General features: G+C 46.1%; 8 protein-coding genes across 12 annotated transcripts; 2 read left to right on the top strand and 6 right to left on the bottom strand.

The window, feature by feature from the left end:
- Positions 1-6,404: 6,404 nt before the first annotated feature.
- Spsb2 (splA/ryanodine receptor domain and SOCS box containing 2) lies at positions 6,405-21,213 on the top strand. Of its 2 annotated transcripts, none has more exons than XM_047550648.1 (3): positions 6,405-6,484; positions 19,230-19,977; positions 20,886-21,213. In XM_047550648.1, exons 2-3 carry the CDS (start codon positions 19,314-19,316, stop codon positions 21,011-21,013), a joined length of 792 nt encoding a protein of 263 aa, XP_047406604.1. In that variant the 5' UTR covers positions 6,405-6,484; positions 19,230-19,313; the 3' UTR covers positions 21,014-21,213. The 2 variants fall into 2 exon arrangements, with proteins under 2 accessions (XP_047406604.1, XP_047406602.1); XM_047550646.1 differs by lacking the exon at positions 6,405-6,484 and adding an exon at positions 18,803-18,942.
- Positions 21,214-21,309: 96 nt separating this feature from the next.
- Positions 21,310-24,558, bottom strand: Tpi1 (triosephosphate isomerase 1). Its single transcript, XM_047550649.1, has 7 exons — positions 24,318-24,558; positions 23,030-23,153; positions 22,834-22,918; positions 22,628-22,760; positions 22,297-22,382; positions 21,998-22,085; positions 21,310-21,877 (listed from the first exon to the last, which is right to left on the bottom strand). Exons 1-7 carry the CDS (start codon positions 24,541-24,543, stop codon positions 21,759-21,761), a joined length of 861 nt encoding a protein of 286 aa, XP_047406605.1. The 5' UTR covers positions 24,544-24,558; the 3' UTR covers positions 21,310-21,758.
- A 788-nt stretch (positions 24,559-25,346) lies between these two features.
- On the bottom strand, positions 25,347-39,229 carry Usp5 (ubiquitin specific peptidase 5). Its single transcript, XM_047548298.1, is given in 22 exon segments — positions 25,347-25,993; positions 26,762-26,795; positions 26,798-26,845; positions 27,138-27,153; positions 27,155-27,292; positions 27,506-27,651; positions 27,735-27,878; positions 28,371-28,562; positions 29,496-29,584; positions 30,187-30,361; positions 30,451-30,604; positions 31,338-31,463; positions 31,586-31,673; positions 32,333-32,404; positions 33,139-33,332; positions 34,123-34,217; positions 34,663-34,847; positions 35,103-35,248; positions 35,400-35,533; positions 35,714-35,780; positions 36,167-36,292; positions 38,967-39,229. Coding segments are annotated over 22 exon segments (2,574 nt in total). The 5' UTR covers positions 39,078-39,229; the 3' UTR covers positions 25,347-25,899.
- A 738-nt stretch (positions 39,230-39,967) lies between these two features.
- On the top strand, positions 39,968-42,148 carry Cdca3 (cell division cycle associated 3). Its single transcript, XM_047548301.1, is given in 8 exon segments — positions 39,968-40,042; positions 40,243-40,411; positions 40,635-40,764; positions 41,192-41,410; positions 41,548-41,592; positions 41,595-41,650; position 41,699; positions 41,783-42,148. Coding segments are annotated over 7 exon segments (726 nt in total). The 5' UTR covers positions 39,968-40,042; positions 40,243-40,291; the 3' UTR covers positions 41,938-42,148.
- A 1,025-nt stretch (positions 42,149-43,173) lies between these two features.
- On the bottom strand, positions 43,174-50,417 carry Gnb3 (G protein subunit beta 3). Its single transcript, XM_053743375.1, is given in 15 exon segments — positions 43,174-43,757; positions 44,624-44,782; positions 44,785-44,838; positions 46,530-46,580; positions 46,583-46,619; positions 46,621-46,688; positions 46,691-46,731; positions 46,827-46,893; positions 46,979-47,141; positions 47,269-47,332; positions 47,411-47,517; positions 48,649-48,687; positions 48,934-49,020; positions 49,272-49,494; positions 50,292-50,417. Coding segments are annotated over 13 exon segments (1,014 nt in total). The 5' UTR covers positions 48,991-49,020; positions 49,272-49,494; positions 50,292-50,417; the 3' UTR covers positions 43,174-43,650.
- Positions 50,418-50,816: 399 nt separating this feature from the next.
- P3h3 (prolyl 3-hydroxylase 3) lies at positions 50,817-62,891 on the bottom strand. Its single transcript, XM_047548299.1, is given in 16 exon segments — positions 50,817-50,984; positions 51,142-51,174; positions 51,177-51,284; positions 53,317-53,392; positions 53,501-53,618; positions 53,860-54,010; positions 54,266-54,367; positions 57,091-57,215; positions 57,337-57,404; positions 57,523-57,575; positions 59,034-59,123; positions 59,607-59,743; positions 60,239-60,370; positions 60,461-60,662; positions 61,020-61,172; positions 62,135-62,891. Coding segments are annotated over 16 exon segments (2,208 nt in total). The 5' UTR covers positions 62,630-62,891; the 3' UTR covers positions 50,817-50,819.
- On the bottom strand, positions 61,040-69,497 carry Gpr162 (G protein-coupled receptor 162). The gene is made up of 6 exons (XM_047548300.1): positions 69,408-69,497; positions 66,582-67,876; positions 65,446-65,635; positions 64,763-64,920; positions 63,274-64,204; positions 61,040-61,172 (listed from the first exon to the last, which is right to left on the bottom strand). Exons 2-5 carry the CDS (start codon positions 67,446-67,448, stop codon positions 63,653-63,655), a joined length of 1,767 nt encoding a protein of 588 aa, XP_047404256.1. The 5' UTR covers positions 67,449-67,876; positions 69,408-69,497; the 3' UTR covers positions 61,040-61,172; positions 63,274-63,652.
- Positions 69,498-70,453: 956 nt separating this feature from the next.
- Cd4 (CD4 molecule) lies at positions 70,454-103,672 on the bottom strand. 4 transcript variants are annotated; one of them, XM_047549941.1, is made up of 10 exons: positions 103,548-103,672; positions 97,108-97,205; positions 96,838-97,002; positions 76,935-77,093; positions 76,254-76,487; positions 74,855-75,190; positions 73,662-73,862; positions 72,992-73,116; positions 72,616-72,765; positions 70,454-71,992 (listed from the first exon to the last, which is right to left on the bottom strand). In XM_047549941.1, the coding sequence occupies exons 2-9, from the start codon at positions 97,190-97,192 to the stop codon at positions 72,655-72,657; spliced, it is 1,416 nt and encodes a 471-aa protein (XP_047405897.1). In that variant the 5' UTR covers positions 97,193-97,205; positions 103,548-103,672; the 3' UTR covers positions 70,454-71,992; positions 72,616-72,654. The 4 variants fall into 4 exon arrangements, with proteins under 4 accessions (XP_047405897.1, XP_047405898.1, XP_047405899.1 ...); XM_047549942.1 differs by having other exon boundaries at positions 70,454-71,989; XM_047549943.1 differs by having other exon boundaries at positions 72,616-72,683.
- Positions 103,673-104,046: the final 374 nt, after the last annotated feature.

The following is a 104,046-nucleotide window of genomic DNA, read 5'->3' as shown; positions in this document are numbered from 1 at the left end:
CAGCTATAAACATTCATGTACAAGTTTTTATGTGGCCATATGTTTCCATTTCTCTTGGTTATATATCCAGGAGTAGAATTGCTAGAGCATATGGTAATCCTGTATTTAGCCTTTGGAAGAGCTGCCAAACTGTTCCAACGTGTCTGTACCATTTACATTTCCACCAGTAGTGTTGGAGGGTTCCCATTTCTCCAGGTTCTCTCCAATAGTTATCTATTTGATAATAGCCATCCCAGTGGATGTATAGTAGTAGCTCACTGTGGTTTTGATTTGCATTTTTCTAATGGCTAAAGATGTTGTGTATATTTTTATGTTCTTGTTGCCCATTTGAATATCTTTTTTGGAAAACTTTCTATTTGTTTGTTTGTTTGTTTGTTTATAAATGTATTTATTTATTTGTGTGTTACTGTGGGTTTAGCCCAGGGGCACTTAACCACTGAGCCACATCCCTAGCCCTTTTTATTTTTATTTTGAGACAGGGTCTCCCTAAATTGCTTAGGTCCTCACTAGATAACTGAGGTTGGCTTTGAACTTGGGATCCTCCTTTCTCAGTCTCCCAAGCCACTGGGATTACAGGTGTGCATGTGCCACCTTTCCCAGCCTAACAGAAGTTTTATTCTATTTGGTCAGCACTGTGCCAACTGAAAAAACATTTCTCTACTACCATAAGTCAATGATGTACATATTTTTAAAAATTTTATTTATTTTATTTTTACAGACTGCATTTTGATTAATTGTACAGAAATGGGTATAACTTTTTTTTTTTTTTTTTTTTTTTTTGGTGCTGGGGACCGAACCCAGGGCCCTGTGCTTGTAAGGCAAGCACTTTACCAACTGAGCTATATCCCCAGCCCCATAACTTTTTGTTTTGATGTACATATTAATGAAAGTCATTAGGTTCCAGAAAACCCTTCCCTCTCTTACTTGCTGTCTGAAATGTGATAACTGGAGTTCCAGCAGCAATATGGGATCATGAGATAAACCAGAGAAATTAAGCCACAAGTTAAGATGCCAGAACAAAAATGGAGAGTGACCTGAGTTATGGAAGGTAATATGAAGATGTCATACCAATTCTGAACTGCCAGTCTCCAAACTTATCTTTTGTGAAAAAGGAAAAAAAAAAATCATTAAGCCACTGGATTTTGGGGAATCTCTGTTGTAGCCAAATGCAATTCTTAGGTGATTATAGGATTTGTAACATTATCCCTAAAATTAGAAGCTTATAACAACTTTTTTTTTAGCTGGTACAGTGGTGCCCCACTCCTATAATCCCAGTGGCTTGGGAGGCTGAGGCAGGAGGATGGAAATTCAAAGCTAGCCTCAGCAACTTAGTGAGGCCCTAAGGAACTTATTGAAACCATGTCTCAAAATAAAATATAAAAAGGACTGGGGATGTTGGCTCAGTAGTTAAGCACCCCTGGTGGTTCAATCCCCAGTATTGAAACCTTTAGTTAAACCTTTGTTATCTCCGTTTCTGTGGGTCAGGAATCCAAGAGTGGCTATACTGGGTTGCAGTCAAACTGTCAGCTGGTGCTGCAATTATCTGAAAGCTTGACTGGGGCTGGAGGATTTGCTTCCAAGATGCATGGCACACTCATATGATTGTTGGCAAGACAGCTCCTTGCCATCTGGGTTTTTCCAAAGGGACTGGGTGTCCTCATAACATGGCAGCTGTCTTCCTCCAAAGCAAGTGATCCAAGAGAAAGAGACCAAGATGGAAGGCACTCTGCTTTTTATGACTCCAAAATCAAATACCATCTCTTCTACTTTATTCTTTTGTTGTTGTTGTTTTCTTCTTGTTTGATTTTTGGTACTGGGAATTGAACCTAGGGGCACTTTGCCATTAAGCTACATCCCCATCCCATTTTACTTTTTTTTTTTTTTTAAGTTTCAATGGACTTTATTTTATTTATTTATATGTGCTGCTGAGAATCAAACCCAGTGCCTCACATATACTAGGCAAGTGCTCTACCAGGGAGCCACAACTTCAGCCCCCAGTTTTACTTTTGAGACAGAATCTTACTAAGTCGCTGAGTCTAGCCTCCAATTTGTGATACTCCTGCCTCAGCCTCAGAAACTGCTGGGATTAAAGTGTGTACCCAGCTTCAGATACCACGTTTTCAAATTTATTCACTAGGAATGTCACTTTTTTGAAATGTGGGTATTTTGGCTGCCAGGGAACTTGAGTTTGGCCCTCTGTAGGGTCTCAGTCACATGCTCCTTGTTCTACAGCTTGGTCCTGATGGATATGATGACTTGGCTAGTGTGAGCCCTATGTCCTGCAGCTTCCCACTAGCACCCCACATACATGTCTGTGCTTCCTACATTGGGAATAGTATGAGTTCAGAGACTCAATGAAAAGTATTTCAATACACCTCTTTTTGTAAATCATAGATACTCAGAAGAATTTCTTTCTTTCTTTTCTTTTTTGATACTGGGGATTGAACCCAGGGGTGTTTACAGTCCCAGTCCTTTTTATTTCCCTAATTGGTTATGATGTTGAACATTTTTTCATATATTTGTTGGCCATTTGCATTTCTTCTTTTGAGAAGTGTCTGTTTAATTAATTTGTCCACCCCCTCTTTTTTTCTGAGACAGATTCTCCCTAAATTGCCCAGGCTGACCTAGAACTGGCAATACTCCTGCCTCAGCCTCTCAAGCAGCTGGGATTACAGGTATGGACCACCACATTAGAACTATTAGCTGTGATCTTTATTGTGCTTACATATTGGAAACACTGTATCACAATATGCTATCACACATCTTCAAAATCCCATATTCAAATCAAAACTACACTGAGATTTCATCCCACAGAAGTCAGAATGGCAGTCATAAAGAATACAAATAATAAATGAGGGAGAGGCTGTGTATGAAAAAGAATACTTTAACACTGCTGGTGGGACTATAAATTAGTACAACCACTATGGAAATCAGTATGAAGTTTCCTCAAAAGGGTAGATATGGCTCTTGCCTCACAAGCACGAGGCCCTGGGTTCAATCTCCAGCACCAAGAAAAAAAAAAAAAAAAAAAAAAGTGTAGATATAGAACTGTTAGGGGATAGACAGATGACAATGATGGGAACACGAGGTTAAGAGAATGATTCTACAAAATGGGCTCACTGTACTGACCCTCCACATGCTTTTTCCCAAGAAGCAATTTACCTGAAGCCCTGCCTGGGCTAAGTGGACAGGATATGTCACATTCCTCAGCAAACTACCTGTTATCTGTAGGCTTGAGAGAGATAATGTCAGTGAGAAGAATCCAAGTTACCCTGAAGGGGGAGATTTTGAGACCCTTTGATAGATCAGATCCTAAAACTCAGAGAGATAAGGATAATTCCTTCTAATCATAAAATCTGTAAGAATGTATGGTTAAGAATCCAATTAAAACTGGTCAGCATGGGCCAAGGTGACCTAAATCTGCCATGGCAGTGGGGACTGGAAAGTCTGATATCATCTTGTTGTCAACCAGAAGTCAAGAGTTGGATGTGGACAGGACTCTGGAAATTTCTCTGGGCTCTCCAATAAAACTGGAGTGCAGGAGAGGCATAGCATTCTCTGAGAGGATTCACTCTCTCCCTTGAGAGTGTCCCCTTTCCCTTTTACTATCCCTTCAATAAACTCATTCCTGTTACTCTGAGCCTGAGAGACATGTCTGAAATCTTCCTGAATTGATTGCAAGAATGGGAATTTGAAGGGTGGGTTTTGTACTGCCTCAGTTTCCCAGAAGGCCCCAAATCTATAACAGAACCACCATATGACCCAGCTATACCACTCCTTGGTATTTGTTCCCCAAAATTATAAAGTCATCATACTACAGTGATACATGCATACCCATGTTCACAGAAGCACAATTCACAATAGCCAAACTATGGAACCAGCCTAAGTGTCCATCAGTGGATAAATGGCTAAAGAAAATATGGAATATACACAGTGGAGTTTTATTCAGCCATAAAGAAAAATGAAATAATGTCATTTGTAGGATAATGGATGGAACTAGAGACCATTATGTTAAGTGAAATAAGTCAGACTCAGAAGGTTAAGTGTCATATGTTTTCTCTCTTAAGTGGAAGCTAGAAAGGAAAAAGGAAAAGAAAGATGGTCACAGATCTCATAAAAATCAAAGGGAGATCAGTAGAGGAAAGGACTAAGGGGTGGGAGGTGTGGGGGAAGTGTTGGGGAATGATATTGGCCAAATTACATTGTTATATTATTTGCATGTACTAATATGTTGTTACATATTCAAATCCCATTAGTATGCACAACTATAATGCTTGGGGACAGTTGAACATGGTGGTGAATGCCTGTAATCCCAGTGGCTCAGGAGGCTGAGGCAAGAGGATTGTGAGTTCAAAGCCAGCCTTAGCAACACTGAAGTGCTAGGCAACTCAGTGAGATCCAGTCCCTAAATAAAATATAAGATAGGACTGGGGATGTGACTCAGTGGTTGAGTGCCCCAGGGTTCAATCCCCAATACTGCAAAAAAGCAAACAAATGCAGGGTTTGATAACACACACCTATAATCCCAACTACTCTGGAGGCTGAGGCAAGAATATCACAAGTTTAAAGTCAGTCTGGGTAATTTAGTGAGATCCTGTCCCAATATTGAAAACAAGAAAACAAACAAAAAACCAAAAAACAACAATAACAACAACAACAACAAAAAAAAAAAAAAAAAAAAAAAAAAGAAGAAGAAGAAGAAGAAGAAGAAGAAGAAAGAAAGAAAAAAAGAAAAGAAAAGAAAAAGATTGGGATATGGTTCAATGGTAAAGCACCCCTGAATTGTTCAATTACAGGGGGAGAAAAAAAGCTAAGCATGGTGGTGCTTGCTTATAATCCCGGCTACTTGGGAAGGAGGCTGAGGGAGGAAGATCATAAATTCAAGGCCAGGCTGGGCAATTTAGTAAGACCCTGTCTCAAAAAATAAAATAAAATAAAAAGCAGGAGTTAGGGATGTGGCTATGTGATAGAGGACAACCTGGATTCAATCCCAAGAAAGAGAAAGAGGAAATAGACACCAGTGGCATGAGTGCACAGAGGAAAAGACCATGTGAGGACACAGCAAGGAGGTAGCCATCTGTAAGCAGAGAAAAGCAAACTTGCTGATACCTTGCTTGTACATCTTACCATCACAGCTATGAGAAAATAAAATGCTTGTAGACATCTTACCATCACAACTGTGAGAAAATAAACTTCTGTTGTTTAAGTCACTGATTCTGTAGTATTTTTAAAGTGTTTCTTTAAAACCCCCCTGTTCCTCCTGATGGGCAGAAACATAGCCTCTGGGACAGGAGTCCCCTTTGCTAGTAAAGCAATAAAATTTCTTTTTTCCTTTTTCTCAAAACCATGTCCTCGTTATTGGATTGGTATGGGAACAAGGACCAAGCTTTCGGTAGCACCAAGACCACTTTACCACTGAGCTACATCCCCGGGCCTTTTTATTATTTTATTTTATGTTTTAGTGGCTCTCTACTGCTGAGACACAATCCCACTTTAAACTTTTTTTTTTTTTTTTTTTTTCCTAATTTGAGACAGGGTCTCAAGTTACTGAGACTGAACTGGAACTTTGTGTGTGTGTGTTGCTGGGGACTGAACCCAGGGCCTTGTGCTTGACAGGCAAACACACTATGAACTGAGCTATATTCCCAACCCTGAACTGGAACTTTTGATCATACTGATACCGCCGTTTACCGGTGATGAGTTCTGCTTCTTCTAATGTTGAAGATTAAGCACTAGAGAAGCACGCCAAGGCAAGCATATTAAGCAGGTTTATTTAAAGGGAATAATACAGACTTCTCCCGGCAGGGAGAAGGGGGCCATGGCTGATGTTCTAAAGTCCCAAGAAGTGAGCGCACCCTACATCTTTTATAGGTTAAAGTCTCTTTTGTTCTCCAGTTCTCTCCGCCTTATCTCTCCCTTCCTGTCTACATGACTAGGCCCGGTTTTTGCATTAAGTGAGAAGCCATGGGCAGGGGGAGGGCCAAGGTGATTCAGGCAGATAAGGGCCCAGGGGGCATTAATTAGCAGCTCCTTGCTTGCAGTCCTTGATAAAGGCAGGTAAATTTGGTAATCAATGGGCTCCGGAGATCTTTGACATTCCATTCTTCCAGGGGCAGTCTCCAACTTCCAAAGGCAGATGGCTTCATGGCTTCATTTCCTCGAATTGACCCGATTCCCTATTTCTACACTAACTACCTGTCCTTAATTCTGGCTTCAATACTATTTCAACCTCCTGTGTCGCTGGAATTACAGCTGTGAACCACTAACAGTGTGCCCATAATTTGTCTTTATAAATTAATTTGTGACCATCAAGTTTGTTCTCTTCTTGGTGTTGTCAGGTTGGCTGTGATGAATTATTCTAACATCTTTTTTTGGTTTGCTTTTGGTCTCAGAAATGCTAAGCATTATCCTCTACCAGTGAGCTACAACCCCAGCAAACTCCAATATATTGAGTTTCATTCTGCATCCTACTACCTGGGACACGGTAAGTATTCAATAAATACTTCCTGAAAGAATAATATTAACTATGCTTTTTTTGAAGCAATCATGGAAACTTCCCCTGAATTTGAACTTGTTTTTATCAATAAAATACTCTATTTCCTCCCTCTGCTTTGAGCTTCACTGATGAGGAGTGAATGAATGATGAGCCTGGAAGATATTCTCAGTTATTCACTAGAAGGAAAGTGAGGCCCTAAAGGATGTCAGAAATGGAAGGAAAACTACAAAGAATTGATTCGGTATTTTTAATTTTTGTGGTGCTGGGAAATTGAACCCAGGGCTTCGTGTCTACTAGGCAAGTGCTCTACTACTGAGCCACACCCCCAGCTCCAGAATTTTTTTTACCTAAGCCAGACAGGTACTGTGTTGTATCCCTGTAATCCCAGCAACTCAGGAGGCTGAGGCAGGTGGATCAAAATTTTCAGGCAGCCCAGCAATTTAGCCAGACCCTGTCTCAAAGTAAAAATTGATCTAGATCCCTGCTTTGGCCAATTTTCTTCTGGGTTCTTCCTAGCAAATTTGAAAAACAAAATCCACAGATAATAATGGAAAGGAAGAGTTGCGAGTACATGGCACACAAATGACGGAGGTGGGAAAAGCAAGCTCTTCTTTATTCAGTATTCCGAGGGGGAGTCAATTGGTTGAACCCCTGGTTTGGCTTATTTTCAGGGCAGAAAATGGCCATGGCCTGAAACAAGGGGTCTGGGTTATATAGGCTTCATTTAGGTTGGGACAGGAGGGTAGTTCTTGGGGTTCATAGTATTGAGGTCGGCTGATCAATTAGGGTGACACAGGAGTGTGAACAGGGAATTCCCTGGGGCTTTTTGTATTGAGGTCAGCTGACCCATTAGGGTGAAGGGGTCAGGTACCAGACAGGTGTTCCTTTTGTGTTCCTTCACTCTGGAAGGCCTGGGATTTTAAATGACAAAAGCTTCAATTTTACCCCTATGAGGCGGATGGGGAAGAACTACAGATAGGGAAAATGTCCTTGAACTTATTCTCTGTATCCTTCAATAGTAAAGGGTATAGGATTTAAGTGAGAAGAGACAGAACTCCTGCTAAACAAGACTATCAATGGTCAGTCTAGTTCAAAGGCAGGAATCACACCTGGAGGCTACCCAGTAGAAATATTAAGGAGCACTATCAAGGCCTATTTCAAATGTGAAAGGCCATGAGGGTTACCTGTGGGAATGCCTCCAGCCACTCCTTTGTCCCAGAAGTGGAAAAATGTGAAGGTGGGGTTGAACCCAGATGGAAGTTGGTGGGAAGAATTAAAACTCAAAGGCGAGATAGCCTTGGAACTGTTTTCTGTGTTTGTTTACATAAACTTTGATCAATGACTCTGGTGCTCTTTTCAAGGCCTGTTATAGATTTTATAAGGCCTGTTATACATAGATTTTGCAGCCATGCTCTATCCAGAACCATATATAAACTCCTAAGTTAGCACACCAAAGTGAGTTTTTCTGCAATTTTCTGCCCCCTCCCCCATGGTTCGTTTACTCATCCTTTCTGTGAATGTTCATGGATTTTATTCTTCAAAAATAGTGAAACAGGGTCTAGGGATATAGCTCAGTTGGTAGAGTGCTTGCCTTGCATGCACTAAGCTCTGGGTTCAATACCGAGCACCAAAATAAATAATAGTGAGACAAGAACCCAGAAGGAAATTGGCAAAATGAGAAATTCAGTCTCAAAATTCCAGTTGCACAGTCGTGGGCTGGGGGTGGTGAGGATAGCCGAAAAAACAATTTTGGTGTGCTAGCTTATATGGTTTACATGACCATTGAGCAAAATCTGCGTTAAACAGACATTGAAAAAGTATAGGCTGTGTCCTGTAGCCTGACTTCCAATCCTTCCTGTAAATCCCTCTTCCACCTTCCATTTTCTGGAAGTTTTCCCTTCTGTGAAATCTCAAGGTCTTTTACATTTGAAATAGGCCCTGACGGTGCCCTTAATGTTTCTACAAGTTAGCCTCTAGGTGTGGTTTCTGCATTTGAACAAGACCTCAAACTGGGGTTGGGATTGTAGCTCAGTGGTAGAGTGATTGCCTATCATGTGTAAGGCAATGGGTTCTCTTTTCAGCACCACATAAAAATAAAGGTATTGTGTCCACCTACAAAAAACAAAAACAAACAAAAAACCCTCAGTTGGAGCCCATCACTTGATTGCTGACGATTGACTATTCTTATTCAGTAGGTGTGCCCCTTATACTGCAGATCATAGCAACATGGGCATCTCCTTATGACCTTATGATCCTTATGATCGCCTTCCTGGGAAAAGTGACTCCCTGTGTAAGATTCCTAGACATACAAGGGGAAGAAATAGGAAGAAGCAAGGAAAAAAAAAATTTTTTTTTTTTTTTGATGACAGAATAAGAGACCTTTAAAACGTAAAGAAACTCGGGGAAGTGGGTAAGCCTTAGTTATAAGATTTTCACTGGTACTCCATACCTTCTGGATCCTGGGCTAAAACTGCCCCTCAGCCTCATGCCCTGGTTTCTGCCTGGGGCCTCTGTTCGCCGGGGTAGGGAGTACAATGGAGACTGAGGAGCGAAAGGCTGCAGAGTGGAGAGCGGTACGAGAAGACCGAGCAGCGCCTACCGCCGCTGTAAGGCCGGCTAGGCACCCAGGCCGCAGAATGGCCAGCTGCTCTGGCTCACGTGACCCTTAGGCGCAGGTCCGGAGCTGTGCGGCGGTTACGTAACTAGCACTGGAGGTGGGGGGCGGGGCGGCGCCCAGGAACCCCGGGTTCCTAAATCCGATCAGTCGTCATTTCCTTTCCATCAAGGCTTTTTTTGGTACTGGGGATTGAACACCAGGGGCAACTAAAACCACCGAGCCACATCCCTAGCCCTATTTTTGTATTTAGAGACAGGGCTTCACTGAGGCTGGCTTTAAATTAGACAGGGTCTCACTGAGGCTGGCTTTAAATTTAGTCTTCCTGCCTCAGCTCTAGCTGCTGGGATTACAGGTGTGCGGTTTGAATCTTTTTTGCGGTACTGGGGATCGAACTCAGGGCCTTGTACTTGCGAGGCAAGCACTCTACCAGCTGAGCTATCCCAGCGATTTGAATCTTGACGCTACCATTTGACCAGCTCTCTGGTCTTGGACAAGGTGTTTAACTTCCCTAGATCTCAGGTAGGAGTCTGTAGAAACTGGGATAAGGTTTTTTTTTTTGTTGTTGTTGTTGTTGTTTTGTTTTGCGGTGCTGGGGATTAGAACCCAGGGCCTTGTGCCTGCAAGGCAAGCACTCTAACAACTGAGCTATATCCCCAGCCCCGGGATAAGTTTTTGATAGAATGAAAGGTAATATGATGTAATTTCACCATAGATGCCTTTAAGGTGCACTCAATACTAGCTTAAATAGGCAGAGCAATCCCCGCGCGGTAGAGCAGGTCTGTGATCCGGGGACTTGGGGTTCTAAATCAAGGAGGCTCTCAATTTCAAGAACAGCCTCAGCAATTTAGCAGAATCTTGTCTCAAAATAAAAAGGGCTGGCAGTGTAGCTCAGAGGTAAGGAGTCTCTGAGTTCTATTCCATCCATGAAAGTGTAAGACAGGAAACTGAAATGTGTCTCTGGGCCCCAGTGCCTAGCCTCTCAGTGCGTATGAGAGGCTAGCTGTGATTCTAGTGCTTTGCCATACCTCCCTTTTGTATAACATGACCCATCTGAAAGCAGTCCAAGCACTTCATTTGGCACCAAGCGAGAAAACAGCAATCCCTTTCCAAACTGGAAGAAAACCCATCTTACTAACCAAAGGGTGATATGTCTGTCACCAGCCTGGCATATAAATACAGCTTCAGTAAATCCACATGTGGACTGAGGATGTGGATCAGTGGTAGACTGCCTGGTATGCTTGAGGCTCTGGGTTGGATCCCCAGCACCACAGAAGAAAAGAAGAAAAAAGTCCATATGTGTAATCATGATTCCAGAAATTGGTGTTACCAGGTCATTAAAACAGATCCAAAGTCAAAAGAAATGAAAACTGAACCTAGGAAGAATTTAAGCAGGCTTCTGCCTGAGTCAGAAGGAAGACAGCACTATCCCAGAGTGTCAGACTGACTTCAGTGAAGAACAAAAGTTTATAGTTTTTATGACATCCACAAGGTATGCAGGAACTGAGTCTCTGATGCCATTACGGTGTGGCAGTGGGATTTTAGTTGAGCTTGTGCTCTTCATCATGGTTCTTCATGAGTGGCATGTCTCTTTACTATCTCAAGTCTCCCCTTAGGGGTGTACATTGTACTATGCTAATTATGTAAAAGTAACTGTGGGTTATTTCCATGACTGTTCTGTGCATGTTTTGCCCCTTGCCATCTGAAATTTACCCCTTACCATCTGTGAAAATCTATGATACTATTTTCAGAATGTTGTAGATTATGGTCCTGTCTCAGTGACCCTGTCTTCATGATTTTGCTTTGTCTGAGTCTTCTTTTTGGCCACATAATCTCAGAAGATTGACCTGTTTTCTTAACCTCCCATCTCCTGGCATGATCCTTTTTCCCTTGAAGACTGGCTCACTTTTTAACTCCTAATTTTCTGTCATGGCTGTTAACCCCATAAGACAATACACTATCTTGGCTGTCTCGTTTTCCCTGAGAGGGTTTATTCCTAAATCCTGGAAGGTTCTTTTTTTCATGGGGGTACCTGGCTGTCTTAATCAAGTTCTCCCACTGCTACAGTAACAATAAAGTATAAATGATTACCCTTTTTCAGGGTACTAGGGATTGAACTTGGGGGCACTAAATCACTGAGCCACATCCCCAGCCCTGTTTTGTATTTTATTTAGAGACAGGGTCTCACTGAGTTGTTAGCACCTTGATTTTGCCCAGGCTGGCTTTGAACTCTCCATCCTCTTGCCTCAGCCTCCCAAGTTGCTGTGTTACCATGACTGGTAATGATGACCCTTTAATGAAGACTGAAAGTCCACTAAGTACTGGAAGATATGAATCAGAAATGTGTGCCTAACCATTCCAATAAGTGGCAAAAACAGGGAGGTGGGGAATGTTCAAACTGTTACCAGCTTAGCAGGTTCCTTAGCTTATACAGGACAGAAATCAAACCAGTTAACAAACAGAGTAGAATCATTCATTGCATTGAGTAACATATCAATGTGGCTACCCAGTAGAAGAGTAGTCAAGAATTCAAGGGGTGAACATCATATATAGATTTTCTGTGCTATAAATTAACATATTTGTAAGTTATAGGGTAAACTCTCATTGTACCTGTGCCAGTTTACACACAGTCAAAATATTTGCACATGGTTCAAAATGTGTCTAAAATCGTGTTAATTTTCCCTCCTAGGCATATCTCCCCCCCGCCCTGCCCCCAGTACTAGAGATTGAACCGGAGGGCACTCTACCACTGAGTTACATCCCCATCCCTTTTGAGACAAGAATCTCCCTAAATCAAGTCGCCCAGTCTGGCCTCGAACTTACTATCTTCCTACTTTATCCTCCAGAAAAACTAAGATTACAGGTGCCACCATACTAGCTCCTGGGCATATCTTTGTGTGTCTGTGTGCGCGCACGTGGTACAGGGGATTGAACCCAGGGCCTTGTACATGTGAGACAAGCACTTTTCCAACTAACCTATTTCCCTAGCCCCTGGACATATCTTTTAATATAGACCCTGCATTTATTTTTATTTTTCAGTTGTAGGTGGTCACAATACCTTTATTTTATTTTTATGCAGTGCTAAGAATGAAACCCAGTGCCTCACACATGCTGGGCAAGCACTCTACCACTGAACCATAACCCCAGCCCTGGACCCTGCATTTAAATGAGGATCTAGGTTACTTCTGGTCAAGATCTGCTTGTATAGATTTTGTGTTGAACAATGGATGTATTTGGAGAGGATTTTTTACCATTTATCTTAAACATAAAATGTGTAGTGTTTTTTTTGGTTTTTGTTTTAATTGTTTCCAATTGCCAGGAAACATGCCTGTAATCCTAGGGATTCGGGAGGCTGAGACAGGAGGATTGCAAGTTCAAGGCCAACTGTAGCAACCTAGGTAGGCCCTTAGTGAAGTCTTAGCCAAAACCAAAGTAAAACAGAAAGGGCTGGAGATGTGGCTCAGTGGTTAAGCACCCCTGGGTTCGATCCCCACTACAAAATAAAAATTTGTTTCCAATTTAACAACTTAAACTTTAACCTTATTTTCCTTTGCCTGCCATTTTATCTTTTATTTATTATTATTATTATTATTATTATTTGATACTGGGGATTGAACCCAAGGATACTCTATCACTGAGTTATATCCCCAGCCCTTATCATTGTTAACTTTGAGATGGAGTTTCACTAAATTGGCAAACTTGCGCCTCTCCTGCCTTAGCCTCCCTAGTTGCTGGGATTACAGGTGTGCACTATCATGCCCAGCTCCTACCATTTATCTTAAGCATGGAACATGTAGTACCTTCCTATTGACTATCAGCAAGTTTTAGCCCTATACTCCTGCCTCAAAACCTTCTGACAGAGAAGATAGTCTTTGGTTGGAAGGATTTCAAAACTAGCTGAAGATGGTGTAAGAGTTGTATAAACCACTTCAACCTCAAAAGCCGTTGGTGAGGCTGTCTGTGGAGTAAGAGGCAGCAAAATCTACTCAGCATTATTAGGATGATTGACAAACAAAAGGGCAGTCTTCCAGAATACAGTGAGGCTAATATCTGCCAGGGGAAAATGCTCAACTGGATTTCTGTTTCCAAACTAGAAACAAAAGAGCTGGAATGTAGCTCAGTGGTAGAGTGCTTGCCTAGCATGCATGAGGCCCTGGTTCCATCTCCAGCACCACATAAAAAGAAAACAAACAAACAAACAAGAAATCTCAAACAAGCCCCTGGTTGGAAAACAACTAATAACCTTGTGAACATTTTCCTTTCCCACTCCCAGATTCAGTGGCATTATAGTTCTACAGGGCTACAAATCCTGGTGCCTTTAAATCGAACAACAGCAGCTGGGTGTTGTGGCATAGACTTGTTCTAGCCTCAGCAACTTACCCAGACCCCGTCTCTAAAAAAATAAAAAAAGGGCTGGGGATGTGGCTCAGTACCCCGGAAAAAATACAAACAAACAAAAACAGCCCCAAAAAATAAAAAATAAAAAGGGTCGGGGGTGTAACTGTTGCCTAGAGCTCTTGCCTAGCCATGTGCCCTGGGTTCTATCCTAGTACCAGGGGAAAAAATTGCATGCCCAGGTCTACCAAAAGACTTGTACATCATATACATAGTAACTTTTTTTTTTTTTTTTTTTTTTAATTGAGAGGATGGAACTTTGGCATCATCCAAAGTGTTTTTATTTCTTCTTCCCAATCCTGCTGCACTGGGGATTCAAACTCCAGGCCTGGCGCATGCTAGGCAAGCACCCATTGAGATGAGCTATATAGTCAGCACAGTAGCTTTCTTTACAATGGCTAAAAACTGGAAACAAATGTCTATCAACAGTAGAACACATAATGTAATAATGTATGATGTAAATAATTAGGTACTATTTCATGCAACAACATAGATGACACAGATAGGAAGAATAAATCAGACACAAAAAATGCATTATTATATTGTAGTACTGTGTGCACGTAGTACGGTTTTATTGATATGAAATTGAAGAATGGGCAAAGCCGATCTATGATGATAGAGGCCAAGTAGGAGTTACCCTTGGGGGTTTAGTATCAGGGAAGAGCAAGAAGAAATGTTCTGGGTCCTGGAAAGATCCCTGATATTGATCTTTTTGGTGATGATCATGCAAGTATATGCACATGTAAAAATTTGTTAGGCAGGGCTGGAGAGGTGTACCTTAGTTGTAGAGCTCTTGCCTAGCATGTGTGAAGCCCTGGGTTCAGTTCCCACTGCCAAAAAAGAATTATTTGGAAATTTAAGTTAAGACTGTTTATTTCAGCTGGGTATGGTGGCACACACCTATAATCCCAGCATTTTAGGAGAATGAGGCTGGAGAATTGTGAGTTCAAAGTCAGCCTTACCAATTTAGTGAGGCCCTAAGTGACTCAGTGAGATCCTGTCTCTAAATAAAATATTAAAATGTGTTGGGGATATGATTCAGTGGTTAAGTGCCCCTGAGGTCAATCCCAAATTGAAAAAAAAAAAAAAAAAAAAAAAAAAAAAAAAGACTGCGTATTTCATTTTTGTTGCAAGTCAAAAAAGTAAAAAGTTAAAAGTACTTGTAGCATTATGGAATATTTGAACTATATCAACAAATACTTGAGCAGCTCAAAATCCAGTGGCAACATGTGGTCAACATTTTAAAACAGTAGCAGCAGGTAAGCAAGTGTGGTTAACTTCTCAAGCTGAACTACAGCCAGCTGTGGCTTAGGCTCCCTATCTGTCCCCAAGCTTTTATTCATAGGCTATCCATACTCATGATGTCTTTATTGTTATTGCTACACACTGGCAAGAATATCCAGGTTGGGTGAATGACAAATATTCAGATTCACATCTTTCTTTTTAGTATGCTTTCTTTTTTCCCTTTAATTTAAAATGGTGTAAGTGCTGGGGGTATAACTGGTTTTTTTTTTTTTTTTTTTTTTTTTTTTTTTTTTTTTTTAACATTTATTCACATTTATTTTTGCTTTTAGCGCAGTGGTGCACGCCTGTAATCCCAGAGACTCAAGAGGTCCAGGCAGGGAATTACAAGTTAGAGACCAGCCTTAACAATTTAGTGAGGTCCTAAGCAACTTAGAGAAGAGCGGATCCAAGAAGGCAGACTAGAGGGAGGCTGAGTACCTTGTCACTCTGTAACTCAGGTTTCAAGCAGAGGATATCTGTTTCTCTGTGAGGCAGTCTTTGCTGCTTATCTATCCCCTGCTGTTTACCCCATTTGTCCACTGCGATCACCTGCAGTCTGCCAGCATATTGACTACTTTTTGAGTGGAGATTGCTCACCGACTGGCGCCTATCATCTGCCATTTGCCCATTTGCCTGCCTCTTGCCTGCCCATCGCCTGCCTTTCACCTACTTATCACCCACCACCTGAGGTCCACCTGCTGATCATCTACCGGTAGCATGCAGACCGACCGCAGACGTTAGCAGATCGCCAGCTGCCTGCTAAGCAACTTATAGAGACCTTGTCTCAAAATAAGATAGGGCTAGGGATGAGGCTTAGTTGGGTAAAGTGCCTCTGGGTTAAATTCCCAGTAAACCCTGCCCCCACCCCAAATAATTTATTCTGTACACCATACTACCATATATTGATTTGTTGTTGTTGTTTGTACTGGGGATTGAACCCAGGGACACTTACTACTGAGCAACATCCCCAGTCCTTTTTACTTTTTATTTTGAGACAGGGTCTCACTAAGTTGCTTAGAGCCTTGATAAGTTTTAAGGCTGGACTTGAACTGGAGATACTCCTGCCTCAGCCTCCTGAGTTGCTGGAGTCACAGGCGTGTGCCACTGTACCTGGTCCTATATTGATTTTTACACAAAACAAACATGCTGTATCTAAGAAGTTGAATAAGAAAGGTTTTCTTTTTAGGAATTTGACTATATGTCATAATTGTTACCTTATCCTTTTTATTCTATCTTCCCCAAATGTGAAATCTGTAGCACAACTTTTTTTTTTTTTTTTTTTTTTTTTTTGCGGTGCTGGGGATTGAACTCAGGTCCTTAGTGCTTGCGAGGGGAGCACTCTACCAACTGAGCTATCTCCCCAGCCCAGCACAACTCTTTTTTAAAAATATTTTTTTAGTTGTTAATGGGCCTTTATTTTATTTATTTATATGTGGTGCTTAGAATCTAACCCAATGCCTCACACATGCTAGGCAAGTGCTCTACCATTGAGATACAACCCTAATCTTGTAGCACAATTCTTTACATCCAGAAAGTGATAGTCCAGACACTTTACCCTGGAGTCCCATCTCATACTCCCAATATGTGTTCTCTCACCAAGGTTGTCAATAACCTTGATAAAATACTTTAAGTTTAGTAATCAAACTGAATTTTCTTTTAGTGTAGTGGCATCTCTCTGTAATCCCAGCAACTCAGAAGTCTGAAGCAGGAGGATCACTAGTTTGAGGCTAACCTGAGCAACTTAACAAAACCGTATCTCAAAATAAAAATTAAAAAGGGCTGGGGATGGAGTTTAGTGGATTCTAGAGTGCCCCTGGATTCAATTCCCAGTACCAAAAATTAAGCATAGTAGACCCTGATCTCCCCATCTTCTTCTGCTCATCTCCTACAATGACTTTCCATTACTGGCCTGTCCTACAGGATAACATTTACATTCCTTAACTCAACCTACCAGGCTTTTGTGACCTGGCACCCACTTTCCTAGTCTTGCTGTCATGTTTCCTTCCTTGCAGCAACAACCCTGAAGATTTTCTACTTCTCCTAACCCACCTGCTGCTGTTCCCTTTTTCGTGTCTACCTCTGTGGGCTACCTTTCTACATACAGCTCTAACTCAATCTACACACTGCACAGTCACCTCTCAGGTCAATGACTAGTCATCCTTTTAAGTCATCCCAGTTATCTGTTCCTCTAAGGACACTTTCCTAATTGCTTGACCCCTGCTTGGGAGTCGTACACTTTTTACTCCTATTTTCTTTATGTCTCCATAACTACTTCACTCACTACATGATAACTGTTTCATAAATAGTTGGTTTTTTGTTTTGTTTTTGTTTTGGTACTGGGAATTGAACTCAGGGGGCACTCAACCTCTGAGCCACATCCCCAGCCTTTTTTGTATTTTATTTAGAGACAGCGTCTCACTGAGTTGCTTAAGGCTTCACTAAATTGCTGAGGCTGGCTTTGAACTTGCAATCCTCCTGTCTCAACCTCCCTAGCTGCTGGGATTACAGGAATGCACCACTGCACCTGGCTCATAAATAGTTTTGTAGTCTCTTGGAAGATTCTGTGCTTAATCTCCAGTGCTTAACACAAATCATTAAATTTGACCAGAAACTATTCTAAGTGCTTTGTCTATATATATACTCATTGCATCCTCACTCTATCTATGCAGTAAATACTCTTGTTATCTCTTAGAGAAAGAAACAGGCACAGGGACGTGAATTAATTTGCTGAAGGTTACATGCATACTGGTCTTCAGGTACTCATGCCCAGTTTGTCTCCACCATTGACTTCTCTTTTTTTTGGAAGTGGTAAGGATTGAACCCAGGGATGCTCTACCACTGAGCTACACCCCTGGCCTTCATTTTTTATTTTAAGACAGGATCTTACTAAGTTGCTCAGTCTGGCCTTGACTTGGGATCCTCCTGGCTCAGCAGCTGCTGAGATTAGAGCTGTGTGCCACCACACTGAATAACAGTTGGCATATTTCATGATCTATTATATTACCTCTCTACACAGTGGGCACTCAGTAAGTGTTAAGTAACCAATAGTTAGTTATGCTCAGTGAGTGCATACCACACCCCAGGCTCTGTGTTAAATGCTTAGAATATTTCTACAAACCCCTGTGACATAAGTACTGTCAGTATTTCCATTTCACCTAAAAGAAACAAATTTAGAGAAGTTTGGAAACCTCCCCAAGATAACACACCTCATTGGTGTCATAGTTTTACTTAAGACCAGTGTCTTAAACCTGGTAAAGTGTTGGCGAGCCAGTAATTCCAGTTACTCGGAAGGCCGAAAGAAGAATCCCTTCGACCTGGGCGATATAATGAGACTCATCTCAAGAAAAAAAAAAAAAAAAAAGGGGGGGGGTAGCCATTACCCTTCTACCCAATGAGACTGACAGCCCTGCAAGGGATTGGTCTCCTGAGTAAAGAACGGCATGGAAAACCCGTTATGACACCTACGACCTTAAGTCCGAAACAGAGTTCAGAACCACAAGCGTGACTCACACTGGGGTAGAAAGAGCCCAGCTCTCTTTCTTATGGGAGTGACCCATAATCACAGGGAAAAGGAAACAATGCCGGCATTACAGAAGCTTTTCCTTGACCCGGTGCCCTTTATCATAAACTCTGGGGCTAAGGAGTTGGTTGCTCAGGCGGCTCAAAGGTCTCCACTGGGGAGAACACACCCACAGATATCCCAAGGCGATGATGTCATCAAAGGGTTAATTCTGAGCTGGGACTGCCCGAGGGCGGATTTCGTGGCGGCCATGGAAGGGTTAACTGCTCTGCGAGTCTGACCCGCGGACGCCAGGCCTCGGGGCGGGTCGCGGCTCTGGCAGGTGAGGAGAGGTTGGTTAACCGCCTGGAGTGTGCTCTACTGGAACGGGGCGCGCCCTCTGCTACTGCAACACGATTGGTGTTACCCTCCCAGTAGTACCCCGGGGGCGTGGCCTGAGTGGGCGTGACCTGGGTGGCGACGAGAGGGTTAACCGCCCCAGAGGCCCCCCCCCGGGGGCGGGGCGCGGGGCTGGCGAGCCCTGTAGTGGTGAGGTCTGAAGGCGGAAGCCGGCTGTCCGCTTCCAGCGCAACTGGGCTTTTGACTGGTTTCATCCTGATGCCCCGCGACTTACCAGCTGAGAAGTCAAGCGAGGTTCGAGGCGGGAGCCGGGGCAGGGGCAGGGGCAGGGGCGAGGGCTCGGTGCGGGCAAGGGGGACAGCCCATTGTGAGGTCCGAAGAGGGCGAACTCGCGAGTGTCTCGGGCGACCCAGCACTGAGTGAAGAAGGCAGGATGATGGTCCCAGGAGCTTTGGGGTGCGGGGAGAGAGAGCGGGCCAGTCAGCACGCATGGTGGAAGGATGGTGTGCCCGGGTGAGGACCACCCCGCCAGGATACCGCACTTCATATCCCTTTCTCTCCCAACTCCCCCCCCACCCCAGGTCATTCCCAATCTGGAGCTCAACTTTCAGAAGAGAGACGCCCCAGCAAGACTGTTTCGGGGAGTCCTCCAGCTGCTCACCTCCATGGGCCAGACGGCCCTGGCAGCGGGCAGCAACAGCACCCCCATCTCGCAGGCTCTGTATCCTGACCTTTCTTGTCCCGAGGGCTTGGAGGAGCTCCTGTCTGCTTCCCCTCCTGACCTGGGGACCCAACGGCGCCATGGCTGGAACCCCAAAGACTGCTCAGAGAACATAGAGGTCAAAGAAGGGGGTTTATGCTTTGAGCGGCGACCTGTGGCCCAGAGCACTGATGGGGCCCGGGGCAAGAGGGGCTACTCGAGAGGCCTGCATGCCTGGGAGATAAGCTGGCCCCCGGAACAGAGGGGCACACATGCGGTGGTGGGCGTGGCCACGGCCCTCGCCCCACTGCAGACTGACCACTATGCGGCGCTGCTGGGCAGCAACAGCGAGTCGTGGGGCTGGGACATTGGGCGGGGGAAGCTGTACCATCAGAGTAAGGGGCCTGAGGCTCCCCAGTATCCAGCTGGATTTCAGGGTGAGCAGCTGGAAGTGCCAGAGAGGCTGCTGGTGGTTCTGGACATGGAGGAGGGAACTCTGGGCTACGCTATTGGGGGCACTTACCTGGGGCCAGCCTTCCGCGGACTGAAGGGCAGGACCCTCTACCCGGCTGTAAGCGCTGTTTGGGGCCAGTGCCAGGTCCGCATCCGCTACCTGGGCGAAAGGAGAGGTGAGGCTGGGGGTGTGGGGAAGAATATGTCACTAGTGGCAATGGTTTGGAATGGAAACTCAATGCTGATCAAGAGCAGAGACTTCATATGACCTGTCTCCTATCCCTATTCAGTGCCAGGAATAACTGAGGGTTTTCAAGCTGTCATCTAATTTACTTAGAGGCAAAATTGAGGCTTGGGAGCAACTCGCTCAAGTTCTCTTGGCTAATGAACTCTCAGAAAGGAGGGAGGCACTCTAGGGATTAAGGGCTTTACAGGAGATAGCAACCCTCAAGCAAGAGGGGCAAAGGGTTAAGTGGGTCCTGGGCTGGGTTTACAGGTTCAGAAAGAAAAGTACTGGCAGTGTGAGGCACCAAGGGTGTGTATCAGATTTCCTGGGCTTTGACCTGTCTATGTGCCACATAACTACTTCCTTCTCCTGTCAAAACTCCAGGATGGGGCCACTGGGGCTCTGGGCACCAAGGAGAGTTCTGGAGGCATGGCTTTGGGGTGGGGCTGCAAGGGAGGAGCTTTGGGAACCTAGTGGGATCAGTGCTGGGAGTTGGCTCTGAAGTTGCAGTCTTCAGCAGAGGGCTGGTGCCTGTCCTCCTGTTACCCATGCTGAGCCACACAATGGAGCAGGCCCTTCCTTCATCTCTTCAACCTAGCTCAGGCCCCTCTTGAATCAAATCCTGGGCCAGCTCCACCACTGTTGGGCCCACCTCGACCTTTTGCTTAGAGGGTTTTAGCTAGAGCTTCAGTTCAGCTCTGTCTAGACAATCTCAGCTGTGAAGCCTTAGATCTCTCTTGGCCAAGGTGGAGTCAGGTGCACAGCAGCAAAGGAGGAGGCTGGGCAGGACCCTGCAGTTTGAAGATGTCTGGCTGGTGGCTGCACCCCTATTTACCTTTTCCTTCTTCTCTTTCCCAGCGGAGCCACACTCCCTTCTGCACCTGAGTCGCCTGTGTGTGCGCCACACCCTGGGGGATACCCGGCTGGGCCAGGTATCTGCTCTGCCCTTGCCCCCATCCATGAAGCGCTACCTGCTCTACCAGTGACCCTGGGATACCACTGACTGTGCTGGAGCCATTGGGGGCCTAGACCAGCTGTTTAAAGACAGTAAGGTTGGGCCCCTCCCCCAATTCAAGCTCAGGGGAGCTCCACAGTCCCAGTGCCACCCAGAGCAGTGGGACAGAATATTCAAGGCTGGTACATAAGACATTTTTTTCAAGTAAAAAATACTAAGAGATGTATTGTTATAGAACTTGTTAATGGGTTTTTTTTTTTGTTTGCTTTTTACACAAGGGATAAGGTCCTATGACTACCTCAAAAAGGAAAAAGATGTACAGCGAAGGAGGATGTGCCAGGTGTTTTATTTCCCTTACATGTGTGATAGCTTACATACACAACATACACAGGCGTTGGCACCACAGGAGAAGGAACATCCCTGGCCTCTGAGGGGAGGATCTTGGCCTCAGTGTGAGAAGGGAGAGAACATGGTTTCTCTCTTCTGCCCTCACTGGGGCCTGAGAGGACCCATGGAGCAAGCTCCATTCCTTCCACCTCTCAGTTGAGAAGCCACCTGGGTGACATGTTTAGTTTTAACCATTATAGTAAGTGGTGGATTGGCCTGGTCCCAACCATCACAGGGGGAAGGTGTAAACGGTAAAGGAAGGTACAGTGTGCGTTAGGCCATGAGAGGAGGCAGATGACAACATCAGAACCATGTGAAGGGTGGGGGCAGTTACTTGGCTTCTGGACTACCTAATCCCTGGCTTAGCAGGAAGAATAGATGGATGGCGCTTATTGTTTGGCATTGATGATGTCCACAAATTCAGGCTTTAGGGAAGCACCACCCACGAGGAAGCCATCCACATCAGGCTGGCTTGCTAGCTCTTTGCAGGTTGCTCCAGTCACAGAACCTGAGAAGGGAGCAGAAAGGGCTCTGTCAGGATGGGAGAATACACTCCATTCCTACTTCCATGTCTAAGAGGGCTTAGCCTACTTCGTCCGCCTCAAAAGCTAGAGCCAAACCCACTTACCTCCATAAATGATGCGAGTGCTCTGAGCCACTGCATCAGAAACGTTAGACTTGAGCCATCCCCGAAGTTTCTCATGTACTTCCTGGGCCTAAAACAAGAAGCCAGTCTAAGAAAGACCCTGTCTTCCTCTTAAAGAGAAAATCACTGGTACCATTAGAGAGTTAGTGTGTCCAGGCAAGAGCCCTGGAATCTGAGTCAGAATCCCAAGGCTCCAAACCAGCCAAACCCTAGAATGGATGCCCTTGGACAAGTCACTGTCTCTTTGGGTTTGGGAAGGCAGAGCTCCTGGGCTCAGATACCTGTTGGGGTGTTGCAGTCTTGCCAGTACCAATGGCCCACACAGGCTCATAGGCCAGGACGACCTTGTTCCAGTCCTTCACGTTATCTGCAAAACAGATCACAGGTGGAAGGGTGAACAAGAAGGAGCTGTACTGCAAAGTTGAAGAATGATGATGGCCTACTGCCCCCTGGTGGCATCTTTACCTTCTGCAGGAGCGGAATGGCTGAGCATGCAAGGAACCCTACCTTTCCTTGACCAGCATAGGGATCAAGGCAGTCGCAGGGCTTTCACCTCCCCCTCTGCTCTTTGTGGCCCTGGCTAGGTTCAAAGGTCCCTTTCTCCAGAGATACCTGCGATGACCTTGGTTTGCTCGAAAACAACCTTCTCTGTGATGCCAGCTTCCCTCTCATCTAGCTTCTCTCCGATGCAGGCGATTACTCCGAGTCCCTCTGCTAGGGCATGGGCCACTTTCTGCCCAATCAGCTGTTGAGGAACAGACTTGGTGAGACACCCCTCTTGGAATAAGCATCTTTTATCTCCTCTCCTGGTTACTAACCTCATCTGACTCCCCAAAGACATGCCTCCTCTCTGAGTGCCCCAGGACTACCCATGTGGCTCCACAGTCTTTGATCATGCCAGGGCTAAGGGAAGAAATAAAACCAAGGTTCAGCAGGAAGCACACCCTGTACCTTTCCCCTCAATGATAAGTGAGTGAAGGGTTCCCCACCACTTCTCTCTCCCCTCCATCTCACCTGATCTCCCCAGTGAAGGCCCCATTAGTCACTTTGTAGCAGTTCTGCGCAGCCACAGCAATCTTGGGATCTAGCTTCTGCCTGGCAAAGTCGATGTAGGCAGTGGGGGGTGCACAAACGACCTCTGAGGGTGAGATGGTGGCACACCCAAATGAGACCAAAGGAAGCCTTCATTCTCCAGACTTCCTGTCCAGTGCTATGCAGCCCTCTAGCCTTCAACTTTCTTGGTTTTGCCTTCCTCCCCCTTTCACCCCAGCAAGATGACCTTTGTCCACTTCCCAGCGTAGGCTTGCACCCAATTCTTGGAGACTTGCAAATATCCTTTCCAGGCTACAGCCCTCACGCTGCCCTCTGCTCTTTTAACAGCTGTGGCTCCAATTTCCTCGGGTTATTCTGGGCATGAGTACCTCCCAGACTCAGCATTCTGTGGGGCCAATTCTGCCTCCTTTCTAAAATAGCTATCCTCGCCAGAAAAAAAAAAAAAAAAAAAAAAAGGAGGAAGCCAACTCTTGGGACTTATTTTGGAAATAATCGAGAAGGCGATGCCCCTTTGATCAAATCTGTAGTCTGGTGACTTAGGTGGGTGGGAGGGGAAGGACAGAAGATAGCACTCTGCCTGTGGTGGCAGGGAGTTTAGCGGTTCGTAGCGGCCTTGCGTTTTCTCGTTTCCAGGTTGGGGAAAGCTGCAGGATCATTCTTCATTTCCAAATGGCTCAGCCTGTTAGGCATCCACTCAGTCCCTTCCGTGGAAGGCAATAGTCACCCAGGCTGCCAAGAAGCGACCAGTGCCGACCGCTCAGAGGCCCAGCCGGGCGAGGCGCTGGGGAGTCATAGGCTACGTGCGGAGGCGCACGGAGCCGGTTGCCGAGGGGGCAGGTAGCTGGGAGGCCGCGGGTAGCTGGGAGATCGCACAAGCTTAGCCTCCTCCCCCACACTCTGGCGGTGCTATAGTCCGCTTCTCTGGATCGCCCACAGAGGCTCAGGCTCCGCTCCTACCCTGGCTCCAGGCTAGTGCAACCGCAGTCCACGCCCAGGGGCCATATTCCTCATGGGGACCCAATAATTCCTTTCCCGCCCCACTAGCCGAGAGCACCATTAAATGCCCCTCCTTTCCACCTCAACACATCTCGGGTACTGCGATTGCGGGGCCACCTCCCGGATCCGCAACGGCCCTTGTCCCCTAGCCCTGCATCCAGGTCCACGCGGACACCGGGACTCGGGGAGCTCGGGAGAGGGCGCTCCCACGCCCGACACACTCCAGTTCCAGCGTTCCCCAGGGATGGCTCACCGGTGTCGGCCGGCACCTTGGCCGCATTCAGGGTACAGATGAGCTCCCCCAGGCACTTCTTCCGCCCATTCATCTTCCAGTTGCCCCCCACGAAGAACTTCCTGGAGGGCGCCATGGTGTTGGTGTCGACACACTGAAGGTCAGTATCAGCGCGCAGCCGCGGCCACTGCCCACTTATATATAACGCGGTGAAGCAGAACTCCGCCTCCTCCCCGCCCTCAGCCATGATTAACCCGGCCCCCTGCCTAAGCGGCCTCCCCCAGCCCAGTCCCCCGCCCCGCCCAGTGTTGCAGAGTTCTGACGTTTCCCCCCTTTCTTGTAGCAACGTTCTAGGGGTATCCGGGGGATCAGTCGCTCTCGTCTCAATTGTCTGGTTTGTAGGTGAGAATTGTGAGACCTTGCGCTCAGAACTCATTCACAAATTCAGCCCCCAACAGAGAGGGTACCGACTGGGGTTGGCTGGCAGCAATTTTGCCAAACTACTCACTGGGACTGAGTGCTGAGAGAATCTCTCCAACACTAGGAAAGAGGCCCCTTCCCCCATTGGAGTAACTACATCCCCGATTGCTGAGCAGACACCCTTGGTCCAGCTCACAATTATTGGACAAATACCGGGTTCAGTGGGAGGGTCAGTTTCACTTTCGCATCGGCTGTGCAGAAAGAGGTGCTTTATAAGTCTGAAACCAGTTACACCCCCGACTTTACCCCTGAGCGTCCCACTCGCTGCTTCAGCCCAAGGCTTAAATAGAACTGCAGAGGTCCAGTAGCCATCTCAGACTTTTGGGAAATAACCTGAGCCTCTTCCTGTGTGACTGCTCTTCACCCCTATCTTTCCTTTGTGCTGTGCATTTTTTGCCACTTTTTTATACTGCCCCCACCTCACACTCAATTTTTCAAGAACTTTAACACTAGTGACAAGTAGAAAAATGCCTGGGGGTGTGCAAGAGTTTCTGAACTTGGCCCCCTGGCCAATCATCTTCCCTAGGAAGATAAGTCTCCTCCAGGGCACCAAACAGGACACAGTTTAACCATTGTACTTTTATTCACATCGTGTATTTTGGCATATTCCAGAGGACAGGGAAGAGACATGGTGGGAGAGACTGAGGCAGGAGGGCAAGGGGGGGGGTCCCCATTTCCCTCATATCCCTCCTTGCCCAACCACACAGGGAGAAAACACATAGGAGGAGGGGAGGCGCAGATGCTCCCCTCCCCTGGAAAAGGATGCACAAAGCCACACCCACTCGCAGACACAAGTAAGACCCTTCCCCCACACCAGGGGGCTGGGCAGGGTTACACAGAAGTAGAGCATGTGAATTGAAGGGGCAGGGGAAGCCAACAAAGTCTCCTTATAGACAGGTGGTCAGCCCCTCCTGTCCCCTTTCCACCCTATCCCAAAGTTCTATCAAATGCCCCTCTGCTTTGCTTGGCCATTCTCCTATGGCCTCCAGCTTCTTCTTCCCTACTGCTGGGGACAAAAAGAAAAAGGGTACAGAGCAGGGGGCTAAAGTTTATCCCTTAGCCCCTGTCCCTCATACCAGGTGGTCTGTCCCTGCCCTCAGTGATAAGGAGTGAGAGCAGGCTTTTAGCTGGTCACTCTCTGATAGAAGTAGATATAGCCCAGGTCCTTGGGTGGCTTCTCAGAGGCACACACTTTCTGGTCATTGTAGATCACCCATCTGAGGGGTAGGAGAAGGGACAGAATAGATGAACAAACCTGGGCATTCCATGTTGCATCAACTTCATCTCTCAGCCAGGGCATATGGAGGTAATCCTGGAGCAAGGCTCCCAACATTCTCTTCCTGGATCCCCAAATCTACTGTCCAGCTGCTACTGGTTTGAAGGGAGCTTCAAAATCTCCTAACAAGGGTCATTTCCCTTATTTGGTGTCTTCAGCTTCTCTAGTCTCTTTACAACCCCCACCCCCATTCTGTGAGGCAGGGGGTCAGAAAACTTTCTCTGAGCCAGACAGTCAAATATTTTTGGTTCTGCAGGTCACCTGGTCTCTGATACAACCACTCAACTTTCCTGCTGCCACATGAAAATGGCCACAGGTCATACATAAAAAGCACATAGCAGGCTGGGGCTGTAGCTCAGTGGTAAGAGTGCTTGCCTTGCACATGCTAAAGCACTAGGTTCGAGCCTCAGCACCACATAAAAATAAGTAAATAAAGATGTCTATCTACAACTAAAAAATATTTAAAAAAAAAAAATAAATAAATAAAAAGCACATAGCTATGTCCAGTTAAACTTCATTTATAAAAGCAGGTGGCCCAATTCAACCCATGGACTACAGTTTACCTGTCCCTGATAAAAGGCATTCTCTCCATCTCAGGTGTATTTATGCCCCTCAGGGAATCCTTTACCTTCTCCCATAAATATGCTAGGGGCTTCCAGGATATCCTTCCTCATTCCCATCACTTTTCCATTCACACTGTGCCCCTCACCTGCCTTCCTTCTTGATGTGGCAGACGTAGTGACGCACATGGTAGAGGTGCCCATGTGACTAATGAAGGCAAAGAGCTGATACTCTGGGGAAGGAGAGAGAGAGAAGGCAGAAGAGAAAATAGGAGAGTGACCCTTGAGTGACAGTCCAAAGATATATCTAACAGATCAAACTCAGGACAGGAGTTTCAGGGGACATAGGGTATATTATCCTGGGCCAAAGGCTAGCTCAGCCCCCTGGAATCCCACCCTCACAAGTTCCATTAGTGGAAAGAAGCTTCTGTCCCCTTGGATCTAAGGAAAGCAGAGCTGCCTTAGAATGGTATAGCATAGTGGCTAATTTCTACCAGGGTTGTCCTGTTTCTTGGGAAAACTCACTTCCAGGACCATCCCGGGACTTTGGGTCCCACTGGCACAGACTCAGAGATGGAGTCAGCAGCTGAGCGGCCCTCTGAGATGTCCATGGCAGCTTCTGCATCCAGGTCATCAATGTGACTAAAGATCCAGTCCACAGCCCGTTCTAAACTATTGTTCTTAGAGAGGAGAGAAGTGTTATTTTCCTAAAAAGGTCTGGGGCAAGAATACCAACAGTGAGGGAAGCCTTAGTTCCTACTTTGCAGCCACACAAGTGGGCACCCAGCCTTGGCTGCACCACACTTGTCCGTGGTCCTATTCACTAAGGATGAACTTCACTCCCACCCACTTTGTCCACAGGGCTCCAAGTCTTTAGCTAGAGCAGCCCATACCGTGGCCCGCAGAGCTTTCAGGGCCTGGTCCCTTGAGAAGCCCATGGAGACAATGGTGGTCACACAGTCTTCTGGTGGGGGATCAGCTGCTGCACTTGTGGAGCCAGGCCCACTGGAGCCAGGCAAGATGAGGGGATTTGCAAAATCTGTGAATGTGAAGGGGTTGAAGTTTCTAGGGGAGGATGGAGGTCCTACCCTGCCACCCACCCCTGCACCCACCCCTCTCTACCTGGATCATCCATGTGTGACATGACCCAGTTCATGGCAGCCTCGGCCCCACTATTGCCCGTGTAGTAGACAGCTTTGCGGCAGGCATCCATAGGAAAGCCCATTTCCACCAACTGTATGATGACTGATTCGTCCAGCATGGGTGCTGTTGGTGGAGAATGGTGGGCTCAGTAAACTGACTTCTTGGGCCACTATTTCTATTTACTCCTCTTCCGTCTCACACACCAGGCCCCTAGCATTCTCCCAATCACCCATTCCATGCAGTTTTCTTCCATGGACTGGTACCTGATCCCAAAACTAAAATGACTACGCAACATAACATGGGCCTGGTATCTCAAAGACTACTTATTTCCTGCTCATTCTCACAGAATGGGCACCACTTCCGGAGCATGATTTCCCCACCCTACCCAAACCAAGGAGGTAACAAGAATAGAAAAACAATTAGCCAGTGCTACTACCATCCACAATGAGAATGTGGCTGGAAGTGCTCCGGTCAGTTTCTGCATCCATCCAAAGAGGGCAGAGAAAATACGAAAGGGAAGACAGGAGAAACACAAAGGACAGGGTCAGAGGAGGCAGACAGAGAAGCCCCCACATCAGCAAGGTAGAGAGACAGGCAGGAAGAAGAGTCACTAACATGTTGGAGAGGAGAAGTGAGGGGAGCAGAAGGAGTCTTCGTCTTCGTTGCCATAGAAACCAAGGCTACCTTTGGGCTCATCCGGAGTGACCAGGGGTGGGGCAATGTCAGGCAGCTCCTCCTCTCCTGGCTGCAGCCCTGTACCCCTCAACTGGGAGATGTCTAGCTCCTCTGGCATCTCAATGGACACATCTAGAATTAGAAGGGCAAGTAAAGGACTACCTCGGCAGCTCCCTGAGGCTCACCTGTAAAGGCACCTTGGGACTCTCAAAACCCCTGCTTATATCCTGGAACTGCTCCAAACCGAGGGACTGCTAAAAGCAGTACCAACCTTGAGGTTGTAGTGCAACATAAATACTAGTGAGTTCAGGAGCCAGGAGACCTGGATCCTAGTCCTAGGTCTAACACCGTGATTAAAGACAAGGCAGGGGGCTTGACTTGTGAGACAAAATGACTTATACTGCTGTGGGTCTCAACTTCTTTATCTAGAAACTGAAGTTAAACCAGCAGTCCTCAAGTTACAGCCAGGGACCTGTAAGACTCATGAGAATTAACTGTTTTAAGATTATCAAAATGCAAACATCTTATCAATTATAAGACTAAAATCACAAAAGTAATTTTTTACTTATAAATCATAACCCTAAAGTCAAAGTCGTAAGTGCACAATACTAAGGACTGAACTCAGGGGCACTCTTAACACCGAGTTATATCCCCTGCCCTTTTTATTTTTAAATTTTGAAACAGAATTTTGCTTAAGTTGCCAAGGTTAGCCTCAAACTTGTTATCCTTCCACTTCAGCTTCCCCAAGTCTAAGATGCTGAGATTATAGGAGTGTACCACCATATTTGGCTAACATTTTTTTTTTTTTTTTTTTTTTTTTTTTGGTCCAGTGCTGGGGATGGTTCCCAGGAACTTGAACATGCTAGGCAAATCCTCTACCACTGAGCTACACCCTCAGCCCCAAATTAGTCTTTTAATAGTTTTAGTCAGTACTTTTCAAACCAGATGCATTTTGAAACATCTAAGGTAATTTTTTTCCCTTTGAGAAACACTAGTTTGCATGTGCTAAGGTCCTTTCTTTCTCTAACATTTTCTCTTTTGCCACCCTCATGCCAGCCACCATACCCAGTTTCTTGGGCACCCAGTCTAAGCCGAAGGTGAACTTCTTGATCTGGATGACCAGGTAGTCAGGGAATGAGGCAAACCGTGTGGTCCTAGGGAAGAGAGAATATGCTGGCACCCAGAGATGGAGGGCTCTCCTCTCTTGAAACTCCTACCCCGGGGCTTGGCCTCTCCTGGGTGGAGTCCCAATAACCCAGAAAATGTTCCACACTCCTCCTCATCCCCTAAGCAGGCATCTGATTCCAGCCACAAAGGAAATGCAGAAGCCAGGAGGGCTATTTTGTTAGCAAGAGCAGCAAAGGCCTGGGGGTTGAATCCCTGAGACTGAAGCATTCCTTCAGATCTTGAGCCTGTGTCAGGGACCATTTGCTGAAGTCCAAATTCTGTTCACAGCTGATACCAAGTGGCTGTGCTCTGACATTATAGAGGAAGGAAATACAGAGAGGCCACACTAGAAAGAGACTCTGCACTACTATGAGAGAAGAGGGACTAGTGGTACAGGATGAGGTAACAGTTTATCATCCATGTCGACCCTTGTCAGGGTCTCCTGATTCTCTCAGGAGAGATCACCAACTCCTGCAGATTCAACCCTGAGATTCAACCATAAGGATTAAAGAACAGCCAAGAGGAAGGTAAGTCTTTAGGACTGCTCTGCCACAGGCCTAAAGCCTAAGCCCAGGCCAAAAGGACTTACTTGACAGCTACTGACTTGGCCTGCAAGGCCGTGCTCCAGAAGTCATCTACCTGCTCAGGAGCCCCATAGGCCTCCAGGCAGGAGCTGAAGGGCACCTGAGCCCGAACCAGTTCTGGCAGTGGCACCTTCTCCTCTTCAGCTTGCCGCTTCTTCTCCTCATACTCCAGAAGCTCCTCTGGTAAAGAGAATCAGGTAGTGGGTTCTTAGAGGGTGCTGCCTTTTTGCTTTCGTCTATACCAAGGCCTTGAAGAGCGACCAACCCACCTTTGTTAAGGGCTGCATCCATGGGCACAGGCAGCTGCATGATGTAGTCAACTCGCTGGGTGTACTTAACCTTCTCTGTGGCCAGGCACTTGATCTTTTCCTCCACCAAGAAGCGGAACACTTCATTAGGATTTTCAGAGCTCCGGCAATTCCTCTATTGAAAAAAGGTAGGGTAGGGAGGTGTGGGGAGCCAAGAAACAGAATGGCCTATGGTTCACTGGGAGAAGGAAATGAATGGAAGACGACTACTTAGGGACATGGGGATGTAAGAGGAGAGTAAAATCCTTCCTTAATTAACCATCTTCCTGCCCCAATTCTGGCCCCATCATAGCACTGTGGGACTGTTAGAAGGTGCTTATATTTTCTTTTTGTGGTACTAGGGACTGAACCCAGGGGCACTCTACCACTGTGTCCGTAACCCTTTATTTTTGAGACAGAGTCTCGCTAAGTTGCTGATGCTGGCCTCTAACTTGAGATCTTCCTGCCTCGGCCTCCTGTGTTGCTGGAATTACAGGTGTGAGCCACAACTCCCAGCTAGGTGCTTATTCTCATGTCATTTTCTTTCTTTTTTGCAGTGCTAGGCAAGTGTTCTACCATTGAGCTATATTGCTAGCCTGCTCAGGCCATTTTCTATTGCAAGCCCATTAAGGGTAAGATTGCACAGGAACCCAGCTTAAGACAGATAACAGGATCATCACTTGTCTTGACTATTTTCTTCAGGAACAAACATTACTCATAGGGCGGCTTAGTGCAAACTGTTGAGTTACAGGGGTAAGACTGGGTTGGTATGGACAAAGGAAAAGATGACCAGGAGGGAGTGAGAGTAAACTGAAGGCAGAGTAAAGGAATGTGAAGTGTGGATCCTTTGCCATCTTCCCAGTCCTTACCTCCACCATGTTGATAAGGTGAAGAAAGAACTCCTGGGCATCTTGCTGCCGGTTGGTGGAGAACTCGGGGTGGCCCTTGCCAATAAGGGCCTTGAACATCCGGGGGGCAATGCCATCTTGAACTTCCTAGGAAGAGCCAGGACAGGGACTCAGCTGGGCTGAGGCCTTCAAGTGGTCTTCTTTAGACATCTCCTAGACATATTTCCCCAAAATTCCAGATCCCAAAAGTGATAAAATCCCAAACTCACCTTTTGTTCTGGCACCTGCTCCCCATCACCTGACTCTGGTGCTGGCTTGGAATATTCTCCCGAAAGAAGACCGTGGCCCAGCTTGGCCCTGTGTTAATTGCCAAGGAAACCATTTAGCTTTAACTGATGGTTCTCACAGCTATCTTTTTTCCTCTCCAACTCAACCCTGTTCAAGGACTGCCTTAGACAGTTCTCAAAAAATGTGAAAAAAATTTTAGATTGCACAGGAACCCAGCTTAAGACAGATAACATGTCCAGAAACAGTCACCAAAACCCTATAAATATCTACAGGCTCAACTACTACCCACCCCAGGTGGTCACAGAGGAGAAAGGCATACTGGCCTGGTGTGGTGGCACATGCCTGTAATCCCAGCAACTTGAAAGGCTCAGGCAGGATGATCACAAGTTCAAAACCAGTCTCAACAACTTAGTGAAGCCCTAAGAATTAGCAAGATCCTGTCTCTAAATAAATAATAAGGGGCTGGGTTGTGACTCAGCGGTACAGCACTCGCCTAGCACATGTGAGGCACTGGGTTCGATCCTCGGCACCACATAAAAATAAAAAATAAATAAAATAAATGTATAATAATAATAATAATAATAATAATAAGGGCTGGGGGGTGTGGCTCAGTGGTAAAGTGTCCCTGAGTTAAAATCCCAGTACCTCCCCCCACAAAAAAAAGCAGGCAAGCAGATACATAGGCTGAGGCTCTCAAATGTCTTCACACACAGGACCTGACTACATACACCTGGGTGCTGAAGTCCTGGGTAGGGTCTGTCGGGGCATTCTGGAAGATCTTCTCCAGCTTATCCACATACCTAAGGGTCAAAGAAAGATAACTGGAGGGACATCTAGCCCAAACATCAAGGAAAAAGGAAGGGAACAATTTATCTACTAATTCTGTTAACAGGTTTAACCCAAAGTGGGGAATTACTTCGGTTGAACTTTGGAGTTCATTTCTGTCCAGCAATTAGCCATTCTCTTTTACTCAACTAAGTCAGCATGCAGTGTGCTATAAGGTACTCTTCCCTGCCTCCTCCCTGAGACAAAGCCAGGGAAGGGAGAAGGCAGCCTGGAATTAGGATAGAGTTTATATTCTATTGGACAGAACTTGTCAACACATTCTAAGCTCTCACATTGTTTCCCAATTAGACAATTCTTATTTATGCTAAGAATTTGTCTTTCTTCTACCTTAATGTCTTAAGCTCTCCTCTTTCCCCATAAGTACCACATGTCCATGTTAGGAGCTCATCTGATGTCACTGCCTAAAATAAAGACCACCTGCTAACCCTTGAGTCCATCAGAAGGTCATAGAGAGCCCTAGGATTTGGTGTCCTGCACTATCAGTAATGGGTGTGTGTGTTGGGGCAATGATGGAACTTGCTTTCCTCACAGTACACCAACCACAGTATAACAGAAACTATTTAAGACTGTGATCAAATACTCAGGGTACTGAGAGCAGCTGAAGAGTGTGCTGGTAACCAGGAGAGGAGTTAGGGATGTTAGGGGTGCAAAGCAAAGGGGTCAGTAGTGGGGAGAGGGAACCACTCACTTCCTCTGGAAGTCGGGGATGCTGAAGAGCACCTGGACCACTGAGTTGAGGTAGCAACTGTTACCCAGGTTCCGGATGCCTGTGTAGCCGGGCCCAAAGAGGGGCTTAAGTGGCACACCTGACTCCTGGATCAGCTCCCATTCACCAATCCGCTGATTCATATCTATCTCCAACTCAGTCATCGTCTTATCCGTCTGCATGGGAAGTGACACTTTAGACCAGATGAGAACTCAGCCCTGTATTTTTTTATACTGATCTCTCAGAGTCCAGGATGACACCCAGTTATAGCCCAGAATTTGTGAACTTCATCATGGGAGGTATGTTGAGTTAATAACCAATCCAAGTTCTGGAAGGCCACAGGTAACAGTCCCAGGAGCCTGTCATCAGACCTCTGCTTGAATGAGGGAATGAAATAAGATTCCTTCTACCTAAAATGGTTTTCCCATTCAATTACTCCTGTTTGCCATTCAGATTGTCATTTGAGGAGCACATTCTTATAAGCAGGGAAGTATCTCTGATTCCTTAGACTAGGTCAAGTTCCCCTGCTCTAAAGTATTGCAGTATCGCTCTAAAGTATCGCTTCTCTTTCATAGTACCCATTGGTTTATAATTATTCATTTATTTGTATATGTGACTAATACTTACCTTTCTTCTAGAATATAAATCTATGAAAACTTGGACCACACTTGTCTTATCATAGTGACTAGCACATAGTAGCTACTTGGTAGCATTCATTGAATAACTAAATGATTCTAGAAAGTTCTTCAAGGCGTGAGGAATATAGTTCAATGGTAGAGCACTTGCCTACCATGTGCAAGGACCTGGGCTCAATCCCCAGGATCAAAAGACAAAATAAATATATAGAAAATTCTTCAAGGGAAGCCCACAGATGTAGGGACTAGGTTAATAGTGGCGGCTCTCTCCAAAACCCTACCTCAGCCTCAGGCAGAAATTAAAAGAATCTGAAGCTAATGGGGATCTCACCTTCTGCATCTTCAGCATGTCAATGCCAAAGTGGGACAGGTGCTCAGCCAGACTGGGGTCCAGGACCATGTCATCCTCGTCATATGAATACACATCTAGAGCAGGAGACAGACACAGTCAGGGGACGAGGATGAGGACTGGCCTGGCCACTCACCCCACCTCCTTCCCAGAGGGCCCTTGGTGGGATAAAAGGACAATGTGTAAGGGTCACTCTCTTGGCTCCCATGAATATTAGTGAGGTCACAAGTCTTTCTGTCAGGGATGATGGAGTGAAACAGAGTGTGGGTTGAAATTAAGGGTCATTCAGACTCTATTCCTGCAGCATAAGATACTAGAGTAAGACAGGTTTGGAAGGATATTCAGTAAATAGATAATGATATTTACCATTAGGAAGCAGACTAGGATTTGTGGGGGAGGGTTGAAAATTTGGTCTCATAGACAGTATTTTAATTTTTATAAAGAGAATGCATTTGTGTATTAATATCACATAAAATGAGTAACAACTGAAACACATTAAATGGAGAAGGGGGAGGGTAGTACCAGCTCCATCAGGTGTAATGGTTCCCAACTTGACAGCTAATGGGTATCCTGTCTCCCTGTAGTGCTCCACAGCATGGTTGTTGCCCCCACTGCCATCAAAGTAGCGTCGGCCACAGAGGATGGAGCCATCTGTCAGGTTGAGCCACAGGTTCTCTCTCATGTCACACTTGGAGCACTTCCAGCCACTAACCCAGGGAGAAAAAAGTTAGCTGAAATATGGGTCAGGGATATAAGGGAGTGGTAGAAACAGGGGATTCTGCAGGCCCCCTGTCAGTCCAAAAGCCCACTCTTCTCCTCTCTTTTGGATGTCCCCTGCTTTTTGTTCCAAATCTCCCTCCCTGTCCCACTCCCTAGCCTCTCTCCCACCAGATTCCCCAAAGGGTAGCCTCTTTGCCCTTGCTCTGGGGGTTGTGCCCAGAGGTAGAGGGGCCAGGCCTCACCAGGGAGGGATCCGAGCAGGGTTATCCAACTGCTTGAGGTTGAAGGCATGCTTAGACACCTGCCGGACTTCCCCATCCCAGGCCTGTACCTCCTGCTTTCGGGAGGCTGAGTCAGCTGAGAGTAGGGCCTCTACTGCACTGGTCACCTGGGTGAAGCAGAGGGTCAGATAATACCCAACCCCTGCCTTACATGCCACTTTCCCCCTTGGTCTTCAGCTTTGTCAGTGTTGCCCAAGCCACCACTACTCCAGCCCTTCTTGCCCTAGAATCTTTGGTGGGGAGGGAAGACATTCATACCCGATCTCTGACAATGTCTGGTAGCCCCCCCAACCCATCCCGGGCAATCTCAAGGTAATCAGGCAAAATGACTATCTTCACATCCTCGTCATATTCAAACTTCTCCTCGGTGAGGTCAAACCCGCCTTCAACACCTGGTGGGACAGGGAAGAAGAGGGAGAGTAACCACTACAGATCAATGCCCCTCCTTCAATAAAACACCTTACTTTGTCCCTTCCAGAGCTCCAGGGCCACTGATCAGACCCAGGGCTTTCCTAGTACCACTGAGAGCAGGAAAGACCAACTTGGGAGAATAGGACTCCAGTGGAGCTCACCAATAGCCAGCCGGGTAGGCTTTTTACGGGGTGGGTCACCAGTGCCCGCAGTAGTGTCCTCTTCTTTCTACAGTGAAGAGCAAGGGCAGGATCAGTAATGAGCACCAGGGACAAAACAAATAGGGAAGTTGGAGGGTACTGAGTGGTTAATCTCAGAATGGACTGAAGCTAAAAAAACATCTGTGCCAAGTATTTTTAAAAAATTTTTAGTTGTAGATGGACACAATACCTTTGTTTATTTATTTTTATGTGGTGCTGAAGATCAAACCCAATGCCTCACACATGCTAGGCAAGTGTTCTACCACTGAGCCACAACCCCAGCCTCTGTGCCAAGTTTTAACGCCATAAACAAAAGTAGGTAAAAGAAAGAACCTGAGGCCAATAGGGAGTCAGAATCAAACAGATTCAAAATGAGTACCCTATGGAAAATGTCTCACCCTAGCCTGTGCTTACCAGGCGCCGGGTCCGCCGGAGGTGCAGGTAGACGCGCTGGCCAGTCTTATTAAAATGTCTCTCCACATACTGTTTCCCGAAGCCCAGGAATGTGTTCATGCAGATGTAGAGGCCACCCTCAGACTCCTGCAGGGCACGAGGCAAGGAAGGAAACACAAGGAGGATGAAGCCTGGCCAGGTGGGGAAACCAAGGACATGGAGTCAGAAAATGCTGGTTTCCAGAAAGGTTCTGTTTTCTTAATACTGGGGGGCCCTTGGCAACTTATTTAGCCTTTTAGGATTTGGTAGATGTCTGAGATTCTCCCCCATTTCTTTCTGTGACTGTGGTAACAGCCCACAAGGACACCAAGAAGCTGAGTAACACTTCTCAGTCACCATTCATCTTCCCTCTTGCTCCTCCTTTGGGCTTTGGAGCCCAACAATCACATGTCTTTCCTAGGGCCAAGAGATCTAGAAAACAATGGGGATCAAACAATGTAGGCTTCCAGTGCTGGGGATTACACTCAGAGGGAAAAGGGGTACTTTTCCTAGAAGAGGAAAGACCTACATGTCAAGACACTGATCCCAAATCTGGGACACCATGACAAACCCTATCTGATCTCCATAACTCAGAAAACCTTTCAGACGGGAAGAACAGAGATTCCAGCACTGAACAATATACCTGACCTTTCCTTTTTCATACTCTACCAGGTAGCTGAACTGGACTCCATACTGTTGAGTCCTTCCCCTCCTCTCCTGCTGAAGTCTGGCTCCAGGGAACAATGCCTTGTTTGAGATTACAGCTAAACCAGAACCTGTCTGGTAAGGCCAGAAAGTCCAGCACTCTGCAACCACCAGCCCCCAACTCCTGCCCTCTGACCAATAAGATCTCCATTGAAATTCCATCAACTTCCAACAACAAAGTCATCCCCTTCTTAGAACAATTTAGCAATACTTGCTGAGACAGCTAGAACACATACAACACAAGAACAGGAGAAGATAAATGTCCACACCTCAAAGCTGAACAAGTCTACTAGTGCCTTTGTAAACAGAGTGCTGGAGAAGGTAGGAGATGGAACTGGAAAAAAAGTGTCTTGCCTCAGATGCAAGTCTTTGAGCAACAGGCATACTCTAAGTGAAATAAAAGCCTCTATGCCCATGAAAATTTCTCTGCTGTGATAGTAAATATAGTGCACTGTCTAAGGTTGTTCTTGGTCCCATCAATTATTCTGTACCACTTCCTACAATGCTGTTGACTGCAATGATCATAAACAAATAAAGCATCTCTAACAGGAAGGTCAGCTAAGCCTTCTTTTTATTATGAACCCAACTTGAAGGTAATCAAATATGCTAGGAGTTGGTTAGCAAACCAACCAGTCGCACCAAAGATATTCTGACTTGGAATGAAAAAGGGAAAATGTCAGAAAATTAGAAAAACCTTTTTTGGATTATGCAAAGCAGTTACTAAGGAGAGAGAAAGGAGTGAATCAAGTATAGAAAGGGACCCACTGACTTTTACCATCTGCTGGTAATTAAGAAAAACCTTTCCTTCCTGGAAGGGCAGTGGGAGCTCTGAAATGATTAAACTCTTCAGTTGGAAATAAAAGATGCTGGTTTCATGATTTGGGAACTCTGGAGCTCTGCTCCAAGCATCCTCCTTTACCTTTGCCAAAGCCAGACTTCAGAGAAGCAGCACCATGTTTGGGGCCCAGATCAAAATCCAACAACCAAGCAAACCACAAATCACAGTGATGGTCCTGAACTGGGCCTCACATCATGCTGCTATACTCAGCACTGGTGATGCATTAATGAAGCCTTTCCACTCTGACTTGCAGTTTTCAAGCCATGAGCTGGTCTGGCTGAACACCCTTGGCAGGGCCCAGCAGTGGCTTAAGGGGAGGGGTGGTGAGGGGGGCGGATCCCAACCAAGCTGCTGCTCTCTCAGTTCAGGACTGGAGGCTTGTCTCCGGTTGACGGAGACAGAGGAAGGCAGAACGGCAGGAAGGGAAGTACCGGGTGAGATCTTGCAAAACGTGAAGCACAGTGTGGGTGGTGGCTTTGTCTAAGTAGACAAGAGTGGGAGCAGGATGGGAAAAGGGCCTTTACATCCTCCAAGAAACAAGCATCCTTGTAGGAATACTTTAAAAGAGATTCTCTCTACTCCCTTTTATAGGGATGGGGGGAGAGGGAGCTGCAGTCATAGTTCACTTCAAAGGAGAAAGGACTAGAGCTTTCCTCTCCTTTTTCCTCCCCTCCCTACCACCAATGACCCACCTCCCCGCCCCCGTCCATAATAGCCATGGGTGGAGGCTGTCTAACTCGGTCTTCCTCAGAATCGGTTTTATTCACAGCCCACTTCCAGACTATTAGCCGCTTCTAACTGCAGTCCTCACTTTCTCAACCCCAACCCCGAACAGTGGGGAGTCGCCCCCATCTCTCCCACATGAGACTACAAAACCCGGAGAACCGTGCGCGACAGGCAGGGCCAACTCCCAGGCTTTCGCAAGCGTCCGATGGAGGATGTAGTCCAACCATGGGTTACAAGCCTGTCTTAGAACGGCAACCAGGGCAGGGAGCGACTACAATGCCCACAGTGCTCCACGAGACCAGGAGCAGGCAAGGCGAGCGCGGCGTCTTCCGGGGGCGGTAGTCACAGGACAGACCCGTCTAATGAAAAGCAACGGCAAAGAGGAGCGTGGGAGACTACAAATCCCAGGGTGCATCGCAGGGAGGCGGTAGCGCAAGCCTTGCAGGCCCCGGCAGAATGACCAGGGCGATGGAAGTAAGTCGTGTTCTCTGCGGGTGTGGGGAATGGGCTTACCGGCGTGTCGAAGGAGAAGGCGCACTCGTCTTTGTGGACCCGGTCTCCAGCCTTGGGGACCCGGATAGTCGGTAACACTGACAGCAGCGCCTCCTCACTTAGCTCCGCCATGACACCGGCAGCAGCTCCTCCACACACACACACACACACACACACACACACAAACACACACAGCGGCTCCCACCGTTCCCAGTCCCCCACCCCTGCTCTCCCGTCCAATGAGCACTACTCGTTAGGTGCATGCGCTGAAGGCAAGACGCGCGAGAATGGCAGTTGGACGCAGACAGCCTGCTAGCGCTCCGCCCTCTGCCCTACTCTTGGCTAAACGCCAATGAAAAGCGCTCCTAATGCAATTGATGGTCAAAAAGGACCAATCCCACTCTTCCAGGGCAGGAGCGCATGTAGAGCAGCCCAGGTGGGCTCCAGAGTTGCCACTGCTGGGACACGGGGACCTTTGCAATGCCTTCGCGTGAAGAGCAGAATCTGACGGTTGTTTAAACCTCTCCACTCCCGAAACTTTCCAGGGGTTTTGTCCAATCGGAAAGTAGAAGGATGGTAGTTTTCTTGGTATTTGAACAGGGACTATCCAATGAGGCGGAAGTTTGAGAGGGTTAACGTGAGTGATTGATAACTCCGTCAACCAATAAGGATTACTTTGTCTCAGGAAAACCACAATAACTATCTGAAATTGTGAATAATAGCATAATCATTCACGATTCTATTTTGTTTAATAATTTGTGTTTAACACTCAAAAGGTCTCAAAAGTGAAGACTGGCATTCATCAAAATCTCACCATCGACACCTCACAGGCGGATTAAGAACAAAAGTCCCCCCTATCAAGGAGGCGTCACCCTCGGGCAAACCGAGCCCCTGGCCTCCGCAGTACTCATGATAGGCATCCTCATAGACCAATGGTTTTCTTCTCTGGGGGCGGGTCTCACATAGCAAGCCTATGAGAGCATACGTCGAAACAGCCAATAGAGTCAGGGTGAGGGGCGTGGCGGGAAGTTTGAAACTCCTAGCTTCGGGAGTTGATTCTGGAGCCGGTGTGCACCCAAAAGTCGAGTTGGGGCTCGGTAAGTGTTTGAGTAAATTAATAAGTTAGAGGATCTGGCAGACCCAGAATGAGCCGTTTAGAAAACTACAGTAGTCATTAATCCTTCAGAGGCCTCTGGGCCAGCGACCAGGAGGTTCCTCAGTTGGAAAGACCAAATGATTTGGGGTCAGAGGTCCGACATGATCGCAGTAAGAACTGAGACCTGAGTCACTTTAACAGGCATCCTCTCCTATACCCTTGCCGGGCCCTGCCCCCGCCCCTACTGAAGATGGGCTCAGCCAAGAGCGTCCCAGTCACTCCAGCGCGGGCTCCACCACACAACAAGCATCTGGCTCGAGTAGCGGATCCTCGTTCACCTAGTGCGGGCATTCAACGCACTCCCATCCAGGTACTCGGCATAATGAAAAAGGTGGAGAAACTGAATCCTTGGGCCTCCGCCTAACCTGATTCTGAGAGAGCCCTCACACCCCCACCTCACAGGAGCCTTATTTTCTTACATTCTCATTCGGCATGGGGTAGGTTGAATGTCTGAGAACCTTAGCAATTCCTGCCTGGAAAATGGGGGTAAGAGAGTCAGGGCCCAGACTTGTTCTAGCCTATGGTCCTGACAGGTGGAGAGCTCTCCACAGTCAAACCTACCAGCAGGAGAACAGCTGAAAGGTCCAAAACAGGCCCAGGACTCAGATCCCCGCTCTCCTACCCTTGGCATTGCACGGACACCTATGAAGACCAGCAATGCAGGTAAGTGTTGGACCTAGGGAGTACTGATAAGGCTGTCACTTCTTATTCTTGGGTGAAGTCCAGTTGATGAAGCCATCTTTTCAGGACTTTTTGTTTTTGTTTTTGTTTTGTGGGCGCTGGGGGTCAGATTTAGGGCTTACTGCATGCTCTGCCACTGAGCCACATCTCCAGCTCCCATCTCACTCTTATTAACATTTTGCCCTCTCACTTTGATTTCATTCTTCCCATTCCCTCAACAACCCAGACACAAGCCCTAGAGTTCCTGTATCTTTCCCTCCTTGCTGAATGATTTGTATCATTACAAATTTGTATCATAAAGAAGATTACTACTTAAGTAATTTCTTTCCTTTAGACCCTCAGAGTCCACTGGTGAAAGAGCTGAGTGAAGTATTTGAGACTGAAGGCTCCAAATCAAATCTTCCCCCAGAATCTGTTCTGCCCCTGGGAGTACCTTCATCTTCTGAGCTGGATTTGCCTTTGGATACTCAGTTATTCCTTGAGGACCAGAAGCTACCTTGGAACGACCCTGAGCTCCCTTCCAAACAGGTGTCTTCCCAGGAGGATGCAAGACATCCCACAGAAACCCCTGTGGCCAGCCAGAGTTCAGACAATCCCTCAAAAGACCCTGAGAGTCCCCGATCTTCAGGTACAAAATCTAAGGGCAAGGTGTAGGGAAAAGAAACTAGGATAATGTCCTGGGATAATGTCCATGGATGAGTATGGGGAAAATAAACTGTAAGCCCCCTATTTTGAGTACTTGCTTTAACATCTTACTCACCCTAGGTTCTAAGTGCAATAGACGGAAACCAAACAACAAGGTCCTAGGGAGATCCCCCTCACCATCCTGCAGGATGACAACTCCCCTGGGACCCTGAAACCACGACAGGTAAAGAGAGAGAGGGTGAAAGCTATTACTAGGATATCCAACATAGAGGGTGGGAGGCCCTTTTACCCAGGTCTTCCCTCTCCTGAGCAACATCTATCCCCTGTGCCCCAACTCACATACTGCCTTTTGCAGGTAAGCGGCCTTCTCCCCTAAGTGAAAATGTTAGGGAATTAAAGGAAGGAGCCATTCTTGGAACTGGACGACTTCTGAAAACTGGAGGACGAGCCTGGGAGCAAGGCCAGGACCATGACAAGGAAAATCAGCACCTTACTTTGGTAGAGAGCTAGCCCCTATTGTGGCCCCTACATTGGATGCACCCAGGGCCTGGAGATGTTCTGTTTTCTGTCACCACTTCTTTCCCAGGGAGACTAAGGAAAGGATTGTTTTCTTTGATTCCTCCTAAACTACCAACTCTGGGACTTAGAACTTTATCAGACTTTCTTTTTGTCTTGTATATTTCTTGTATATTAAAGGATGTGATTTTAAATGATGCTTTTAAAAGACCTAAAGCTTGCACTGAATCTTCTGTGTGTCTTTGTGTTCCCTGTGTGTCTCCCCACTGATACTTCTGAGTTTTTTTTTCATGTACCTTCCTTAAATCATGATGTTCCCCAGGGTTATTTCTTTGGCTTTTTTCTCTTGTTCTCTTTTAAGTGTCAATTTTGGTAACTTCTAGGTCTTTCTCTTTCTAACCTTGATCCTTATCTAGCTGCCCCATAAGCACATTAAAGTCAGTTTTCTAAAACTGAGTTTATGATCTTCCTCCAAAAGCTATTCCTCATCCCCTGTTCCCTGTCCTTGTGAATAGCATCTATTTAGCTGCCCAATCCCAAACCTTGGTCATTATATCAAATCCTTCCCTCTTAATGTCCTGTATGTTAACTCTATGTCTTTAATCTCTTCCCAGTTCCTCTCCCTTGCCCCCTGTCCTGTTACTTTTTGAGATGCTGGGGATCCAACCCAGAGCCTTGTGCATGATAGGCAAGCACTCTACCATTGAGCTACATCCCCAGTCCTGTCCTGTCTCACTTGCATTTCTTGACACATGCCTCCTACCTCATCTCCAGAGTACCAGTGTCTCCTTCCATTCTACCAGCTTACACTATTAGGGCACTCTTTCTGAGAAGCATAACTGATCATATTATTCCTCTGCTCGAAACTCTTTAATGACCTCCCATTATACTAAGAATAAAGCCTGGACTCGTTTGCCTTGTATTCAAGGCCTTTTATAATCTGACTCCTGCACAACACACACATATGCACACATATTTACTATAGTAGGCAGCAGTGAATTGTTTTACACATAACACACACACACACACACACACACACACACACACAGCCACTTGTAAATTCACCTTCTCCTGACACTCCAGCTGCCCTACAACTTTTGCCTTCAACCTTCTTCCTATCCACAATCTTCCCAGTATCCAGCCTTCATCAAATCACCTATATTACCTTATTACCCTTAAATGGGGCCTAGATCATTTTGGAAGAGGAGTGGAAGACAAATATCACAGAGGTACCAGGGTGCTACACTTTATTGCAGGTGCTTTGGGAGAGGAACAAAAGGTAGAAAAGCAAGAAAGCATGAAGAAGAAGGGAACCAGGAGTGTAGTGATGCTAGAGCCATATCACAGGGCTGTGCACCCTGTACCATCCAGGTCTGGACAAAAGTAATGGCTCTGGGGAAATACTCCTAGGGCCTGAGGTCTCACCTTGGAAAACTGCTGGGCCTATAAAGGGATGGGGAAGTGTTGGTTGTCCTTGCACCTAAGGGAGAGGGTGTAAGGACTATGGGGAGGGGAAGCCATAGGAGGAGATGGGGCAGTTCTTTGCCCCTGTGTCCCTGATACTGCCTCCCAAAGGCACACTCCCATATTCCCATTGCCTCAGAGGAAGAAGCTTTGTGGGAATGGCCCCTGGGATATAGAAGAGAGAACCTAAAAGAGAGCAGATGTTGGGGGGCAGCTGAGTATCTTCATAGCCCTCCACAGGCCTCAGTTCCAGATTTTGAGGAAGCTGTCCCAGGAACCAGTGGCCACAGCCATCCCATCAGCTGTGACCCCCAGGCAGCTGACCCTGTTGTCATGACCAGAGAGGATGCCTGAGGAGGAGGGAAGGGAATCAGTCATCTTCACATGCATCTTGGAAAATAGTGTGTGCAAGTATGCAGGAAACCTAGATGGGGTAAGCTGGACTTTCAGCCCCTGAAGGAGACTGAAGGACTAAAAGAGGATTAGCCCTAAGGGGAGGGATTACTCTTGAGGCCAATTCCTCTATCCTTAACTCAGGTTGGGGATGGGGTGGGGCAGACAGGGAAAGGTTCAGAGTGTTGCATGCTATGAGAAAAGCCAGGGTCACCTTTATGGGAATGAGGAAATGGGGAAGGGGCACCCTTCCATCCAGTTCCTTTGTTTGTAAACGAAGAAAGTGAGGCCCAGAGAGAAGTGACTTGTGCAAGGGAACTTAGAAAATAAGCAACTAAATTAGGATTTGGATCCTGACTCTTGGGCCTGAGTTGTTTTGTTTTGTTTTGTTTTGTTTTAAGCACCTGGTCTCTCCCAGTTGAAGAAGCCAGGTTATCTGCTTCAACTCTAGGCTCTAGGCCAGGCTGGTCTAAGAGAAGTCCCTAGATTGGGGCTATAGACACTCCAGGTACTCCAGATCTTGATTCTGCTCTCTTCCTTGGCCCCCTAAGACTAACCTTCCCTTCAGTGCATGATCCTGGAGCTTCAGGCACCCAGAATGTACTGGACATTCAATGTCCACAGGTCTGAGGATGACCAGTACAACGCAGCCATGCCACTGGGCAGGGGAGGAGGTGGGGACATGGTCCTAAGTTGGGAAGCAGTGGTGAGGTTTTCAGGGTAGAGTTATCCAGTAATTAGGGAACAGCGGTAAGAGGGTTCCCATAAAGACTGCTGGTAGGAGGGGACAGAACTGAGAAGGAGGGCTGGGGTAGGTCCTTACCCACACGCTCGCACTTCAAGGAGTCCCAGACATTGCAGTTGAAGTCATCATAGCCTGCGAAGAGCAGGCGGCCACTGAGTGAGAAAGCCACAGATGTTATGCCACAGATGATGCTCTCGTGGGAGTAGTTGGTCAGCTCTTGGTCTGCCCGCAGGTCAAGAGGCGACAGGAGGCATCATCTAGCCCGTGCAGATGGCCTCTCCATTGGGGAAGAACTGAGGGTATAGGTGGGAAGGTGGTTGGAACTCAGACTGGAGAGAGCTGCTGCCTTCCTGCCTGCTCTCTGGTACCCACCTGATGACTCAGGGCAAGCTCTTTCTGTCTTCCTTCCTATCCCCTCCCTGGCCTGAGGTGAGAAGCAGCCAGAGTATGGCTATCTGCTAGTGACATTTATCACATGCTGGCTCAACCACAGCTCCCCCATCACCCTCATTGGTCCACACTACAGGGCTGCAGGCAGACATCATTCCCAAGTTGTAGGCAAGAGTACAGGGCTCTTCTGGGATCACACAGCTAGAAGGCTGAGGTCGTCCCAGATTCCTGTGACGACACAAGTGGGCTGGTCATCCATATAAACTGAATGTGATCATGAGGGATGTCAGATCAACTCAATCAGAGGGAAAGTATAGAAACTCATTGTATTCAAAAAAGTGTTAATGTCATGAAAGAGAAAGGTGGGAAAATGGTTCCAGTTTAGAGACTAAAAGGATGTGATAAGGAAATACAAAGTTTCTGCAATGAATCCTGGACAGAAAAACATTGCCATTGAGGACATTTTTTGGATAAAGTTATTATTATTATTATTTTTGTACTGGTGATTATATCCAAGGACACTTTACCATTGAGCTACATCCCCCAGTCCTATTTGTTTTTTTGTTTTGAGACAGGGTTTCACTAAGATCCTGAGGGACTCACTAAGTTGCTTAGGCTTCACCAAGTTGATGAGGATGGCTTTGAACTTGTAATCCTCCTGCCTCACTAAATTGTTAAGGCTGGCCTGAAACTTGCAATCCTCTTACCTTAGCCTTCTGAGTCACTGGGATTATAGGCATGTGCCCCAGTGCACCTGACTGATAACTGGTTAAATTTGAATGTAGACAATTGTGAATTCCTGATTTTAAGAATTATACAGTGGCTACATTATAGGATGACCTTGCTTTGGGGAAGTATTCAAGGAGTAAAGTGGGGATGGGATATAGGTTAGTTGGTAGAGGGCTGGCCTCACAAGCACAAGGCCCTGGGTTCATCCCCAGCACTGCCAAAAAAAAAAAAAAAAAAAAAGGGAGTAAAGAGATATGATGTCTGCAACCTACTATCAAAAGACCCATAGAAAGAGCCCTGGGGGTGTGTCTCAGTGGTTGCCTACCATTTACAAGGATGCCTCAATTCCCAGCACCTCAAAACAAAAATGAACAGACCCAGTAAGAAGTGGGTAGACACCTGGTTGTGTGTGTGTGTCCAGAAACAGTGATAAAGTAAATGTGGCAAGATGTTAACAGTGTGTCTAACTAAAAGGTACCTGGAAATTCTTCTGTTAGTTTAGTTTTGGTTTGGTTTTTTTTTTTTTTTTTTTTTTTTGGTACTAGGGATTGAACCCAGAGGTACTTAATCACTGACCCTAGAGCTTGATGTGGACAGACAGGGACTTGCTAAGTTGCTTAGGGTCTAAGTTGCTTTATTGAGAGACAGGAATTCACTAAGTTGCTTAGGGCTTCACTAAGTTGATGAGGATGGCTTTGAACTTGCATCCTCCTGCCTCATCCTTCTTTTGTTAGTTTTGAAACTGTCCTGTAAGGTGAAATTATTTCAAAGTAGTGATAAAGGGCTAGGGGAGCTCTGGAGGGGGCAAGGAATGTATGTTGTGGGGTGAGGTGGTGTCAGGAGTGGCACAGGGAGAGGTGCTCACCACAAATGGCGTTGATGTCAGACTCATGGCCAGTGAAAGTCTGACGGCAGGTCCCCTCCTCACGTCCCAGAGCTTGGCGCTGGCATCACAAAGCCCCCGAAATGAAGAGTTTGTAGTCTGGAGACACAGCCAGGCTCATACAGTCACCTGTGTGTCCACAAACACTGTCTTCTGTTGTCCCGTCTCAATATCCCACAGAGCACTGCCAAGAGGGAGGAAAGCTATCACTGAGAGGCCACATATACCTAGGACAGGACTGCCTCCCAGGCCTCAGCACCCACAGCATTCAGTTCTCACCATGTGGTGTCCCCTGAGCTGGTCACAATGTTGTTGTCATCCAGGAAGCGGCAGCAGGAGAGATAACCTGGAGGTGGTTAGAAGGACAGTGCCTGGGCTTCAGAGCCACAACCTGCCAGGGGTCTGAACTAAAAAGAGGGTGTCTCACTCACCTGTGTGAGCAGAGAGCTCCCGGCTGACCTTAACATTGCCCTCACGGGATTTGAGGCTGTAGATGGAACACATGTTGTCCAGCCCCCCACATGCCACGAAATTCCCTGATGGGGCGTAGGCACAGGTCATGACCCAGGAGGAGCGCAGTGGGATGGCGTGCACCTGCAGAGAGGGTAAATTCAGGCAGAGGTGGGTACAGAGTTGAGCTCAGGTGCTCAGGGGCAGAGGAAAGTGGGCATAGTGTCCTCTGAAGGTTGTGGTGGTGGAGGTGGGTAGGTAGGGCTGGTACCTTGTTGGTGGTGTAGGTGTCCCACACGATCAGCTTCCCGTCCTGCGAGGCACTTACCAGTAGCCTGGGAGAGGGCAAACCCATGTATCCACACCTTTCCTCCCTGTTTCCCCTTCCCCTCTGGGCTCTTCTCAAGCCTCACTTAGAATCAGTGGCCCAGTGCATGGCATAGATCTTGGCCAGGTGCCCCCTTAAGGTCCGCCGTGTCCGCAGTTGGACTCGTCCCGCCACCTCTAGGCCAGACACCAGCTGCAGAAAAAGAGGGATTAGATGTCAGGTGTCTGCCACAGTCTCTGATCAATACAAGTACCTGCTTCAAGTATCAGCCCTGGCCTTAGAGAAATAAGTCCCTTTCCTGAAGTGACTTAGACTCCTATGGAGACAGATGCTTGCATGACCAGTAGCCTGTGTTTAGCAACACTTCACCAGACCACAGGGAGGAAGGAGAGATTTTCTTATGTAAATGCTCACACCTTGACTAATTTCAAGCTTCCAGTGTGAGGTTCATTAAAATGAACTTGGAAAAGATATACACAGTATGCTTTCCAAGCCTGGAGGCACTTGTTATCACACAACACTTCAGCATGGCCAGCTCTCACTGGTACCCAGGCATCACCATGACCCTGGACTTAACCTCCTAAAATTCATGATCCTTGAATGCTAAACCAGCCTCTAGACAGCTGGGGCTTCAGAGTCAACAGACTCAATTTGCCATTCCTTGTTTTGTTATCTTGGTCCAGTTTCTTACCATCTGAACTCCTTTCCTCAAGGTATAAAATGAGGCTCTGTCATTGCACGTGTCTTGCAGAGTTGTCATGAAAATTATATAAAATTATGCACTTAAGCAACTTAGCCCAGTGTCTGACCCATGGTATTTACTATTATTAACATATTTAATCTAAGATGCCATCAATTCTAAAAAGCACCATTATTGTCCCACTAAGAAAGAAAAAATGCTATTAATTATAATTGTAAGATATCATCCATTGTTGGATACATCTTGATTTCAGAGATGCCTAAAAATGAAGAAATGTATATCTCAGAATTGGTGGAAATTAGTCTTAGACAACTGTCAACTAGAATCTATACGGCATTCATGATTTGCCAAGCCCTCTCACTCCTTTCATTTCCAGTGCCTGAGAGGGGTTGTCATCACCCTTGTTTTTTGGATGAGAATTGGAACAGCATCTGCGTCTTCAGCATCTAATACAATGCCTGGCACAGAGCAGGTCTCTCTAAATGTTTGTTGAATGAATTCATTACTGCCGTTCCTCACTCCAAGGACACACTGTACTAAAGCCCAGGCACCAGTTTGTTGCTGGTCAGGGAACACCTGTCCCCTCCCCTCGTGCCCTGCCCTGGGGGAACAGGGGGTCTCACCTCTGCCAGGGTAATGTCAGCACAGGCTTTCCTGGCATCCTGCAGGGAAAGTAGATATCAGGGAAGGCCACAAGCAGGGTGGGGGGCCTCAGATGCAGATGGGTATGGGGCTCTGGGCTTTGGGGGGTCTCAAATGTAAAACCCAAGTTCAGAAAGTCTCTAGCACTTCTACATCAGTGGTCTCTAAGGTGTCAAACAGGCGCAAACCCAGCCCCTTCCCTCCAGGTCACACCCCCTCTTATTCTCAGTTTTCTGGGGTCCCTAGTGGGAAGGTTCTGGGGTTACTGCAATCTGCTTCTTGAGCTGCTCCGCTTCCTGCCTCAGCTGCTCCATTTCCCCCATGGCAGACAGGTAGAGGGGTAGCTCCGGCTCCTGCCAGGAACATGGGGCAAATTTGGGAGAGTCCCCACCAGGTCACTTTTCTGTCCTTCACACCCCACCCCAGACTCCTAAGGACTGGGTCCCCACTATGGAAAATGTGGAAACTATGGGGGGTGGTGCCTGAACTCTCTCCCCAGCTAGGTCCTCCCAGATGGAGTCCTACACCTCCAGCCCCAGCCCTGCCTGAGCCCGTCCTCCAGCCCCCACCCCAGAAGGCAGAGCCCCGGCCAGCTTCCTCTTACTTGGGCTCTGGCTGGACCTCTCCCAGGTTTCCAGCTCCGGTTCCCAGGCGCCTCCTCACTCCCTCAGCTGCGACGCCTGCCTGTCACCTGCCCCGTTCTGCTGCCAGAGGAGCTGGCCTGGCTTGGCCCCGACTGGGCTTGGTGCGGGAGGGGGGAGAGGGGGCACTGACAGAGAAGGGTAGAGCCAACGACAACGTCAGGCAAATGAAATCAGCTGGCAGGGCTGTGGGGAAAGGATAGGGAGGGAGGAAGGTGTGTGGCTTCCAGAGAGACTTGGGCCTAGCTTGTAGGAGGGGTGGGAGCAGGAGTGTGGGCTAGAGAGAGTGGCCCCCAACAGCCAGCCCAGAGAGGGAGGAGGGGATGAAGGGGTGCCTCCCTGGTCAGTCTCTGCAGGCAGAGATAAGAGCATCAGGCCCCACGGATCAGAGCAAAGCTGTGAGGATTAAGGGTGGGGTTTGGGAGAAGGGGAGGAGAAGCCACAGTTCCTGTGGCCCCTTCAGCTCTGGCCCCCACCTATGGTCAAGATCTTGGAGTCAGAGCCTGCTCAGAAACCAGGCCAGGAGCCAGGATATCAGGGTAATGGATGGACCTGTTGTTAGCACCCCAAATTGTGTTCCCTTACTGAGGGTGGTGGGGGAAGAGGTGAATCTGGGAGGGTACAGACAAGAGCTGAGATTAGAAGGGACTGATCTGGATAATCCTTCTTCTCAACAAACCCTAACCAGCTGCCCCTGGGCTTGATCCTGGGGAGGGAGAAATGTACAGGGGATCCAGACAGAAGGCTAGAAAGGACTGCCTCTGCTTTGGACAGAGGAAGAACTACAAAGAGAGGGCAAACCTGTCCCCAGCTCCCAGGCTGGGACGTGACCCCCTCTTTGCCCCCTAGATTCACAGGACCCTGCTGGGACTGTGAAAGCAGAAGCCAGAGGGATCACAGCACCCTATCTTGACCAAGTTCAGGGAGGGGAAGTGGGGCTTAGAGTTGGAGGCCCAAGGAACAGCTGTCAGGGACTTGGGTACCTTTGCATAAGGGAGCAGGTGGCTGAGATTTCCCTGGCAAATCACAGCCTCACACTGTCCTGCCTCTGGGAGGCCTTAGACACCTGTCTCCTCCCAGGCTAGTCATAACCACCCCCACCTCCAGTCACCACAGCAACTGTGATACACAGGACAGGGCCCTGGCTGAGGATCTTCATGTTCTTTATTGCACAGGCTGGGAGAGAGGAGTGGGTTATCTTCCCTTTATCCTCCTCACAGTCAGTCTCCTATCCTTGCCATTTCTTTTCAGGGAGGCATAGTGTTCTGTGTCTGTCTTAGGGCTGCAGGTCCATCAGCTGGGGCCAGTCCTAGCTCCCAGGCCTGGTGAGTTCTAGGCTATATCTGGTCAGTGTTCTCTGAGTTCAGAGAGGGATGGCCCCAGGAATCCCCAAGTTGGTGGAGAGCAGGGATAGAGATCTTGCTGTTCTGCTCCTGATGTCACACGGGAGCTTCTCTTGGGTCCTTTCACAAGTTAAGTGTTCAACATCCCCAAGGAGCAGGCTCAGTCACTCACAGCTCCTCTCGAACCCGAGGTGGCTTCCCAGTTTTGTCTTGGACTCTCTGAAGCTTTCGACTAGGGGGTTCTGGGGAAGGGTTTCTGTTGGGCATTTCTTCCTCTTCCTCTTCCTCCTCCTCCTCTGACTCCTGTAGCAGTTCTTTGGCTTCTGTCCATTCCTGGGGGATGGGGAGGACAGTCTGACCCAATCCCCTGCATCTACCTTCCCTGGGCCATCTCAACTCTATCTCACCCACCTGAGAGCCTCCTCAGTGGCTGCCTGCCCACCCTTCACTGCCCAGGAGAACATTCTTTCCTACCCCCACTCCTCCTTACCTGCTCCCTGTGTTCAGGTGCCCATGTTGTGCCACAATGGCCAGGGCACAGCGTCTTCCCCGTGTCACAGCCCACACTCCATGGGGATTCTCCCCACCAGAGCTGAAGGCCACAAGACGTCCACAGCGAGGACGAACCTGAGCCTGCGGGTAGGGGTAGGGCAGATTCAGTTACAGGGATCAGCCCAGCCCTCTTAGGGAACTTGGCCCTCACTCCCTGAAGCAGGACAGGGACAGGGGGTTCAGAAGGTCAGCTCTCTTGTCCATCACTTTCCCCTCCTTCATTCGAGGACTGACTTGGGGCAAATGAGAAATAAGCCTTAACTTCAGGAGCAAAAATGACAGAAGTTGGAAGCCAAAGTGCAGTGACTTCTACTGAGGGTTTTCTGTTGGTTCCTCCCCTGGTGCCCTGATCATTCCTGCCCAACCCCTGGAGCCCAGGTTATGAAGCAATCGGAGGCTATGAATAAGGGTACCAGACTTAGGACAGAAGGAGACTGGGATTTTGGAGGCATTTTTCTACCCTCAAAGAAGGCCTGGATTATAGGTGGATAAGAAAGTAAGAAGGTGATTAAACAAGAATTAAAAACCTCTTTTCTCTTACACATTTCTAGGCCCTGGTATCTACCTAGAAATTTCCATGATCTAGGAATGGGAGGATAATATCATCTAACATTTATTCATTCATTATTTGGCAGTGCTGGAGATGGAACCCAGGGCCTTGTGCATGCCAAGCAATCATTCTACCACTGAGTTATATCCCCAGCCCCACCTAACATGTGCTAATTGTTTATTAGTACTAACTACTAGCTCATTCTTTTACATATATTATCTAAATCACTCCTTATTATCACCCTTAAAATAGGTACTATCAGGGACTGGGGATGTAGCTCAGTTGGTAGAGTGCTTGCCTAGCACACGCCCAAGGCCCTGTGTTCAATCCCCAGCACCACCACCAAAAAAAAAAAAAAAAAAAAAAAGAGGTACTATCAGATGAATTAGAGTTCAGTGGTAGAGCACTTGACTGGTACCCACACTGCAAAATAAGCAAGTAAATTGAAAAAGAAAAAAAGAAAAAATTGTATATATAAATATATAAAATTTTGTACCAGGGCACTGGTTTTTGTAACCCAAGGGCACTTAACCACTGAGCCACAGCCCCAGTCCTTTATTTGTCTTATTTTGAGACAGGGTCTCACTAAGTTGTTTCAGCCTTGCTAAGTTGCTGAGGCTGGCTTTAAACCTTCAACCCTCCTACCTCAGCCTCTGAGCCACTGGGATTACAGGCATGTGCCACAATACCTGTCTATAATGAAAAATTTAAAAATAAAGTAGGAAATATTATTATCATCTCTATTTAGAAACTGAACCTCAGAAAGGTTAAAAACCAAAATCTGAACTCTAGTCCAGGTGGCCCCAATATTGTGTTACAAGCCACCATGCTTGTCTTGCTATGGGAAGGAAGACTACTTTAATTTCTTCAAATTCCTAGGGACATGGAGTTCTTTTGTTGTTTGTTTGTACAGGGACTAAACACAGGGGTGCTTTAGCACTGAGCTACATCCTCAGCCCTTTTTATTTTCTGAGACAGGGTCTTGCTAAGTTGCTGAGGCTGGCCTTGAACTTGCGATCTTTCTGCGTCAGCTTTCTGAGTCTCTGGGATTATAGGTATGTATCACTGTACCCAGCTGGGGCATGGGATTCTGGAGGGAACCCTGTGTGCTTCACTCACACTCCCCCCTCTTTTTTTTTTTTTTTTTTTGAGACAGGGCCTCTATGTTGCCCAGGCTGCTCTCCAACTCTTGGGCTCAAGCAATCCTCTTGCCTCAGCCTCCTGAGCAGCTAGAACTATTGGTCTGCATCACTACACCTGGCTATATTCACCTTCTTTTAGGAGGTGCAGCAAACCCTGAAGGCAAGGCCTTGGGAGCAACTTAGAGATTTACTGGGGACACTCAATCAACCTCTGTGAGGAAAGCCCTGAACATAGCCAAGTGGCCAGGAGGACTGGAGAGGCGAGGAGAGAAAGGGTTAAGGTGGCCCCAGCCATTTCCCTGCATTTGCCTCTGGGAACCTTCTGTTTTGAATCTTGACCCTGCAGGTGCACCCTCTGTCGCACCCACTCCCCCACCTCCTCACTCCCTTACCCCCCACCCCACCAGACATACACACCTACCGTGACTGTGAGGGCATTCGGCTGTGTGAAGAATAAGTCCCCACCCTGGAAGTCATCATTGAGGTAGAGGAGTCCACTGGGGAGGGAAGAGGACAGGAGGCAGTGAGACCCCCACCCACACCCAGGCCTGCTGTGGAATGACCTTTGTGTGCCCACTTGCCTGCCTGGTGGAAGGGCCTCCCACCTGTAGTCTCGATAGGTGTAGGCTGGGGGCTCCCGCCAGCACTCTCCGGTGTCAGGGTCCAGGACACAATTGTCTGCATGCACTGGGTGACTCAGGTCCATGCGCTGCTCTTGCTCTCCTAGGACACAAAGGGAGCACAGGGAATGCCTCTGTGCTCCTGCCCATTCACCACCCCATGGACTCAAACCACCCACATGCACCCTGCAGCTCCTGGTGTCACAGTTGGGCAGAGAAGTCATCCTCTTCCTAGGCAGGGGAGTTGAGGTCTTTGTGAAGACAGAAACCCATGCAAGTTGGAGGTGATGAGCATGTTCAGGGCCTGAGGGTGGGGAGGCACAGTGGAGGTCCCTGGAAGTTACCTTCTATGGCACTACGGCATACCAGGTGGGTGAAGGAAAGATGCAGGGGCCGCTCTGGGGAGAAGTAGGCCTGGGTCAAGGTTCGCACACGCTCGCTCACCTCCAGAAGCAGCTTGGCGCCCTGACTGCCCACAGTCCCAGCCCGGGCCAACTGTAGCAGTAAAAAGGTAGTAAAGGAAGGAAGTAATGAATGGTGGTCCCAGTCCTAGCCACTGCTTTCTACCCATGGGTTTGGAGTGTCAGCAACCATCTCTGTCCATCAACTCCAATTGCTCATTCTATCAGCTCTGTGTCAACACCTCAGGTCCCAAGGTCTTAGAATACCCAGAAGCTCAGCCCTGGGTGCCCGGCCTCCTGCATACTGTCTTCTCCAGTCTTCTCCAGAGTCATGGGTGCCTCTGCTCACCTGTGCAGCCTTGAGCACTGTGAGTCCCTCAAAGTGTTCATGGGGGGTGTGAGGGGAGCGGCGACCACGGTAGCCAGACCTGGCTCCGGCCCCAGCTGCGTCCTAGATAGAGAGGGAGCTCATTGTGGAGTCACTCCCCACAGCCCACCCCCTGCCAACAGGGCTACCAGACCTTCCCTCTGGCCTTCTCACTCCCTGGAGCTCCTATTGTTCCCTGTGGTTCCTTTCTCTGAGCTGCTGCCCTTTTCCAGAGAATGATGTCATTATGGTTGTCTGGACTATCATTCCCTGGGAAAAGTCTGGAATCCCACTTACCAAGAGGACTATGTGTGCACACAACTCTGGAGAGCTTCCTACAGCAGGGAAGGGGCTTCTGAGAAGGTAAGGATAGCTGAGAAGAGAAGCAGAGCTGTGGACTAGGGCAGAAAGGGCTTGAACACTCATCCATGATAAGCTGAGAATAGAGAGGTCTTCCTGGAAATGGAACCCTAATAGGAAGGCTAGGTCCTGGGAGGAAGCTGAGTTGGGGTGGAAGACAGTATTGGCCCCTTCCCATTTGATATTTTCTTGGAGAAATTATGATCTTCATTGCATCTTGACTCTGAGTCCTAATTACCCACCCACCTATTATTCAGTGCATGACCTGTAGGTCACCCACTATTTGGATGTCCAATGCTGGAATTGTTCACTTTTCTGACATGTTTTTCTGTCTTCTTTTTGGATCTCAGTTTAAGTACCACAACCTAGTTACCCCAGCATTCAAATCTCATCTCTGAGAGACCACCTAGTCACTCAACCTTCTATTTTTATTTGTTGGTGCCGGGGATAGAACCCAGGGTCTCACAGATGCTAGGCAAGTGATATTTTACTGAGCTACATCCCCAGTCCAAACCTTTTTTTTTTTTTTTGAGGGAGGGGGGTAACTGGAAATTGAACCCAGAGAGCTTTACTACTGAGCTACATCCTTTTTCTTTTTTTTATTTTAAGACAGGGTCTTGCCCAGATGCAGTGGCCTGTAATACCAGCAGCTCGGAAGGCTAAAGCAGGAGGATCACAAGTTCAAGTCAGACTCAGCAACTTAACAAGGCCCCAAGCAAGTTAGCGAGACCCTGTCTCAAAATTAAAAAGAATAACCACAATAAATAAAATGAAATAAAATAATAAAAAGGGCTGGGAAGTTGAGCGTGATGGTGTACACCTGTAATCCCAGCGGCTCGAGAGGCTGAGGCAGGAAAATTGGGAGTTCAAAGCCAGCCTCAGCAACAACAAGAAGCTAAGCAACTTGGTGAGACCCTGTCACTAAATTAAAATACAAAATAGGGCTGAGGATGGGGCTCAGTGGTTGAGTGCCCCTGGGGTCAATCCCTCACACCAAGAAAAAAAGAAAGAAAAAAAAAAAAAAAAAAAACAGATAGGGTCTTGCTAAGTTGCTGAGGCTGGTCTCAAATAATACAATTATCCTGCCTCAGCCTCCTGAGTTTCTGGGATTAAATCATGTGCCCCATGCCTGGTGCAAACCTTCTATTTTTATGTTCATTCATTCAACACATTTATACTGAGCTCCTGTTATGTATCAGTCACTATTCTAGGCACTGGGGACAGAAATGTGAATAAGAAAAGGTCCCTGCTCTCATAGGATTTATATTTTGATAAAATAAATAAATAAGTAAATAAATGAACAAACCAGATAAATTCAGGGCATAAGTGCTACGAAGAAAATTAGAACAGTTACAACATTGAGATTGCTCAGGCAGGGTTGGGGAAGAGCTAACTGAAGAGGTGACATCTAAATTGAAATCAAATAATAAAAAGGAACTATTTGAATGTCTGAAGGAAAATGTTACAGACAGAGGAAACAGCAAGTGCAAAGGTCCTGAAGCCAGAATGAGTTAAGTGTGATCAAGAACAGAATGTAGGTCTGACACTTGGCGGTTGTCTTTGACTCCCTCGTCTCATCACCTTGCACACAGATGTAGTCCTTACTTAACCTCTCTATAGCTGATGTTCTGAACATTTCTTTCCTGTTCTCCCTTCATTCTATTGAAATGAAGACCTAAGGCAGTGGCACTCTACTCACTCCAGAAGTTTCCCTAGTTTTTCTCCCATTGCATTCTACACATCACCACTAGAGAGCTCTACTGATTCTACAAAATGCTGACGCCAGAAACTGTACTTGGAAGTTCTATAGGAACACTAAAGTCAACCTCTGATATCCTTTAGCAGCTGTCCGCCACCCAACAATAAAGCCCAAACTCCCTGCTAGCGGGCAGAAGGTCCTCACTGTCCTTGGGTCTTCACCTTTGGCTCTTTCCCTCTTCCCTGTACCACCTCTTGATAATATATAACCTGATGATAATAGCAACAGCTAGCACTAAGGTTTATTTTTCTTTTTCTCTTCCTTTTTCTTTTTTTATACTGGGGATTAAGTCCAGGGGCAGGGACACTTAACCACTGAGCTACATTTCCAACCCTTTTACGTTTTATTTTGAGACAGGGTCTTGCTAAGTTGCTGAGGCTGGCCTCAAACTTGCAATCCTCCTGCCTCAGCCTCCTGAGTAGCTGGGATTACAGGTGTGAGCCACTGCACTAGGCTGCCTTTGTGTGTTTCTTTTGTTCTTCCTATCAATTTCTGACCAAATTCCTTTTTAAAAAACTTCCACCTCATATCAGGGGTACCTTTTACCACTGGAGAGGCAGTCACAAGCACAGTCTCCAGTGGAGAATCAGGATAAGCCAAACAAGGGATGGGGCAGGCCAAAAGCCAGGAAACAGGCAGCTGTGACTAAGATTCCTAACTAGCAGGCTGCACTTATGGGCCTTCCTACCTTGGCCAGCTGTAGCAGCACCCCACACTCAGTTGGAGTGAGTAGCCCATCCAACACTGCTCTCTCTGATCCATTCAGCTGCCTAGCATCCTGGGTCAGAGTCACTCCCTCCAGGAGAAGGACATCTGGAAAGAAAGGGGACAGGGCACAGATCACTGAGGATCTCTGAGGGGCAGGTCCAGCAGCAGCTGGCAGCCCCCAGACCTACCCTCCAGGCTCCTGCCTCCTACCACCACAGGAACTTACCTTTCCAGTAGGTCAAGGGCTTTGGCTGTGGAGGCTCATGGTCCCAAGACCTCTTCTCTTGATCCTCTCTCAGGGGTGAAAGAATGCTCAGTGGGTGCACAGGACAGTCCAGACCCAGCCTCCCAGCGCCCCTTCCCTCTCCTTCCAGTCAATACCACGTGCCTCCCACCACAGAGCATCTCCTACCTGAGTTTTTCTCTAAGCCCCTCAGGGATGAGAGTTGCTGGGGTCCAAGGATCCTATGATAGTCAAGAAAAGTGCTATCACCAACCCAGTTCAGTCTCTGGTATACCTGAAATCAATCCAAACTATCACACTAAGGTCTTCCTGCTTCCAGAGAAGGCAGAAGCAGGAAAAACCCCAAACTCAATGTAAAGGCTACCTAATGTAGTGCCCTGGGCATTAGACCAAACTCTGTAATAATAACAACTTACACAGCACTTACTATCTGTCAGGTACCCTAAGAGCTTTATACATGGAAGTGGAACTTATCATTTAAGATTCACAATAATCTTATGAAACAAATAGTGCTAATGGGCCCATCTTTTAATTGTAGGCCCTGAGACACAGAGAGGTCAAGTAACATGCTTAAGATTAACACAGCAGGGTTGGAGTTGTGGCTCAGTTGTAGGGGGCTTGCTGGCATGTGTGAGGCACCGGGTTTGATTCTTGGCACCACATATAAATAAATTAATTAAATAAAGGCCCGTTGACAGCTAAAAAATATTTTTTTAAAAAAGATTAACATAGCTAGTAAATGACAGTAGGATTTAAACCAGCTTATTGCCCTTGCTTTTAGGCAACATCTGGAACATTGTTGTGTCTTGGGGTTATGGTTGTGCTATTGACATCACTGAGGACAGGGAAGGTGCTGAACCTCCTATACTGCACACAAGTCCCCCAGCAAAGAATTATTAGATCTAAAATGTACCTCCCCCACCCCCAGTGCTGGGGATTAAACCCAAGGCTTTGCATACAAGTACTCTACCACTAAGCTACATTCCAGTCCTCAAAGAGTCAATAGAGGCAGGTGTGGAGGTGTACACCTGTAATCCCAGCAGCTCGGGAGGTTGAGGCAGGAGGATTGTGAGTTCAAAGTCAGCCTCAGCAATAGCAAGGCACTAAGCAACTCAGTGAGACCCTGTCTCTAAATAAAATACAAAACAGGGCTGGGGATATGGCTCAGTGGTCAAGTGCCCCTAAACCCCAGTTACCTGTCCTCCCACCCCAAAAGTCAATAGTCAACTGATGTTCTATGGTAACATACCAGTCATAAATAACCTCCACCCTTCTCTATCCTCTCATAATGAGAAGGAGGGCAATGGAAGTGGTAGCAATGACACTTTCTATACTGTATATCAAATGATATGGCTTTAACAGTCCTTTGGGACAAGTGTGATTGATCATTCAATTTACAGGTAAGGAAACTGAGGCCAAGGCAAGTGGAACTTCAGAGCCTGTTTGTAGCACAGGAAGAACTGACACTTAGCCCTGCATGATCCCAAAGCTGCCCTTACTACAGGCACACCGTCTGTCCTTGGGAAAGTAGGACAACAGACTTCTCCAAGCCTCCTGGGGCTACGGAAAAGTGGGAGATGGTTGCAAACAGTAGTAACATATAAATGTAGGGTGTTACTGTTCCCTTCCTCCTGGGCAGTGCCACAGGGAAGGCTGGTCAGGAGAAGGGCATTACTCACAGGATCCTTGAAGCTGGTGCCCAGGTGCTCCATGGCATAGTAGAGCTGCCTTTTCTCCCCCAGTGATCGAAGGATGAAGCGCTGGATATCCTGAGGTGGGTGGAGGCAGACAAGAAGGGAAGTGAAGGCTGGAGGAGAACAGGGCCATCCCGGTTCCAGGGGAGGCCTGGAAGCCCCTTAAGCCCTTCATTGCTCCTCTTAACTTACGGGTTCAACTTTCTTCCCTCAGTGACTTCAGAGGTCTGGGTTCAAACTGGGAAGGAGTGTGTGTGTGTGTGTGTGTGTGTGTGTGTGTGTGTGTGTGTGATAGAGAGAGAGAATGCACACACAAGTGTAAGGAGGGGCAGGCAGGAGTGAGGAGTAAGAATAAGGGAAGAGAGTTGGGGGAACTGGACTCCAAAGCAGTCTAAAGTGGGGAGCAGGGAGTTGAAGCAGAAGTCAGATATTGGATTTGAGGTTCCCCCTAGTGGCTAGAGCACTTGGGTAGGAAGCCAGGATGGGGGGTGGTCCAGGTTACTTCTTGGGTCTATTTGTTTGACCTAAGGCTACCTTAAGTGCAGGGAGGGGAGTTACCTCTCTTGGTCCAAGTCCAGGTCTTGGCTCTCCCAACTGAGCCTGATACTGGGCCAGAGCTTTCTTGGCAGCCTCATCCTCCGGGTAGAAGAGCAGGACACTCAGGACATTTTCTATGGCCTGAGACAGATTCCCCACTGGAGACAGAGGAATGGAAGAGGGGAACAGAGACTGAGGACAACAGTGATCCTTGGTTAGGGCAGACAAAACATGCAGACAGAGACAGCTGCAGAAGGTGTTCTGCCAAGATCATCTGAACAACTCCAAGAGACCCCAGCCTGCCTGGCAGATATACCCACCTATCACTTCTTTTAGAAACTTACCCAAGCATACCTTTGCTGTCAGAGTTCAAAGAAGAGGAAGAAAAGAGAGAGCAAAGCGAGGTGAGAGGTAGCAAGGGTAGAAGGAGCCCTCTGAACCATCTCCTGAGCTTTTCACAATGATGCCAAAGAAGGAGAGCAAATTAAGAGTCCTCCTGAAGTGATGGTCCCAATGGGCCCTGACAGTGAAACTACAGATTCAAAGACAGATGGGACGGAGAGATGGGGCTCAGGATATCATCAGAGACAAATCTTGACTCTTGTCTGTTTCCAACCCCACTCACTCCCAGGGCCCACCCTTTCCCAACTGACCGTGAGCATGGGCTTCATGCAGACGTCTCAGCTGGCTAGGAAGGAAGTCATGGACAGGGAAGTTGCGACCAGGACGTGTGGCTATGTCTGCCACACAGCGCTGCCGGCACTGCAGGACCCGAATCCAGTGTCCTGCAAAAGACACATGTGAGCCATCTGGCTCCTGCCTGGTGCTCCCTGGCATCAATCCCCTCCTATACATAAGCAGTTTCCACCCCTTACCTGCAATGGCCTCATAGAGGCCTCCCTGGCTTCTGGCCCCTTCTTCCTCCTCTTCTCCTTCCTGCTGCTCCTCAGGCCCCTCACAGTCAGACCTACAGTTCTCCATCTGGGCCAAGCTGCCCTGCAGAGCCTCCTCCAGACTGGGCAAGGCCAGTCCTGCTTCTTGGTGCTCCAGTAGCTCCAGACCAGTGTCATAGGCTGCCTGTGTGGAAGAGGAGCAGTCACCTGAGATTCTGGGGAAGAAGGATACCAACCAAGAATGGGAAGTGGAAAGAAGGAGAGGGGTACTGGTCTCATTTGGGGAATGGACTCCCTGTGCCACTGTACCTTGGGGAAGAACAGTCATTAGTCTCAGAATCAGAATATTAGAAAATCAGACATTAGTGACCACCAAGGAGGGAAACTAAGTTCTTGGGAAGGACTCTTCATCCAGGGCCACTAATGACCAGTACCCAGATCTCCTGATGCCCACGCTGCACTGGGTCACAATCCAGTGAGGCTTGTGTATCCAGCCAGTCAAAGGTTTGCTGCAAAACAGGGGTGGTGCTGAGGGCCTCACCCAGTGTGGGGGTGTCTCCAGGTCCCGGAAGTTTTGAGGCCTAACCCCAGACATTCGTCTGTACTTAGCCATGTCCTCCCGCATCTGCAGGTGCGTTGGGTTTGCTACAAAGAAGGTGTGTGCTGCAGCTGCTGCCAGATCCAACTTCTTCATCTGAGAATCCAGAAGGAAGGGGGCGTCAGAGCCCAGAAGCGGGGGTGTCAGACCACTACTTCCTGGACAGCCTCCCTACTCCAGACACATACTCTAGGACTGCCTGAGAGCTTTATGAAACCCTGGCCCATCAGGGTTGCCCCACCCCCAAACCTGCAGACCCCCAGAAACCCAAATATTGAGACTCTCAGGAGACTGATATTTAAAGAAAAGGGGGGTCCGAAAACTTTGGAGTGGGTGGCATACAGACAAAGGGAACTTGGTCTCAGTTTGGGTGACAAGGTAGAAGTGATGACTAAGGGAGGTGGGGAAGTGAAAGAGACTTGAGCCATTAGCAAAACCCGTAGGTCTCTAGGACCCTGAGCTGAGGGAACCAACGCCCCCGCCTCCCCCAGCCACGTAGGCATCAGCTACTCTCCTGGTGGCTGCTGCGCAGTGTCCACTGGCAGTACCCCAGAGGCCGACTTCAGGCGGTCACAGTCTTGCCTCTGTCCTCTAACCTTTGGAAGCTCCCTCCTACTTCCAGCAAAGGCTCACACTCAACCCACCCCCACTGCCACCAACCACACACACATATTCACACTTCCCATCCTTTGGCCGGTTTCGCCCCCACGCCTCTGCTACTCATTTCTAAAAAAGCCGCACTCACCCCCATGTAGATCTCAATAAGGCCTACTAAACTACAAGTACAGACCTATTCCCTTCATCTTCGATCCATTCCCACCCGGTCTCATGACCTCTCCATCCTCAATCCAACTTGGCTCTCACACTTCCTAGGCTGTCCTTCTGGAACCTTCATAGGTCCTTGCCATAGTTTTGAGGGACCTACTCAAAGGTCGAGGTCCTTTGTGCGACCCCACAGCCCCACCCAGAGTTAAAGCAGCTATCAATCCGCCCTCTCCTGGTCAGCTCCAAGTAGGACAGAAACTTCGGTAGGGGTAGGACCCTCGCGGCTCCCGCACCTGGTAGTAGGCCCTCTGCAGGTAGTTGTAGGGCTCCCGTCTGCGGAAGGCGTCCCGGAGCGTGCTCCCCACGCGGAGCCGCGCCGCGCCCCCGGGGCCCAACCTCCGTGCAGTGCACTGGGTGAGGCATTCTGCGCGGCGGAGGGCGGCGCGGAGGAGCAGCGGCTCCCAGGACTCCTGTGTGCGTCCCCGCCCGGAGTCAGGCTCCGGGGCGCCGAGAAGCTGGGCGGGGAGCGCGGCGCTCGGCTCCGCCGCACAGCTGGCCCCACAGTCCCGCCGCGCGCGGCCCAGAGCCGCCTGGCTCCGCAGCGCCTCCCGCAGCAGCGCCACCGCCGGCGCCCAAGCCCCTGCCGCGTAGGCACGCAGCCCATCGGCGTAGAGCAAGTCGGGGGCCTGGGGAGGCGCCCCCGGGGCAAGCGGGGCCAGGCCGGGGGGCTCTGGGGACCCCGGGGGAGGTAGCAGTAGCAGTAGCAGCAGCCGGAGGAGCCGAAGCATGGTGCTGGAGCCGCCGGCAGCCGCGAGGGAGGGAGAGGAAAGGGGGAAAGGAGGAGGGAGGGGAAGGAAGGAGAGATGAGAGGAGGAGGGAGAGGAAGAGAGAAAGAATGAGTGAGGCCAAGGAGACTTGATGGGGCAGAGGCCGGTCAGTGGAGGAGGCCGGTGAGAGACACGGAGAGATAAGTGAGGAGTGGGGAGCAGGTCTTTAAGAATAGTGGGTCTGGTGTAGGTGAAAGAGGGAAAATGGAGAGAAGAGCAGAATGGGGGAACTGGAGCCGGTCTGGTGCCTCCTGTTGGAGGACCGGGTGATGCCACCTTTCTGGCTCAGGGTGTGGGGGGTACTTGGAGCTGTATTCTCAGTTATTATATCCAGGAAAGGGAGTGTGGACACCTCTCACACTCTCATGTACCAACCCACCCCTTTGGAGAAAAAGCTTTAGAATGCAGCCTGGAGGAGGATAACTCCAGGCCTGGGACACCAACTCAGGCCCAAACCTTTATTGCCCAGGTGAGCCCCTAGATGTATTTGGGGGAACAGATAGGTTGGGGCATTAGGGATAGATCCACACTCTAAAACCACCTTCACAAATCTGAACAAAGATCCTTTATACCCCAGACCAACAACCTCAAGTGTCTCTCAGTACCGTTCTGGTGCCTTTTTCTGCTATGTCCGAATGTTGGAGCTTGTGTGATGATTTCTCCATGTGTCTTTCTGTACTTCTGTCCCCTGCTACTGCACTCCGTGCCCTACCCCACCCCCAGCTTCTGACCATACCCTTTGCCCCCACAGTACACTGGCACTGAAGTTTCCATGGCAACACTTCAGACTTTAATACATTTTGCTAGGGATGATGGAAGGTGAGTAGGGCATCTGGTCACTTTGATGGGAGACAGCAGGGGCTTCAGAGACCCAGATCTAGCGCCCCTCTCCCCAGAGTCTGGAGGCAGCTGCCCTTGGCTTAGGACCAGAATGAGGTGTACCCACCCTGGCCCCTTTCCTGAGTCCAGCAGGCCCACATGGGCTCACAGGGTCAGCTGGGGGAAGATGGGGTTGCCTGGGCCCCAGGGTTTTCCCCAAGCCCTTGCACTCCCCTCACTCCCTGTTAGGGAACATCGTCTCCCTGCACTTAGCCCCAAAGGAAGTCCAACCACTCTGGTGTCAGGGGACCCAAGGGAGAGTCGGCGGGGTGAGAGACCCAGTGGTCTAGGCCTGCGAGGAGAGGATCCTGGAGAGGCAGTTGGAGATGGCAGAGGTGTTTCATCAATGAAGGTGGTGATCTCCTCACGGAAGAAGCCAGGACCTCGTGGGGGTCCCCCACCTGATCCCAACACCCCACTTTCCAGGAACTGGCGAAGGCTGGCCAGTCCTCCACCTTCAGCCCCTTCCTCATCCTCTTCATCCTCCAGCCTGTGTCTTTGTCCCAGGTATTCAGGAGGACCCCCAAGGGCCCGGCTCTGGGCTGGGAGGATTCGGATGTCATCAGAGGATGACCACTTGTGCAAAAAGGAGCCTGGTGCCCGAGGGGTGGAGAAGATGTTGGTTTCATCATGGGACAGACGGCGGGACAAAGGGACCTGGGAAGAAGAGCAGGTGAGACCTGTAGGTGTTGCAGGAACAAAGGAAGATGGGGTTGCCTGGGCCCAAGCCCTTGCACGCCCCTCCCCAAGAACCAAAGTAGGTACTCCGCAAGATGGCTCCAACTTGTAAACATGGGTTTTATCTATGTTTCCTGAAATTAAATTCTGCCTTCTGATCTGTAAATACTGGAAACTATTCCCATTTTTGCAAATTTGATTTCTGAGTTCTGGTATATAGCCATTATTCAAATTTAAAATGCCTCTAATTTTAATGCCAACAAAATTGGTTGTAATCAAAGTTTAAAATAAAAATTTGCCCCCCCCCCATTTAAAATAAAAATAGATGGCGCCACCTTCTTCAACTTCAAAACTTTTGCTTCAGTGGGAAAACCTGGTTCGGACAGATCTGAGGGAAACTTTCTTCCCATACCTTTCTTTCACCTGCCTTTTAGGGTACCCTGCAGTCAAAGGAGTAAGGAATAGGGGTCTAGGTAACAAAAACTGGAGAAAAGTGTAGTGGGGAACCAGTAGCAGGTGGGACCTCCATTTCCCCACCTGTAAGTAGTGTACTCTTTCCAGAGGGGGGAAAAGCATGTGCCGTCCAGGAAGCAGCTTCACTTGAGTGGGGTCTCGACCCCCTGGTCCTGTGGCCCCATTAGCATCAAAGCGAACTTTGCACACCCGGCCATCTGTATAGTCATCACAGCCCCCATCTAGGAGAGAAAAGGGGCAGAGTTATAGGCACAGAACACTCACCCTGTCCTGAAGTCCCAGGGAACCTTTAGTCTGTAAGTTCTAAGAAGACTTGGAAAGTGGCTTGCATTTGTTGCATTCACTGCCAAATCCCTAGTGCTTCATACCTATAGACCTACTTATTGAAATTTACCTGTCCTCCTCCAAAAACTGTCCCAGAACTGGGAATCTCTTCCAGGAACTTTATCTTTCCTTTAGTACCATAGCTTTTACATTAGGACTGGGAACTGTTTCTCAGGCACTTCCCCTGGAGTAGGGGGCAGACCTGGGCAGTGTGGGCTACTAGAGGGGTGCCCAGGTCCAGTGAAGGGAGCCCACAGTGCATAAAGAAGCCATGAGTGGCAGAATGCATGATTAGGCAAAGGGGACTCCCCCACCCCGGGGGGCGGCACAGGCTCCATCCAGCAGGGGGCGCTCCAGGCAGTAGAAAGGGCAGAAAAAAGAAAAGATGTCCAGGAAAGCAAAAGCCGGGCCCCTCCTCTGACCCTCATCTCCATCCTCCTCAGACATGATAGCCACGCACTGCTCCCACACTGTGCGCACATCCGCACGGTATCGCTCACAGGACCAGATGAAGGAGGGCAGCAGCAGCGTCTGTGCCATGGAGCACCACAGCACAGCCAGCACCATCCATGGGGGAGCCGAGTCTGACTTCAGTGAAAAGAAGCTCACCACCTGGTGGGGGGATGGGGGAAGAGGATTAGAACCTAGAGCTGAGAGGGCGTACCTGATTTGGATATCCCCAGTGCAGTTGGTGGGCAAGAGGTCAGGAAGAGATGTCTGTCCTTGTGAATGGACAGAGCGAAGTTGGAAGTGAAGGTGGAGTGAACAAGAGGGGAAAGAATCAACTCAGTGGAAGGTCATGGGGGAGTGCTGCAGACAGAGCCCTGGGGTCAGGAGGGAGAGAAACAGAGATGGTGTAGGAAATTTGAAGATGGAGAGAAATCCAGGAACAGGGACTGGCTGGGGTGGTGGGGTGAGCCCTAGGGGGTTTTGTGCATGAGACTGTATGGTCTCCTGAGGGAGACCAAGGGAATAGAGATGGCTCTCAGCTGTTGAATAGGTTGAACAGTGGAGCTGCAGAAGAGCTGATGGAGCTGAAGGATAGGCAGTGAAATTGAAGGGTGGATAAGAGAATTGAATAGTGGGGACTAAAGAACAGGTGATAGAGCTGGGAGGTGGGAATTAGAAAATGAATGACAGAGATGGAGGATCACAAATGGATTGGGTGGCCGGCAATGCATTATAGGCAGTGTTGCATGCCTATAATTCCAGCACCTCAGGAAGTAAGGGAGGAGGATTGCAAATTTGAGGCCAGTCTCAGTGATTTAGTAAGACCCTAAACAACTTAGTAAGTCTCTGTCTCAAAATAAGAAGGGCTGGGAATGTAGCTCAGTAGCAAATTTGCCCTGGGTTCAATCCCCAGTACCAAAAACAAATTGAAACAAACAAACAAACAAAAAAAAAACAATGAATTTGGGGACAGATAGAGAAGAGGTAGATGAATGATGGACCTGGAGAGAGATAATGAAACTGCTGCATGACTAATGAAGTTGAAGGTCAGATGTTGGTGCTGGGGACTGGATATTAGGGAGAACAGGTCAGAGGACACTAATCTCACCAAGATGGGCACCCCTGTGAGTGAGTCATAGAGAAAGACGATAGCGCTGACCAGGTTGGTGACTTGCAGGGATGTCTTGGCAGACTCGGAGCCATCCAAAGAGGATCGACGCTTCCCTCGGGTATCCTCCACCACGATGGCTGGCACCTCAAAAGTTGGCCGGGTACCCAATCCCCCTGGCCCACCCGCCTTGGCGCCCCCACTACCCCCTGCTCTCCGGGCCTGTTGAGCCCTCCGAGGCCGAGCCCACAGCGTCTGGTAGAAGGTGATAGCCACACAAACCAGTCCCATGACAATGCCCCCAAGTAGCAAGAGGCTGAAGCAGACGCCAAAGCCGAGGCCAATCTTGGAGACTATGAACTGGCAGCCTCGGGCGTAGTAGCGTTCGCCATTGTTATGCCAGCCAATGGAGGGCAGTGTGGAGAGGATGAAGCTGACCATCCAGATACCCATGACAGCATGCAGCGCCTGCTTCTTGGCATTGCTGAGACGGTAGTTGACAGGCCAACGCACCATCCACATGCGATGGTAGGAGAGCGAGGCAACTGTGAAGCAGGTGGCCAGGGCCAGTGTGTAGTAGGTGGACACAAAGACCTTGCAGATGCTCTCGTTCCAGTCATAATCAGAGGAAGCCTGACGCCGTAGCTGCACCACGGCAAAGGTGGTGAGGGGCACAGCTGCCATAAGAATGTGTGTGCCCGCGAGGAAGCAGAGCAGCAACTCCAGTGGCTTGTGCTTCTGCTGCTTGGCTGAGATGCTGAGGATGATCCAGGCATTGGCCAGCAGTGCCAGGAGCCCACAGGCCAGCCAGGACAAGGCGTTTGAGCGCAGGGAGGCCTCCTCTGCCCCTGCCCCGCCCCGAGCCATCCTATCCTCAGCCCCCCACCCCCTTGAACTCCTGGGGGCGGGGGCTAGGTCTCACCCAGGAGCCCCACTCATACACACCCCCATGATGCCCACAATTCTTGCTATGTAGTCAGGCAGGCTGTCCCCAGGCCCACCCTACTACTCAGCATGGCATGACTGATCCACTTAAGATCAGGTGTGCAGGGCAGGAGAGGAGGCTGACATTCAGCAAAGGCAATCCTCAGCCTCCATGTTAGGCAGGGCCCTTCCTTAATATCCCTATTATTGATGGGGGAGGCAAGCTGGCTGCTTTCCCAACTATGAGGCTGGCTGGGGGACTCTGGTCCCCATGCTGAGACTTGCAGGTCTCTTTTCCTTCAGGTTCTTGATCAGTGAATCTTCTAGATGCCCCAAGGGGTTTGGGTGTGGGGCTCAGTCACCTGGACAAGCTGCAAGGGAAAGATGAAATGTGGGAGTGGGCAGAGTTTGAGACTAGGCTACTCTCTAACCGGCCTCCTGTGCCCCCAATAGTTTCATTTTCTTTAAACTAATGAAATGACTGATTACTATGGGTCAAGGGAGTGATTCAGAGCATTCCCCTGCCTTAAATTAGATGGCCAAATACCTCACATAGATATAAGCACCCATGCTTCCAGACTGCCAGGGAAAAAGGTATTCTTACTTTCCTATCTCCCATCCCTTTTTAGCTCCCCCACCCAACTTCAAGATTCCTTCCTATAATATCCCCTGCTCAGTACTACTCCACCCCTATCTTCATGTCCCTAAATCTCTCTTCAGAGATACCGATGGGAAACACATAACTTGTTTCTTCTTGGGAGTTTATAGTAGACCACTTCCCCTACCTGCCAGTTTCCTGGACCAGTGGTCTTGGTGTTCAGCCCTACTTCCCCAAGCTTGGATTATCACCCTCCAGTTACCCAGGGATCTGGGAAAATGGGAGAAAGGAGGCTGGGGTGGTGGTGGGGGAACCTGAAGGCGGGGAAACCACTGACATCAGAATTATCCAGAAATGGAAAGAGGGGGAACTAGAGAGAAGGAGGAGAGTTTGAGCAGAAAAGAAAGAGGGGGCAAAGTGGTAGTATCTGAAAATAGAAGGAGAAGCACAGAAGCCCCTGGAGAGGAGGCCATAGAAGGAGGAGGGGTAGGATGGAGGTAGGGAGCAGGGAATAGCTGAGAAGAAAAACCCGCTGCTCAATAAGGAACCCACTCCCACTGAGAGACCTGAGGCTTTCCTCCCCTGGCCCAGAGCCTCAGTTTCCCTCTGATGGAAAGGAGAATAGCCTGAGTTTAGTGAGGCTGAGCTTCAGTGTGCCTTGGAGAAGGGGCTAAGAGGAAATCAGGTGAAACCCCGAAGAGAGTGAAGGTGATAAAGATGGGCATAATGGCTTTGGGGCTATGAGATAAGACCGGGCACAACAGTGTCAGGGTTCATTTCCTGTGGAAGAAACTCAGACCCTTGCCCTCCTGAAGAGGTCCGAGTCCACCCCCATCTTTGTCTCTTTTCTGGAGCCCAGAACTCCCCAGTTGCCATGGCAATGGCCAGCCAGAAGGAGGTGGAGGGAATTGGTCAGGAGGCCCCCCCACTACCCTCTATAGTTTTGGACCCCTTCCCACACACCAACCCCCAGGCCCAGTTGGTGGGCTCAAGAAGATAGAGGTGGGGAGTCAGAGGGAGGCAGAGAGGCAGGCAGGATGTGAAGGGCAGAGAGAAGGAGGTGAAGGACAAAGAGATCAGAAGAAGGAAGGAGAAGGATCCTGGGGGCTCCGACGCCTACAGGGGTCCCTCGCCCTTCGCGGTGAAGGGGTAAGGTCAGGCGGCTCCTTCCTCCTTGTCATCCACCGCGTTCTCCAGGGCAGAAACAGCAGGTGGCTAGGGAGGAGGGGCGGACCAGAGGGGAGAGGAGGCAGCGTGGGGAAAGAGCAGAGGCGACGCGGGGGACGGGGCTGGGGTCGTCTTACCTCTGGTTGCGCCCAGCACTGCCGTGGAGACGCACTCTCGACGCGGCTCGCTCGGGCTCCCGCCGCCTGCCGGCTCCAGCTCGCCCGCCCTCCTCCTCCTTCCCTCCCTCCTTCGGGCCTCCCTCCCCCCAGCCCCGGCCTCTCCGGCTCAGCCCGCTGTTCACTCAATCTCTGCCCCTGTCAGCCCCTCCAGGTTCCGCTTTCCCGAGGTCATCCGGCCTGGTAGCCCGGGTTAGGGAACCGAAGGACAGCTTTCGGGTAGGGGGCGGCGAGGTTGGGGCGGGGAAACTGGACGGTGGTGAGTTGGAGGGGGAGGGGGAGGGGCAAGGAAGGCTCTGGAGGGAGGGGGCGAGAAGGATGGCGGGGAGCGGGCTTCATTGGTGAAATGGTTGGTGTCCTGCCCCCACCCCATCCCGGTTTTTCAACACGAACACAAGCCCAAAGAGGCAGCTGGTATTGTTGGGGACTGAGGAGCTAGCTGTTCAGGGAGGAGGCAGCTTGTGTCACTGTGTGCCACTGTGTGCCTCCTTGTGAAGGCTGTACCTTGGGTAGAGCTCAAAGGGGCATGGAATGGAGGCTGTTGGGAGCGAGGGTGCAAGCTGGGGCTGCTGGTGGAGTTGGGGGTGGGTGCAACACATATACTGCTTCCTCCTCCTGGAACACACACTTATGTTGGGGTACAAACCATTTGCCCACACACATTGCAGTTTCTTATAGTCCTTTCTCCCAACCACACATATAGACACCAGGGGAGCGCACATAAACCCTACATTCTCTCTGGAGCCTTGGCTTGTCACACACATGTAATTACAAAGTCTTAGTCACATATACTTTGGGTGGTTGAAGTGGGCAGTCAGCCTCTGGGGATTTTTCCCTCACCAGGGAAACTTCATTTCCTTCCTTCTGGGACAGGCCTGGCAACCTCCCCTCTGGATCTGATTCCAAAGATTCCTGTTCTCCAGAGAAGAAGGATCCTCCCCCTCCCCCTCTCTCCTGTGTGTGCTCGCATACACATACACACACACACACACACACAATCTTTTTTATAGTAATTTTATTGTATTTTATGTCAGCTCAGGACTGGGAGTAGGCACAAACAAACTAAGCTACAGGGAGCCTGGCAGCAATTAGGTGGTCTTCCTGTGGGAGGCAAGCTGCAAAGAAAAGGGGGAGAAAGGAAAAGAGATAAGGAGTAGGGACTGAGGGAGATGGTGAGAAAGGGAGAAAGGCATAGGAGGCTGGGGATCCTGAGAGAAATGGATCATGAAGGGAAGGAAGAATACATATAACCTCAACTTCCCCATCTCCTGAATGGTTTGTGGGGAGAAAAAAGGAGGGTACAAGAGGAGGACTGAGGCTCAGCATCATCGCCTTTCACAGGTGGTCCCCTCAGAGGGTTGCCCCAGACTAACGCCCTGCCTCCTCCCCACAGCACAGCTCACCTTCCTGATGGTTCTGAACATAGTGAGTGACAATTCCCTGGACATTCTTTCCCAAGGGCCTACACTCCCATCCAGTGTTCTGATTAATAAAACTGAAGGCATTGTCTTCTAGTAACAAGACCCCACCATCAGCAGGTGTTGAAAGAGGGGGTTTTAGGCAGGAAGACCTTCCCCTCATGTTTCTGAGCTCTGAGACAGGCCTTCCTGTGGGTGGTGTGCTCCTGTGGATCCAAAGGTGCATACTGGCTACCTCTAACTAGCCACTGCAGAGATCTGTGTGGTATTTGTCCTACATTAAGAAGCAGCAGTGATACAGGGTTTAGGAGACCTGGGTTAGTCCTGACTCCAGTACTTGCTGGCTATGGGGCCCTGGGGAGTCTTCTCACCTCTCTGGGTTTCTTTCTGGAAAACTGGAGATAATAGTCTTGGTTCTGTCACTACCAGTCTTATAGGGGTTTTGTAAGGGTCAAACTGAGGGTGTGAAAATGGTTTATAAACTAAGAAGTGCTCCTTAGGTATAAGGAATTGACTGTGGACTAGTGTTTTTGTGCATAGGTGTGCCCCAGGGCCTGTTTGGATCAAGGTAGAGCCCACATAGGGTGAGAAGCAAGCAACATGGGGCTATGGGGACTGGCTTCAGGATCCTTGGATTTGCATCTGTCCTTGATCAGCTGTGTGATATTGGGCAAGTCCCCACCCTCTTTGGTGCCTGGAGGGTCCTCGCCAGGACCAGCAGTCCTGTGCTGAATATTTCTAGACCCAGGCCTGCCCTCCATGCCAGGTAAGGCTGGTTCTTCTCACTACCCTGGGATCCAAGTGAACAGCTGGGGAGAAAATCCAGAAAAAGTAATTAAAAAAGGCTAAGATTTGGAAGAAAAGGAAATGGGGAAGAATGGCGTGGTTAAGCCTTGGTAAAGTTGAGAGCAAGACTCTGTCAATGGACCTGGGAACAAAAGAGGAGAAACAATGGACAGATGTGGAGGAAGAGAGCAAGAGGAGGCCAGAGGTGCTGGGATCTGCTACATTCATCTGGTCTGCAGGCCCAAGTCCACAGGAAATGCAGGGAAGACAGCTGAAGAGCATGTGCGTGGGAACTCCCAGGTTCTTGCATCTCAAGTGAGACTGTGAGTCTTCTGTAGCCTACTGGAGGAAAAAAGAATAAGGGGAATTGGGCTCCAAACACCTGTAATCCCAGTGGTTTGGGAGGCTGAGGCAGGAGGATTGTGAATTTAAAGGCAGCTTTGGCAACCCTAAGCAACTTATTCAGAAGCTGTCTCAAAATAAACATAAAAAGAGCTGGGGATGTGGCTCAGAGGTTAAGCGCCCCTGGGTTCAATCCCCAGTACCAAAAAAAAAAAAAAAAAAAAAAAAAAAAAAAAAGAATAAGGGAACCAGTCTGTCCCAGAGTCACTTTGTATTCTAGGATCTCCATAACTCCCAGACCCCACTTTTCTAGTATAGTGAAAGTCTCTGGGCATGATTGAATGGCCCACCCAGAAATGCCCCAGGTCTGCTGCCCTTTCACATCCACCCTTCACCTTCTGCTTCCTTCTTACCACCTTCACATCCCTTTGGGCCTTTTCTCATCTCTACCACCTCCCCTCAGCCTCTGTCTCCTCACCACCATCCCTCCTCCTCACCCCTCCCTTCTTTCTCTTCTTCTTCCTTGCTTTCTCCCCGGACTGCCCTCACCTTTCCTTCTCTCTCTCCTCTTCCTCCCTCTCTTCCTTCCCCTTCTCCCTTCTCCTACCATTTCTGATCCTTACTGGGAGCACTGGCAGGTCTTCTTCTCACTGAGGAGCCTCTTAATCTGAGACATCCGCTCTGCCTGGCGCTGTCCAGGAACAAGGAGGAGAGTCATGAGGGTCCCAGGCCTCCAGAAGGTAGGTACCCCTTGGAGGGGGGAGTGGGGAAAGCTGGGAGAGGAGAAGCAGTTATTGTGACTGAGACCATCTGTCATAGAATTGACTCTTTGCTCCTTCCTTTCTCTCCTTCTTCTTGGAATCTGGAACAGGGCCTGATTTGCCATGGGGGAACTCATGGGCTGGCCAGAAAAGGTCACACATGCAGGATGCCCTTGTACCAGCCTCAGGTGTTCAAGGGCCCAGTGGAGGTCAGAGGGAGTCATAGGGGCTTGCTTACCCTTCGGTGTCGGCACTTGACACAGCAGAAGATGCAGAGCCCAGTGAGGAGCATGAAGCTTAAGGTGCTCCCAATCACAGCAGCCAGGAACATTGACTGATGTGGGTTCAACCCTGTGGGTGAAACTGCAAGAGAAATGGGCACTCAGCACACCAACCACTATCAGAGGGTCACAGGGCCTGCTGGAGGGGAAGACTTGGGTCTGATGCCCAGGGCTGAGAGAGAGGATCAGGGTACACAGGGCTCTTGAAAGGGCTCGAGGGAGCAAAACTGGGAAGGGATTATATGTTTTAGAGACTACAGGGTATTTCAAAAAGCTAGAAGGAATGATCCAGACACTGTGCCTGTATGTGAGTATATGAGTGTACGTGAGCGGGGGGCGGTGTTTGTGTAGTTTGGAAGGAAGTCAAGGAGGCGTGTTCTTGGCAGGAGGCTCCATTCCTTGACTGCAAAGCTTAAGGAGGTGGGAATTTGGAAAGTACATGTAGGAACCTAGAGCCCAGGATCACACCCCACCTCACCTCTGTGTCTGCAGAACACCATACATATAACCCCTCCATCCTAGAGAAGTTGAAAGGGTGGGACACTGGGTGGTCTCTGCAAACCCCAGGAAGTTTCCACAGCAAGGAGGCCCAGGCTTGGTGTTAGGCCTTGGAATCTGGATCCTCACCATCAACCTGGAAATCCAGTAAGACCTTGTCCCCATCATTCAGTAGGCACTGCCACACCCCTGCCTTGGGGTTTGGTACCCGAATCTTCTTCTCCGGCTTTGAGACCTTAGCCTCCTGATTCTCTGGCTTCAAACGCAGCATCAGCTTGGGAGGGATGGGTCCCAGCACCTCACAGATCAAGTCATTCTGGTGAAAAGTCACTGTAGAGGAATAAGAGGCTGAGACCAGGAGTCCAGACTCTTCTGGGTTCCCAGCACTTTTAAGTTCTAAGGGAATTCAGTAGAACAATAAAGTGATCCTTCCCACTGGTAGCCTTCTTTATTCTTCTCAGACCACATTTCCATGTTGGTGTAAGAGAGAAAACAGACTTTAAAGTCCCAGTGGTCTTGGGTTTGAATCCAAGCCAGCTCTACTTCTTATCAGCTGTATGTCCCTGGGCAAGTTATTTAACAACTGAGCCTCAGAGGATAATTAAATGCATGAATACATGTAAAATGTTTGAATTGGCTTGGCATGCACTAAGCATCAAGTATTAGCCATTATTTTTTTTTTTTGGAGTTTTTTTGTTTGTTTTTTGTTGTGCTGGAGATTGAACCCAGGGCCTTGTGCTTACAAGGCAAGCCCTCTACCAACTGAGTTATATTCCCAACCCTGGAGTTATTATAGTAAGCTGAGGATTCAGAGAACTCAGTGTTGAGCTTGATGTTATCTTCATTACTTGTATACAAAGAAAAGATTGCTACCCTTATTAGAAAGATGAGAAAGATGGCCCACAGTGGTTAGGGGGCTTAGCCAGAGTCACAGAGGGCTAAGATCGGGCAGAAGCAGATCTAGACACCTGGTTGTTAGCCCATGTCCTTGGGAGATTCTCAGGGAAGCCACATCAGGCTGTCTCATGGATATTGGGAAAGGACATATGAATTCCAGTCTCTGTTCAAAAGCAGTCCAGGGTTGAAAGTGTAGCTTAGTGGTAGAACACTTGCTGAGCATGTACAGGGCCCTGGATTCTGTCCCAAGCACCAAAATCAAAAGGAACAAACATGCCAGCCCCAAACTCAAAAGGTTCTTGACCACTTCAACCAGGCAACCAGGGTCTATGGAGCCCCTTTTGGGACCTGACCAGCCTCAGAGGGCACCCTGGGTCAGCCCCTCCACTTCCTTCCCCTGACCTCTTCTCAGCCCAGTCCCTCACCATTCATCACCACCAGGTTCACTTTCTGATGCAGCTTTCCTTGATCAAGAGTCAGAGTCAGGTTTCCAGAGCCAGCATACTGAGGCAAGACCTGGGGCAGGATGAGGCGCAGTGGAAGGTTCTCAGCCATCTGGAGCACTGGGTCCTGGGTAACCGTTTGCACAGACACCTGCTTATTCTTCAAAGAGAAGGTGACCCAGGTCTTGGAGGAAGAAGACCTCTCTGCCTGCCACCTCAGCTCGCCGTTCAGGTTCTCATCTCCAACATTCAGTGGAAAAGAGAACTCCACCTGCTCCCCCACTTTCTTATAGACTGTGTTGAGGGTCTTCTGGAAACCTGGAGGTGGGAAGGGAGCAACCCTGGTTGAGGAGGAGATAGGAAAATGAGGGAGTGAAAGGTTGGTAGGCATGTGGCAGGGCAGCAAAGAAATGGAAGGGGACCAGGTAAGCCCACATATTGAGGTTGTCATGTCAGGTACTGAATTCCTTCTTGTTTCTCCTATTTTCCCTCCCATTCCATCATTCTCCTAGCATGTTCCTGCAGCAGATCATCTTCCCCTCCTTCTATAAGTCTTCATGGAACAGCCCAGCCATAGGGGTTAGGGGAGCTCTCCCTCCTCAGGACCCCAGGAGCCCAGAAACCATTTAGCCTATGCTCCTTAGGTGCATAAGTTATCACCCTTCACAGAATGAGGGCCAACATTTAAATAGGGTTTACTGTGTTCTAGGCACAGTCCTATAGGCATTATACGTATTCCCACCATGAGACTACAAAGTAGGGACTGGCACAGCTAGCATCAACCCATTTTACAGATGCAGACACTAAGGCATAGAGGTTCCATGCCTTGCTTGAGGACACATTGTTGTGGCAGTCAGGATTTAAATCAGAATCTGTGCACTAAATCACCACACTATACTGCCTATGTCACACAAGCACATAAGAATCTGGGGTAGGACGTATGTTTTGGGCTCTTGGTCTCCCCAAAATGTCTCACTCAGTATTATACATTTGCAATGCAGAAAGTCATTAGGGTTGGCTTGGTGGAGTTAATGTCCTTGAGTAGGAAGATTTGCCAACTTGGTAGGGGTTGGGACCTGGGACAACAAAGAAAATACATCCTTTTGCCACTCCTTTGAGGCCTCCTTCTGGGTCTCTGGGATCTCTCACATCCTTACATCCCCTATCCCTTCCTTCCCCTAGGTCTGCCATGCTCAGGGGTGACTGTAATTAGCTTACCGAGGAGGAGGGACCCAGTGTGTTACTCAGGACAGACCTTAGCCCTAGGGGAGTCTGGACCCACCCTCCAGCAGCAGAGCCAGCAGCTGGGCAGTGAGAATGACATGGGGCACCTGGGAGCCCCTTATCAAGGAGTACATGCAGGGAGCACCCCACTTCTTACCCAAAACCAAGATATTTATTTTGATCTCCAGCATCTTCTGGTCCTGGGAGATGATGCATGTCCAGGTGCCACTGTCCTGGAATCCCACATTGGGCACTGAAAGAGCCTTGCCCCCAGTGCTAATTTTGTTCCCTGGGTTCTTGAATTTCACTGAGGGTTTACTACCAGGGGGGAATTCCAAGGTCAGGTTCAGGCTTTGCCCCTGCAGCAGGCAGGTACCTGGGTTGGCAGTTACTGTGGGAGGAACAAATCATCTGTGTCACACACATACCATCCTCAAAGAAAAGGAAAGAATAGAAGAAACCAAAAATATCTCTCCATTGTCCCCTTTCTCAACATCACCTTTCCTCCCAACACCCTGCCACCGACCCCTGAGCCCAAGGCAAGACTTCCCCCTCCCCTCTCCCTCTTTCTCCATCTCATCCCCTTCCACATCTTCATCTTCTCCCTAGTCTCTCTCCATCCTTCCTTTGATTGCTTCCCTTTCTTTTATTTCCCTTTCTCTAGACCTTACTCCCTCCTTAACCTTGACCCAAGGCTTGAGGAGGGTTTGAGAAGACTCCATGAACAGTCTGATCCATTTGCAGACCATGAGGTGTCACCAAGTCAGGCCAGGGGTGAGAGTAGGGGAGAAAGGGAGATGGACTGTAGTTGTTTACATCCCAGGCCTGCCCCACTCACGTCTGAACACCTGCAATTCAACCTCTGTCTTCTTATTTTCCACTTCACAGATGTAGGTCGTTGAATCTTCCATCCTAAGTTTAGAGATGATAAGGGGAAAGGATCCTTGATCCCACTGGGATTTTTTTGAGTCAGTTCGATCATTCAGAAGGGAGAAACCTGTGAGTAGAAGCCATATAGAAGAGGTTGAGATGTCCTGGTGGCATGGCACCCCTGGGAGTAGTAGGTGCCTATAACTCTGAGTTGCTAATTTCCTGCAGAATCTGCAGCTTATCCTAGTCAGAAAATCCCAGTCTGGAGGGGCGTTTCCATCTTATCCATTTATCTGGTGAGGATGATGTCTCACTAATTCAAAATACTGTGAAACATGCTTATTTGGAGAGCAGCAGCTCCTACACACCAAATACTTAACATGTTATCTCCAGTAATCTTTACAATAATGCCAAGATAAAGGTACTGTTTTACTTATAGTGTAGACAAGGACACTGAGACTCAGAGGTGAAGCAATCGCCCAAACTCTTACACATTATTAGTGCAATTTTTTTGGAAGCTAATTTGTGAGATTTATCAGAATCACAAATGCATGTGCAAAACTAAATGTCATGGACTGGGGTTGTGGCTTAGTGGTAAAGTGCTTGCTGGCATGTACGAGGCTCTGGTTTCAATCTCCAGCACCACAAAGAAACAACAACAACAACAACAAAAGTCCTAAATGTCCACCCACACACAAAAAAGGATAGGTTAAATAGATTACAGTTTTACAGTCCACCCATTCATTGGATTGCTACGCAGCCATAAAAAAAGAATGAGGAGCCAGGCATGGTGGCACATGCCTGTAATCCCAGTGGCTCAGGAGGCTGAGGCAGGAGGATCACAATTCAAAGCTGCCCTCACCAATTTAGCAAGGAAGACCCTGTCTCTAAATAAAATATAGAAAAAGGGACTGGGGATGTGGCTCAAAAGTTAAGTGCCCCTGTGTTCAATCTCTGGTACCAAAAGGAAAAAAAAGAAAAAAAGAAAGAAAAGAAAGAAAGAAAGAAAGAAAGAAAGAAAGAAAGAAAGAAAGAAAGAAAGAAAGAAAGAAAGAAAGGAAAAAGAAAAAGAAAAAAAAAAAAAGAAAAGAAAGGTCTTCGAAGAAGAACTCATTCCAATATGTCTCAAAGTACTCCAGGAAATAGAAAAGGAGGGAACCCTACCAAACTCATTCTATGAAGCTAATATCACCCTCATACCCAAACAAGACAAAGACACAGCAAGGAAAGAAAATTTTAGACCAATATCCTTGATGAATATAGATGCAAAAATTCTTAACAAAATCCTGGCAAACCGTATCCAAAAACATATTAAGAAGATAATGCACCATGATCAAGTGGGGTTCATCCCAGGAATGCAAGGCTGGTTCAACATCCGTAAATCAATAAATGTAATCCATCATATCAATATAAGAATAAGAATCATATGGTCCTGATGCCCATGTTCTGACTGTATGTGGGATTGCATGCTGTGATGGCATCTGGTGGAGGGATGGAAATCCATCCCTGATGGTGGGTCAAGCAGCACATTGCTTGCAGATGGGACCAAGTGATACAGATGAGGTGCAGGAACAGATATTATATCTTCATTTCACCTGCTGACCACTACATCAGTCAATCTGATTTTTGGTTTGTTTTGTTTTTCTTTGTTTTTTCATGGTACTTGGGATTGAACCCAGGGGCCCTCTACCACTGAGCTCTATTCCCAGCCCTTTTCATTCTTTGAGACAGGGTCTTGCTAAGTTGCCAAGGCTGGCCTCCAACTTGCAGTCCTCCTGCCTCAGCCTCCTGAGTAGCTGGGGGCATGCACCACCATGCTCAGCAACTGCTTCATTTTTAAAGGAAGAACTTTCATTGATAGCTTAAATAATCTTTTTTTACTGAAGCAGATAATAATTAAATGACACATCTGAAATTCCCAACCCATCAAGAGAAGGCAGAAACCAAAACCCCTTAACTTAATATTGCTTAGCCCTCAAATGTCTGTTTTTAAATAGGGGATAATAGTAGAAAATAGTTTAGAATCTATGACTTGATTAAAAATGTTATTACACTATCAATATGTTGGGGATTAGTAGTCAAAGTTGCTATTGACTGTTTTGAACAAACAAATGTGGAAGCATTTTATCAGAGCATTTAATTATATTGGAATGCAAGATACTAGCTATGTTTGAACATCAAGTTTATGTAAGCAAGGTACATTAGGGCCTTCCTAAGGACGCTCAGAATAAATGAGCATAGTATGTAAAAAAAAAAAAAAGAATCATATCATTATTTCAATTGGTGCAGAAAAAGCATTTGACAAAATACAACACCCTTTCATGCTCAAAACACAGAGATAGGGATAGTAGGAACATACCTCAACACTGTAAAGGCTATTTATGCTAAACCCATGGCTGAAAAGCATTCCTTTTAAAAACTGGAACAAGACAGGGATGCCCTCTTTCACCACTTCTATTCAATCATCCTGGAAATACTAGCCAGAGCAATTAGACAGACCAAAGAAATTAAAGGGATATGAATAGGAAAAGAGGAACTCAAGCTGTCACTATTTGCTGATGACATGATTCTCTATTTACAGGATCCAAAAAACTCCTCCAGAAAACTTCTAGACCTCAAAAGTGAATTCAGCAAAATAGCAGGATATAAAATCAACTCGCATAAATCTAAAGCATTTTTATACATAAGTGATGAAACATCTGAAAGGGAAATGAGGAAAACAACTCCGTTTGCAATAGCCTCAAAAAAAATAAATAAATAAAATATGGGGAATCAATCTAACCCAAGAGGTGAGATATCTCTACAATGAAAACTTAAAACATTAAAGAAAGAAATTGAAGAAGACCTTAGATCTCCCATGTTCTTGGATAGGCAGAATTATAATTATAAAATAACCATACTTCCAAAGGTGCTATACAGATTTAATGCAATTCCAATTAAAATCCCTATGACATTTCTTATAGAAACAGAAAAAGCAATCATGAAATTCATCTGGAAGAACAAAAGACCCAGAATAACCAAAGCAATCCTGGGGAGGAAGAGTAATGCTGGAGGTATCACAATACCAGACCTTAAACTCTACTATGGAGCAATAGTAACAAAAACGGCATGGTATTGGCACCAAAATAGACACGTAGATCAATGGTACAGGATAGAAGACATGGAGACATACCCACATAAGTACAGTTATCTCATACTAGACAAAGGTGCCAAAAACTTACAATGGAGAAGAGATAGCCTCTTTAACAAATGGTGCTGGCAAAACTGGAAATCCGTATGCAGTAAAATGAAATTAAACCCCTATCTCTCACACTGTACAGAACTCAACTCAAAATGGATCAAGGATCTAGGAATTGGACCTGAGACCCTTCACCAAACAGAAGAAAAAGTAGGCCCGAATCTCCATCACATTGGCTTAGGACCAGACATCCTTAACAAGACCCCCATAGCGCAAGAAATAAAAGCAAGAATCAATAAATGGCATAGATTCAAACTAGAAAGTTTTTTCTTAGCACAGGAAACAATAATGTGAAAAGAGAGCCTACAGAGTGGGAGAAAATCTTTTCCACACACACTTCAGACAGAGCACTCATATCCAAGGTTTATAAAGAACTTAAAAAACTTTACACCCAAAATACAAAGAACCCAATTGATAAATGGGCTAAGGAAATGGGCAGACATTTCACAGAAGAAGATATACAGATGATCAACAAATACATGTAAAAGTGCTCCTCATCCCTGGTAATTAGAGAAATGCAAATTAAAACCACCCTAAGATTTCATCTAACTCCAATTAGAATGGCTATTATCAAGAACACAAGCAATAATAAGTGTTGGAGTGGATGTGGGGAAAAAGGCACACTCATACATTGCTGGTGGAGTTGCAAATTGGTACAGCCACTCTGGAAAGCAGTATGGAGATTCCTCGGAAAGCTTGGAATGGAACCACCATTTGACCCAGTTATCCCACTCCTCGGTTTATACCCAAAGGACTTAAAATCAGCATACTACAATGATGCAGCCACATCAATGTTCATAGCAGCTCAATTCACAATAGTTAGATTATGGAATCACACTAGATGCCCTTCAATTGATGAATGGATAAAGAAACTACGGTATATATACACAACAGAATATTAGTCATAGAGAAGAATAAAATTATGGCATTTGCTGGTAAATGGATGGAGTTGGAAAATATCATGCTAAGTGAAATAGGCCAAGCCCAAAAAATCAATAAGTGCATGACAATATATAATGAGGGGGGTTGGCAGAGGGAAGAGAAGAATGAAGGAACTTTGGATGGGGTAGAAGAAAAAGGAGTGGGAGGGAGTGGGAAACAGAAAGATAGTAGAATGAAACAGACAGTATTACCCTGTGTATATATATGATTACATGAATGGTGTGAATCTACATTGTGTAAAACCATAGAAATGAAAAGTTGTACCCCATTTGTGTACAATGAATAAAAATGAAGTCTGTAAAAATAAAAATAAATAAATAAATAAAAGAAGAGAATGAAGAAGTTCTTTACATTGTTCTTATATGGAACATTACCACCTAAGAAATATTATTAACTGAATAAAGTAAGATATTAAACAGGCTATTGGGGCTGGGGAGATAGCTCAGTCGGTAGAGTGCTTGCCTTGTAAGCACAAGGCCCTGGGTTTGATCCCCAGCACCCAAACAAAAAAAAAACCAGGCTATTATTTTTTATTTATTTTTATCATGTACTACTTTTATTTGTTCTTTTTAGTTATATATGACAGTAGAGTATATTTTGACATATTTATATAAACATGGAGTGTATCTTATTCTAATTAGGATCCCAGTCTTGTGGTTGTACATGATGTGGAAATTCACTGTAGTATATTCACATGTGTACATAGGAAAGTTATTTATTATAAAAGGAAGAGCTAGGACTGGGGGTTGCAGATTAATGGTAAAGCACCTGCCTAGTATGCACAAGGTCCTGGGTTTGATTCCTAGCATCACAAGAAAATAAACAGGAAAAAATTATATATATATATATATATATATATATATATATATGTGTGTGTGTGTGTGTGTGTGTACATATGTAATTCAAAATATATTAAAATTAAAATGATACATAAAATTTATATATATGTGTCTGAAAAAAATATGTATATGGAAAGAGAGGGAGATTGCCCTCCATATCAGTGGGTTTTACATTCAACCAACACTGAGTTAAAAATATTTGAAAACAAATTTTATCTGTACTTGCATGTACAGACTTTCCCCCTAAACAATACAGTATAATAACTATTTCCTTGACCTTTACATTATTAGATATTATAAATAATCTAAAGATGATTTAAAGTATACAGGAGGATGTGCCTAGGTTATATGCAGATACTAACACTGTTGTTTATGAGAGACTTGGGCATCTGTGGATTTCATTAGTGGTGAGAGGGGACCTGGAACTAATCCCCCATGAATACTGAGAATGGATGTGTGTGTCTCTGCATGTGTGTATATGTACATATTTGTGTATATGCCTTGTAAAAAAACATTGGAAGTAAACATAAGAAAATAATCTCAGTTGCCACTGGGAAGTGGAAGTAAATACTCATGAGACAGGAGTAGGAGAGAGAGTTTTCACTATGTGCCCTTTCCCACTTTTTTAAACTCCAATAAGAGGTGGAGCTAGAATTAAAATTCAGGCCTGATGGGTACACTGTGCAATATTATGAGTTTCTCAAGCATGGATATGTGGTTTCCTCTGTTTTGGGGGAGTGCTGGGGATTAAACCCAGGGCCTCAGCAAGTGCTTTACCACTGAGCTACACCCCAGCCTCAGTCTCCAGCCTCATACTCTGTTAATATGTAACTACCATCACCAAAAGGGTATTCCTCTCTTTAACCATTTTTCTGGGTGCAGTGGCAGCTCCAGAATTCCTGTAGAAGAGGGATTTAGAAGCTAAATTTGCACAGGGCATGGTGACATGTAATCCCAGCAGCTCAGGAAGCCGAGGCAGGAGGATTGTGAGCCTGAGCTGTAGGGAAGAGGATGATAACCTGTGAAGAGGAGAGAAGCTGGAGTCCATGGTCAACCTGACACCGGTCTCCAGCACCAAGCCAACAAGAGGGAGCCTCAGCGACTTGGCAAGGCCCTGAGCAAGTTAGGGAGACCCTGTCTCTAAATAAAATATAAAAAAGGGCTGGGGATGTGACTCAGCAGTTAAGGTGCCTGGGTTTAATCCCCGGTACCAAGGAAAAAAAGAAGCTAAATTTGCATAGCAAATACAGATGTTTTTCACTTAGAATATAAAATTGGAAAGAGGGTGAATGTGATGAGGATAAAGCCTCCCTCCACCCCAGTGGCCTGTCTCTGCCTCCCTGAGCAGTCCTAGGCCCACTCCCTCCTGTTGCCTTCCTGCTGGAGACCGAATGTCATGTTGACCATGCATGTCACTCCATGTCACTCCTCTTCACAGGTTATCGTCCTCTTACCCACTGCTTACGCTCATTCTCTCCAGGAGACCTTGCCAGACAACCTTGCAGCCCTGGGTACACACCTGCCCTAATATTTGCCCAATCACCCTTTTATTTGTCTCTTCTGTAGTTTCTACCCGCACTTACTCTTTCCCCTGGATCTACCCACTAATTTCTACATTTTTACACAATTGACCAAACAACAACTACTACTACTTCTCCTCCCTGCCCCTCCCGCCCTCTCTTCCTCCCCTCCCCTCTTCCTCCCCCTCCACTCTCCTTCTCCTCCATCTTCTTCTTCTTCTCCTCCTCTTTCTCTCCCCCTCCCCCCCCCCCCCTCTTCCTTATCCTCCTCCTCCTCCTTCTCCTTCTTCTTTTTTTAATTTTTGGTACCAGGGATTGAACCCAGGGGCACTTAACCACTGAGTCATATCCCCAGTCCTTTTTTGTATTATAAGAGACAGGGTCTTGCTGAGTTGCTTAGGGCCTTGCTTTATTGCTGAGGGTGACTTTGAACTTGTGATTCTCCTGCCTCAGCCTCCAGAGCCACTGGAATTATAGGTGTGTGCCACTGTGCCCACAGGTTTGACCAAATGTCTTGAAAAAGTAGCCTACTTTGGTTCTGCCCCCCTTTTACCTCTTTTGATCTCCCACTCCATATCTAAGTACCATTTATTTTTCTTCTTCTTGGACTCATGTTCTGACATCTAGATTTAGGTATTGCCACAGACTGTCTTTGGTCTTCTCCCCCATTTCTATAGACATTCTAAATTTTGATGTATACTCAGTCAGCTCTGCAGGTGACTCCCAAACCAATATCCTTTTTTATATAGATAAGTTTATTTTATTTATTTAATTTTTTATGTGGTTGAGGATTAAACTCAGTGCCTCACATGTGCTAGGCAAGTGCTCTACCACTGAGCCACAACCCAGCTCCCAAATCAATATTCTAAGTTCCAATCTCTCTCCTCAATTCTGGGTCCACATTTTCAAAGGCCCAAGCAAAAATTCTCTATAAATATCCTGCCATCACCCCAGACTCCATTGGTTCAAAACATAATGTATCTCCTAAAATATCTCTTCCTTTCTACTTTCCTTTTTTTCTTATGAGGAAAACCATGACCCACTTTTCCATGATGTCCCATACTTTAGAAAAGAAATTGCCAGATAGTATGGAAGATCTAAGAGAATGGGAAAATCTAGGATAAATTCATGGGAGAGTCCAGTATTGAAACAAGCCTTAAAAGAAGTTTAGGTCGGTCAGGCACAGTGGTGCACACCTGTAATCTCAGCAGCTTGGGAGGCTGAGGCAGAAGGCTGGCAAATTCAAAGCCAGACTCAGCAATTTAGCAAGGCCGTAAGCAACTCAGTGAGACCCTGTCTCTAAATAAAATACAAAAAGGGCTGGGGATGTGGCTCAGTGGTTAAGTGCCCCTGGGTTTAATTCCTGGAACAACAACAACAACAACAAAAATGTGTAGGCGGTTTGCCGGTGTGACTCAGTGCTAGAGCACTTGCCTAGCATGCATGAGGCCCTGAGTTCCATGTGTACCAGTAGAAAGAAAAAATTTATAGGCAATGGGAGAGAGAGAAGGGGAGCAGCAAGGACATTCCAAGAAAGGGGAAAAGCCCCAAAAAAGTAGTTCAGGCAAGCTGTCAGGAGACTATCTGTGTGAGGCAGTTTCCAGCCGGGAAGCTGTGGGAAGTGGTGCTGAGAAGGCAAAATGTCCAGCAGAGGTTCCCAGGCTTGGTCTAATGGGCTAGGGAGAGACATGTACAAAACATTGCTTTGGAAGTCAGTACTGCAGCAGGAGGAAGAGAAATCCAAGTAGGAGAGACTAGTAGCAGAGAGAATTACCAGTGTGCTCTCAGGAGTGCACATGAAAGATGCCTGGGCATGGGCTAGTGATGGTAGTATTCCCATGCGAACAAAGAAGAGGACAAAACCAAATGACACTGTCAAAGAAAGAAGTAGCCATAGTAGGTGACAGATGGGGAACCAGGGATTGAAGAAGAGAAAAACATTTGACTCCCTGGTCCAGAAGTTGAGGCAACAAGGAAGGTAATGCAGCCATTGTTAGAGATCAGGAAGTTGGGAAGGGGAGATGTTCCAGAGGAAGATCATATCATGGAAACAAAACAGAAATTCAAAAGACATAAGAGTCTTTAGAAAACAGCACAGTATTTGAATCTTACAGGTGATAGAAGAAAAGCAAATTAAAGCAATAAAGTTGATAAATCTTTTAACTGTCAAATTAGAAAAAAAAACAGTTTAAATTTACCCAGCACCACAAAAAAAAAAAAAAAAAAAAAAAAAAAAGAAATTACACGCTTAATGCCAGCTAGGGTGCCAGTGAGAGAGGCACACAGTAACATTACCAGTTAGTGTAAACAGTTTCTTTCTGGAATGCAGTATATGCCCACTATTTTTACTTTTTCTTTTTTTTTTTTTTTTTTAATTTTAGACAGAGTCTCATTATGTTGCCCAGGCTGGCCTAGAACTCCTGGCCTCAAATAATCCTCTTGCCTCAACCTCCCAAGTAGCTGGGACTACAGGCTCATGCCATTTTGCCCAGCTCCAACTATCTGTCTATCTATCTATCTATCTATTTATCTATCATCTATCTATCTATCTATCTATTTATCTATCGATTATGTTTTGCAGTGCTAGGGATGGAACCCAGGGCCTTGCCCATGCTAGGCAAGTGCTCTATTACTGAGTTACATCCTAAGCCCATTGTATTATTTATTTTGAGACAGGATCTGACTGAGTTGCCCAGATTGACCTCCAACTTGTGATCTTCCTGCCTCAGCTTCCAGGGTATATGGTATTATAGGTGTATGCCACTGTGTTTGACTCCTCCCACTATTTTAAAAAGTTCATGTCCTTAATTCCATTTCTAAGACTTTATCCTTAGAACAATAATTTAAAAATGCAAACCAAGATCTAGGCACAAAAATCATAATTATAGTGCTGTTAAATAGGGTACAATGTAGAACAAAAGAATAATGGCTGACCCAGCACAGTGGCACACACCTGTAATCCCAGCAGTTCTGGAGGCTGAGGCAGGAGGATCACAGGTTCAAAGCCAGCCTCAGCAACTTAACAGACTCTAAGAAACTTAGTAAGACCCTGTCTAAAATAAAAAATAAAGGGCTGGAGATATAGCTCAGTTGGTAGTGTACTTGCCTCACAAGCACAAGGCCCTGGGTTCAATCCTCATGCACTGCAAAAAAATAAATAAATAAATAAAATTTAAAAAATTAAAATTAAAAAGGGCTGGGGATGTGGCTCAGTGGTTAAGTGCCTCTGGGTTCAATTCCTGGTACCAAAAGAAAGAAAGAAAAATAATAATTGACTGTATATTAGAGGACATTAATTTGATGGCCTATATGGTTGGCACTAAAAACAATATTCACTATTCTACTATAATGTATAAGTAATAAGAACAAATAAAAAACATGTAAAAAAAGTTAATAAAAATAAAAATGATATTCACATATAATTTATATGAAATGGGAAATACTCATATACTCATGCATTTTTTAAGATTTTGGTTGTTTTCTTTCTTTTGTTTTGTTTTGTTGGTATGAGGGATTAAACCCAGGGACACTTAACCACTGAGCCACATCCCCAGTCCTTTTCATTTTTTATTTATTTATTTTTTAATTTTTTTTTTTTTTAGTTGTAGATGGGCAAGATCAAACCCAGTGCCTCACACTTGCTAGGCAAGCACTCTACTACTGGGCCACAACCCCAGCCCTTATTTTTTATTTGGGGACACAATTTTTTTAAATATATATTTTTAGTTGTAGGTGGACACAGTACCTTTATATTGTTTGTGGTGCTAAGGATTGAACCCACAGCCACAGGGTGCTAGGCAAGCATGCTACCATGGAGCCTCAGCCCCAGTCTGATCTCACTAAATTGTTGAGGTTGCCCTTGTATTTGTGATCCTCCTGCCTCAGACTCCCAAATTGCTGGGATTATAGGCTTTCACCTGCACACCCTACAAGCCTACTCTTTTCACTTAAGGAAATACCCTTGATAGTCTTCTAAGTATATATATGTAGAACTTCTTTCTTTTTGTTTCTTTTGCTTTGCAATAATGAAAGCTAATCTTTTTATTCTGGTTGGAGATACTGTAGACTCACATATAGTTATTTTTTAAAAATGCGAAGAAATCCTGTGTACTCTTTACCTGGTTTACCCCAATGGTAACATCTTGCAAACCTATGGTACAATATCACAACCAGGATATTGACATTGATATGATCAGGACGCAGAACACTTCCAGCACCATAAAGATGTTTTATAAGCAAATAAACTGGACCTCTCCTGGACCTCTCACTTTGTTAACTCTTGGCAATCACTAATCTGCACTCCACTTCTATTATTTGTTATTTCAAGAATGTTACATAAATGTATTTGTACAGTGTATTACCTTTTAAGATTGTCTTTTTTTCCTCACTCAATTCTCTGGAACTTCATCCAGGTTGTTGTGTACAATACAGTTCATTTCTTTTTATTGCTGAAAAGTATTCCATGGTATGAATGTAATCATTCACCAGTTGAAGGATATCTGGATTGTTTCTAGCTGTGGTTACTATAGATTCTTGTGTTAATAGGTCTTCATTGATCTGGAATAAATGCCTAAGAGTACAATCTCCAGGCTGCTGAAAGTTTAATTTTTAAAAAAAACTAGTCAAGTGTTTTTTCAGAGTGATCATACCAGGCCCTCTACAACCTCACCAGCATTTAGTGTTGACCCTTTTTTTTCTTTTCCTGCAGTGCTGAGAATCAAACCCAGGGCCTCACCCATGCTAGGCAAAGTGCTTTACCACTGAGCTACACTTTCCAACCCACTATTTTTTACTTTAGTCATTTTGAAAGGTGTAGTGATATCTCACTGTGATTTTAATTTGCATTTCCTTAATGACTAATGATGCTGAAGAACTGTTCATGTGCCTATTTTTATTTAAGCCATGTATATCCTCTTTGGTGATATATCTGTTCGTGTATTTTGCCCATTTTCTAATTGGATTGATTGGGGTTTTCATGTTGATTTTTGAGTTCTTTTAATATATTTTAGATACCATTCCTTTATTAGATATATGGTTTATTGATATATTGTCACACACCTGTAACTTGCCTTTTTCCTCTTAATAGTTTTTGTAGAGCAAATTTTTTAATTTTGATGAAGACAAGTTTGTCAATTTTTACTTTATGAATTGTGCTTTCAATGTCAGTCTAAGAATTCTTTGCCTAGACTAGATCCTGAAGATATTCTATGTGTTATAATTTTATATTTTACATTTAAGTTCATAATACATTTTGAGTTAATTTTTAAATAAGGCAGAAATCTTGGGTTTGTCATTGATGATGTTGTTTTTGACCTTTGGATGTACAATTGCTCCAGCCACCATGTATTGAAAAGGTTACATTTCCCCAATTGAATTACTTTTGCATCTTGATAAAAAGAAATCAGCTGAACATATTTGTAGGATCTGTTTCTCTATTTTGTTCCATTGATCTACTTGTTTATCACTCTGTCAATACCACACCATCTTGATTATTCTGGGTATATAGTAAGTCTTAAGATTGATTTCTCCTACTTTCTTCTTTATATATATATACATATATATATATTTTTATTTTATATATGTATATATATATATATATATTTTAGATGTTGATAGACCTTTATTATATTCATTTATTTATTTGGGGTGCTGAAAATCGAACCCAGTTCCTCACACATGCTAGGCAAGCGCCCTACTACTGAGCCACAATCCCAGCCCTTCTTCTTTAAAAAAAAAAAAAAAATTTTTTTTTTAGCTCTTTTAGTTCCAGTGGCTTTCCATATACATTTTAGAATAAACTTTTCTAGGGGGCTGGGGTTGTGATTCAGTGATAGAGCACTTTCCCAGCACGTTTGAGGCACTGAGTTCAATTCTCAGCACTGCATATAAATAAACGAATTAAAAAAAAAGGTCTATTGACAACTAAAAAAAATACTTTAAAAAAAAGAATAACCTTGTCTATATCTACAAAAAAATCTTGCTGGAATTTTGATAGTAATTGTGTTAAACTCCATATATCAATTTGGGGAAAATCTTCACTATGTTGACTCTTCCAATCCATGAGCATTTATTTAGATCTTCTCTGACTTCTTTCATAATGCACTGTGTAGTTTTTAGCATGCAAATCCTTGCATGACTTGTAAGGCTGCTGTATTTCCAAGTACTTGGAGACTTCCCTGTTATCTTTCTGTTATCACACTGATTTCTGTTTGATTCTGTGTGATCATAGAACACATCCTATATAATTTCACTTATTAAAAAAAAAAAAAAATCCTGCCAAGTGCAGTGGTGCATGCCTGTAATCCCAGCAGCTCCAGAGGCTGAGGCAGGAGAATGGTGTGTTCAAAGCCAACCTGAGCAAAAGCGAGGTGCTAAGCAACTCAGTGAGACCCAGTCTCTAAAGAAAATACAAAATAGGGCTAGGGATGTGACTTAGTGGTCAAAGGCCCCTGAGTTCAATCCCCAGTATCACCCACCCCTCAAAAAATTCCTGGTTGGAATGTAGCGCAGTGGTAGAGTGCTGAGTACCATGCGTGAGGCCATGAATTTGATCCCCAGTACCACAAAATAAATAAATAAAATTATATTTAAAAAAAAAAATTCCTGAGGTTTGTTTTATGGCTGAAGATATGGACTTGGTACACATGTGGACCTTGGTACACATTCTGTAGACATTTGAAAAGAATGTGTATTCTTCTGCTGTTGGGCAGAGTGTTCTATTAATGGCAACTATATCCTATTGGCTGCTTGGTGCTGTTGAATTCTCTTATGTCTTTTCTGATTTTCTGCGTAGTTGTTCAATCAATTGTCTGGAGTGGAGAGTTGATGACTCCAACTATCAAGATGTATTTGTCCATTTTTTTCCTTTTAGTTCTCCCCATTTTTCTTCATATTTTACTGCTTTGTTGTTTGGTACACACACATTTAGGATTACTGGTCAGGTGCAATGGCAAAAAAACAAAACAAACAAAAAACAACCAACCATTAATGAGTGCTATGTCCTCCTGGGATTCTTGGTAGATTGACCTTTTCATCATTATATAATGATACAATGTTGTTCTCTGTCTCTGGCAGTTTTATTTGCTGTGAAGTTGACTTCATCTAATATTAATACATCTACTCCTTCTTCCCTTTGATTTGTTTCCATGACCTGCCTATGTTATTATATTTGAAGTGAGTTTCTAATAGACTGCATATTGTTGGGTTATGTTTTTTAATCCACTCTATCAACTCTGTCTTTTCATAAATGTATGTAGATTATGTGTATTTAACATAATTATTGATAGACAAGGGCTTAAGTCTGCTATTTTATTTTTGCTTTCTGGTTTTTCTGTTTTCTTTTTCCTGCCTTCTTAGGGGTGATTTGAACATCATTTTGTAACAAAATGTGTTTTAGAACAGTTTTAGGCTTACAGAAAAATTGAGAAAATGATAGAGTCGTCATATACCCCATATCCAGTTTCCCCTGGAGTTAACATCTTACACTACATGTCTGGCACTCAGGAAGCTAAGCAAAGTTATTCTTGCTTCCTCCCCTCTTCTCCATACCAAACTCTTTGGGAGTAAGAAATTATACACTAGTCCTCACTTAAAGAGTTAGAAGTTATATCCTACCTCCTTGAGGGCAGATAATTTATATAAATTATTTAGAATTCTTCTACAAGAGAGGATAAACCCATCCATTTATGTATTCTTCTCATCCATTTATTTATTCAATCAGTTATATCAGAATGAATCCATACATTTAGTCTATACTTTGGTACATAAACATTTTAAAGAGTGTTTAGAATCCATTTTGATTTATCTATAAAGCTTTTGAGTGTAATTCTGTTTACTTCTTGTGATTGCTCTAGTTATCACCTATATATGTAGTCATAGTCTATTGGTGTCATGTTACCTTACCTCCCTTTATGTCCCTTTACCCTCCTCATTTATAATTGCTTTAAATATTTTCCCTACATACATCTAGAATTACTCAAATAATGACATAACTTTTGCTTCAACTGTGAAACATAATTAAAAGAGACTGGGGTTATAGCTCAGTGTAAAGCACATGCTTAGCGGTTGCCAGGCTCAGAATTCAATCCCAAACCCTGCAAAGAAAAAAAGATCAAGAGGAAGGAGAAAACCTTTGTATTTAACTATACATTGTTTACCAGTTCCTTCTACCATCTTTTTTAAAAAAATTTTTAGTTGAAGATGGACACAATATCTTTATTTGCTTATTTATTTATTTTTATGTCATGGTGAGGATTGAACCCAGTGCCTCACACATGCTAGGCAAGTGCTCTCCCACTGAACCACAACCTCAGCCCTATTTATTTATTTATTTATTGCAGTAATGAGGATTGAACCCAGGTGTTCTCTACAACTGAGCTACATTGCCAGACCTTTAAAACAAATTTTTTTTTTTTTTTTTTTTTTTAATTTTGAGACCAGGTCTTACTAAATTGCAGAGGCTGGCCTCAAACATGTGATCCTCCTACTTCAGCCTCCTGAGTAGCTGGAACTACAGGTACACTCCACCATACCAAGTTAATTATGATGTATCTTTTATTTATTACTTTTTTTATGGTGCTGGGGATTGAACCCAGGGTCTTGTGCATGTGAGACAGGCACGCTACCAACTGAGCTATATCCCCAGCCCTGATGTATCTTTAAAAAAAAAAAAAAAAAAAATTTTTTTTTTAGTTGTATATGGGAAAAATACCTTTTTTAAAAATTTATTTATTTTTATGTGGTGCTGAGGATCGAACCCAGTGTCTCACACATGCTAGACAAGTGCTCTACCACTAAGCTACAACCTCAGCCCTAATTATGATGTATCTTGACTTGCATTTTTTTGGGTTTATTCTGCTCAAGGTTTGCTCAGCTTCTTGCATTTGAATCTAGGTTAATGTCCCTTACCAAATTTGGGAAGTTTTCAGCCCCATTTTCTTTGTCCTTTCCTTGGTCTTCATTGACACAAATTTTTTGGTACAGTCCTTCAGGTTGCTATGGCTTTGTTCATTTTTTTCTAGTCTATTTCCTCTCTGTTGTTCACACTGTATACTTTCTGTTTTTCTCTCTGGCAGTTCACTGATTCTTTCCTCTGCCCTTTCCATTTTGCTGTTGAGTCCATTCACTCATCTTTGTATCTTAACTATTTAATTTTCCATTCTAAAATTTCCATTTAATTCTTTTTAATATCTTCTCTTTCTTTGCTGAGTTTTTTTTAAAGGTGTTTTCATTCATTTCAATCATGTTTGTTATTGCTTGCAGAAGGATATTTACCATGGCTGCCTTAAAATCTTTGTCAGATAATTCTAACTTCCATTTCAGCATATAGTTGGGGCATCTATGATTGTCTTTTTGTTGTTGTTGTTCCCATTCGGTTTGAGTTCCTCCTGACTTTTGCTGTAATGAGTCATTTTTTATTGAAAATTGGACATTAGAATATTATGAGATTCCAAAGTATATTAAACCTTCTGCTTTAACTGGCTTTCTTTGATGTTGCTTTGTCAAGGGAATGTGGGTGCTGCCTTAGTACTGCCAGGTGGAGATAAAAATATAAGTTCCTTCTCACTCTTCATTGCCACTTGAGAAGGATGCTTCTTACTACTGTTAGAGTGAGAATTCCAGTTCTACATGTGTCCTCCACTGATTCTGTAGTAGAGGTGGCCTTGTCATTGCTGGGTGATGACAAAAGTCTTGACTCTGTTTTATCTCCACCTGGCAGTACTAAGGCTGAGAGATTTGTCAGCAAAAGGGACAAAGAGTTTAAGTGAATGGAACCAACAGCAAAATGGAAAGGACAGAGGAAAGAATCAGTGAACTGCCACTTCTTCCCCGTTTTTGATTTTTCCCTTTTGGAATGGAAAAAATTTATCTTATGCCTGGCCACAGCTATATTTTGGAAGCACATAACTTGTCAGGTTTCACACACAACTGGAGAGGAATTTTTCCTGGGGATCAATTATACCTCAATAAATAATGTATCACCCTTACCTGATTGGATGATATTTTTACTAATCTATTTATTATTATATTTATTTTTATAGTACTGGGGATTGAATCCAGGGATGCTCTACCACTGAGCTACATCCCCAGCCCATTTATATTTTTATTTTGAGATAGGATTTTTCTGCCTCTGCCTCCCAGGTCTCCAGGATTACAGGTATGCACCACTGAGCCTGAATGATTGGAGGGTATTCAGATAAAACTTTGGATTTCAGGCTTCAGAGTGGATGCTGGAAGGAGTTAAAACTTTGGGGGCTGTTGAGATGAATGAGTGTATTTTGCATGTGAGAAGGACATGAATTTTGAGGGATTAGTGGCTGAATATGTGAACTGAATTCAGTCCTTCCTCCAAATTCATTTGGAGTTCAACCCCCCATCATAATGATATGGTATTTTGAAATGGGGCTTTTGGGAGGTGTTGAATTTTAGATGGGATTATGGGCAAAGTGCATTCATGATGAGATGAGGGTCCTTACCTCACAGATATCTTACTCTCTTTTTCTCTGTGCCTTGTGAGAATACAGGAAGAAGACTGCAATCCACAAACCAGGAAGAAAGCCCTAACCAGAACCTGCCCATGGAATCAGACTTCCATCCCCCAGAACTGTGACAAATAAATTTCTGTTGCTTAAACCACCAGTCCATGATGTTTCAATATGGTATCCCTAGTAGACTAAGATACATGTCTACTCCATTTTCCTGCAAGCCCTCCTTTTCTTGAATTATTCACAATTGTACTATAATTTAACTCTTCCCTCACTGATGGACATTCATGTTGAATTCTATTTTTTTTATATTACATGTAATTCTTATATTTATAATTCTCGCACAGATATCAATAAGTATTCACAACTTTATTTCTGTTAAACATATTTTCCAGAATAGCTATTATTAGGTTAAAGGGTTTAAGAATTTTTTATTTATAAAACATTGTCAAAATACATTTACTTACTGATTGATACTGGGGATTGAATCCGGGGAGCTTTGCCACTGAGCTACAATCTTTTTATTTATTATTTATTTTTAATTTTGAGACAAGGTTTTGCTGAGTACCTTAGGGTCTTGCTAAGTTGCAGAGACTGTCCTAAAACTTGTGATCCTCCTGCCTCAGCCTCCCAAATTGCTGGGATTATAGGCATGAGCCATCATGCCTGATGCCAGATTACTTTTAAAAATTTGTCTAATAAACTGGGTGCACTGGTTGTAATCCCAGCAACTTGGGAGGCTGAGGCAGGATGATCCCAAGTTCAAGGCTAGCTTTAGTAACTTAGCAAGGTCCTGAGCAACTTAGTGAGAACCTGTCTCAAAAAAAAAAAAAAAAAAAAAAAAAAAGAAAGAAAGAAAGAAAGAAAAGAAAGAAAGAAAGAAAAGAAATGGGCTGGGATGTGACTCTGTAATAAAGCACCTCTGAGTTCAATCCCCAGTACCAAAAAAAATAAATAAATAATTAATTTAATAAAGCTAGGCCTGGTAATACATGCTTATAGTTCCAGCTACTCAGGAGGTTAAGGCAAGAGAATTGTATAAAAACATTTACATTTATGTCCAAAGACATAAGGTAATTCACTACAGAATTTGCTTATGATAACAAAATAAAAAATAGCCTAAATGTCCAACAATATGAGATTAGTCAAATAAATCATACTATAGTTATACAAAAGATATATGCAATTACTGAAAAGAAATGAAGTAAGAATATTTACATATGTATACATATATATACATATATATACCTATGTCACACGCATATGAATATAAAACCATCTTCAAAAGATATACTTTTTTTAAAAGACAGCAAAGTTTGCTCTGATACAACCTTCCCCAAGAGACCCAAGGCCTGAAAGTCAAAAGACCAGAGCTTTAGTTCCAACTCTGCCTCTCTATGGGCACAAAAGCTTGGGCCAAGGACTTCTGCCCTGGCCTTAGCTTCCTCACCAGTAAAACCAACACTTGGACTGAAGTCCTATTTCCTAAACTTTAACCATTCACAAACCTCATATACAGTTAGTCAAATCTACGGGTCCAATTTATCTAACATCTTTAATTTTTTTTAATTAAATAAGTTTACTTTAAAAGAAACTATATCACTAACATGAACAGAAAGTCAGTGTCGCCTGCCATAAAGGAAACAACAGTAAAACAAACAAAACCACAAAAGTCTCTGGATAAGTTGGCACAAGTCCGTATCCAAGCTACTTGGGAGGCAGAGACAGGAGGATTGCAAGTTTGATGTCAGCCTGGGCACTTTGGAAAGACTCTGCCTCAAAATTAAAAATGAAAAGATCTGGGGGTATCTCAGTGGTAAACCACTCCTGTGTTCATTCCCCAGTACCAAAAAAAAAAAAAAAGTAGAAATTGCTGGCTGGGGATGTAGCTCAGTGGTAGAGCTGCTTGCTTAGTATGTGCAATGCCCTGGGCTCAACCCCAGCACAGCCAAAAAAACCAAAACAAAAAACATTTATTTAAAAACAATGAGAGGCCTGGGGAGATAGCTCAGTCGGTAGAGTGCTTGCCTTGTAAGTATAAGGCCCTGGGTTTGATCCCCAGCACCCCCCCCCCCAAAAAAAAAAAGAGAATGTAATACATGTGAGAAAAAAATTGCACAGTGTTTCTAAAAAATATTAAGGTCTTAAATCTGGAGATTTCACTTTAAAAGCTTGAGCAAAATCAGTTACTTTTCTTTTCTCTCTCTCTCTTTTTTTTTATACTAAAGATTGAACCGAGGGGGGCTCTCCCACTGAGTTACATCCTAGTCCTCTTTATTTATTTATTTATTTTTAAATTTTGAGACGGGGCCTTTTTTTTTCTTTTTTCTTTTCTTTTCTTTTTTTTTTTTTGGTGGTGCTGGGAATCCCAGGGCCTTATGCTTGCAAGGCAAGCACTTTACCAACTGAGCTATCTCCCCAGCCCGAGAAAGGGTCTCTAACTTGCTGAGGGGTTTGCTAAATTGCTGAGGCATTTGCGAATTTGCAGTCCTCCTGCCTCAGACCCTGGAGTAGCTGGGATTGTAGGTGTGCTACAACACCGGTTATTCTGTTGCTTTCAGTGGAAATAAAGTATCATCTACATGGGTCCGTAGTAATTATTTTCTTGAAGTCATGCATTTTATGTGATAATTATTTTTATAATAACCATTAAAGTCTTAAAAATAGCACAGTACTAAAAGTCATTGTCACCAACAGTTGGAGTAGGGAAATTCCAGAAAACAGTGCCACAGAATTTCCATCAACTCTAGCCCTTTGGGGTCCCAGAGTTTACTAGGAGCAGGTCTCTGAACCAAGGAGTGTTCAATCCATTATTTTCCTCCCTGAATAGGGGACAGGAAAATTTTACCTTTGGTCAAGAAGTTGTTCTGATTTCCCAGAATCTTGGTCTGGTTAGAATATTTCCAGGTAAACAACATGGTCTTCTTCTGGGAAGCTGTGCAGGGCAGTTCCACTGAACCTTCCACTTGGCCCATCACTATTTCCTTTCCCTGAGTGACCGCTGGGAGCAGTGCTGCATGAAAAAGAAAGGGGTCAGGCCTCAGTGCTGCAATGCCTCATGTCAGCGTTTCCCCACCTCCCACACCATCTGCTCCCAAACCCCAACTGTGAGACTTACTCAGTTGCAGTACTAGCAGCAGTTGCCAAAAAGCGATTCTTTGGTTCATTTTAGCCTTGCTGAGGTAGGCAGGGGCCTGAATCATCAGGGACCTCAGCCTGCAGAAGTAGTAGAGACCGAGGGAGTTAATAATCATTACTCAACAGGTATTCATTAGACCTGGACATGCAAAGACCTCTTTCTTTCTCAGGACCTTTACATCCAGCTCAGGGAACCGGACTTGCACACCCAAGGCAGACCTCTGGAGTACGTGCCACAAAATGCAATGCCCATCTGGACGTGATGATGCATGCCTGTAATCCCAGTGACTCTGGAGACTGAGGCAGGAGGATCATGAGCTCAAAGTCAGCCTCAGCAACTTAGTGAGGCCCTAAGCAACTTAGTGAGACCATGTCTCAAAATAAAAAGAGCTGGGGATGTGGCTCAGTGATTAAGCATCTCCTTGTTTTTCTTCATGGCTGAATAAAACTCCCTGGTACCAAAAACCAAATGCAATGACCTAGTTATGATTGGGAGATATTAGCAGCATAACAACAATTTATCTGGCCCGACATAGCCTCACATTACACACACACACACACACACACACACAAGCACACACAGAGAAATTAATGTATCCATGGATATACAAATAAAAAATGTACTGTACTACAAAATACAGTTTAAGTATCAGGGCATTTATACAGAGTTGTAGTTTTCTAACAAAAGTAGAACAGATTCCTTGGGAGTATTTGGAGAGAAAGTAACTACTTTTGATTTATCTCTTTGCTTAAGAAATATCCAGTTTTGAGAGACTATAGTATGAATGGGTTTTCTTGTTCTGTTAATTGTTTGAGGTTTTTAACAAATGGTTCATGAAAGAAGATACTGGACTCAAGTAGAGAAAAATCTCTTTTCAGTTAGATTTCTGTCCTGCTTATACTTTAAAAATATAAGCATAGATTGCTAATTCCACTTCATGTAAATTACACACACACACAAACATATGTTTATATGTAAAATTTCATTTCACCTGTGAACAGTGAACTCTATCACTTTTACTGATACCATACTATTTTTTTTTTTTTTGGGGGGGGGTATGTTCCTGGGGATTAAACTGAGGGCCTTCCACATGCCAGCAAGTGCTCTGATTTTCCAGAGTTATAAGTGCTCTGAGTGCCCTAACCCCAATATTATAATTTTCAAATATACAATGTTTCCAGATGTGCCTTGCATTTAGGCTGCCTTGTTCTTATTTTGATTTTGTTGAGTCTCTTGCCTGTTTGCCAAAAGTTAGGATGTGTCAGGCCCACATACAATTGAAATCAGAGGCATCCTTGAGCTTTAAATCACTAAACTGAAAATTCAACACACCACATATTGAGATGGAAAAAGTCTGTGTTGTGGTTTGTTTATTTATTTATTTTGGGTGGTGCTGGGGATTGAACCCAGGGCCTCACAGATGCTAGCAAGCGCCCTATCACTAATCTACACTTGCAGACCCTGTGGGGGTTTTTGTTTGCTTGTTTAAAAAAAAAAAAAAAAAAGAATGCTGTACCCAGGCCAGGAGTGAGCTCTTTGCCATTTGGGATTAGAAAAGGATTCCCAACAAAGGTGGCAAAGTGATGGGAAACACAACATGCAGCCAGGCCAGGATGAGAAGCTCCTGCTACTACTTGGGGCTGGCCAATGGGAAATGACTGAAAGGAATGAGACAAAGGGGTACAGACAAGAGAATGGGGTATGTTTGTTGGCTCTTTCCTTGCTCTGCACATGTTTTCTGGTAATAACTCTGTATCTAATCTCTTCCTGCTCTGCCCCATCACAGCTCTGGTCAGGTGATTCCTTAATCACAGCTCAAGTCCTCTTTGGGTTCCAGAAACAGCATTTCTGCCTTTTTGGACCCTTGCTTCTGTTACTAGTGTCCGTGTGCCTCAGCACACTGGTTTCCTTAGCCCTGTCCACATCTCTGTAAATAATCCCCTTTCTACAATCCATTGAACCACCTGAAGCAGACTCTATTTTCTTTTCTTTTTTTTTTTTTTTTTTTTGCAGTGCTGGGGATTGAACCCAGGGCCTTGTGCTTGTGAGGCAGGCACTCTACCAACTGAGCTATCTCCCCAGCCCAGACTCTATTTTCTTTAAGACACTAATACATAATCCTTTATAGGGATGTAGCACTCAGAAGGGGTGCTAGGGTTTGCTCACCCTAATGAGGTTTGGGAGAAGATAAGAAAAGCCCTGTCCAGTTACTTCATCTGCCCCGAAGAGGAATTACCCAGGACCTAATGCATAGTAGGTGCTTGATATGGAGGATGAACACACACCCACACACACACACACACACACACACACACACACACGCTTGCGTGCGCGCGCACTTGATCTTTTTTAAATCAGGGAACTACAAAGAAGTCAGGCAAGAGTCTTCCAGGAAAGGAGGGAGGGAGACTAGTTTCTAATCACACTAGCCATGGGTGCAGTTGTTTACTAGTTAACACAGGGCAAAGGAAGTGTTTAGGGGAAGGCTGGGGTGAGAAGAGTAGGGTAGGGACAGCCTTACATGTTTAGGTGTTTCCACTGTTCCCCATCCCAGACTGATTGTGTCCTTGTGAGCAGAGGGTGAGGACAGACAAGGGTATCTCCACATGGGATACCCTTCTCTGGGTTCAAATTCAGCTTATCATGGTAAGATAAGGAAGGAAGGTGAGGAGCATTCTCAACCCTTCCCCAGATGTGGCCATGTTGTCTCTTTGCTTTCCATAACTCCAGGGTCTGTGCAGAAGCCCACCTCCCTCTGCCTCTAACTCCTTGCATGGCCCCATTTCAGTAAGCGTTCAGCTTAGTGGAGGAGGCTGTGGGTTTCCAGCTGCTGCTTGCTTTGGTGTTTTGGGCTTCCGCTGCCACCCTAGAGAGCTGGCTTTTGATTCCACATCCTCAGTGTCCCCAGAGGCACTTCACCTCAGTACAGTAGCATCCTGTGTACCATCACCCCTGGGAGAGAGGTTAGGAGGACTGGCTTAGTCCCCCAAGGTCTTTGTCCCTTTCTCTCCTCTCTCTGTCTCTCTGTCTCTGTCTCTGTCTCTGTCTCTCTCTCTCTCTCTCTCTCTCTCTCTCTCTCCCTCCTTCCCTTCCTCTTCCTCTTCTTACACCGATACATGAAACTCTATTTCCCCATGCTCATGCCTCCAGTCTTCAACTCCCGTGTGCACCTCATACACCAGGAACTGTTGGGCTCTCCATCTCTTCTCACTTGGAGTTCCCCCTGCCTCTTCTCCTTTTTTATCCTTCCCCTTTCCAGCTGCCACCAAGATCTAGTCCCTTCTATACTGTATACAGGCATCAGGGCCTCTTGCAGGCAAGCAAGTTTTCCACAGGTTTTGATCTGTGGGTGGGCAAGGGAGATGGCTGCATGGTGGGAGGGACACAGCGGACAAAGGGAGGTGGACAGATCTGAAAAGCACACAGAGGTCTCGTGGGAGGACAGGAAGGAGGGAGGGAAGAAGGGAGAGACCCAGAGCAGCTCCTTAAAGCAACAGTCGCTCTTCATACCATACACAGAGCATGGATGAGTGGGTTCTTTGTTTCACAAATTTGAATAATGAAATCCACGAACACAAGAGTGAGAGCGAAACAACAAGATTTATTAGAGTAATAGAAAGAAAGTAAAGTTCCCAAAGGGAAGGGGTCCCAAGAGAGGGGTGCCAAGAGGTGTCTGTTGTCTGGGGGGGTTTATGGACTTGATCTGTCCCTAGAGTTGATTTATGGGATAAAAGGATTCACAAAGGGGCCAATCAACTCTCTATTTTGTCTTCTTTCAGCAAATCTAGAGAAAAGTGATTTCCAAGACTTTATTAGACAAGAGTAGGGGTGAAGGTCTGTTGGCACAAGAGGAAGTATCTTTTGCAGTTAGTTGTTAACAAAATGTCCTCATGGCTAGGACCATGTGGGGTGGGAAGCTTGATTTCTCAATCCTCTCATCTTCCTTTCCTTCTCCGAGACCCTTTTCCTGGTTGACTATGGGTGATCTACCTGTTTCAATCCACCATCACAAGCAAAACTCAGAGTCTTACAAGAGGTAAAGGAGAAGCAAAGAAGTGAAGAAATTCTGGGAGGAAACCAGGCATTCTGGCCCATGCCTGTGATATCAGCAGCTCTGGCAAGTTCAAAGGCAACCTCAGCAACTTAATGAGGCCCTGAGCAATTTAGTGAGACCCTGTCTCGAAATAAAAAATAAAAAGGGCTGGGGATATGGCTCAGTGGTTAAGTGCCCCTGGATTCAATCCCTAGTTTAAAAAAAAAAAAAAAAAAGGAAGAAAGAAAAAGAAAAAGAAATTCTGGGAGGCAAGACACATGCAGAGAGCATGTTTCCAAAAGAGAAACAAAGAGGGACCAACCGAGACAGGGATGTGAACAAAATGGCAACACACACACACTGTGCTCCTCCCAGGGCGCTTGAGGTTCCTGCCGTCCTCACCCCCGATCCCCCAGAATGGGATAAAGAGGAGGTTGGGGAGAGGAAGAGGGCACAGCCCCACCACAGTGACAGTCTGTGGTCCCACAAGCACTTTTATCTTCCTCTTGTTGCCCCCAGTCAGCCCACTCAAGCCCAGCCGCGGCATGCCCCCCCACATGCACCCTGCAAACTGCTGACTGGCTTCCTATAAACTTCCTAGATATGTGACCCCTTTGAGGGACCCCTGTGGTTCAGTGGCTGCAACCTCCACCATCCTCTCCTTTGCCTCAACACCCACGTTGGGGGCAGGGCGTACGCTGTGTGCCCATCTTCCTTCCCTTACCCCCCAAAAGAAGGGTACTGAACAGACCTTGGTCTTGAGGCCTTGCAAACCAGACCCCATGCATTTAACAGTTCCCAAAACCCAGGTATCCAATTTCCCATCTGCATCAAAGTTATTTCATTCGACAAACATTTATTGGGTGTCTAAATTGTGCAGGACCTTCAGTCACCTAACTCCCCTCAGTGTCACCTCACTGTCATGACCAGAAACATGGCATAAGGTTGCTTTGAGGCTCTGCCTAGAACCAGATGGTGGGGCAGTTTTTATTTAGAAGTAGACCAGACTGAAAGAGGGAAGCCCTCTCCTGAGCATCTGTAAACCTGTCCTCAGGAGCTCTTTGGTCTACCATTCAGGGTAGCCATTTTGTATCAGCCTACAGAATCTGGCACAGCGCCAGAAATTTTCAAAACATGAAATTGCAGTGATCTCCTCCATTGGGATATTTTTCCAGACTTGTGCCCTGAAATATGTGTCCTATAAGAGCAGGACATTCAGGAAGAGCTATCCCACTCAGAGTAGAATCTTTGATTTATCAAAAATGGAAACTTTCTATTTTCAGGGATCAGACTGTACCCCAGGAGAACTCTTTCCCAGAATAAATCTACAAATTGAAGGCAGAGAACACCTGGCAGACAGCAGGACTTCAAGGCCATGAGATCTCAGAAGGGATAGGCCTGAGGGCATGGAGGTAGCAAGCTGGTTTCTTGAGTGAAATGTCACTCCCTAATACCCCATCAAGCCTGGAGAGGTGGGGAGGTCTGCAATTCCTTTTCTAACTCTACTAGCCGCCTAAAACCAATAATCTTATAATCAATTTTTCCAATGATAGTTACCTTAAAATACAATCTAACACTTTTATAGCATTTCATACCTAAGAGCTCAGTTATGCACTTTTTGAGAATTTGAGCTTTCCTGTTTTCTTAACCAAGCCAACTAAAGTACAAGCAACTTTAGACATATTCATCAAAAATCCTTAAAAGCACAAAACTGGAGAAAAATTTAAAAATACACATAAACATATAAGATTTTTAAAAGGCCATATACATCATGTGGTCTATGAAATGCTGCACGTATGATTTTCGGTGTGAATTTTTAGTGATTGTATCATTGGGAAAATTGATTTTAAGAGAATTGCCTATAGAATAGACTCCACTCCTTATTCCCTTTTTCTTACTTTTACCATTTTCCCTCTTTTCATTTCTTATTTATAGATTTTCTCCACCTAAATACTTATTTTTTCTATTTCATTTCCGCCTCCTCTCCTTGGCTCTTTTTCTGCTCTTCAGTCTTCTAGTCTTCACCTCCTCTACTGCCCCATGAGTAGTTGCCTTCCACTGCCTTTCTCAGCCGTTCACTCTCTGATCTTGTGATTCCAGTCAATACCCCTCTGGAGAGTACTTCAGTGCCCTTCTTACATTCTGGGCACTGAGCTATGCCTAGTGCAGAGGCAGACAGAAGTATGGCCTAGTCCTGGCCTCATGAAGCTCACAGTTCCAGTGGGAGATCACTGCTTATGACCAGTTTCAAGAGAAATGCAAGAGAAGGTAGTCAGAGCTGTGGGCAGAGAACTGAGAGCCCAGCACATTCTTCTGCACCAGCACCACGTTCACCTCCCCTTCCCAGCTCCATGGAAAGGAATGGAGCTGAGTGAGCCCCTCTTACCTCTGTACCCTGTCTTTCTTCCACTCTGCTTTTTGCACAGGTATGTCTGTGTGAGGGGCCTGGAGCTCTGTAACCAGGAGCCCAATGAGGAGAGGGTTTTGTTTCTTCTTTGGAGAACAACTTACAAAAAGAGACAGGAAGAAACCCGGTAGTGAGGCTCTTCTACAACCCAGTCTTGGGCCAACCCCCAACGTCACCACCTGGAGCTGGGGTCCTCCTCCCACCCCCGCCCCTCCATCTCTCACCCCCACTCTCAGGGAAGATGTCAAAGTGAAAATGCCAAAGTCATGGGAAAAAGTTAAGCAGAATGGAACCCATAGCGCCACTGCCACTGTTGGGAGGTAAGAAAAAGACTGCATCAGTGATACAGTCAGATTTGGTGGGGCTTCAGGGAAAGAAGTGAGATGCACTTGTGAGCTTGCCATTCCCCTACTCTGATGACACTGCTAGTACTGCTTGCAACACCAACAATTAATGCAAGTGCTCCCACTTACCACTG

This window comes from Sciurus carolinensis, chromosome 4, assembly GCF_902686445.1.
Source record: "Sciurus carolinensis chromosome 4, mSciCar1.2, whole genome shotgun sequence".
Taxonomy (NCBI): Eukaryota; Metazoa; Chordata; class Mammalia; order Rodentia; family Sciuridae; genus Sciurus; species Sciurus carolinensis.
This window is presented reverse-complemented; position numbering and strand designations above follow the sequence as displayed.

Bases quoted from the DNA above. Each gene is read 5' to 3' on its own strand.
- Gpr162 (XM_047548300.1), bottom strand. From the start codon at position 67,448: ATGGCTCGGGGCGGGGCAGGGGCAGAGGAGGCCTCCCTGCGCTCAAAC. The intron at 65,636-66,581 runs GTGAGATTAGTG...TCCCCCCACCAG, and splicing joins TCACAGGGGTGCCCATCTTG to GTGGTGAGCTTCTTTTCACT. The intron at 64,205-64,762 runs GTGGGGAAATGG...TCTTCTTCCCAG, and splicing joins AAAGAGTACACTACTTACAG to GTCCCTTTGTCCCGCCGTCT.
- Spsb2 (XM_047550646.1), top strand. From the start codon at position 18,907: ATGCCCCGCGACTTACCAGCTGAGAAGTCAAGCGAG. The intron at 18,943-19,229 runs GTTCGAGGCGGG...CCCCCACCCCAG, and splicing joins CAGCTGAGAAGTCAAGCGAG to GTCATTCCCAATCTGGAGCT. The intron at 19,978-20,885 runs GTGAGGCTGGGG...TCTCTTTCCCAG, and splicing joins CTACCTGGGCGAAAGGAGAG to CGGAGCCACACTCCCTTCTG.
- Cd4 (XM_047549941.1), bottom strand. From the start codon at position 97,192: ATGATTCAGGCCCCTGCCTACCTCAGCAAGGCTAAAATGAACCAAAGA. The intron at 97,003-97,107 runs GTAAGTCTCACA...TTTTTCATGCAG, and splicing joins GCTGCTAGTACTGCAACTGA to CACTGCTCCCAGCGGTCACT. The intron at 73,117-73,661 runs GTGAGGATCCAG...TTTCTCTTGCAG, and splicing joins ACTGGATTTCCAGGTTGATG to TTTCACCCACAGGGTTGAAC.
- Tpi1 (XM_047550649.1), bottom strand. From the start codon at position 24,543: ATGGCTGAGGGCGGGGAGGAGGCGGAGTTCTGCTTCACCGCGTTATAT. The intron at 22,383-22,627 runs GTATCTCTGGAG...TCTGTTTTGCAG, and splicing joins GCAAACCAAGGTCATCGCAG to ATAACGTGAAGGACTGGAAC. The intron at 21,878-21,997 runs GTAAGTGGGTTT...CTCCCTTCTCAG, and splicing joins CACTCGCATCATTTATGGAG to GTTCTGTGACTGGAGCAACC.